Here is a 144179-nt window from a genome sequence, read left to right as displayed (position 1 = left end):
TTAGAAGCATTATTTGTTGCTGGGTTATAAGTGGCAAAACCTTAAGTAGGAATAGAGTCATTTCCTGAGAGAGGAAAGTTGCTGTGTAAACAAACCTAAAATATCAAACACATAGCAAAGTGGAAACTATTTTCCAGCTATATCACAATCTGTATGTATAGATTTTGTTTCCCATTGTTCCAGGGGAACCATTTTTTTATCTTGTTTTTCACCATCTAGTGATCCTATAAAATCCTATATCATCCTGGGATTGCTGTAACTTTACTGGATTCTCTAATTTCTGTTGGAGAGTTAGGAAAGATAGAAAATTGTCTTTCTGTTACTGTTTTACCTTATTTTTTTATTACTTTAGAAACTGTAACTCAAAATGACATAAATTATCTTATAATATTAGGAGACAGATTTCATGTCCATATTCTAACCCTAGCCTTCTACAAAACTTTGGTACTTAGTGATCCTCAAATGTGAAAATGAATATAGGGAGCATCTTATTTAAATATTGTTTAGAATTCCAAGACTTCCTTTATGTAAGGCCCTTAGAAGTATGTACAGCATACATGTGTACAAAGCCAGTGACAACAAGCAAATATGACTAAGTTTCCACAAAAGGATGTATGAAGTCAATATTTATCTTCCCAAGCAGTTGAAAAAATGCTTCCAAAATGATTCAGTGCACTTACATTTGTGGAGTTATTTCAGTTATGGATTCTTTGTTAGACATATTCTTTTCTTTTAAAAATTGTCAAATATTAGCTTTATAATAAACTTCATCTATTATTCCTTGGTTCAAAACAGAAATCATGATATAGTTGATGTCACATGGCTTTCTTACTTTCTCAGTTCAAAACCAACCCAGACAGGAAAGTCTGTCACATTCTTATCTGTAACTAAACACCAAAAACCCCAGAAGTGGAGTTTTGGCTCAAGCAGTAGAATACTAGCATTGGGAGAAGTAGGCCAGGGAAGATATTTGTTCAGGGACATGGTCCAGCCTCTGAGATCAAGCTCCAGAACAAGGACAAACTACACAAACCAACAAGCAAAAAAAAAAAAAAAAACCGTACATATTTCTTAGGGACCATCCTTAAAGCACTGGTTTGAGAACAGGCTCCATTTGCTGATCATACTCAGTGGATCCTGCTTTTTTGGAATACTAATTGTGCTGGAGAATTTAGGACAAGACTAAAGGAATTAATAAATGACTTCTGCAACAACAGAATCATCTCAATAGTGAAATATCCACACATAAGACAATTTAAAACCTCCAAGTCTTTGTTTCCTTGTAATAGAACACTTTTAAAACAACGTTATTTCCTTTTATTCTATTCTGGCCTTCAAATGGCACATTGTTTCCTTTTGTAATACTTTCAAGAAGAAGTTTACAGACAATTTTTATATGAATGAAGAACACACTCGAAAAAAGTCAGGGACAGAGTTTCCTTCAAGCTTTGGATTCTTTTGTTTTTCTAACAATGAACATATATATATATATATATATATATATATATATATATATTATAGTGAAAATAATGTACAGAGGGATTACAATTACATGGGCAAGATAATGAGTGAATTTTTTATCAAGCAATGTAGCCTACTCCTTGGTCTCCCCTTCCCATCCCTTCCGATCCTCACCTCTCCTCCCGATCCAATCCTCCTCCCCCCACCAACAAATTTGTAAAGTTCGTTCTCAACTTAACGACTTTTATATCTGATTGTTGCAATGGGTGCACCTGTATCCCTATTTAAATGATTTTTTTTCCCTTGCCCTCCACAAATTATAGCGATATTAAATACAGTGAAAGCAGGGGTTATTGTTATGCCGTGGGAAGGGGCATACAAAGCAATAAGGAAATCATCTTATAAATGTGTTAGAAACAATCACATGAAAGGAAAAAAAAATATTCGAACACATAACTTAGGGTTCATTTGCTTAACATCAACTTATTTGACCTTTTCTGTTTGACTCAGACATATACTAATTATTGCAAACAAGGAAAACCATGGGACCTATGTTTCTTTGGACGTGGCTTACTTCATTTAATATAATTTTTCCAAGTCTTTCCATTTACTAACAAATGGGGCAATGTCATTAAATCTGATGGAGGCATAGGATTCCATTGTGTATATATACCACATTTTCTTGATCCATTCATCTACTGAGGGGCATCTGGGTTGGTTCCATACCTTAGCTATGGTAAATAATGCTGCAATAAACATAGTCGTGCTGGTACATCTAGTGTGGCCTTGTTTGTGAACATTTGGGTAAATGCCCAAAATTGGGATTGCTGGGTCCTAGGGGAGCTCTACGTGGGGTCTTTTGAGGAACCTCCATACTGCTTTCCAAAGTGGTTGAACAAGTTTACACTCCCACCAACAATGCAGTAAGGTTTCCTCTGTCCACATCCCCTCCAGCCTCTGTTGTTATTAGAGTTCTTGATTATAACCATTCTAACTGGGGTGAGGTGTTATCTCAATATTGTTTTGATTTGCATTTCTTTTATGTCTAGGGAGGTTGAGCATTTCTTCATATGTCTTTTGGCAATCCTTCTTTCTTCTTCAGAGAATTTTCTCTGTAAGTCTTTAGCCCACTTATTTATTGGGTAGTTGTTTCTTTGAAGATTTATTTTTGGGGGATTTAATTTTTTGAGTTCCAGGTATATTTTAGATATGAGACCCTTGTCCATTGTATGGCTAATGAAGATCTCCCAATCTGTGGGTTTTCAATTGATCTTGCTAGCTATGTCCTTTGCCCTGCAGAAGCTCTACAATTTCATGCAATCCCATTTGTCCACCCTTTCTTTGATTTGTTGTGTTTCTGGGTGTCTATTAAGAAAATTTCGGCCTGTGCCAAGGAGACCTAGTGTTTCTCCTATTCCATCATGTAAAGTTTTCAGGGTTTCTTCTTTGATTCCGAGGTCTTTGCCCCATTTGGAGTTGATTCTAATACAGGGTCATATATAAGGATCTAGCTTAAGTTTTCTACAAGTATTTAACCAATTTTACCAGCACCATTTACTGAAGAGGGTGTCTTTCTTCTATTCTACATTTTTAGCTCCCTTATTGAAGATTAGATGACTATAGGTCTGTAGGTTCATTTCTGGGTTTTCAATTCTATTCCATTGGTCCTGAGGTCTGTTCTTGTGCCAGTACCCAGCTGTTTTGATTACTATGGCTTTGTAGATGAATTCAAATTCTGTTTTCATATTCCCTCAGCACTGTTCCTTCTGATAAGGATCGTTTCAGCTATTCAGATGGCAGCCATCAGCTTCAGACTCTCAGTTTGCTCTGTCATGAGGTATTTGAAATCCTGGCCTTCTATAGTTGCAGCGAGAACTTTCTAACTTGTTTTTTTGTGCTTGAGTGACAACACCTCTTCTGGCTTTTTCTGTGCGTGTGATAGTGTGGAAACGAACCCAGGGTTTCATATATACTAGGCGAGAACTGTACCACTGAGCCCCAGGTGTGACAAGTGTAGTAATACATATGTAGATTGTTTTATATATATATATATATACATATATATATATATGCATAAAACAAGAGAGATGTCTGTATATTATTAAATTATATTATTAATTGTATTATGGTTGAATACATAATAAAGTATCAATTGAAAATTAGTCAATGTACTATGAGTATTGTGTATAATTTTAATATAATCATACACTAACTACTAATGTATTTGTTACTTTTACAAGATTCCATTCATAGGGATGTCTATCGGAATGCGTGTCTTAGGATCTCCCGCCATTTGTAGGTGGCGGTCCCAGGATTCAAACCCCGGACCTAGGTTGCTGGTATAGGCTATGTCTTCCCTGATAGCCCACCAAACTTCAACAGTGCAAGGTCATGTACACTTTTCGGGTCCTGTCATTTAGACCCAGGATGGTCACAATGCAAAGGAAAAAAAAATGTAAAACTGCCCTCTGGAACTTCCCAGTTTTATCCTTCTCCTTCCTCCATCCTCCCTTTTTTGTCTGTTGTGGGGCCACAAGCCTGGGTCTGGGCGCTGTCCCTCAACTCTTCAGCTCAAGGCTATTGTTCTTCCACTTGAGCCATAGCATCACTTCTGGCTTTTTTCTGCTTATGTAGTGCTGAGGTATTGAACCCAGGGGATTATGCATGCAAGGCAAGCACTGTACTATTAAGCCAACTTCCCAGCCCTTCACCTTTTTTTTTTTTTTTTTGCCAGTCCTGAGATTTAAACTCGGGACCTGGGATCTCAGGATGGGCTGTGGGTCCAGAGGCTGCACCCCAGCCTAGGATTATCGAAGCTGATGCAGAGTTGCTCTGAGCTGATTTCTAGCCCCTGGCCTGGCCAAAAAAAATAAGACCCTGGCTTGGAATTTGCACCATTTTTCTGGCAGGCCTGGGATTTGATCTCAGGGTCTGGGTAACTCTGTGGCACCTGAGGGAGGGGAAGCTCACCATCATTGAAAATAAGAAATTGAGACCAATTTCCAGGGCCTGAATTCTAGCCCCAGCACTGTAAAAATCAATATTCATGTGTAAGATCTTTTTACATACATGAGTTTACTCCATATGACATTTATTACCCTTTTATATTTATTCTTTATTTTATTATTAATATATAATATTTATTTCATTTATTATATCTTATCACATGGATATATTTGCACGTGGATTATACATCACACTGAGACCCAGAACTTTTACAGGGAAGGAAAAGAAATGTATCAAAATTGGCTTCTTACTCCACATATAAACTTTTGGGATGCTGGGATTTGAACTCAGAGCCCACAATGCCCAGTTCATGAAAGTGTCAGTTTTAGAACAAAGCCATTGGCAAGCTGAGCTGCCAGTCAGTTCCGAGGATGTGTGATCAAGACATACTTGTAACCTAGATATAGATTTAGATATAGATATAGATAGATAGATAGGTAGGTAGGTAGATAGATGCATGTGTAGTTTGCTATATATATATATATATATATGAGAGAGAGACAATGTGAGTACATTAAATTATATATATAATGAATTATTAGTTATTAAATTAAGCCTCCATTTAATGAAGTATCATGGTTTAATACTTATTAATGCATTAATGTAAAAGTAGTCAGTATTCTTTAATTAGGAGAACCATACCATGTTTCTAGAATGAAAGACATAATCCAATAGTTTTTGTGTGGCATTCTATAAGAGAATCATGAACAAACTGTCAATTTAATTATTACTTTTATAACATTCCATTAAGCATTCTCATGAATAGGAATGATTCTCTCAAGATCTCCCTCCATTTGTAGGTGGCAGTCCTGGCATTTGAACTCCAGGCCTATGTAGTTTACTTCGAAATGCAAACCATTAGTATGACACTGTGAAGATTTCCGATTGTCATGATGAAAAAAGAACAGCAAGAAGAAAAGAAAGCCAAGTCTCAGAGGCTCCTGCCTGTAATCCTAGATCTAAAGGAGGCTGAGAGGTAGAGAATGCAAGTTTGAATTCAGTCGGGACAGGAAAGTCCAGGACACTCTTATTTCTAAGGGATCACAGGAATATATAAACCTATGAGTGGGGCTGAAGCTCAAGGGCAGAGCACAACCCTTGAGCAAAAGGAGCTCAGGGAGAGTGCCTAGGCTCATAATACAACCCCCGGACCTGTCAAAAAAGAAAAAGCCAATAAATCTATGTATCCCCATGTATGTATGCGTATACTTCTATCGGTGAAGATCCAGAGTCACCATGTTGAAAGGCACCCAGCTAGGAAATTTGCTTTGAATAGAATGATTTCATAGCACAGAGAGTGCTTTCAAGACATTCCAAGTTCTGGGGCTCCCCTCACTGTACCCAGTGTAGCCTGAGGGTTTCTGTGCACTCCAGGCTGCTGGAGGAAGTCTGCCTCATTGTTTAGACAGGCAGACAAAAAGGCCTCACTCCAGGACAGCTGTGTAACAAACAACTCCATCTGAGCCAATTAGTAAGGATGAGTGTAGGCAGACTCTGAAGGCCAGGAGAAAAAGGCCTCTTTCGTACCCCAAGCAATCTGTCTCCCCAGTGCTCTGTTTTGACAGGAAACCTTCATTTGTGCCACCTCCCGTGGCAGCCCAAGTTCCCTGCACTTATCCTGTCTTCCTTAGATTAAGTTCCAGTGTTGAAATAACCTGCTACAATTAATTCAAGGGTCCTTCTGGCAGACAACAAGGGAGCTGAACCTAATCAAAAGATTCCTAATTGGCAATGTTGCCTCCCTAGGTTTCTGGAAGCTCACTAAATCTAAGCACATATGTAATATCACAAAGCTTCCTGTCATCTAGGGCTGGTGAAGCTCATAAGACTTTGGAAACCATTGACCTCTCGTAGTTGAGCCCTGGATGGCTAGGTTTTGGAGTTAAACACAGTGTCTGGGTGCTGACCATGAGCTCAGAACAGAAGCTCAGTGATTTACCAACATTTGGTGTCACAGCTTTATTTCTGGTATCTTTGTGTGTGTGTGTGTGTGTGTGTGTGTGTGTGTGTGTGTGCGCATACACTTATCCTGGAACTGTACCTCAGGACCTGAGAACGGTACTTGAGTTTCCCCTGTGCAAGGATAGCACTCTACACCTTGAGCCACAGGGCCACTTCAGGCTTTTTGTAGTGATGTGCTACTGAGGAATCAAACCCAGTGATTCATACATGCAAAGCACTCTAACCCCTCCTCTTCAGATTTCTTTCTTTTCTTGTAAGTTGGAAGAGTTGAAGTCTAGGCATGGGGCCTGTTTGTCCTTGAGCTCTTCAGCTAAAACCAAGCACTCTACCACTTGAGCCATAGCACCTCTTCAGGTTTTTGGTGGGTCACTGGAGAGAAGCGTCCTTCTCATGGAATTTCTTGCCCAGGCTGGCTTTGGACCATGATCTTCAGCTCTAAGATTCCTGAGACAAGCGTGAGTCACTGGTGCCCAGCATCCACTTCAAGTTTCTAAGCAGAGAATAGGAGATAATAGTCTCATGGGACTTTTGTGTCTGGGATAGCTTGGAACGAAGAACCTCAGATCTGTTTCTTGAGTAGGCAGGGTGACAGACCCCAGCTACAGAGCTACAGATGCCTAGATTGTAACTTTCTGTTGCAAGGGGGTCCTTGGCTCCATGTGGTAGGGTGCTAACCATGAGCCCAACAGGAAAGAGTCAGCGCCTGGGCCCTGAGTTCAAGGTTCACGACCGAGAAAAATAAACAATTGTCTGCAGGAGGCAACGCACTAGATTTCAGTACATACATCATCTTGGCCCTGACATGGGGACATATGTATGCCTCAACGTTCTCATCTGCACCATCATATTACTTGTGGAGTGCTTACAAGGACCAGATGAAAAAATCAACCCCGTGAAGGACTTAGCGCACAACACCTCATGAATGACTCATCACATAGCTGTACCCCACACTGTCATTAGAATTAGGGTGCTTCCATCAGTATCACCATTCTTTCAGAAACACATCACAAACCACACAAAATTGACATCAAATGATTTAGAGGGGTGGGATTTTTTTGGTGGGGTGGGGAGTCAGCCACGGGGAATGCACTGAAAGTTTGGGGGTACTGATCTAAGGTTGTTTGCTCAAACCTAGAGCTCTACCACTGTGAGCCTCAGCTCAGAGTTCCACAGATTTCCTGCCAGGGTTGGGTTTTAAATCCACCATTGTCAGATCTCAGTCCCTGAGTACCTTGGATGACAGCGGTGAGCGAGCCAGCAGCTTCTGGTTCCGTGGAGCTGGGTTGCAGTGGTTTACCTCTAGCTAAATCAGGTAAGATGGCAGCTGCCAGCATCAGACTCCCAGCTTGCTTTGTGATGAGGTATTTGCAGTGCTATCCTTATATCGTTGCAGTCGAAACATTCTATCTTTTTTTTTTTTTCGGTGCCATTCCTTGGTCTTGAGTAAGGATCTAGACATATTCCCTAAGCTTTTATGCTCAAAGCTAGTGTTCAACTGCTTGAGCGACAGCATGACTTCCATATTTTTCTCTGTACACAGTAGTGAGGAATCGAGCCCAGGGCTTTCTACCTACTAGGCAAGCATTCTACCATTGAGCACCAGGAGTGACAAGTGTATGAACAGATAAATGTGTAGATTGGTAGATAGAAAAATAGATGTATATGTATAAAACAGGAGAGAGATATCTGTATACTCTGAAATTGCATAAACAATATTACTACTGATTATTGGCAATTATATTATTCCTTTCTTTTTTAAGTGTCATGATTGAATACATAATAAAGTATTAATTGAAGATTCTTCAATGTAGTATAATTGTTGTGTATAATTTTATAATATAATCATACACTAACTACTAATTTAATTGTTACTTTTATAACATTCTATTCGTAGGGAGGTATATGGGAATTGGTTTCTTAGTATCTCCCACCATTCATTAGTGGCAGTCCCAGTATTCGACCTACAGGCCTATGTCTCCAGGCCTAAGTTGCTGGTTTTGGCTACAGCTTAACTAATAGCCTGCCAAACATCAACAAAGCAAGGTCAGGTACATATTCTGGGCCTTGTCATTTAGACCCAGGATGGTCAAAATACAAAGGAAAAATAAAGAAAAATTACCTCTTTGAACTTCTCAGTTTTATCCTACTCCTTTTTATGTATTTATTACTTTTGTCCGCCCCGAGATTTGAAATCAGGTCCTAGGATCCCAGGGCCAGCTGTGGCAGAGATGTCAAGACCTGAGTTCAAGCCCCGTGCTTGGCCAAAATAAAATAAAATAAAGTAAAATAAGCCCCTGCCTTGGAATTTGCACCATTTTTCTGGCAGGCCTGGGATTTGGACTCAAGGTCTGGGTAACTCTGAGGCACTGTGGGTGAAGGAGAAATGCTCACTTTCCTTGAAGACAAGAAATTCAGACCAGTTCCCAGGGGCTGAAATGAAGCCCCAGCACTGGAAAAAATAATATTCATATATAAGATCTATTTACATACATGGATTTACTGCATATCACATTTTTTACCCTTATTTATTTAGTATTATTACACATATAACATTTTTATTATATCATATTACATAAGATATATTTGCATATGGATTATGTGTCATACTGAGACCAAGGAATTTCGCAGAGAAGAAAAAAAATGTATCAAAATTGGCTTCATACTCCACGAATAAATTTTTGGCCATGCTGGGATTTCAACTCACAGCCTAGAGTGCCCAAACCATAAATGGGATATCAGACTTGGCAGACCATCCTCTGGCAAACTGACCTGCCAGAAAGTTTTGAGGACCTGTGATCAAGCCACAGTAGAGCCATATATATATATGTTGATAGATGTGTAGATTGAGATATATATAATTATATACATATATACACAGAGAAAGGGACTGTGAGGATATTAAATTATATACATATTATTACCAATTATTAGTTATTAACTTATGCCTCTATTTAATGAAGTATCCTGGTTGAATACTTGCAGTCCTAGCATTCGAACTCCAGGTCTGGGTAGTTTATTTCAAATGCAAACCATTGGAATGACACCGTGAAGATTGCAGATTGTTACGATTTAAAAAAAGAACAAGAAGACGAGAAAGCAAGCCCCGGAACACACACGTACACACACGGGCCTGTGCACATGCACACATTAATATCCTTAGGACAAACCAATGGCTTATACCAGCAATCCAAGCTACTCAAGAGGCTGAGCTCTTAGGAGGGCAGCTTGAAGCCAGTGCAGGAAGGAAAGTCTGTAAGACTCTTCTCTCCACTAAACTACTAAAACAGATAAAAGGTGAGCTGTGATTCAAGTGGTAGAGTGTTACCTCAGGGACAGTGCCTAGGCAATAAGTTCCAGCTCTGAGATGTTGTTTTTGATTTTGTTTTGTTTTTGTTTTAATAAACACCCTTTGCCATCCCAACCCCTACTGGCCATAAATTCAGATTTTGGTCATCCTGGATCTCACTTCAGCTCCTGCCACTTCCACATCACTGCCACAATTGGCTGGTGTGTGGCCAGCGCTGGGTTAAGAAGTGAACTTACACTGGGGGCATAGCCAGGTCAAGGCTAATGCCCCAAAACATTGAGGTACTGGACAAAACAGTCTTTCATCCCCCAGTTCCCTGGCCCTGGAATCTAAAGTCTGTGCCTCTGTATTTTGGGCATCCGGAATTGTCCAAAAGGGCCTGAGAGGCCCAGCTGGGGCCAGAAGATAGACTTGCTTGCAATAAGGTACGTTGACATTTCCTAGACACCAACGGATACTTACAAGCCACCTTGACCTCACCTCCCATGTAGCCCCAGATCCTCCTTGTTTGGGCAGCCTTCAGTCAGCTATCAAGCTCAAGTTGACCAGAGCCACTGGCAACTACCCTACTGCCACTCCACTGCCAGCCTGCTGAGAGGGATATGCAGCCAGAGGCCCAGATGAGGAAAAGGACAGGACATCTCATGACTGAGCGCCACCCCTCCAGAGGCAGAGGAGAACCTATGCCAGCCAGCCCTGCTGACCCAGAATTCCCTGGAGGCATACAAAGATATGGACAGCTAGACTTGGGCCTCAAAAAAAAAGCTGGAATATGCAGGTCTCTGGCGATTTAGGACTCATTGTAGACACTGATGGGGGCTAAAGGCAAGGTTGCTGTGGAGGAGGGGCATCATCCATGGTCAAGAAGAGGTAGACAGGTGTCCAGGAAGGGGACAGAGAAAGATAAGGGGAAAATACACACAAAAACATACAGGAGCATCCCAAGGCCTCCGCAGTCACTGAGCAACTGAACATCCGAACCCCCAAGAAGATGGCACTACTATCCTCAGACCAAATGTAGAGACAACTCAGAGCCTCTCACACGTTTGGAATGGCTCATAGCACAGCATGGCATTTCCTGCTGTACACACCGCTATCCAGAAAACTCAGCTACCTTATTTTGGGTTGTCAGTCATGGGGTTTGAATTTTGGGCCTGTGTGTAGTCCTTCAGCCCTTCAGCTGAAGGTGCACACTCTACCAGGAGCAACAGCACCACTTCCAGGTTTCTGGTGGTTCATTGGAGATAAAGTCTCACAGACTTTCCTGCCCAAGCTGGCTTTGAACTGCGATCCTCAGATATCAGCCTCCTGAGTAGCTAGGATGACAGTTGTGAGCCACTGGTAGCACCTGGCTTCAGCCACTTTCCTACAACCAGGGGAAATCCAAATTGTCATGCCACCAACCACATGCAACCCTACATTTCGGACTTTGACACCAGCATCCAAAACCATTATTCCATGGATGAAGAAAATATAATTGACACTACCCTCCCACCCCTGCTCCCATTCGCTCACTTCCTGCCTAAGACAGGCCACGACCTCTGAGTTCTGGGTAAAGCAACCCCCACCCTTCTGTGACTTCACACTCAGGAAAACCTGGGGAGTTCTTAGATATGTCTGTACACTGAGGCCAGCACCTGGTCTCCCAACCACCGCACCCTACTCATTCACCATCTAATGCAAGCAAGGGATGTCTTTCTGTTTTTTTGTTTTTTAATTTTTTGGGTCCGGTCATGGGGCTTGAACTCTGGGCCTGGGCGCTGTCCTTCAGCTCTTCAGCTCAAGGCTAGTGCTCTACCACTTGAACCACAGCAGCGCTTCTGGCTTTTTTCTTTTTGCTTATGTGGGGCTGAGGAATCGAACCCAGGGCCTCATGCATGCAAGGCAAGGGCTCTAACACTGAGCCACTTTCCCAACCCCTTTCTTTTTTTTTTTTGGTTGAGGGGCTTGAACTCAGGACTTGGGTACTGTCCCTGATGATGATTTTTCCTCATGGCCGGGGATCTAACATTTGATCCATGGTTCCACTTCCGATTGAAGATTGGAGATGAGACCCTCAGAGGACTTTCCTGCCTGGGCTGGGAAACAAGATCCTGTGGATCTCAGCCTCCCTACTCGGGAGCCAGGCGTGAGCCACCAGTGCATGGTTTGTGGTTTCTCATTCTTTAGAATTTCCACCTAGTCCTTCTCTAGACACTACCACCTAGACTCTCCTCTAATTCCTTCAGGGACAGCAAAGGGAGGCTCAGAATCTGGGTAGAGCCATGGGCATTAAAAGGCCCCCTCCACATCTGTACCCCTCTCTAAGCTCTCATCTGCCTCCTCTGGATGGCCTGGTCATCCGGAGCAGATCAAAACCAATAGGACTTCTGGGGCCTGCCCTGTATCCCCCTGCCCCAACCAATGGGTACCTGAGGATTTCTGGGTCCAGCTGCTCCATGTCCCGGTGGAAGATACTGTGAGGGTTGCTGATAACTAGGACCAGGAGTGTCCAGCTCCTTTCTGTCAAAGAAGGAGACACAAAGCATGGATAGATCTACTAAGAGCTACAGGGCATAGCCATCCACCTGTCACCAAGGTCCCTTGGAGTGCTGTTTTATATTGACATTCATGGGGCTTGAAATCAGGGCCTGGGCACTATCCCCAAGCTTCTCTTGCTTGAGGCTAGTACTCTTCCACATGAGCCAAGGTGCCACTTCTGGCTTTTTCTGTGTATGTGGGACCTAGGAATCGAACCCCAGGGTTTCCTGTGTGCTAGGCAAGCCCACTACTGCTAAGACACAATCTCAACCCTGGATAGCTGTTCTTCTGTGACCCCTCGGGCCTGTCTCAGGACATTCTTGAACATCTGTACCGAGTTTCTCACCAGTATCTCTGGCTGGAAATGAACATACTCAGCTATGTTGTCCTTTATCTACAGCATCATTGCTCTTTGTGCTCCCTGTTAGATCCTCCTTGTTCAGCAAGGTCCCCTTTCAAGTGTTGCCTCTAACAAGTCTACTTCAATTGTTCTGGCAGAGGAGGATCTTCTCCACTCTGCAGGCTGCCAGCCTTGTCTCACTCTGCCATCCGGCTGGTGTGGGTTGAAAGCACACAAAGGAGAAGGACAGGCTTACACCAACCAATTTATGAATGTTCTGATACACTACCCAGGGACTGGTGCCTTATCACACTCTGTGAGAGGGCACTAGAGGCCCAGACAGTCTGGGGGCAACAAGATGGGGCCATTATTTTTTGTGGGCTTGAACTCAGGATGTGGGAGCTGTATCTCTGAGTTTTCATGTTCAAGGCTCCTGCTCTACCACTTGAGCCACAGCTCCACTGCTGGCTTTTTGGTGGTTCCATGAAGCGAAGAGTCTCACCAGCTTTCCAGCTTATGGCTGGCTTCAATCTTTGATCCTCAGGTCTCTCCCTACTGAGTAGCCAGGATGTCAAGCATGAGCCTGAGCCAGAGGTAATGGGCACCAGAGCCTTTCTTTTTTTATTGTGAAAATGCCATACAGAGGGGTTACAATTACATGGGCAAGACAGAGCCTTTCTTTTCAGCTTCTGTTTATCTCATGTCAATTAGCAAGCCCTAGTTAAAATAGTCAGTTAAAGGGGATCAGTTTCCTTTCCTAGGTCAGTTAATCTAAGGAGATAGTCTTTGAAAAGGCTAGTTTTAGTTGGCCTAGATGAATGTGTGTGTGAGAGATAGAGATAGAGAGAGAGAGAGAGAGAGAGGGAGACAGACAGACAGACAGACAGACAGACAGACAGACAGACAGAGAAAGAGTATGTGTTTCGGTGATACCTACCCCTATCTCTGCAGTGCCTCATCCTCCTAGTGGTGTGTCCATCCAGGATCCCCACCCCAAGGAAGGTGGGTAGGGGAGGGTACATGAGGTCACCTCAAGTGGGATGATCTGAATTCTATCCTGCAACTGAAGCCTGGAGAGCTAATAGAGAGAAGGATAGGTTTAGAGGAACATCGAGGGAAGGCCCTTACCTTTGGCTAAAGTACTAGAGAGAAGACTGAATCCATCGTTTCTGGTAGTAAGATAACTTGTGCCCAATATTCATTTACTTTATTATTTTTTGTGAGTCCTAGGGCTTGGATTCAGGGCCTTGGTGTCATCCCTGAGCTTCTTTTTAGGCTGAGGCTCTACCACTTACACTACACCACCACATCTGGCTTTTTTCTGGAGGGGGGAGTTGGTTTATAGGAGATAAGAATCTCACAGACTCTCATGCCTGGGCTGGCTCTGAGTCATGACCATCAGACCTCAGCCTCCCAAATATTCAAGATGACTGGTGGGATCCACCAGCACCTGATTGCCACCATCCATTTATAATCTCCTAGGGCCAGTGCCGGGCTACCTGCACTGCATCCCCGTTGTTGTGAGTGGGAAGCAGACATGGGTGGGTTTGATACTTGAACAGTCTGCCTACTTTTGAACATTTTTCCGGGTCAGTTTGATGGCTTTCTCCTTATTTATAGCAATGACTTGGCTCTGGCACAATAACAAATGACCCCCAAGAGGTGCCAGGTCTTGGGTCTTTTCTCTGCACACCAGCCCCCTCCCAGAAAAGACACACTCCAGCAAAGCAAAGTAGACAAAGAGTGAATTCATTTTTTTAATAACCAAGGTCTGGCCAGATAAGGGGTGGTGAGGATCAGAGGCCTGGTATTGTTCTGGGTGGTGGGACAACCCAACGCCTCCTTATCCATTTTCCTTTCACTATCTTAACAGAGGATAGTGGGGAAGGACTCATGGAATGGATGGACAATGAATAACCATCATGGTCTAGCCCTGGCACAGAGGGGCTTACCTCAGGGAGCTAGTTCAACCAAGTTAGGACATTCAAGTACAATCTCATACTGAGGATCCCCTGACCTTATTAAAGCCTCAGTGTCTCTCACTGTCCTGCCTCGACACTGGGCAGTGAGGTGAGGTCTAGTTATCTAATCACCAGATGTGGGAACAAAAGGATTTCTTGGCCAAGGGACGCATACTGGAGGGCTCTAGGTCCCTCCCTCTTGGGAAGGAGAAAAGGGCTGATCCATCCCAGAAATCTTCCTGGGTTGTTAGTATCCTAAAAGAAACAACCCTGCTCAAAGCCCAGTGCCTCTGGTTTTGTCACCAGCCTCTACCCAACCCTGCCCCACATTCAGTCAGCCCTCTTTGAATCCCAGATCTGCCATATAGACTAAAAGCTGAGACAGAAAAGAGACCCACCTCTGCCTCTGGGAATGGCAGTCACAGGATCCTAGTGCTCCCTAGAGGAAGTCTCGGGGCAACACGGGTCCCGACTTCCGCCCTCATTCCCTGGCTGTCCTGTGCCCATGGCACACTTACCTCTGTCTCTGTTGGAGGACTGAACACCAGGGGTGTCATCTTCAGATTGAGCCCTCGAAAGTCCCAGTCCCCAAGGATGTTCTGCACAGGCATCCTGACCCGGATGAAAGCCAGGTGGTCAACGGTCAACCCAAGATGCCAGGACTTTTAATAGCCATGTGGCTGGGTCGAAGGCTCTATCACTGATGGTCTAGGTTGTCAGGAGAGGTCATGACTCCAATGTCCTGACACATCTGACCTGCGATCGTCCTCCCTCTTCATTTTCCTTCTTATGCCTTGCCCCCACCCTCTTGACACTCCCTCACCCCAACTCCTCCCTATCCCTCGGACCAGAAAACAAACTTGTTGTGGCCGGGGATGTTTGAAACCTGGTCTTAGCCCTCTGGTCTACCTGAGGCTGGTACCCTCTGCAGTTGGCAACCACAAAGCTCCTGAATGTCATTAAGTTGCTGAGGTGGCAGTGGCTTGGTCCTACATACTGGCTTTAGGCTCTGAAACTGATTGCACAGAGAGTGTGAATGGTTGGCTCCCTTTATCCAGGGACTCCAAACCAACGCTCACATGCTCCCTTCTTCCTTCCTTTCTTCTTTTTCCCTCCATCCACACCTCCTTTCTCTCTCTTTCCTTTCTTTCTCTCACTCCTGGGCCTTGAACTCGGAGCTTGGGTGCTGCCTTTGACTCTTTTTACTCAATGCCAACAGTGTATGGCTTGAGCTACACATCCACTTCTGGCATTTTCTTTTGGGTAGTTAGTTGGAGATGAGTCTTACAGGCTTTCCTGCCCATGCCTTAAGCCTCGAACTTCCCATCTCAGTCTCTAAGTAACTAGGATGACAGGTGTGAAGCTCTGGCATCCAACTCAAACCAAGGTTTCTTCATGTGCTGTGGAACCAGCACTGGAACATTCCATCGTCTATGACCTCCCTGGAGCCTGGTGGACACTATAACTATTTGTGGATAAATAAATGAGCATCTGTCTACAATACTAAAGAAAAGTCCCATCCAATTCAGGTAAACATCCTGGGTGGGGGCAAAGCCTGATGTAGCTCTCCCACAGTTCTCCCTCCTCCCTCTTCTGCCCTCCTGGTGCCACCACACTTAATTGTTTTGGCTACCAGGATGGGGGCCATAATGTACTTGCGATTCCAGGGCCTCTGAGATGCCTATCTTCTCAAAGATCTCTGTCCAGCGGCTGACTAGCTCTGTGGCACTCAATTCCCCTCGCAGATATGAATGAGGTTGCCATGAGCTGAAGAGCCTGCTCAAGGGGCTTCCACTCCTCCTGGGGCCAGACAGGATGGTCCACCATATCTGGCCCCCAAGTTTCATGTTGCAGAGGAAGGATCCTCAAGGCATCCAGGGTCTCTGAATCTCCCAGAGTCTAGTACAGGTGCTGTGTGGGGCTGGGAATGTGGCTCACTGGTAGAGTGCTTGCCTTGCATACATGAGGCCCTGGGTTCAATTCCTCAGCACCACATAAGCAGAAAAAGCTGGAAGTGGGGCTGAGGCTCAAGTTGTAGAGTGGGAGTCTATAGCTGAAGAGCTGAGGGACAGCGCCCAGACCCAGTGTTCAGGCCCCACAAACAACAAAAAAAATAAAGAAACCACAACAGGTGCTGGGAATCGTCTCTGCTCACAGCTGGCAGACTGGGGATGGTGAAGTAATAATCTCTGCTCCCCACGACATCCTCAATTGTGGAGGTCACCCTAGAAAGAGCCGGAGGAGAATCAGCAGCTGCCAGAGAAAGGCAGTGAAGGCACGAAATTCATAGTAGGAGACCACCTGGCTTGAGAACTCTGACTGTGCCACTTTGAATGCCATTGGCGGCTGAAATGGTCCTTCTAATTTGACTCATAAATCCAAGTGTTAGTGGAAATTGCCAGGTTCAAGAAAAAACCCTGGAAAAGGTGGCATTTCACTTGCCCAATCAAACTTAAAGGGTTCCAAAGTCAGTGGTACCCTTTTCCTTCCAGAAAGCCTACAGCAGGTTACAGAAACTGCCATTCAGAGAGCCCTAGCTAGCTGCCATATCCTGATACCGAGCAGACTCCAGCAGGGGTAACACACTTGCCTACTACTGCCCAGCTGGAAATGGCCCAGGTGGGACACAGATTGCAGTCTGCAGGACTCCAGGGAGGTCTGCCCACCGGTGCATTGCCCCGGGAGGCAATCCACACCACCAGTAGGGGTGCGGAGCCACCTGCTCAGATGCCCATGGACACCGTCAATGCCCTGGGTAAAGTTGCCCACTCATCCTCGGATGTGTTGAACCATCTGCCATGTCACACCATTCACCACTTCCCAGACCCTCCTAGCTTCACAGCCCCTGCCATAACCCGCCCCCCTACTCGTTCCCTAATTGTGTTTGGCAGACACATTCCCAACCCTTGAATTAGCTCCCAAATAACAGGTCTAATTCTAACTCCATTATTTACTCATGTAAAACACACACACACACACACACACACACACACACACTCATGGAAAACACACACACACACACACACACACACAATCTACATTTTCCTAGACTCCCCTTCTTGAGCAGTATTCAGTGCCATTAACTTAATGCTTGTTTTCTCCAAATTATTATGATAGGGATTAAACTACATTTGTATTAATGATAATGTATTTTTGTACTTTTTGTTTTGCAATTTTGTGTACTTATGTGAGAGAACAGTGATTTGTGAAGATTAACCAGAAATCAATGTGTCGGTAAATAGGTAGATGACAGGTAGAATCAAAGATGCAGATAATACCACTTGAAATTTTATTTCTCTAAGTTTAAATATATGCATATGTATGTATTTAAAATTTCTGCCAAGATTTTATTTGCATTAACAATGATCTATTTGTTCCATTATATAAATTTAGCATATTGTATGTTTCATAGTAGATTAATACTTACAGAATTTCTTTCCTTTGGAGACCAGGTTCTGCAGTGTAGACCAGGATTTCCTCACCTCCTTATTCTCCTGTGTCAGGTTCCTGAGTATTGGCTGGCATTACCATGTGGTAGCATAGTACCATGTCCAGCTACATTATTTACATTTTTTACAGTAGAATATTACTGTGAACAGCTTTAAGCCATATATCTTCATGAGTATGAATGAATTTCTTGCGAAAATGTTATAAATAGAGTCACTGAGTGAAGGCAATTACAGTAGGCATGCCTGTAATCTAGCACCCAGGAGAATTGTCAGTTTAAGAGCTCCTTGAGCTATACAGCAATTCCATTTTAAAACAAAAAAACACCAACTGGTGAGCTTGGAAGAGAGAAAGTATTGTTAAGTGGGGTGATAGGAACATACCAAATTTAGTGTGTGTGTGTGTGTGTGTGTGTGTGTGTGTGTGTGTGTGTGTGACTGTGTGTGACTGTGTGTGACTGTGTGTGTGTGCACGTGCATGTGCTTCTGTTGGTCCTAGGGCTTGAACTCAGGGCCTGGGCACTGTTCCTGAGGCTTATGCTCCAGTTTGGTTTGAACCAAACTTCACCTCATGTTTTTTAGAGGCCATTGGAGATGAGTCTGATCCAGTTTCCTGTCCAGGCTTAGAAACTTGATCCTATTTTCTCAGCCTCTTTTGTAAGTAGGATTACAGGCATGTTGTATTATTGTTAAGTAATATAGTAAACATCATGCCAGTTTACACTCCTTCCAGCAGTGTTTGAGTGTTGCACAGACACCTAAGATAAAACCCACTTCACGTTTGATAATATCCAAATCTCATAATCCTGTGAGATAAGTATTCCTATGCTCAAGTTACCTGTGAAGAATTTGAGATCCAGAGAATTTAGTTTTGAGTCCCCATCTAGTATACAGTGGAGCCTGTATTCAATCCCTACTAGTTCTGTTTATTTCAGAAAACATGGAGTCATAATGCAGTCTAGTTAATGTGTTTTCTAGCAAGTACTTCTCTTTGCAAATACAGTTCTGTGTCTGACAGATTACCTTTCTCTCTATTTAGCTGTTTGCACCCCCTTTCATTAGCTACGGAAAGCACAAGTGATGAGAAGAGCCATTCTTGAAGGGGAAATTGATAATGGGGTTTGACCTTGTTATCACATACATATTAGTCTGACCTTCCAATAGAGTTATGCCTCCAGCACTATATTTCTGTTTTTTTCCTTTGTATTATTATTATAAAGGTGAGTTACACAGAAGTTACCCTCATATGTCAGGTATGGATATATTTCTTTTTTGAAATGTCACCCCTTCCCTTGCTCTCTATTTTTCTCTCACTGGTTTGGTTTTATTAAGTTTTCTTCTTCTTCTTCTTCTTCTTCTTCTTCTTCTTCTTCTTCTTCTTCTTCTTCTTCTTCTTCTTCTTCTTCTTCTTCTTCTTCTTCTTCTTCTTCTTCTTCTTCTTCTTCTTCTTCTTCTTCTTCTTCTTCTTCTTCTTCTTCTTCTTCTTCTTCTTCTTCTTCTTCTTCTTCTTCTTCTTCTTCTTCTTCTTCTTCTTCTTCTTCTTCTTCTTCTTCTTCTTCTTCTTCTTCTTCTTCTTCTTCTTCTTCTTCTTCTTCTTCTTCCTTCTTTCTTCTTTCTTCTTCTTCTTCTTCTTCTTCTTTCTTCTTCTTCTTCTTCTTCTTCTTCTTCTTCTTCTTCTTCTTCTTCTTCTTCTTCTTCTTCTTCTTCTTCTTCTTCTTCTTCTTCTTCTTCTTCTTCTTCTTCTTCTTCTTCTTCCTTCTTCTTCTTCTTCTTCTTCTTCTTCTTCTTCTTCTTCTTCTTCTTCTTCTTCTTCTTCTTCTTCTTCTTCTTCTTCTTCTTCTTCTTCTTCTTCTTCTTCTTCTTCTTCTTCTTCTTCTTCTTCTTCTTCTTCTTCTTCTTCTTCTTCTTCTTCTTCTTCTTCTTCTTCTTCTTCTTCTTCTTCTTCTTCTTCTTCTTCTTCTTCCTCCTCCTCCCTCCTCCTCCTCCTCCTCCTCCTCCTCCTCCTCCTCCTCCTCCTCCTCCTCCTCCTCCTCCTCCTCCTCCTCCTCCTCCTCCTCCTTCTTCTTCTTTTCTTCTTCTTCTTTTCTTCTTCTTCTTCTTCTCTTCTTTTTTTATTATTACTATTACTATTATTATTGTGCTGTAGAGGATTTAGTCACATTAGTGTGGTAATGATTACATTTCTTTTGTCATTGTTTTTGTTTTAGTCATTAATGAGGCTTGAACCCAGGGCCTGGACATTGTCTCTGAGTTCTTTTGTTGAAGAATGGTACTCATATTGAGCCACAGCTCTACTTCCCTGAGTGCATTCCTTTTTGGACAATGTAATCCTTTCCCTTCATCTCTTCCAGTTTTCTCATCCTTCCCCACAAACAAAATGCATAGGTAATTTTCAACATAGTACCAATTGAATACCAGTGCTGCACATGTTCATCCTTTGTCCTTCCTTTTCTATGACCTGTTTAACTTCTCAAACAGAAATAAATTTTTAAAATGACAAAAATGAAAGAAAATAAAGAAAAATATCATCTTGTTTCTGTTTCCTGGTCACTGGTTATTTTTGAGATAGGGCTTGTGTGTGTGTGTGTGTGTGTGTGTGTGTGTGTGTGTGTGTGTGTGTGTGTGTGAATGTGTGTGTGTGTGTATACTGGGGCTTGAAATCAGGGAGCTGACCTATAGCATTTTTACTCAAGGGTAACAGTCTATGACTGAAACAAAATTTCCACTTCTTGATTTTGAATGGTTAATTGGAGATCAAAGTTTCACAGGTTTTTCCTACCTAGCTAGCTTCAATTCACTTTCCTCAGATCTCAGCTTTCTAAATAACTAGAGTTACAGGTGTGAGCCACTGGTGGTGCTTGGCCTACCTTCTTTTTGTTGAGTAGTTGAAATATAAGACAGTTGAAACCATAGTAAAAAAGAAATCAATTTAACTTTCCCAGCTTCATTAACTTTTAATATTTTGTCACATTTGATACATACAGAAAAACATTTTTTGTAAATGCTCCTGCAATTTGGTTTTCATCTGTTTTATCCTCATGATGAACTTGATTTTATAGCTTTTTAACTCTAAATATTGATGAGAATATGTCCAGAGGGCATTAATGACCTTTTGTTGGCTTTCATAAGGAAATGGTGCAAGCTAACTCGTGATAAATTTGTGTGCACGACCCCGATAACATATCCACATTCTTCGCCAGAAGACAGTAGTGCCTGTTACAAATCATCTAGATCTGACAAAACTCTGACTCAGGCCTTGTTAAGACCTTCTTGTGTGTCCTCTTAGAGTGCAATCCTGACACTCCACTGACCATGACAGAGCACTGATGGACCTTCTCATGACACAGCCAAGGTCACTAGTCAGGCATGGCACCTACAGTGTGATGGGAGACATGACTATTTCCTATGAAGGAATGACACAGGAAATGTTAAGTCCTTAAGCTCTCATCAGTACCAAGGGCTCCTTCCTCACTGAGCATTCGATCCTAAGATTTAAGGAGACGTCAAACTCTCTCTTCCTTTTGCCAGTTGTGTACATGTTTTTCCTCTTCTGCTGTCATCTTCTGTGGAAAGAAACGATCTGAGCTGTATAAGCCAGATTGCTTATTCTAGGCCCTTTGGGTAAGTCTGTCTTTTATACATAGACAAAAAGAAATGCAGTGATAAAAAATAGGAAACAACATTTTTTCTATTCTATTTATTACCCAAATATGTTTTCAAATTCTACCAATAATTCTTATTAGTAAGAGACACTGAATTAGCAGTCACTTTCTCAAACTGCTAAATTTCTCAGTGATCTGTGCAAGAGAAACCACAGCGAGTGTTAGGGCTCCTCCAGTCTAACTTCTTGGCGAGGGAGGAGTGCCTCTATGCTAGGCATCCAAATTGAACAAAAAATACTTCTTATACCTCAGATTACATGTCCAAGCTATACATACCAAAGAAAGCTAAGGACAAGACATTGGTCTGATTTGGGAACAATGCAGACCACAAACATGAATTCTAAGTAAACAGAAATGAAAAGAAATTTTCCTTTGTTCATATAATGCAATAAAAAGAGCTACTTTTCTCATTATCACTTAATTGTGGTTATATGTACTTAGTACTAGCTTCTTGAAAGTCCTAAAAAACTCTTTGACATGAACTCAGAAGTTCCATTGGTATCAGCTTGAGATTTCTTGAAAAAAAAGTTTTTAATTTTTATATTTCTAAAAATCTATTTTACTATAAAGATGCTATTCAGAGGGGTTACATTAACATGAGTAAATTACATTTCTCATTGAACATTGTTACCAGCTCCAGTGTTTTTCTCCCTCTGTCCCTTCCTTTTACTCCCCCGCTCACCATTACATTGTAAAGTTAATTTCTGCCATAGTGTCCTATGAGTATCATTGTTGCAATGGGTCACCTTTAGTAGTTCTTTCAGCATTTTGTTATTTCCCTTCCCTTATCCCAAACAGATAAACGCATATACAGGACGCAGGGTACCAGAATCAAAGACAGGAATTGTCCTGGATAAAACCAATAGGAAAAGAAAAATGACAAAGTATGAAAAAAAAAACTAGCTCCTGTACATTGGCTACATCAAGCTTGACAACTAAACAAAAGAAGACCTGCTGTTTCTATGTCTTGGTGTTCATTTCCATTAGCATCATTTTGTATGGTCATATATATGTTCATAACTCTTGAGTTACGATATACTTTCAGGAGTAACAGGCTAATGCTAATCATTGCAAATGAGGGAAGTCATAGAGCTCATGTTTTTGGGGGCCTGGCTTGCTTTACTTAATATGATTTTTTTCCATGTCTTTCATTTTCTTACAAAAGGAATGCTGTCGTTCTTTTTGATAGAAGCATAAAATTCCATTGGGTAAATATACCACATTTTCTTGATCCATTCATCTATTGAGAAGCAATTGAGTTGGATCTGTATCTTAGCTATGGTAAACAACGCTGTAGTGAGCATAGTTGTGCTGGTAGCTTATTGTGCCATAATTTGAGAACATTTGAATAAATGCTGAGGAGTGGAATTGTTGGATCTGTAGTAAGAAGACCCCTACTCTGGCAGGCAAGCCCACTGCGTTGTCTGGAGTGACAGAGCACACTGCAACAAAATTGTTACCAAAGAAGCAATCTTATTGAGAAGGTTCCTACACTGACCAGTCATGGCCATAGCACAGTCTCGGGAGCTAATACCTCGACCCCTAGCGGCCCAAGTACTTTGGTTTTTAAAGGAAAAATTCACAAGGTCAAGCCTGGTCACGCAGGTGACCAATGAGATTGTCACACACACACAAGATTACACTGTCATACTAGACTACATGAAGGTGGCCAATGAGGTTACAGTTTGTCACATAATGGTTGTTTAAATCAGCCTATCACCTTTGATTTAAATTAATCACAAATTAAGTGGGTAAGGCGAAGCACACGCAAAAGGCGGAATTTATAGTAAGCATACACAAATGAGTTTAGTGGAGTTTACTATAAGCACGTGAAAAAGGTGAAGTTTATGGTAAGCTGGAGAAGTTGCCAGTAGGAGCCAGATTACAACCTCTCTGTTTTATTGTTCAATCCATAACAGAACAATCAAGGTGGTTTAGGTTATTAAGGGGTTGGGGGGCATAGGGGCATTCTTTCCATCCAGGAAATGGAGCCAAGGTCTAGTAAATTTTGTTTAAAGGTTTTTTTTTTCTCTGAAATCCCTAAAACAAAGGAAAAGCCTGGAAAGAAACGATATCACCTCAAATCTCTCAGGGCCCACTTCAGATCTTAGGGGAGTTCTATATTTAGTCTTTTGAGGAACCTCCATACTGCCTTCCAGAGTGGTTGAACCAGCTTACATTCCTATCATCAGTGTAGTAGTGTTCCAATTTAGCCACATCCACCCCCGCATCTGTTATTAATTGTTCTCTTGATAATGGCCATTCTAACTGGGGTGAGTGGAATCTAAATGTAGTTTTGGTTTTGATTTGCATTTCTTTTATGGCCAGTGATGCTGAGCATCTCCCTTCTCTTTCTGAGAGGCCACACTATTACAGGTTTGTAGTGTCTCAACAGAGGCATAGAAACTTGTAATATTGTGGTTTTTTTGTAGTAAATTCACTTCACTTGGAGCTTCCAATGACTCTTATAACTTATAGTCAAGGTTTGTACTATTTCCCTTACTGATAAAAAGAAAAACACTGATTTTCAAAAATCATAGGAAAAAATCCCTTTGTCAGGGGTCCCTGTGAATACTAAGAAAAAATTTTTACTTGGAAATTTTATTTGGTTGCTTGTTGTTTACATCACTTAAACACATGTTGAATTTGGGGTTTCCCCACCAAATCTTCAACAAACCAGAAACTATGTAGCCTCATTGGATGTTACTTCAAAAGTTAAAAAATATTTTGACATATTTTTGATTTGGTGTTTTGGGCATTTTTGGCTTTTGGAATGCTAGTGGGCCAGTACTCAGGCTTGAACTGAGGTCCTGGAACTCTCGCTTAGATTATTTTACTCAATGCTGTCACTGTGCAATTCAAACCACATCTCCACCTCTGGCTTTTTGCTACTTAATTGAAGATAAGAATCATGAGGATTTATTAGCTTTGGTTGGCATCAAACTTTGTTCCAGATCCCACCCTCCTGAGCAGCTAAGATTACAAAAATGAGCCAGAACCTGGACGTATTGTGCTCCCTATGAAAACTAAACAAGGGCACATAATTCTGAAGCATGAATGTATGGTTATGTTTTTCTAAATTAGTTAGAAAAATATAGCCCTTTCTGTGTGTGTGTGAATGTGCTGAGGGAAATGAGGATGAATCTTCTGATTTTGAGGAAAGATTTCACCTAGGGCTTTTCACAGACTGAGATATGCTATACAGAATTCTTGAGACTAAAGGTGAGGTAAATGATGTCATCATCCCATTCATCTACATCCCTTGCTAACATATGCATATACTGTGGAGTTGTCATGAGTATTTTGTGTATGAGAGCCAGTACTGGGGCTTGAATTCAGGACCTAGATACTGTTCCTTACCTTTTGTATGCGATGCTAGCACGCTACCATTTGAAGCACAGCTCAGCCTTCTTCTTTTACTGTTTAATTGGAGGTAAGAGTGTAATCTGCTATCCACTGAAGTGCCAAGCCTCAATCCCCTGGTGAAAATCACAACTGGTGTGCAAAGAAGAAAGTTGACATTGATTCAGAAACCTCAAAGATACCAAGTTTTAAAGGAGAAAACTTCTCTTTGTGCCAATGTCCACTTATTTTTTAAACTTGTGTTTCTTCCTCCCAGTTATAGTAGAAGGATCTGTACCAATGGGAGGAGAGAAGGAAATTAAATCTGTGCTTCTCCTTTTCTGAACAGGACACACATGGGACTGGCTAAGTCCCACTTGGTAATGTAAACATGACAGACAAGAAGTGGAGATTTGTCTATTCAATTTCATGGAAATTCTGTGAGGATGCTTATATGCATCTGTCCAAATAAATGCACAATGGCTCATCCCTCTAATCCTACTAATCAAGAGGGTGAGATCTGAGGATCACAGTTTGAACTTAGTCTACTTTGTAAAATTCTAAAGACACTTATCTTCAATTAACCAGCCAAAGACCAGAACTTAACCTAGGGCTCAATTGGTAAAATGCTAGAAATGGGACAGCACTCAGGCCTCAAATTCAAGTTCAAGTTGCAGCTTTTCTTCTGTCTATATTCCTTTAAAGATCTCCAAGACAGTGATTTCCTAGGTGATGTTGGGTGATGTTTCCTAAGATGTTGGGTGCAACTGGCTCATTCCTTTAATCTTAGTCTCTCAGCAAGCAAATTGCTAAGGCTCCACTAGCTTATGAGGCAAATGAAATGTTCTGGAAACCCAGTCCTAAGGAATTAGCTGGGGAGTGCACTTCTTTTTCTCAAGCCAAGCTCCTTTGATAAGACCCCAGTGAAACAGTCTCAGAGACTTACCAAGTATTCCAATACTATGCCAGGTGGTCTCAGCCCTGGGTTTGAAGGAGGAACACTCACTTTTTTTTGTTCAGTCATGGGGCTTGAACTCTTGGCTTGGTTGCTATCCCTCAGCCCTTCAGCTCAAGGAGAGAACTCTACCACTTGAGCCAAAATACCACTTCCAGTTTTCTAGTGGTTTATTGGAGATAAGAGTCTCATGGACTTTCCTGCCGGAGCTGGCTTTGAATCATGGTCCTCAGATCTCTGCCTCCTGAGTAGTTAGGATGACAGGCATGAGCCACCAGCGCCTGGCTTAGGAACACTCACTTTTTAAACAGAATATCCAGCAACTGCTCCATTGTCCCCCACTGTCTATAGTGGTGGAGTAACTTTGCAACATAGAAGGGATCACCTTTCTGGTAGGCAGGGACCAGGTCCATTACCAGAATTTCCAGCAAACCTGAGTCCAGGTTCCATATATTATAAGGCACATTCAGGGTTTGGTCTGACTCATTTTGACACTGAGGTGGTAAAAAAGAATAGATCTTTGAAACATGGAAATGGGAGTACACTTCAAATTGATTAATTGTAATAGAGTGGATTGAAAACTACACAGTAACTATTTTCTCAGTCTACACATATAAACACACACAAGAAGAAAGTTATAGTGTGGACTAGGATGAGATTAAATAGGTTTCCTGTCATAATTGTACCTGGCCTGAGTTGCCTTGTGATTCCCTTGGTTTCTTCTTATAAAAAGGCCTGAGACATTGGATTTGTGGTTTGGCACTGATCCAATATCTGCAGCATCGAGTAAGGCACTCACACCTCTCATGCCTGAGACCTGAGTCTCTTGAACTTTGCAAGCAACACAGGAAAATCTTTCTTATTCCTGAGCCACAGGCCAAGTGTGCTGGCTTGAGCTGACTGTCGGTTCCACTCGCCTGGCTCTCAGAGTTCCACATTCTATTCCATTGTGAGGGAGGTAGTGTCATTTCTAGGAGACTAATGATCAAAGCTGCTTGCTCACATAAGACCATCCCAAAGACAAACTGGAGGCTGAAATCTCCCCTTCTACATCACTCTATACACATGTGGACATTGTCAAATCCCAACATCCTCAGCCAGGCCTAGATACCAGCATGGTCTCAGCCTCAAAGAGCCCTTCCAAGGTCAGATCCAGTTTGTCACTATTCCTCTCATCCTGCGCAAATCATTTTGCCTCTCAGGGCTCTCTCAGCCTTCCATGTGCTTCTCACATCTATTTTTGACATCTACTTCCCAGGACATTGTTAGGTTTTTGTTTCCTAATCTTCTGTTTGCACTTGAAGCCCCTGTGTGCTGTCATCTTGAAAAAAGGTAAGTATTTAGAGGTGGGAAAATCAAACAAGTATTGAAAAACAAACATTACACATACAGTCAGACATTTTTACAGGTGAACATTCTTGTAAGATAAAAGAGTATTTTTGATAATTTTGTCACATTTTATGACAGAGGGGAAGGGGAGAAGGGAAGAGGTGCTGCATTGTCTTCTCATAATTCAATGATTATTATTTAAATATAGTATAGTTGAAGGAATATAATATTTAAAGATAAAAAAACTGTGCTTCTGTTCTTTTCATAAGCTAGTCATTTATAAAGTATTCCTCACTAAAGTATTGTTGTCTCTGTCCCATGAACTATCTTCCTCCTTAAAAATAATCAAGGAAAAACCTTCACAAATAAGTGGGCAGTTTTCCAATCTCTGGATAAGAATTTAAGGTACAACATTGTCTGCAATTTTATGCGTGTACATGTGTGTGGGAGTTTGTGTGTGTGTATGTGTGAATGTGTGTGCATATGTTTGTTTTAGGAATTGAACTCAGAGACAATATAACAATCCAGAAGCATCTTTCCCTTGACTGTAGTGCTCTACCAATTTTGCCACAGTTCCACTGCACACTTTTTTGTAGTGAACTGGAAGGAGAGGCTCATAAAATTTCCTGCTCAGGTTGTCTGAACTAAATCTCAGGTCTCAACTTCCTGATTAGCTAGAGTTATACTTATGAGCCTCCAGAACCTGGTGAAAAAGCATTGTTACTGGAGGCATTGGGGTTGCAAGTTTCAGTCCAGCTTCACAACATTCTATATCATAAAACAGCAACAGCAAAACCCTGTATCAAAATACAATAATAAGATGTAATTACAATACAAATTAGTGATATAGTCTGCTAGCATAACTTTCAGGAAACCTTGGTCTTAATGATTTAGCAAGACAAAACCAAACAAAATGAGAATTTCAGTAGACTCTACGAATTTTTAATTCCATCTTATTAATTTCAAAACGTTATAAGAAACAAAAACATTCATACTTATAAGGAGAATGTAAAAAAGATAAAAGATGGCAGATTAGGAGGAAAATTCTACACTACAGGAACATTCTGTCATGGTGAATATATGGTCGTATTCTTATGGTGAATATATGATAATGTTCTTCAAAGCAGCAATAGATAAATATATATTTACTACACATAGTCTAACTTGTCTATCCCTATCAACTTCTAATCTTCTAGAACACATTATCAATATATTCCAAAAAATATCTAGCAGAGTCAGGAGGTTGCCAAAATACATTAGCTTCAATGTTTTAGGAGATACACGTGCTAATTGTATTGACTATTCTATATATTGAACAAGTAGTGTGCTATAATTGTATCTCGAAGTATGTACAAACACTACTTCAAAGTGAAATGAAATACAAGAAGGGTTTGAAGGCATATGCCTGTAAACCTAGCTATCTGGGACAACAGTTCAAGACCAGTGTAGTTTTACCTGCAATGCTCCCCAACCACTGGCTCTGTGTAATGGAATACTTCTATCATCCCAGGTCCATAGGGAGCTGAGAGCAGGAGAATTTCCATTTCATGCCATAGTAGGCAAGAACTTCCACATGGCTCCATCTCAACCAAAGAAGATTCAACACGGGCTAGGATCTATCTCCCCTACCTAGGTGAAAATAAAAATAAGAGCATTCTAGTATAAGAAACAAACAATATTAAACCTGCCAATACAAACCATCATGAACAACACACAACTAGTGTTTGTTTCTCATACCTTTAATCTGAATTATACCTTGGATTATATATGTGAGCTAGAGGCACTAAGCAGTTCCTCATTTTAAAAATGACTATTTGAGTGTCTGTTTTGACTCCGAGGTCTTTGATCCATTTGGAGTTGATTGTGGTGGAGGGTGATATATAAGGATCTAGCTTTAGTTTTCTATAAGTAGTTAACCAATTTTGCCAGCACCATTTACTGAAGAGGCTGTCTTTCCTCCATTCTGTTTTTTTAGCTCCCTTATCGAAGATGAGAGTACTATACGTCTGTAGGTTCACTTCTGGGATTTCAATGCTATTCCATTGGTCCTGAAGTCTGTTCTTGTGCCAGTACCAAGCTGTTTGGATTACTATGGCTTTGTAGTAGAGTTTGTAATTTGGTATTGATATTCCTCCAGCACTATATTTTCTGTTAAGGATTGTTTTGGCTATTCGGGGTCTTTTATTATTCCACATGAATTTTTGGATTGCTTCCTCTATTTCCTTGAAGAATGAAGTTGGAATATTGATAGGTATCCCATTTGTAGGTAGCCTTGGGTAGAATTATCATTTTAATGATGTTAATCTTTCCAATCCAGGAGCAAGGGAGGTTTTTCCACTTTCTAAGTTCTGTTTGATTGCCTTTCTCAGGTTTTTAAAGTTTTCATCATAGAGGTCCTTCACTTCTTTGTTTAAGTTAATTCCTAGGTACTTTATTTTTCGTGGGCTATTATGAATGGAATTGCTTTCCTAATTTCAACCACGCTTTTCTCATTGTTGGAATACAGAAAACACAATGGTTTTTGAGGGTTAATTTTATACCCTGCTACTTTGCCAAAGTTTTGAATCAACTTGAGTAATTTGGGAGTGGAGTCCATGAATAGGAGAAACCCTAGATCTCCTTGGCATAAGCCAAAATTTTCTTAATAGAGACCTAGAAACACAACTAATCAAAGAAAGGTTGAACAAATGGGATTGTATGTAATTGCAGAGCTTCTGCATGGCAAAGGATATAGCTGGTAAGTTCAATAGAAAGCCCACAGATTGCGAGAAGATGTTCGCTAGCCATACAATGGACAAAGTTCTCATATTTAAAACATACCTGGAACTCAAAAAATTAAATCCCCCAACCACAAATCCTCAAAGAACAATTGCCCAATAAATAAGTGGGCTAAGACTTAAAGAGAAACATCTTCGAAGAGGAAAGAAGGATGGCCAATAGACACATGAAGAAATGCTCAACTTCCCTAGCCATAAAAGAAATGTAAATCAAAACAACATTGAGATATCATCTCACCCCAGTTAGAATGGCTAGAATCAAGAACTCTAATAACAGATGTTGGAGGGGATGTGGACAGAAAGGAACCTTACTGCATTGTTGGTGGGAGTGTAAACTTGTTCAGCCACTTTGGAAAGCAGTATGGAGGTTCTTCAAAAGACTCCACATGGAGTTCCCCTATGACCCAGTAATCCCACTTTTGGACATTTACCCGAATAATAAAAAACAGGACCATAAGAAAGCTACCAGCACAACTATGTTTATTGCAGCATTATTTACCATAGCAATGATATGGAACCAACCCAGATGTCTCTCAGTAGATGAATGGATCGAGAAAATTTGGTCCATATACACAATGTAATTCTATGCCTCCATTGGAAAGAATGACATTACCCCACTTGTTAGGAAATTGAAAAGCTTGGAAAAAATTATATTAAGTGACATAAGCCAGGCCCAAAGAAACATAGGTCCCATGTTTTCCCTTATTTGCAATAACTAGTATATGTCTGAGACAAGCAGAAAAGTCCAGATAAGTGGATGTTAAGTGAAATGAACCCCAAGAGAGGGATTCAAATGTTTTTTTCTTTCTTGTGATTGTTTCTCACATATTTATAAGATGATTTCTTTGTTGCTTTGTATGTCCCTCCCCTATAGTATAACCCTGCTTTCACTGTATTTGATGTTGGTATAATTTGTGGAGAGGAATGGAAAAAACAAATTGTTTAAATAGGGATACAGGTGGACCCGTTGCATCAATGAGATATACAAGACGTTGTTGAAAACCAAACTTTGGCCAGGGGGGTGGGGTGGGGAGTGAGGGGTGTGGTGGTGGGGAGGTGTGTGTGGGGGAGATAAGAAGGGTTTGGAAGGGGAAAAAAGGAGGGGGCAACAATGCTTGGGAAGAAATGCACTCATTACATTGCCCAGGTAATTGTAACCCCTCTGTATTATATTTTCACAATTAAAAAAAAAAAAGACTATTTGAAGACAGTTCCCAGTGGCTCATGCCTGGAATCCCAGCTTCTCATGAGGCTGAGATCTGAGGATTGCAGTTCAAAGCCAGCCCAGGAAGAAAAGTCCCCATAAGACTCTTTTCTCCAATTAACAACTCAAAAGCCAGAAGTGGCTCCGTGGTTCAATTGGTAGAGTGCTAACTAACTTGAGCACAGAGTCTCAGGGACAGTGCCCAGGCCCTGAGTTCAAGCCACACAATTGACAAAAAAATAAATGAACATTTAAATGTCTGAATTTCTTGTGAATTAAAATGACAGCAGTAGTATACAATTCTATAGTCTGCTACAGATTTCATTTTATTTGTGGTTAGAAAAAGTAGCACTTGAATAAAGGACATTTTTTTCATAAATTAGGACAGATTGTTCTCTAATTAAAGGAAATTGCTGGACTCATACATAATAGTTTGGTTGGTTTTTGTTTTGTTTTTAGGACAGGATGAGAAGCCTTATTTCTGCCAATGGCCATTTGGATATGTATAATATCATTCACAGGCCATGCAGAACTAACAGTAAAGACAGGACACAGTCAACTGACAATAAACTTATTTGTCTTTATGCCATGTTCCAAATGATTTATTTAGCTTATATTTTCCTATGGCCTATAGTTTCCTATTCCTGCCTTCCTCAAAATACAAGCATGTTCCACCAATTCAGATTTGAGCCAGGCAATATGTAATATTAGTGACAAGAGTCGAAGAAAATTGTAACACAACCAGGGAAGCATGAAACCAACAGTTTAGTAGCTAGACACTGAGGAATCAGGCCTATAATCCTAGCTACTCAGGAGGTTGATGATCACAGTTCAAAACCAGCTGGTGTGAGAAAATCTGTGAGACTTTTTTCTCCAATTAACAACCAAACAGCCATAAAGGGAGCTGGGGCTTGAAAGGTAGAGTAACCTTGATTACAAAAACTCAGGGGCAGCACCCAATCCTGAGTTCAAGCTGAAGGTCAGGCACAAAAACAAAACAATCAACAACAACAAAAACAAAAACTGGGAGAAAGCTCAGGAAAAGATTGCATTGTCTACAAGACAAATGTACACATTACATGAATTGTGAAATGGTAACATCACTGTACACACCTTAGTAAAAATTACAATTAAAAAATAATCTGAGAAATACCGAAGCCAGGGTGGAAACTTAGCCAAGAAGTGAGGAGGTGTCTGCATAGGGTCTGCATGGCCTGGGGCAAACCTACTACCAAATACACGTAGTACCTCTGCCATGTGACTCCTGACTCCAAACAGTTCATTCTCAATTATTTTCTTTCTTTCTCTCCTTCTTTCTTTCTCTCTCTCTCCCCCCTTCTTTCTTTCTTTCTTTCTCTTTCTTTGTTTCTTTGTTTCTTCCTTCCTTCGTTCGTTCGTTCATTCGTTCCTTCCTTCCTTCCTTCCTTCCTTCCTTCCTTCCTTCCTTCCTTCCTTCCCTCCTGCCCTCCCTCCCTCTATCTCTCCCTCCCTCTCTCTTTCCCTCCCTCTCTCTCTCTCTCAATCTCTCTCTCTCTATTTCTCCTCTTGCTCACCTTCCCTCTCTCCCCTACCTCAGTATTCTCAACTCTCAAATAATGAACACTTGCTGAGTTGAACTCACAGGCTTGGAAGTGCAGCTCAATTGGCGAATATGAAATTTAATTTAATGTTACCTTACACCTCTACCACAGGTCACTGGAATCAAATAATGAACACTCAACAGCATGGCATCTCATGCCATTTGGAAGAGGAAAGCAAGGACGCTCACTTCGTTCTCTGAGGTCTATCCTGGGAAGGTGTGGAAGACTCCACCCTCCTCTTGGTGAAATCTCAGCCCAGTTTCTGCATCAGGAGAGGTGACTGCCACCAAGTGTGCCAGTTACGGACACAGGTACTAGGCAAAGAATTAACCTCTTGTGTTGCTGAGATTAATGGCATGATTCAATATGATCCACTAGTTTGTTGGGATTGAGACTTCCTAAATTTTTGGTTAGGCTATGTTCAAATTGTAATCTATTTATTTCTGATTGCTAACTATGATTATACATGTGAGCCAGCACATCAAACCATTCAAAGTCCTTTATCACACGTAGAAGACATGAAGTTTATTTTCCCAAATGACATACAAGTTGACAGACAGCAAAAGTAAATCCTTAATTCTGGTCGAGATGTGTTTTTAATGTGAAACAGAATTACTTAGCAAAATATCTGACTACTGTGATTATATTTTCAAACTTGCCCTACATTTCAATATCAAATCACCTATATTAGCCAATGATTAACTCAAATTACCTGTAATCATTTACTTCTGTCATATCTTCTAGAGGTAGGCAGAACAAGAAAGACTAGTCTTGTTAGGGGTGGGGTCTCTTGTGGAGTAGGTGGAACTTTAGGATGGAGACTGGAAGGTGGACAGGTTTAAAGTGGAAGAAGGTGGGGTCACTGGGGAGGAGGCTGTTTGGGGCAGAGTTTGGAGGGGGAAGATCAAGATTACAAAGGAGAAGGTTACTTAGAGGAGGGGTTCTGGTGGAGCACTGTGAGCCTTGTGGGATATGGGGGGTGTTTCCCATAATGCAGGGAAGAGAACGCAGCCTGACAGAAGTAGGGGTTTATGATGCAAGAATGTGGAACTATGAGGAAGAGGCTTTTTGGGGTCTGGCTTTGAAAGGATAGGGCGGTGCTAGGAAGAAGTGGGCTAGAAAGTGGCGGGGTTTCTCGTGGAGAATGGAAGGACTTTGGGAAGTGTGTTAGGGTGGAGGTGAGGTTTCAGGCAGAGCAGGATGTAGTTCAATGTATGGAGGAGTTTTTCAGGACCAGGGCTTTGTGAAAGCAGAGATAGGATACAGTGGACTAAACTAGTTAGGACGGGGTTTCTGGTGTAGCCAGTCACCACTTCGAAAAGAGGAGTAAGGTTGAGTGGGGATTTAAGTGTTGCAAGGCAGGACAAGGACTTTGGACAGGGTTTCCAGTAGTGCAAGGTAACCTTCACCAAGGGACTGTGAAGGGACAGGGATTTACAGTTGAGCCTGGTGAGGCTTCCAGAGGGAGGCAAACTGGTGCAGTGGTTTCAAGTGGAGCAATGTGGGTGTTGAGAGATGGGATAGTGTGGTCGGGGTTTTCTAGTGAGGTTTTTCTGGAGCAGCGCAGGGCTTGGATTCATAGGCCTATTGGAGGAGGGGCTTTGAAAAGGAGTGGAAGGTCTAAAAATATATAGGATATTATGGTCAGGGTATCTGGTGTAGTAGGGTGTGTATCTGAGGGAGGACCCAATAGATGGAGGTTTATCTGGGGAGCAATGCAGGGCATTGAAAGAGTAGATATGGGAGGTGGAGAGGCTTGTGGTGAAGCAGGGCTGGCTTTCCCGCCAGAAGATGTGCTGTGTGAGAAGCTTCTGGTAAACCATGGTGGGGCTTCAAGGGCACTTATATGGAAGTGGAGGGTGTTTGGTATAGCATGATGGGCTTTGTGGGAAAATTTATGTTCAGGGCTGAATTTGAGAGGTTAGGCCACTTAGAAATAGACTAGTTATGGGTGGAGTTTCTGATGAAACAAAGAAGGGCTTGAGGAAGAAGTCTGATTGGGGGTGGAGTATGAAAGGGAAGGGAGGAGCTTGGAGGTACTACAATATGGGAGCAATGGGACTGTGAGGGACTAGAGTAGTTAGGGGTGGGGTAGCTGGTGGATGAAGGGAGAATTCCAGGGAGGAGCCTGATGTAGGTGGGGTTCTTGGTGCAGCAAGGAGGAACATAGAAGGAGGAGATATAGATGTGGCCTGGTTTCTGGTGGTAGAGAGCAGGGTTTCCAGGAAGGGGTGGAGTGGAGGAATACTTTCCCTGTAGCAGAGGAGGACTTTCAGGAAGGAATCTGGTCGCAGTCAGGACTTTGAAAGTTTATAGCAGGAGTACCAGGGAGTAGGTTAGTTAAGGTTGGGCTTTTTAAGGAGGAGGCTGCCCGGAAGTGTCTTTCCAGTGGATTCAGTCAAGTTTTATAGGAAGTAGGGTTAGGAAAGGGGCAAGACTTAGTGAAGAATGGAGAAACAAAAAATAAACCGTTACTCCTAATAGAACACCATTTTCTGTCAGTTTTGAATTATATTACTTTTATGTATGCAAGAGATACTGCAGGAAGTAACCAAGTAATAATTCCTTCCTAGTGAAATTTTTCTTTGTTCCAATTGAGTGAAAATAAAACCACAGGTCACATCAGGCTCAGAGACAAACAGTGGACTAAGACACATGAAGCACTGCACTTGATTCCCCAGCACAACCTTTAAGGACCACAAATAAAAATTTTAAAATGTCTCACTTAGTAAACAATGGACACTCTATTGTCTTAAAATTGTGAATGAATATAACTTTTACTCTGACCATTTTAGAAATCATAAAAATAAGTAAGTAGTAATGTTTTAACTTTATATAACATTGGAAAGTATACTAAAAATAATTAGGAAAATATAAAATTGTACACAGAATGTTTGTTCTCCAGCAACAATTTTAATCTAAAAGAATTTAAAACCAGAAAATTGCCATATAGTGAGATTGCAGCATTGTTTCTTTTTAGTTCTCAAAATGGTGACTTAAGCAATGTGTCTTTATCATTGGATGCACCGATGTTAAAACATATCTAAGAATGTGAAGCACTACTATACAAACCCTGTAGAAATTCAGAAGGATCTGTGAAATGATGTTGCAATAAAATTAATGACTTATTAGAGTAGGAATTGATCTTCACTAGGCCCAAAAATATTTTCCAGAAGAAAAGGCTACATTGAAAAAAAACCAAAACAATGAAAAGAAAGCAGGGAGGCAGACCTTGAAATAAACATTATCCAAAGAACAACATCTATTGAGCCATGATTGCAATCTTCTTTTACATAAGTTACAGTTACTGACCCATGTTCTTTCCTAATGCCAAATAACAAAGCCATGAAAATGCAGTAATCATTTTCAAGGTATTAGAATTTACAGAAAGAATTCAATGAATGTATTGCTAGAAAATAAAGATAGATGTCTGATATAAAGAGTGAAGAAAATATCCCCAATTACTGGCCTTTTGTGATGAGAGGGGTACAAAACAATACACAAGGAGAATGGATGGAAGTACAGTAGTGCATACCAGTAGTTCCCAAGGTGCGATGTTGAACAGGGGAGAAAATAAACATAACAATCAAAGGACTTAGCACTTGAGAGTAGAGCGAAGAACAGTGAAAATACATGGAGAATTACAAAGGATGCCCTTGCATAGTGTGCATGCAGAAGTGTGCATGGCATTGAAGTCTAAAATATGTGGAGTTATTATAGGAAACTACTTGTACTCAAATGGTGTGACGATCAGTAATAAATTTATGATTACAGGACATTGAATAATCATAAAGGTCTTGCTTCAATAGTGCAGAGTTAAACCTTGATAAATTCTGTTTTGAAACAGCTAACACACTATAAAACCAAGACAAGAAGATTCAAATTATATATAAGTGACTTGACTGCAACAAGAGAGCTCAAAAAATCAAATCACATAATGTGGATGCAAAAGGATAATATTATTAAGGTAATCTTTAAACAACACACATTTTATGTGAGTAGTCCTGATTATAAATTAATTATTTTCCTTACAGATTTTGGATTCACAAAATCAACAAATAACAAAACAAAACAAAAGAAAACAAATGACACTTGGCAATAGAGCTGGATGCCAGTATCTCATCTCACGAGGCTGAGACTGGAAGATCATGGTTCACAGATGGCTGGAGTAGCAATCCACGAGACATTTATGTTCAATTGTTCAAAGACAGAATGAAACCTTGGTTCAAATAGTAGAGACTCAGTCATGAGTGAAAAAAAAAGCTAACAAGGTTTTGAGGCTCCGAGGCAAGTTTCATTACTGCACACACGCATGCACACACACACACACACACACACACACACACACACAAACACACACACATACAAATGGAATCAGAGGAAGAGGGAGAGCAAAAAGGGAACATTAATAGTTTAAAAAGTGAACCTTTCTGATGGAGGCATAGAATTCCATTGTGTATCTATACCTCATTTCCTTGATCCATTCATCTACTGAGGGACATCATGGTTGGTTCCATATCTTAGCTATGGTAAATAATGCTGCAATAAACATAGTCATGCTGGTAGCTTTAGTGTGGCCTTGTTTGTGATCATTTGGGTAAATGCCCAAATGTGGGATTGCTGGGTTATATGAGAGCTCTATGTGGAGTCTTTTGACGAACCTCCATACTACTTTCCAAAGTGGTTGAACAAATTTACACTCCCACCAACAATGCGGTAAGGTTCCCTTCTGTCCACATCCCCTTCAGCATCTGTTGTTATTAGAGTTCTTGATTATAGCCATTCGATACAGGTGGATCCATTGCAAGAAAGAGATATACAAGTCATTATGTGGAAAAGCAAACATTACCACTTGGGGGGGGGGAGGAGGAATGTGTGGGGGACGTGGGGAGGATGGGAGGGGGAAACCAAGGAGGAGGCTACAATGTTTGATAAGAAATGTACTCATTATCTTGCCCATGTAATTGTAACCCCTCGATACAGTATTTTCACAATGAAAAAAATAAAAGTGAAGCTATCTGCCAGGACTATCCTAAGCATACATTAATTAATGAAAATGAGGGAAACCATGGATCCTATGTTCCTTTGAGTCTGGCTTCCTTCACATAATATGATTTTTTCCAAGTCTTTCCATTTTCTTAAGAAAGAGGTGTGTCATTCTTTCTGATAGAAGCATGAAATTCCATTGTGTATATATACCATGTTTTTTTATCCACTCATCTATTGAGGGGCATTTGGATTGGTTCCATATTTTAGCTACGATAATAATGCTGTAAAAAACATAGTTGTGCTAGTAGTTTTAGTGTACATATATGACAAAGATATGATAATAAGCATATATCAAAAGGTAGAAGCATGAAGATATTAAAAACAGGAATGAGGAAAGGATGTCCACTCTCTCTATTACTCTTCAATATAGTAGAGTACTTTCTAGCAAGAGCAATAGGCAAGAGAAAAACATAAAGGGGATCCAAATAGGGAAGAAGTAAAACTATCCCTTTTCACACGTGAAATGATCCTATATTTAAAGGACCCTATAGTTTCCTTCCTCAAGTTAGTAAAGGTGATGTTAACCTTCAGCAATGTAGGAGGGTATAAAACCCACAAGAATCAGTAGATTTTCTGTGTTACCAACAATGGGAATGATAGATCAAAGCATAATATTCTGCAATTGTGGCCAGCCTGGAGCACATTTTCCCAAGAATATTCTGTAGTGTAAAAGAGGACCAACTATCAAAATAAAGGTGAAAATACTTGTATACTAGAGACTGATTCATGTTGCTTATATCTGTTGTTGTTTTAATTACTTCAAACACATGGATAATTTATATTTGGATTACACAAATTGCAAAGGATTAATGGAATCAAAATTCAGTTTACTTTCATATACCCAATATAATACAATTAACCCCTTATGGAAAATTAAGTCCAACTGTAGAAACAATGTCAGGAATATAAAATAAGCCCTCAGTAAGTATAATCTGGCACACATACACCATCATCTACTCAGAAATTCAGTCTCTCTATAAATATTTATTTGATACAAAATAATAAAAACTTAATTACTGAACGTGAATTTATGAATCATCTGAAATACTCCTCGTGTATATAATTTATATAATTGTATAGATGTCACCTAGACAGGAATTTAACATGCACGTAGAAATCAAATTTCCACAATTTAAGATAGATGAGAGTAGTCATACCCTCATGTACTGTGTGGTGTGAATTTTACCACAATATTGAACCCTTCAACCTAATACCAAATTCATGTGGAATAATTTATTATTTGATGTTAAGTGCTAAGTGCAGAATACAACTTGAATTACTACATTAATTTACATAAATGAAACAATAATGATGTATTCTTTAAATTTTAATGCTTCTCAATTTTACAATTCCTGAAATATATCATTAAAATTAGTTCCACTTTTTTCTTTTCTATAGCTATTAAAATTATATATTAAACATTCAATATTAAGAAATCAATAAGTAACATATTATTAAAATGATATACTATTAAACGTTGATTTGAATTATATTTCTAACAAATTGTGATGTAAAAAACATTTAATAGAATTATGGGTAATATTTTTTAAACTTACCAGCTAGTTATTTGTTTCCTAGTTGTGTCATTTGTTATTGTTCCAAGTCATCTCTCCATGTTCATAGTTTTTTTATATTTGTTTTTTTTGGGGGGGCTGGGGGTCCGGTCATGGCGCCTGAACTCTGGGCCTGGGCGCTGTCCCTCAGCTCTTCAGCTCAAGGCTAGCGCTCTACCACTTGAGCCAGAACAGCACTTCCAGCTTTTTTCTTTTTGTTTATGTGGTGCTGAGGAATTGAACCCAGGGCCTCAGGCATGCAAGGCAAGTGCTCTACCACTGAGCCACCTTCCCAGCCCTCCACCTTAATTGTTTAGTTTTCTTTTTTATCTCTATTGGCTCGCTGATTGTGCATGTTGTTTTCCCTTTTTAGTGACTGACATGAGGATGAAAATCTGTATGATAGCTTATTACTTCCTATGTTACTGTAAAATTCCTGTTCTCTACAGCTGTTCTACTCTTCGTTGTATACTACAGTATTTCCCCCACGCCCATCTCCTGTATTGCTGCTCTCATGTATGTTATTTTAATTTTTATTTAAATTTTATTGTCAAGGTAATGTACAGAGGGGTTATAGTTACATAAGTAAGGTAATCCTTTTTTTTCTAACTTGTTACTCCTTCCCCCATTTTTCTCCCTCTTCCCTCCCAATCCCCCCAAGATTATTTCCAATATATTGTCTTGTGAGTATCACTTTTGCATAGGTTTCCCCTTTGTTCTTTGTCTCTCCATTTTTTTTCACTTTCCCTTCCCTAGTTGAAATTAACATAATTACAAAACCCAGGGTATCAAAATCAAATATATTGACTATAGGGGAGAAACCTATAAGTCGGGAAAACACAAAAGGTTAAAAAGATATCACATAGTATATTAAGAACAACAACAACAAATAACATGTTTTGGAGTTTATTTCACTTGGAATCACCTTATATGCTCATATTTAAATAACAATTGAGCTATTCTGCTCATCTACTAAGATTATCCTTGATGTACACAATAATCGTCGCCTATGACCCAGTAATCCCATTTCTGGGAATTTATCCAAGTGACCACAAGCAAGGCCATACGAAAGCTTATTTACCATAGCTAAGATATGGAATCAACCCAGATGCCCCTCAGTAGATGAATGGATCACGAAAATGTAACACACACACACACACATACATACACACCTACACATGGAATACTATGCTTCCATCAGAAAGAATAATACCACTTCTTTGTCAGGAAATGGAAGATCTTGGAATAAAACACATTAAGTGAAGTAAGCCAGACTTAAAGAAACATATGTCCCATGGGTTCCCTTATTTATAATAATTAGTTTATATCAAGGATAATCTCATGTATTTTAATTTGGCATTTTGTTCTATGTTGAGCATACTTATTGCTATCTTGTTTGTTATTATTTCTACAAACAGGCCGGTATATTTAAAGAATTACATTCATCTCATCCGTTACTGAAGGAGAACAACTAAAAGAGCAACCCCTACAAGGAAGAACAACTCCTACTTAATTAGATTCATTCCTATGTAAAGCCAGTGTTTTTCCCTGCATCCTCATGTTGTACATTACAACTCTGTACTCAGTCATCCTGTATAACTACTATAATCTATATTGGGACATAAATGCCCCAGCTATTCCAGTTTGCTTTACTTTTTGAAAAATTTCTCTGTTGTTTTAGGTTGGTGTGTATGTGTGTGTGTGTGTGTGCGTTTGTACAAAGATCAGAAGACAACATTTTTCTTCATTTAGAATACATCTTTCAGGTCATTGTAAGCTGTGTCTAACTGGAGAAGTCTCTTGCTAGTTTAGGTATGAAACAGAAAAATATATTTGTGCATGCACCACAGTTGTTTATTAGTATGTAATTGAACACAAAACTTTGATTTATATCTTGCCTGTTGTCAATAATGTGAATAACAATGAACTATAGATGTATTTACTAGTTACCCAGAGAGAAATAATCATATGATTGGTGGTCGGATGATATTTCAACTCTGTATTTTTTTAGAAAACCATACTACATTCTAGAAGAGAATAATAACCGGTATTTTGACCAAGAGTGTAGAAAAAAATTTCCTTTTCTCGACGCTATCACCATTATTACGTTTTGAGTTTTTTGAAAAGGCAGGTTTTTACTATGTGCAGTACCCCAGACTAGCCTTAGACTCAAATCCTCTTACTCCAACCTGCCAAATGCTTGCATTAGAAGCCTTTACCACCACACCAAGTTCCTTTGATTTTTTTGATAAGAGTTATAATAGTTATGATGTAGTATCATAGTAATTTTGAATTGTATTTTTCTAATGACTTCTGTTCACAAAGCATTAATCCAGCATAGAAGTGGTATTAAACACAACTTTGTAAACCCACTGGTGATTTTCAGGGCATTTTGGAAAACATGTCTACTCAGAACTTTTGTCGATTTTTAATCAAGTTCCTTGTTAATCTCATCTTTAATCTCTATATACAAAATCAGTAATTAATTCAATGTAGTAGAAAGGAAAAAATTGAGAAACTCCTCACAATTTTCAATTTTCAATAACATGATATTGTTTAAATCATTTTCTGTTTACGCTTCAGCCTATATAACTCAATGTATTTAGACCTTTTACAAGGCTATCTGTATTTTATTTATTTTATGCTGATTGCTTTTTCCAAAGCCTGCATGTCTAATTCTCCTTGGTTTCTTGCAGTCTAATGTAGTTCAGGTTTCAAACTGAAGAATAAATTGACGGAAGCAACCAAAAAAATAGAGTTCCTCTCATCTGATGATGCCTCTACAAGAATGAGAAAAGTGTTCATCCTGCTAAGACCTATGATAGGATATCAAAAGGAGAATTCTTTCTTCTAGGTCTTCTCTACCTTTGCAATTTACCTTAAATGATGTAAAACTCAATATACTGCTCAGTTACTTTTACGTTTTTCAGTTTTGCACATTATCATATGGACTTCACCTCAGTCTACAACATTCCTTCATTATTCTGTCCCTGATAGTTTTACACTATCAAGACATGAGATAACCAGTTTGATTTACAGCATGAGAAGTTATCCAGCTGGCTTCCTTGGAAGCACAGCATAGTCAATAGACTTCTGGTTGCTTACTACATGTAATGATTTCGGTAATATATATCACATTCTGTTTAATACTAAAAATACTGCTGGGTAAACTGAAAGCTCATTCATAGAAGTTTATGTTAAGTTTTTCACAAGTTTTATGTCTCTTAGGTCTTAAAAAATTTGCTATAATGGTAATGTTATTACCATTTTAGTGTTGAGAAAAATTGTAATTCAAGGCACTAAGTGCATGACCCAAAGACACATAGTGAGGAAGGAAATGAGTCAAAATTTCCAAAAGCCTTTCAGCAATACAAAAATGTAGGTAAAAATCTCTTCATTCTCTTATACACTCAATTCAATATTGATATTGTCCAATAAATAATAGCATAAAAAATATAGCCATGGTAATTTTTTCTATCACATTTTGTCTTCAACACAGACTATGTTGGTGACATTGGGTTATCATGCACAGAGCTGAGATTATAAATTGAGGTCCAAAGAAAGCCAAATTTCTTCTGTCCCACAGTTCCAGTATCCTTTTTAAAAAGCATTAAAACTTTTAAATACCATCACTTACTGTCTTTTAAGAATCCCAAAACGTAAAAAATTCACATATAATCACTACAAAAAGCTTTAAAAGTAGGAAATAATAAAACAGGCCCTCGTGAACTAAAGTTTCTTCTACTTTTGAAATTATTCCTAAAGCCTTGTACTGGTTTATCATACCTGTAATCTTGTCTACTTGGCATATCTACTCAGGAGCATGGGATCTGTGGATAGGAGTTGGAAGCCAATTAAGGCAAAAAAAATTCACAATATTATTTTTCAAAAATTTAAATGAACTAGCAAACGTCCAGGAATGGAGATGTAGCTCACATAGTAGCTCACCAAGCTAGAGAGGGAAGGCCTAGCGAAACCTTGAAGCCCTGAGTTCAAACTCTGAGCATGCCAACATGCAGGCACATACACACACACGCACGCACACACACACACACACATACACTTATTCAAAATATCTTCAGGTCAGTGTTTTGCATTAATTTCTTTGTTAATGATATTATATGGTTAAAATAATAGAAATAAACTCTTCCATCTCAGAACATTTTTAAACGTTTTTTATTGTAAAAATACTGTACAGAGGGGTTACAGTTACATGAGCAAAGTAATGAGTACATTTCCTATCTAACATTGTTACCTCCCCCTTGGTTTTTCCCCAAAAACCTCTTCTCTTTTACCTCCACAAGTACACCCTTCACCCCCTCCCTCCCACCTAGCCTAAATTGTAAAGTTAGTTTTTCAACCTAGTGTCTTGGGCAACTCATTGTTACAATGGGTCAACCAGTATCTCTATTTAAGCATTTTGTTTTTTCCCTTTCCCTCTCCAAATTAGAGAAGTGTATATAAATGAAGGCGCATCAACACCAAATACACTGAAAACAGAGGTTATACTGTGTGGGACGACCATATTAAAAAAAAAAACAAAAAAAAACCACATCGTACATTACAGGTGCATTAGAAACAATAGCAAGAAAGGGGAAAAAAAAACAAAAAACACTTGTGTCCCTATCTTGGGTTCATTTAGCTTAACATCAACTTATCTAGTCATATGCACATAGCTTTTGACCTTTTCTGCTTATCCCAGACATATATAACTTATTGCAAATACGGGATACCATGGGACCTATGTTTCTTTGGACTTGGCCTATTTCAGTTAATATAATTTTTTCCAAGTCTTTCCATTTCCTAACAAATTAGGCAATGTCATTCTTTCTGATGGATGATAGAATTCACACACACACACACACACACACACACACACACACACTCACAAGGTTTTCTTGATCCATTCATCTATTGTGGGGCCTCGGGGTTGGTTCCATATCTTAGCTATGGTAAATAATGTTACAATAAACAGTTGTGCTGGTAGTTTTAGAATGGCCTTGTTTGTGATCATTTGGGTGAATGCACAAAAGTGAGATTGCTGGGTCATAGAGGAGCTCTATGTGGAATCTTTTGAGGAACCTCCATACTGCTTTCCAAGTGGGTGAACAAGTTTACACTCCAACCAAGAATGCAGTAGGGTTCTCTTCTTGCCACATGCCCTCCAGCATCTGTTGTTGTAAAAATGTGGAAAGCTTCACGAATTTGGGTGTCATCCTTGTGCAGGGGCCATGCTAATATTCTCTGTATTGTTCCAATTTTAGTGTATGTGCTGCCGAATTGAGCACAGAACATTTTTTATATATAAATTGGAATTGATTTTCTTAAGCTAGATAATTCAACAAAAAGCAAGTTCAAAAGAATTGTGAAATTTTAGAACCATGTATTTCTTACATAAGCACACATTTAAGAATAAAGTCAAGATTGATATGACAAAAACAAAACGAATCCAGATGTTTGTTGTTCAAGAGATGTGTAGGAGGAGGAATTCAATTATTCTACACAGGGCACCTGTCATAATGAACACTGCAGCAAGTGTTAAGGTATGTAAAAGTTTTAATGTTTTAAATGTTTAATTTTGGGAATTTGCTTATATATGCCAAAATTAAGACTGTTTGACAGGTCATAACACTTTTCCATAAAGTATTTAAATTTATGGTAGCTGACATATACTACTAAGTATGTACATTTCAGAGTTTGTAGAAAGTTTATTAATGAGAAGATGCAAAGTCTTTGTGTAAAGAAACAGAGCAAAGAGTTAAGACTTTAACTACATAGTTTCTGTTGAAACTTTAGGGCTTCTTTTCTTTATATGTTAGCAAGGAACAAATGATGATATAAGCCATGTACCAGTGGTGAGATGAGACATAAATAGTTATCATACAGTGTAAATTTAAAGGGTACTCATAGCCTATAAAACTCTTGTTGAACATCATAATCTTAGCCAGTTTTAAATGTACAGGATTATGAGCAAATAGCAAAATCTAATATATAGTATACTTCAAATACTGGAAACACTGGTATTTGGCTTTTATTTTATCAATCATTAATATTTAATTATTGGTTTTCTTTATTTGTTGCATTGTTTCCCTTGTTGCAATATAATACAACTTTTTTAAGTTGTCATTATGAGGTATTTTGAAAATGTTACTGGGATGACCATTTTTTATAGGTGCATGTGAATTCACAGAAATCAAAATTAAGAACAAAATATTCATGAAAAATTTTCTCAAGTAGAGTCTGAATCAGGAGTGTTGATTAATGTCCATACATAAAATCTTAGCCTTAGACTGAAGCAGTGGTTTTACAGAGTTGAGGTCACAAAAGTGAGAGACTGTGTTTTTTTTAGTTTTTTGGTTTGGTGTTTGTTGGTTGTGGGACTTGAACTCTGGGTCCTGGGTGCTCTCCCTCAGATCTTCAGCTCAAGGCTAGTGCTACCACTTGAGCCACAGCACCATGCCTATTTTTTCTGCTTATATGGTGCTGAGGAATCAAACCAAGGGCCTCACGCATGCAAGGCAAGCACTCTACCACTGAGCCACTTTCCCAGAACCCGAGAGACTGTTTTTTTAAAAAATCATCTGAACAGGGGAGTTCTGGGAAGAAGGCGGAGGAGAAGCTGGAGGCTAAACAAGCTCTCGCATAGAAAGCAGTTTTAGAGTTCCAGTAAACAGTCCTAAGCCAGATAATCACACCAAGTGTGCCATCACAGGACAGAGAGTTAGGCCCTAGAGGGAAAATCCAGGCATGGAGACATATCTGAGCTCTTGCCAACAGCCGCCACCACTGCAGCAACAGCCATGGTTGCGGTGGCAGAAACTGCCATACCTGAATCACAGAGATTCTGTGACAAAGGAGCCAGACACAGTGGGTGAGCGGATTCTACACAACACCAGCAAGAACTGACAAGGAGCGACATCTTCATCCTGCAGTTTGCAGACCAGAGACGACCCAGGAACCAAGATGGCATGAGTAGAAGCCTGACTTTTTCACTCCTCAGGGAGCAGAGGAGGGAAGGCCACCCCTCCCCCCACCCAGTACCGGAGATCTCCATCTTGGATACCGACAAAGCTCTGCCGAGCTGCTAAGTCCAACTCAGGCCTTGGAAGAAATCTAGTCATTTAGCAGGTCACAAGAACCTAACCTGACCTTCCAGACTCAGCTCCGCCTAGGGAAAAGTCACCCAGCTCGGGTGCCAGCCCAGGGAGTGGCTTTATTCACTGGGTAATTAAAGCCAGAGGCTGCCCCTCCCTTTAGCAGCCTTCACAATCAATTGAAATTCAGTAAATATAAACCCTGAGAGTGGCTCCAGGCTGGGCTCTGAGAGTTTCTCACAAACTAGCCCCCGGGAAAAGCTACTGTTTGCTGAAAGGCCTCAACTCTACCCAGAACCTCGCCTCATCACAGCATCTCCAAACATGAGGAAAAAACCATCTCCCTCTTTTGTGATACTCAATGCAGATCTCCCTCCCGTTGAACTAACCTGGGAGGAGGATGGCAAAATCCTGGGTAAAGCAGAACATTTTTCTGCCTGTCCAAACAAACTGACTTAAGAAACCAACCAAGCCACAGGACCACAAGCAGACCAGAGACTCCAACAAGACACTAGTTATGGACACAAGGGAGATACAGGATTTTTCCCAACCCTCCCAAAAAATAAAAGAAATTTTCTTCTTCTTCTTCTTTTTTATACCTTTTATAAATATTTTTTCTTTTCTAAAACTTTTTTTAATTTTTAATTTTTACCTTTTTTGAAAAAAATTGTTTTCTAGTAACTTTTTTTTCCTCCTATAATTTTTATTTTAGGGATACATGTGTGTGTACATTTTTTTTCTTTTTAAAAAATTTTTCTTTTTGTTTTTTGTTTAGCTCTACTGAACTTCTGATCTTTTTTTCTTTCTTTCTTATCCTTTTCACCTTTTCTTCTCTTTCGTTATTCTTTATGTGGCTTAATTGTTGTTCTGCACATACTCAGATAAACCTGTAGTTGACTATTAGACCCTATCCCCATTGTGTACACACTTAATCCACAAATTTATTACTCAATTCAAAAAATCTGAGACCTAAATTCCTTAATAGCAGTACTACCTCTTTAAACCTATATAATATTTTAAGTATTTTTATTTTTAAGTTTTTCACATCTCCGTTATATCCCTCCCGTTCTCTCATGATATTCAGATTCTTTGAATACTTTGTTCTCGAATCTGCATAATACTTTTAATTTTTACTTTTCTATTATTTCTGGTCTATATTTTTCCTTCTCTGCTTTTTTCCTCTCTCTCTACTTTCATCCAATCCAACCTATTTCCTGCTTTGAGATTAGGACTTAGTTAATTCTCTTTTTGCCTTCCCACATCACTCTATTCCTAATTTCACCCACATATCTCCCTAACCCTAATAATTTCTGGTTTTCCAAATTCTTCTTTGCAGTTTGTAGCCTATTAATATATAGTTGTTTGATGTTGAATAGAGATATCTGTTGAACTAGATTGTATCTGCAGATTATTGACTGTCCAAATTCAGACTTTGGTTGATGCTTGCCTTAAGTTAGTGTTCTAGCACAAAACTGCTGTTATTTTCATTCCAAACGGGCAGAGTAAGCCAGAAAACCACAAGAAAAATGGCAAGTCCGGGTATCTCCACTCCCACTCATGATAATCCGGGTACAGAACAGATAATGAATAATCCAGAGGAGAGTTCCCAAATAGCTCTACAAACACGGCTGGCAAACATGATAAATGAAAATATTGAAAACATACAAAGGACTCGGTATGCGCATGATATGGAGAGAGAGGAGGCAAACAGAAGGTCAATGCAGGAAAAGATTGAAAATATACAAAGGACTCTGTATGAGCGTGATAGGGAGAGAGAGGAGGCAAACAAAATGTCAATGCAGGAAAAGATTGAAAACCTACAAAGGACTCTGTATGATGGTGATAGGGAAAGAGAGGAGACAATCCAAAGGTTAATACAGCAATATCATGAGCGTGAGGAAGGTACTCAAAAACTGATACAGGATTTGCATGAGCAGCCTGAGAATACTCAAAGAGAAAGGCAGGAATGGCATAAACAGGCTGAGAATACTCAAAGAAAACTACAGGAATGGCATGAACGGGAGGAAGCTAAGCAAAGAGTAATACAGGAATTGAGAGAGCAGGATGAGAATACACAAAGATCACTAAAGGCATTCATGGTATCCATTAACAAGAGCTGAAGGAAGTCAGTGAGACCACAAAGGGAATGCTGAATGGAACCCAACAGAAGGAATGGGAGTCCACGGAAACCATAACCAATCAACTAAGTGATTTGAGAATAAACACTGAACACCAAATTAAGGATGTAAAGAAGTTCATACAAGATCAAAAACAACGCTTCAACAAAGAATTTGAAGCCATCAAAGCTGACCAATTTTTTTTTTTTTTGCTTATGTGGTGCTGGGGAATTGAACCCAGGGCCTCATGCATGCAAGGCAAGCGCTCTACCACTGAGCCACCTTCCCAGCCCCAAAGCTGACCAATTAGAAGGAAAGAGATAAAAAACAAAGTAGAAAGTCTTGACAGCAGGTTAGACCATGCAGAAAATCGAATCTCAGGAATTGAAAACAGCCTAGATATTATAGAGAAAGAACATACAACCATCCCAGACAAGTCCAAGAAATATGATATATCTATCCAACACTTGGAAGACACCACCAGAAAGCCTAATCTAAGGATAATGGATGTAGAGGAGCACCTAGAAACAGAAGTTAATGGTCTAGGAAATTTGTTTAACAGGATACTAGCAGAGAACTTCCCAAACATGCAAAAAGATAGGTCTATTCAGATACAAGAAGCTTTTAGAACTCCAAATAGACCAGACCAGAATAGGACATTCCACCGTCACATTATAATCCACACAGGATCAACTCAGTCCAAGGAAAAGATCCTTAAAGCTGTCAAAGAGAAAAGATTAATCACCTATAAAGTGAAAGCAATTAGAATCACCTCAGATTTCTCAGCAGAGACAATCAAAGCAAGAAGAGCCTGGAATGATGTATGCCATGCCCTAAAAACAAAAAACTATCAATCAACAATACTGTACCCAGCTAAACTCTCCTTCATACCTAAAGGCCAATAAAAACCTTCCATAGCAAAGAAAAATTGAAATAATACATCTCCACCAAACCAGCCCTACAAAGGTTCTTAAAGATGTCCTATACATAGAAAAAAAAAAAGACCACAATAAAGGCCAAGAAACTGCACCCAAACTGAGAATCCAAGAACCATATGAAGAACCCAGTTTTCGCAGCCCCCAAGAAGGTGGATAACATGGGAGGAACTCCCAAATACCTCTCAGTCCTATCTCTTAACATTAACAGACTTAACTCTCCAATTAAGCGACATAGACTGTCTAGTTGGATTAAAAAACAAGATCCTTCTATCTGCTGCCTTCAGGAGTAACATCTTGCCCGTAAAAACAAACACATTTTCAATGTTAAAGGCTGGAACAAAATCTACCAAGCAAATGGTCCCCATAAACAGGCAGGAGTTGCAATCCTATTATGAGATAAAATAGACTTCAAATTAAAATTCATGAGAAGAGATAAAGAAGTCTCTACATACTAATTAAGCAATCTCTCCTTCAGGAGGATATTACAATTCTAAATATCTATTTGTCAAAAAACGGAGCACCCAAATTTATCCAAGAAACACTACTTTCCCTCAAATCCCACATCGATCCAAAGACATTAATTTTGGGGGATTTTAACATATCACTCTCCCCACTAGATAGATCAATTTGGCAAAAACTCAACAGACAAACCACAGATTTAAACAACTGCATAGATCAACTAGATTTAACAGACATCTACTGAATATTTCACCCAGCAGCAACAGAATACACGTTCTTCTCAGCAGCACATGGAACATTTCTAAAATAGACCACATTTCACGCCACAAAGCAAACTTGTCCAAATTCAGAAACATTGAAGTTATACTTTGTATTCTTTCTTACCCCAAAGGAATAAAATTAGAACTCAACAACAAAAGCCAACAAAAATGTCTGCTAACACATGGAGGCTGAACAACACACTGTTGAATCACGAGTGTGTCATGGAAGAGATTAGAATGGAAATTCAAATGTTCATGCTATTTAACAAAAATGAACACACAAATTACCACCTCCTCTGGCACACAGCAAAGGCAGTACTCATAGGCAAGTTTATAGCTCTAAGCTCCTACATCAACAAATTGGAGAGATCTGAAACCAACAATTTAATGACACACCTAATCCTCTTGAAAAAGAATAGCAAGATAAACCCCAATTCAGTAGACGGAACAAAATAATTAAAATTAAATCACAATTAAATGAATTGGAATCCAAAAAAACTATAGAATGAATCAACAAAACAAAGAGTTGGTTCTTCGAAAAAATTATCAAAATTGACAGACCCTTAGCAAATCTTATCAGAAAAGAAGAGAACACACCCAAATAAATAAACTCAGTGATGAGAATGGAAACATCACCACGGAAACACCCAAGACTCAGAACATTATAAGGAAATATTTCTCAAAACTTCATGCTAATAAGTTTGTGACCTTGGCAGAAATGGACCTTTTCCTAGCAAATATTGACATGCCGAAACTAAACCAAGATGAGTTAAACCATCTTAACAGTCCCATATCAAGCATTGAAATAGAAACAGCAATGAGACCTCCCAGCTAAGAAAAGTCCAGGACCAGATGGTTTTACAGCGGAATTCTACGAGGCCATCAAAGCAGAGCTCACACCAATACTCCTCCAACTCTTCAATGAAATTGAAAGAGAAAGCTCACTACCGAACACATTCTATGAAGCCATCATAACCCTCATTCCCAAAACCAGGCAAGGACTCATCAAAGAAAGAGAACTATAGACCCATTTCTTTGATGAACATTGATGCAAAATTTCTCAACAAAATTTTGGCCAATTGACTTCAACAATTCATCCAAAAAATCATACACCACGATCAATCAGGATTCATTTCAAGGATGCAAAGCTGGTTCAATATACGCAAATCAATTAATATTATTCATCACACCAACAGGTGCAAGGATAAGAACCACATGGTTATCTCAATAGATGCAGAAAAAGCATTCGACAAGATCCAACACCCCTTTATGATGAAGGTTTTGGAAAAAAATTAGGAATCCATTGAACATTCCTCAATACAATAAAGGCTGTATATGACAAACCTACAGCCAGCATTATAATTAATGGTGAAAAAATAAAGCCATTTCCTCTTAACTCAGGAACAAGACAAGGATACCCACTCTCTCCACTTCTCTTCAATCTAGTATTAGAATGCCTAGCTACAGCAATAAGACGAGATGCAAAAATAAAGAGGATCCAAATAGGGAAAGAAGAAATAAAACTCTCCCTCTTTGCAAATGACATGATCTTGTATTTAAAGAATCCCATAGACTCCACTCCCAAATTACTCAAGCTGATTCAAAACTTTGGCAAAATAACAGGGTATAAAATTAACCCTCAAAAATCAGTCTTTTCTGTATGCCAACAATGAGAAAAGTGAGGCTGAAATTAGGAAAGCAACTCCATTTGTAATAGCACCACAAAAAATAAAATACATAGGAATTAACTTAACCAAAGAAGTGAAAGACCTCAATGATGAAAACTTTAAAAACTTGAAAAAGGAAATCAAAACGGAACTTAGAAAATGGGAAAACCTCCCATGCTCCTGGATTGGAAAGATTAACATCGTGAAAATGGCAATACTTCCCAAGGCTAGCTACAAATTCAATGTGATATCTATCAAAATTCCAACACCATTCTTCAAGGAAACAGAAGAGGCTATCCAAAAATTCATATGGAACAATAAAAGACCCAGAATAGGAAAAACACTCCTTAATGGAAAGAACACAGCTGGAGGAATATCAATACCAAGTTTCAAACTCTACTATAAATCCATAGTAATCAAAACAGCTTGGTACTGGCACAAGAACAGACCTCAGGACCAATGGAATAGAATTGAAAACCCAGAAATGAGCCTACAGAGCTAAAGCCATCTAATCCTCGATAAGGGAGCTAAAAAAATAGAATGGGAGAAAGACAGCCTCTTCAGTAAATGGTGCTGGCAAAATTGGTTAACTACATGTAGAAAACTAAAACTAGATCCTTATATATCACCCTGCACCAGAATCAACTCCAAATGGTTCAGAGACCTCGGAGTCAAAGCAGACACTCTGAAGAAATTACAGGATGGAATAGGAGAAACCCTAGATCTCCTTGGTACAGTTGCAGAGCTTCTGCATGGCAAAGAACATAGCTTTCAAGATCAATAGAAAGCCCACGGATTGGGAGAAGATCTTCACTAGCTATACAACAGACAAGGGTCTCATATCTAAAATATACTTGGAACTCAAAAAATTAAATCCCCCAACAACTAATCCTCAAAGAAACAACTGTCCAATAAATAAGTGGGCTAATTACTTAAAGAGAAACTTCTCTGAAAAAGAAGGATGGCCAATAGACACCTGAAGAAATGCCCAACCTTCTTAGCCATAAAAGAAAAGCAAATCAAATCAACATTGAGATACCACCTCACTCCAGTTAGAACGGCAAAAATCAAGAACTCTAATAACAACAGATGCTGGAGGGGAAGTGGACAGAAGGGAACCTTACTTCATTGTTGGTGGGGATGTAAACTTGTTCAACCACTTTGGAAAGTAGTATGGAAGTTCCTCAAAAGACTTCACATAGAGCTCCCCTATGACCCAGCAATCCCACTTTTGGGCATTTACCCAAATGTTTACAAACAAGACCACACTAAAGCTACCAACACAATTATGTTTATTGCAGCATTATTTCCATAGCTAAGATATGGAACTAACCCAGATGCCCCTCAGTAGATGAATGGATCAAGAAAATATGGTATATATGCCCAATGGAATTCTATGCCTCCATCAGAAAGAATGACATTGCCCCATTTGTTAGGAAATGGAAAGACTTGGAAAAATTATATTAAGTGAACTAAGCGAAATCCAAAGAAACATAGGTCCCATGGTTTCCCTTATTTGCAATATCTAGTATATGTATGATTCAAGCAGAAAAGGTCAGATAATGTGATGTTAGGAAAATGAACCCTTAGATATGTATTAAAATGTTTTTTTTTCTTTCATGCATTTGTTTCTAACTCATTTATAAGATTATTTCTTTGTTGGTTTTTATGTCCCTCCCCCACTGTATAACCCCTGCTTTCACTATATTTGATGTCGGTACAATTTGTCGAGGAGAAGGGGAAAAACAAGTCGTTTATGGATAACTGTGGACCCGTTACAACAATGAGAAGTACAAGTTGTCATGTTGAAAATGAACTTTACAACTTTGGTGGGGGGGGAGAGAATGGGGTGGGGGTCGGGGGGAGGCTGGGAAGGGATGTGAAGGGTAAACAAAAGGAGGAGGCTGCAATACTTGATATGAAATGTACTCATTATCTTGCCCATGTATTTGTAACCCCTCTGTACAGTATGCTCACAATAAAAAATAAATTTTTAAGAAATCATATAAACAAAATTTGCTTTCTGCTTTAGGTTATATAAGGAAATATATGAATATCTTTTTATGTTTTCGTGAATTGTCATAGTTCTAAATTTATACTAACTCCAGCCTCTTCATCCTTTTCAAAGGCATGAAATATCTTTGAGAGTTTGCTTCTGTGAAGATCGTTTTTGCATTTATAATTTCTTCTGGGTAATCTTTAATTATTATCAAAATCACTTTATATTTTTATATTGATGGGTTATCACACATCAAATACCTTCAAATGTACATGGAGAGTCTAAAGATATGAGTATGAATATTCTCCTACATCTCTTGTTTATCTGTTATGCACTTTCAGTATTATGATATTTCTCTCTCTCTTTCTCTCTCTCATTTCCTCTCTTTCTCTTTCATGACTCATCTCTTCTATTTAGAATTTCTGCTGGTCTACTATTATCATTTAGGATCCACTGGTTTTGTGGGAACATGATAGGGACCATCAGTTACCCTTGCATTCTTTAAGAGTTATAACAGTGCTTTGAAATTATTCTTTGCCATTCTAAATGGCAAAACAACAGATCTAGGAATGCCTTTTCACTTTTATTTCTATTATAATTTTATCTCATAGGCATCCATTGGGTCGGATAAGATACTTTTTTTTTTTTTTTTGTCGGTCATGGGGCTTGAACTCTGGGCCTGGGCGCTGTCCCTCAGCTCTTCAGCTCAAGGCGAGTGCTCTACCACTTGAGCTACAGCGCCACTTCCGGTTTTCTAGTGGTTTATTGGAGATAGGAGTCTCACGGTCTTTTCTGCCCGGGCTGTCTTTGAACCACGATTCTCAGATCTCAGCCTCCTGAGTAGCTAGGATTACAGGCGTGAGCCACCGGCGCCCGGCGGATAAGATACTTTTAACTTGTGACATAAAAGTTCTTTTTCTTTTTCAAACAATATTTTTCTTTTATTACCAGTAATTAACACAAACAAAGCTCTCCTAGAGAAAGTAGGCTGAAGTTGTGCACAGGAATGAAACACAAGGTAATGGGGGAAGTGAGCACAGATCCTCAGAGCAGTTTATCATGTATACTTTGTGAGCATGGCAGTGTGCTGGGAACTCTAGATTTAATCACTGAACAGCTGATATATATGCACATATATTTATATATGTATATTTATTTATATATGCATATATGTGTGTATATGCCCTTATATGTACACATGTATGTTACTATACACACAAATATACACACATATATATATACATGCACACATGGAGAAAGACAAATAGATACAGCCAACACAAATTTCACTAATTGTTGAATATGCCTTAGACGGAATGCTTGGAACCGAATATGTTGAAGATGTATTTGTCTCTAAGAGTTCTTTTACCACTCGTCTTATCTCCTAAAATTGGTAGTTTTTGACAGCATCTACTTGCAACATGCCACACAAATGATACCAAATCACTCGGAAATGTCAGTCAGTAAAGGTCTTATGGTGTCTCCTTGCTCCCCATGGAATGCTTGCTGTTGTAGACAGTCTCAAAACCAAAGCAGTAGAATATCCTGGTAAAGAATAAAATTATAAGGCTTTAAATGACATCCTACCTTGTGCTCTTTTCCAAAAGCTACCATCAATTCCTTGAGAGCTTGTTTGGGGGTTCTAGAAGGGGAGCTCAGCTACTCGTATAGCCTTGACCTAAGACTGGTCCTCCTCTATCGGGAATGGTCATCCTCTTCAACTGAGCGCGCAGTTTCAGGAGGAACACACATGTAGCGGTGAGGGAGGAAGGGGACACCCGCCTAGACAGCCAAATCAGCCGAATCAACCCCAGCTATCAATGGGGTGACAGATGTCACAGCCAGTTGGCCCTCACATCCAACTACCATCAATTCCTAAGCATATATATGAGTTCTCAGAAGACTGGACCTCAGGTCAACACTTAACCAACCCATGTGAAAAGTCTAATGTTAGAAATGCTGACACAGGTCTTAACATTTCCTGGCCAAGAAATTAAGAAAAAAAAAGAAAGTATTTTTAATGTATTAAAATTTGAGAATAATTTGTAACCTGTCAATAAATGTGTAGAATACAATTATACCAACTGACAAAAGATGATGTGCATTTCATTTATGTGCTTTTGGACTTGGTGAGTGACTTTAGGTGTGTCTACACAAGTAGAATCAGCATAAATCAAGCCAGTATTTCTTTAAGATACAAGAAAAGGATACATGTTGACCCATTGTAGCAATGGGATGTACAAGACACTATCGGGGGGGGGGGGGTAAAGTGGGGAGTTGGGGGTGTGTGAAGGTAAGGGATGGTAGGGAAAATCAAAGGAGGGGTAACAATGCTTAATAAAAACCGTACTCATTACCTTACTTATGTAACTGTAACCCCTTTGTACACGATATTTACAATAAAAAATATGTACAAAATACAAGGAAAACTTCTTCTATACTTATATGATGTATTTGTCACTCAATATCTGTAAGGTACTGGTTTTAGGACCACAGGCATATTAAAATTTTGGATGTTCAAATTCTCTACATAAACACAGTATATTATTTACATTAGAATCTGCCTACAACCTAGTGCAGTATAATTGCTATGAAAAATTTTGCTACATTCTATATTTGTGGTGGAAAACTATATGCACTATCAACAGATACAAATTTTTCAGATAATTTTTGTCTGTATATTGTGGATGGAATTGGAAGAGCAATTATAAAAAGCACAAATTTCATCACCAAGAGCTGTCTGTAAAATGTAACAAGGATCTAATACAGCATCATTGAATGGTGTGGATCTTCAAGAAGAAGTACTTGAGTTGAGACATTATCAGAAAGTGTAAGCACGAAAGGACATTTTTAGAAATGCAGCTGCTAGATTTCTCATGGAGAGCTTTCCTAACACTTTGTGAAACACAAGTCAGAACCTCACTGAAGTGTAGACAGTTTTCCCTCACCTTTCTGTCAAGCTCAGTCATTATCAATCAATTTATAGGTAATCTTGAATTATCCTCTAATAAGAAAATGTTTATGAAGTGTTATATGCAGAAAAGCTGGGAAGGCTAACTTTTTCCAATTAGAACTGAAGGATTGACCTGTCCCCCCCCACGCTATTTTCCCAAGGCCATACAGACTCCAGGCAAAATCCCAGGTACGTGTGACCTCCTTGGAAGTGCAGGGAAATCCACCTAAGCCCATTGTGGGTCCAACAGAAAGTTCCCCACCTTCCTTGACGTAGGGGCTTTTCATTAACCTCTACCTCCTTATTCAGACCTCCTATAAAACACAGATCCTGTCCCAGCTCCCTCACACAACCTCCAAATGCACTGGAAGGATTGTGCCCCTCATTGTTCCTCAATAAACAGTCCTCACCTGTTGATGATGGAGTTCAGCCTATTCCTTTTCCATTCTCCACCATTTTCCTAACATATGGTGTTGACACCCAGGAGGACTGGGTGCCCTCTGCCCAGGAGCCTTGCCACTTCTCATGGAGGCTTTCTGCTACCTTCCTCCTCCTTTCAAGGCCTTTCTACACTGGGAGGACAGAGCCCTCTGAGCTTACTTTGGGCTAAACAGCCACATGAAAGACCTCTTGGCCTTTGCCTTTGTAAGCAGTGCAATCAGTGGACAGCCACCCCGCTGTGGCTTGAGGTATTATTGGCCCCATGCATAACCCCTGTGGAGAGCTGCGGGAGCCGCGACCAAAGAAAGCACGGCCGTAAGGCGCGGCCGCAAAAATGGCGCGGCCGCATGGTGTGGCTGCGACCAAAGATGGCGCTGGCTCCCGCCTTCCGTCTTCCCGGTGACTAGTGCTCTCTGTAAAAAACAACTCCTTATATGGCTATGACTTGGCTCCTAGTTTGCTTCTGTGTTTGCAGCCCTATTGGTATATGCCACGTGGCGCTTCGGGATTGGCCATCCAGGAGGCTTATAACCGGAGCGCGGGGGCGGAGGGCAGGAGAAGCGGGAAGAAGCGGGCAGAAGAAGCGGGAGAGAAGATGTTGTAAAAGGTCCTGAATAAACCGCCTGAAAGAAGAACCTGTTGTCGCGTCATCCTTGCGGGTCGAGGCGGTCGCGACAAAACCCAGAAAAGGTCTTGTCTCTCCCCCTATTCTCTCTCCTTTACCCTGTTCCTGGACTCTTATCTCCAGGCTGGAGGCTCTCTGCCTTTTGGTCAACTTCCCTCACCATGTAAAAGCCTCAGTACAAGATAACCAGCCCGGTCTCTGGTGGAGGTGCCACGAAATGGACCCCAGGAATCCAGGATTCCCTTCCTTCCTTCCTGTCTTGGGAATCCAGGAGACTCCAGGAGTGTCTCTTTTCCTGAGCCCATGACCCCCTGTAATTAGGACCTTTGCGGATGCCCTCTCCTAATTACTGGGATCTGTCCATCTGCCTTCCCAAAACACCAGGGATGCCTGGAACAAAGGGACAGACTCCTTAGTCCTACCAAATTTTCCAAATTGTCTCTCAGAGACACCCCATTCTTATGCCTGTGGTCTAATCTTAAGAAACTGGGCTGACTGATTTACAGTAAAAAAAAATCTGACTTGTTTTTCTTCCGAAATCTGGTCTCATTACCATGGCCAACACTGGCCTAAATTAGGAACCTTAGGTTTTCCTCTTAGTGATTTAAACAATTCTCCAACAAAACGGTGAGGAGTCCAGGTCCCTATACCTAAGCCCTCCTCTACCTCTGCTCCAGAAAACCCTCACTCTGCTTGTTCTGTTCTGTTCAACAAGTCCTTCTCTGACCTCCACTCCAGAGGTCCCCTCCTACCCGCTCTCCAGCCTTGCTCACCAAGCCCTTCTCTGCAATGAGCCTCCAATCTATCTCCTCTAAAAATTAACTCCTCATCTTGTAGCACCTCAATATGTCTCTCACCCCTTTTCTCACTTTCTCTCTCACTCTCTCTTTTCTTTGATGACCTCTAGCACCAAAGATCCTTTTCTCTTTCCTTGCTCTTCTAACTACACTCTTGCTATTTGCAGTTGGTCCAGATTCTCTAGGCTAAGACTGTCTGCCTATGTCAAGCAAACTCCTGCTCACCCCTGTCCCTGTGCTTTCCTGTCTGCCTATCTGTGTAGCTGACACAAGGTCGGGGTGGGCCTCCAAAGATAAAACAACAAGCTAACAGCCTTGTCACAAATCCCTCTAAACAAACCCCTCCATACTTATACACTTCTCAACCCTCTTCTATTGTTAATACAACTTCTTCCCTTCCAGACCCTAAATAAATAGACCTCTGCTCTGGAAATTTATTAATCTGGCAATGAAAGTGTATGGGTGGCAAAAACACTGAGGACAGCCTCTCTATTTTACTGCTCTCTCCCTTTACCATACAGAAATCCCATAAAAGAAACAAACCGGTCCTTTTTCTTTTTGGACTTAGACAATAATCCAATCCTTTTCTCTTTCCTGAGTCCACTCACTTCAAAATCTTTATTCTTAATTTCTTCTCTAGGAGACTGCAGAAGAGATATCCTTCCCTCTCACATCTTCCAATAACTCTCTCTATCCACTCATTCAAATATTCACTTTTCAGCACCTTCATTATGCCACATCCTCCCTTTAAATGTCTTCAGGTTAAAAGTGTTACTTCTTCCCCTTATGGTGGCTGTTCAGCCACCCTCTCCCCCAGTTCTCTCTACATGCCCTGGAAGCTGACACCTAGAATGTGACAAAGACCACATAATGAATTTTTCTACAACCCCCACTCTTCCACCAACCTTACTCCACTCTCTTCACTCTTCTAGGGGTTAAAATATTTAATTCATATAATCTGCCTCATCATCAAAATCAAGTTAAAGAATTTCTGCTCTTGTTATCAATGTTTGTTTAAGGGTGTAAATTCTGTTTGTCAAAATTTGCCTTGCATTGTGTTTGGTATTGCCTACTTTTCTGACATTGACACGTGTTTTTATCATATTGGGCAAAACAATATCATTTTGCCACTGGAATTCCAAAAAACACATATGGTTGGTTTTCATTTTTTTAAAAAACCTAAGTGTACCTTAAAACTTTGGTTTAAGTGTAAGTGTGTGAACATGTTCAGCACAATCTTATTAGAATACATAAAACCTGTGTAAAAAGTTATCTTCTTCTATTTCTTGATACTGATATTTCCTATCAAATGTGCTGTTTCTTAAAAGAAAACATTTTTATCAAGGGTAGTAGTAAAAGGAATGAGATCCAGCTCATCTACTAACCAGCTGTGATGAAAAACACCAGTAAGGAGGTAAGAATTTTCTTAAAATGTTTGTTCTACATATCTGTTTCTGTCCTCAGAAAGTTCAAGTATTTGGGACATGGTATGAGTATGCCTTAAAAGACAGTTTATGAGTAAAGTTTTCATGTAATTGTTGGCTGTGATTTAACATTAAAACTAGAATGTTATTCTCTATGTCCATCTAAATTCAAGTGTCTTTAACCAGTCTGTGTATAATGTTGTAAGTAGTTAACCATTCATCCGAGGGATGCTGTGTAGCTCAGATCCTGCCTGGAGTATGCTACCGCCACCGTGGTATTCTGGACTCCTGCCTGACTCGATCACAAACAGCTGATTCTTGGTAAAAGACTCCTTTAGATTTACAAAAACTAGACTCTTGTGGGACACTCTCTATAAACCTTACCCAGCCTAACCTAAAAAAACAGCTATGTTGTTATGCAATTGAAACATGCATAGGCCAGGAGAGCCTCTTATACACTTTGGTTATCAGGTTTTCCAGGCAGCCAAGCTATACTCAAACCCTCATCCTATCTATTGAGTTCTGTCATTGCAGAGTTCTGGGAAGTATTTGTTGATCAATTTTTGACAGGGTGCACATAAGTCCTACTTGTTCCCACTGATCTCCTTGTTACTTTAATTGGAAATAATAAAGTGTTTTTGTGGCAAAGATTGTAGTTCAAAGCCAGCCCAGGCAGAAAAATCCCTGAGACTCTATCTCCTATACAACCAGCAAAGAGCCAGGCTGGAAGCTGGCTCAAAAATTAACCTTCCAAATGCTAAATATGGCCCTGTGACTCAAAGTGGTAGGATGCTAGCCTTGAGCAGAAGTGCTCAGGGAAAGTGCTCAGGCCTTGAGTTCAAAGCCCATATCCTAGCCAATAGCAGCTAGATTCCAGGACAAGATGGAAAAGAATAAGAGGGGGTGATGTCACATCAGCCACTTTGTGCCTGTCCTTTCAAAATTAACCAGAGCCAGGAGGTCAATAGAAACAAGTTGAGAAGATTGTCCATCTAATGTCCATATCTGTCTAACTTCTAACTGGACAAGAATTTACATTCTTGACTTTGTTACCTGCTATTTATAGGAAATGATCAAGGTCTCTCACCAGGTCCTTTACCTTAACTACTCCAATCCAGCCCTAGTTTCTGACTGGATCCAAATGGAACTTTTCTGGTTTGTGCCCTGGGTGTGTTTTCCTATGTAACTCATATCAACCAGCCCTGCCACCTTGTCAGCCTTTCGCCTGATCTCCGCATTTTCAAGTTTCTCTCTAACAGGATAATAGCCCTTACTCAAGACCTGGGACCACGTCAAGGCCATCCTATTAATGCAGCCAACCAGAGGTTTTGCTTACATTGTCTTGGACCAAGCACAGACATGGACCTGAAGACCCTAGCCGCAGTGACTCCTTGACACTTCAAACCTGCTGGAAGGGCTGTGCCCCTCGCTGTTTATCAATAAACAGTCCTCACCTGTTGATTATGGAGTTTAGCCTATTCCTTTTCCATTCTCCCTCATTTTCCTAACAAGGACAGTCTGTTTTCTATGATCAAGAAGAGAGAAAATTAGGTAAGCATCCATTTACAGCCTTCTGAATAATTCTGATTCTGCCCACGTCAGTCATCTACCCATACCTACGTCTGAGTGAGAGGATTTTAGAAGAATTTAGTGTTTTAAAATTTAAAATTAAATGTAGAATGAAATTGGTTCCACTGCATCACATTAAGATATTTAGAAACAACTGGGAAACCTAAAGGTATATAAGAATTTTTTATTGAAAGTGAAGGGATTGTGGAATTTGGTTCTCTATATTTTAAGCAATTTGCAAAAAGAATTGGCAAAATAAAATTTACATTTGCAGCAGACACATTAATTTTTGTATAATGAAAGAAACAAGTCATAACAATATGTCAATTCTATCCTCTTATTTATTTCTAAAGCTTTATGATTCTTGTCTCTTGATATTAAAACTTCAAATTTATTTTAATCTTTAGCAAGTTGTGCAAAGGGGTTTCACTTCATCATGTCAGTGTTTAATAGAATATATGTGCATTTCAATGTACAATACATGTGGAACATTGACATCTTTCCACTTTTCTTCCTTCCCTTACCCCAACACCACCTATCCCTTCAAGTATCCTACTTATATTCTCACATATGTACATTGAGTGATATGACTGTATTAGTCCACCATTTCCATTAGGGCAGAAGTGCCCTACGCCCTTTAAGCCCAGATCTCCCTTTCAAGACTTGTTTCAACTTCATGGTATTTTGTTAAATTTCTCTGCCTTTGGCATTTGGCTTTTGGCTTTCCTCATTCTCTATTCCATGTTTAACCTTCATGAATGATGCTATTTCTCCACATTTCTAATCTTTGAATGGCTGAGATAGGTCTCCTTTACTATTCACCTTCTGTCTTTTTATCATAATTTGTGATATTCACTCAAAACTACTTTGCCTTTGGTCAGCCATTGGGCTGTTATAAGAGAATACTTCAAAGTAAGTGGTTTAAAAACAACAGGATTTTATTACCCATATGCTAGAAGCTTAAACATTGATTATAAAAATGATTGTTCAAAGCAATTCCTTGTCTTATGGGGGTCCACTTTCTGGTTCATCATAATCTATTTGCTGGACATTCACATGGCAGAGTAGTTATATTGGGCTTCTATTATCAGGATCATTATTGCAATGTCATCTCTGAAAGGTTGATTCTAATGTCACCAGACGGGGGAATACAATTTCAACATGTGCATATGAAAGGAGTTACAACCTCCAATATATATGTTTGCAATTTTTTTCTTTAACTCAGTGTAGCTGTATCATTAGGATATTATTTCATAGAAGATAATAACTTAAGAAAAAGGTTATATCATGTGACTTATGGGAATGATTCTTCTTGCAATTGGAATAATTATAGTGATGGCAAAGTGAAGTATGATTTTTCAGTGGCTCTTGAATCACATCATAGGTAATCATGTAAACGTGGTACAGCCTTTCTACGGCCCTTCTGATGTATTTGAACAAGCTCTGATGAGTTAATGGCTTTCAGAAATATTCGATTGAGCCAACAAATACAGATCTCCTTTGATTTTAATGATGGCCTGCTAGTAGGACTCAAACAGACACCAAAATCAGAGGATGCTAATTTCTCCAATAAAATATGTAATAAAATTTTTATAGTTAATATAGCATGAAGACTAATATTAATAGCACTATAAATACTTGTACTCACATTATAAAATATATTGACATCCCTTGGTTTCATCAGTTTTTAGAATATTTATAACTAAATATAAATATTTAGTTATAAAATATGTATGAAAATAGTTATTTGATGATGTACAGAAAGAGAAAAAGATTTGCATACATATTACTACAGACGTAAACATATTCACCTGGTTATATATGATCCTTCATTTTTTGGTTTCATTCATGCATAGAGAACATGCAACGAAGTGAAAATTGCAAACTTGAATTTACTAAAGGATTAATTATGTGCAGTTTATGTTGGGCTAAATAGACTTTATAAATTAAATTGTCCCTTCCTTTCTCCCACCCTTCCTTCCTTCCTTTGTTCCTTGATTCCCTCCTTCCTTCCTTCCTATTTTTCTTCCTTCCTTTCTTCTGTCCTTCCTCCTTCCTTCCCTACATCCCTACCTCTCTCTCTTTCTCTCCTTCCTTCCTTTATCCTTTCTTGCCTTTTTCTTCTTAATTTCTGTCTTTCTTTCTTTCTTTCTTTCTGTCTTTCTGTCTTTCTTTCTTTCTTTCTTTCTTTATTCTTTCTTTCTTTCTTTCTTCTTTTCTTTCTATTATTTTTCCAATCTTCTTTTCTTTCTTTTACTTAGAATATTTCTTATGGCTATAGAAAAATACGAACTGCTGTACTCTAAGGTGTTATGAGTAATTATAACTATTAACTAGATTAATATTAATTTTAAATACCTATGTTATATCTTAAGACAAATTATACTAAAAACAACTTCACAAACATTGCAAGATATGTAACAAATATTACTTTTCCTCATATTGTTTATTTCTTCAATCTAAAATAAGCATTTAGACATATATTGTGTGTGTGTTTGTGTGTTGTTCTTGTGATTTTAACTCAAGACCTATCCCTTAGTTTTTTTTTTTCCCCTCAAGGATATTGCTCTATCATTTGAGCCACAATTCTATTTCTGGCTTTGTGTGTGTGTGTGTGTGTGTGTGTGTGTGTGTGTGTGTGTGTGTTGTTATGTGTGTGTGTGATTAATTGAGATGTGTCTCACAAACTTTCTTGCCAAGGCTGGCTTTGAACCCCAGCATCCTGAGTAGCCAGGATTACAAGCTTGAGACACCCATGTTTAGCACAGATTTCATATATCTAAGAATATAATAAATTTCATATTATTTGAATGTGAGAGAATCAATTTAACAAATAACATGGATATTTATTTAGTTATTAAACCTGAACCTGCACTGTGAAAAAGTTTTCATTTTTATGAAAAATATGCACTCAAAGATTTAAATGACAGAATCTTTGGACAAATTGAAATAGTCTATTATTCAATAGCAAAAAAGGGATCATTAATCAAATTTCTCATGTAAGCTAAAGGCAATAGGCTCTGTCAGGCTGAATGAAGCAAATTTTTATTAAATTAAATATTATCTAATGCGGTCACATGATTTTCACTTCTTTTTAACCTAAACGTTTTTGACATAAAAATGTAGCTTCATACATTTTTTGAGTATTTAAAAATCTTAGTTACTGGTCATGTATTTCTGAGATTTGATTACCAAGTCATTTCAGAGAAACACTGCATTTCATTTATTTTATGTCAACAGTGATTTTTACAAATTGAATCAATCTCAGTATAAGATAACTAAAGCAAGATATTCTACCACTTATCCAATTATTCCTATAGACTTGAAGATAACTTATTTTTGAATGGTAAGAAATTCATATTATACCTACAATTTATAGAATAATTAATATAAATGATTATTTTTCCTTCAACCTGAAGGAAAGAACCCCACTATAGATGATAAATACTTGAATGGAAATAGTATAAAATTATGAAAAATTCAAATCATTATGAGTTAGATGAAATAGTCATTTTTGAAGCTTCCTCATCTGCTAAATGTCTTTGCATTCAAAATATTTCATTCATCTCTCCAGCAATGGTATAACCAAACCACTGCTATGCCAAATAGCATCTCTGATATTTAGGAACAGAAGTTATCACAATTGTATAGAAAGATCTACCCACTGCTCTAGAAAGTAAATCTGAAATCATAAAGGACTGTGATTAATAATTAGCTTTCACTATGTTGCCATAAAGAGGTGAACCCTTTCAAGTGGGCATAGTTGAAGAGATTAGGTCACTGAGAACTTGAAATCAAAGAAGATATTAATATCAAGGTCCTTTCTTCCTCTTCCTTCTTTAACTTCTCTGTCTCCTCTTTTCCTTCACCCTCTCAATCTTCCTCTCATCTTTTTTCTTCCTTTCCCACTCTTATTCCTCCTCTTCATTACTTCCTGGCTTCCATGAATACAAAAAGGCCATCACATGTTCCTGATATGTGGTACTGTACCACCACCAACACAAAGCAATGAGGAAAAGGCAAGTAAATTGAAATGTATAAAATCAGAAGCCAAGATAAACCTTTCCTCCTTTTAGTTAATTTTATGAAGTATTTTGTCATATTGATAGGAGTTTGACACAGCATGCTCTCATTATTATAAGGGATAAGATTCACTGGAAATAAATCTGACCAAAAATGATTGAATTAATATTATATTTGGAGAACCCTACTTGTAAATATCAGATACACTTCAATAAGAGGCAAAAAAATGTGTTCAGATGAGGCAAAAAATGTGTTTAGATGAAGATCCGGAGGAGAAGCTGGAGGCTAAACAATCTCTGGCATACAAAGCAGTTTTAGTGTTCAAGTGAACAGTATTAGGCTTGAGAATCACACCAAATGTTCCATCACAGTACAGAGAGTTTGGTCAGAGAGGGAAAATGAAGGCAAGGAGACAAATCTGAGCACTTGCTGGTAGCCGCAGCTGTGGTGGCTGCGGCAGCAGCAGAGGTGGCCATAGCCTCCATACCTATAACACAGAGAGTCTTGGAAAAAGATGCCAGATGTGGCAGGTGAGCAGATTATACTCAACACCAGTAAGAACTTAGGAGGAGCAGATATCTTCATCCTGCAGATCGCAGGCCAGAGACAGCCCAGGAACCAATACTCCGGAGTGAGTAGAAGCCTGACATCCTCACTCTTTCTAAGGGAGCAGAGGAGGGAAGGCCACCCCTCCCAGCCACCACCACCAGAGATCTCCATCTTTGATATTGACAAAGGCCCATTTGAACAGCTATCTCCAACTCAGGCCTTGGAAGAAAACAAGAGTCATTTAGGAGGTCACAGGAACCTGACTGGAACTGCCTGGCACAGCTCCACCCAAGGGAAAGTCAGCCAACCCAGGCAAAGGAGCCTCGCCCTGGAGGAGTGACTTTCTTCACTGGGTAAACAGAGCCAGAGGCTGCCCCTCCATACAGCAGCCTAGACAATCAGTTGAAATTCAGTAAACAAAAACCTGAGAATGGCCCCAGGCTGGGCTCTGTGAGGGTCCCAGGAGCTAGTCCCTCAGGGAAAAGCTACTGTTTTCTGAAAGGCCTCAACTCTACCCAGAACCTAGCCTCATCACAGCATCTCCAAACTAGAGGAAACAGCCATCTCCCTCTTTCGTGATGCTCAAAGCAGATCTCCCTCCCACTGAACTAGAATGGGAGGAGGATCCCAAAATCCTGGGTAATGCAGAGCAATTTTCTGCTTGCTCAAACTGACTTAAGAAACTAATCAAACCACAGGAAAAACAAACACCACAAGGAGACCAGAGACTCCACAGAGAGACTGGTTATGGACACAGGGGAGATGCAGGATCTTCCCATTCTACCCCTCCTCACCCCATCCACCTCAAAAAAAAAATCAAAGAACTCTTCTTTGTACCTTTTCTTAATTTTTGATTTTTTAAAAAATTGTTTTCTATTAATCTTTTCTTCCTTTCATAATTTTTATTTTAGATGTGTGTGTGTGTGTGTGTGTGAGTGTGTGTGTGTGTGTGTGCGTGTGTGTGTGTTATCTCTTCTGACCTTTTGGTCCTTTTTATTTTATTCTTTACATTTTTTTCTCTTTCTTTTTTGTGAGACTTAATTGCTGTTCTGATCATCCAGAGATATTTACCCATCGTGGATTATTAAACCTTATCTCCCCTTGTGTACACACATAATCCAGAAATTTGTTACTTAATTCGCAACCTCTTTGGCTTAAATTCTTTAATAGCAGCATTATCTCTTTATACCTTTAAAATTTTCAAGTAACTAATTTTAAGAATTTTTATTTTTTAATTTTTCATGTCTTGTTTCTATCCCTCCCTTCCTCTCATCCTATCCTTTTCTTCTCTCAAGATCATCTATAAACTTACATAATTTTTAAGTGTGTCATTTTTTAAATTTAAATTTTTGTTTTTTCCATTTTTTCTTTTTTTTATTGTGAGAATACGTACAGAGGAGTTAAAATTACATGGGCAAGATAACGAGTACATTTCTTATCAAAAATCGTTGCCTCCTCTTTATTTCCCCTTCCTACCCCTTACAATACTCCACCATCCTCCTACCCGACCTTCCTCCCACCCCCACCAAAGTTGTAAAGTTTGTTTTTCGACATAATGACTTGTATATCTCATTGCTCCAATGGGTCCACATGTATCCGTAGTTAAATGATTTGTTTTTTCCCTTCCCCTCCACAAATTATACCAACATCAAATACAGTGAAATCATGGGTTATACCGTAGGGAAGGGACATACAAAGCAACATAGAAATCATCTTATAAATATGATAGAAACAATTGCATGAAAGGAAAAATATACATTTGAATACTTATCTTGGGGTTCAATCCCCTAACATTAATTTATCTGACCTTTTCTGCTTGACTCAGACATATACTAGTTATTGCAAATAATGGAGACCATGGGACCTATGTTTCTTTGGGCCTGGCTTACTTCACTTAATATAATTTTTTCCAAGTCTTTTCATTTTCTAACAAATGTCGCAATGTCATTCTTTCTGATGGAGGCATAGAATTCCATTGTGTATATAGACCACATTTTCTTTATCCATTTATCTACTGAGGGACATCTGGGTTTGTTCCATATCTTAGCTATGGTAAATAATGCTGCAATAAACATAGTCGTGCTTGTAGCTCTAGTGTGGTCTTGTGGTTTTACTGTGGTCTTGTGTTTTTCGTGTCTCCTTTCTATCCCTCCCTTCCTCTCATCCTATCCTTTTCTTCTCTCAATATCATCTATAACTTACATAATTTTTAATGTTTCACTTTTCAAATTTAAATTTTTGTTTTTCCATTTTTTCTTGTTTTTTTTTCTTAATGTCTCTCCTATCATTCTGTCCAATCCATTTCCCTCTCTGAGATTAGGACTTGGTTAAATTCACTCTCATCTTACCTCTCCACCTCCCTCTAATCCTATTTTTCCCCACATTTCTCCCTATACTTAATAATTTCTGGTTTGCCACTTTTTTCTTTGCTGTTCTTAGCCCATTAATCCTCAGTTGTTTGATGTTGAATAGATTGCATCTGTTTAACTATATTGTGTCCGCAGCTTTTTGACTGGGCAACTACAGAACTTTGGTTGATGCTTGCCTCATGTTCTAACACAAAATTGGTGTTACTTTCATAACAAATGAGCAGGAAAAGCCAGAAAAACATAAGAAAATGGCAAGTCCAGGTATCTGAACTCCCACTCAGATAATCAGATGACAGAATAGTTAGTGAATAATCCAGAGGACAGTTCCTAAAAATCTGTACAAACACTACTGGTAAAAATAGTGAATGAAAAGATTGAAAACCTTCAAAGAACTCAGTGTGGGCATGATAGGGAGAGAGAGAGAGGCAAACCAAAGATTAATACTGGAATCTCATGAGAGTGCAGAAGCTACTCAAAGATTGGTACAAGAAGTGCATGAGCTGGTTGAGAACAGTTAAGAAGAAATACAGGAATTGCATAAGCAGGCTGAGAACAATCAGAGAGAAACACAGAGATTGCACGAGAATGAGAACAGAAAAAGAGAAACACAGGTTTTGTGTGAGCACGCTGAGAACAGTCAAAGAGAGCTACAGGAATTGCATGAACATGAGGAAGCTAATCAAAGAGTAATAAAGCAATTGTGAGAGCGGGATGAGAATACACAAAGATCAAGAGAGGCATTCATGGAATCCATAAAGAGACAGCTGAAAGAATTCAGGGAGACCACAAATGGAATCCTGAATAGAGCCTGCCAGAAGGAATGGGAAACGAAGGAAACCAAAACCAATCAACTGAGTCATTTGAAAATAAACACTGAACACCAAATTAAGGAAGTAAATAAGTTCATACAAAATCTAAAAGAAAGCTCCAACAAAGAATTTGAAGCTATCAAAGCTGACCAACTAGAAGGAAAAGAAATTAAAAACAAAGTAGAAAGTCATGACAGTAGGTTAAACCATGCAGAAAATAGAATCTTGGAGATTGAAGACAGCCTAGATATTATAGAGAAATAACATACAACTATCCAAGACAAATCCAAGGAATAAGGGATAGATCTATTCAACATTTGGAAGACACCTTCAGAAGGTCTAATATGAGGATAATGTTTGTAGAGGAGCACCTAGAAACAGAAGTTAATGGTCTAGAAAATTTGTTTAACAGGATCCTAGCAGAGAACTTCCCAAACATGCAAAAAGATAGGATTATAAAGATACAAGAAGCTTTTAGAACCCCAAATATACCAGACCAGAACAGGACATTGCACTGCCACATTATAATCTGCACAGTATCAATTCAGACCAAGGAAAAGATCCTTAAAATTGTCAAGGAGAAAAGATCAATCACCTATAAAGGGAAATCAATTAGAATCCCCTCAGATTTGTCAACAGAGGGAATTAAAGCAAGAAGAGCCTTGAATGATGTATGCCATGCCCTAGAGACAAACAACTATCAACCAAGAATACTGTACCCAGCTACACTCTCTTTTAAAATCGAAGGTCAAAGAAAAACCTTCCATACCAAAGAAAATCTGAAACAATATATCTCCATCAAAGTAGCCCTACAAAAGATACTTAAAGATGTCTTACACATAGAAAACCAACAAGATCACAATAAAGGCCAAGAAACAGCACCCAAACTGAGAATCCAAGAACCATAGAAAGAACCTAGTTGCCGCAGTCCCCAGAAGGTGGATAACAGGGCAGGAACTCCCAAACATCTCTCAGTCCTAACTCTCAACATTAATGGACTTAACTCTCCAATTAAGCAACATAGACAGTCAAGTTGGTTTAAAAAGCAAGATCCTTTTATCTGCTGCCTTCAGGAGTCACAATTTTCCCATGAAAACAAAAACACATTTTGAAAGTGAAAGGCTGTAACAAATCTACCAAGCAAATGGCCCCCATAAACAAGTGAGAGTTTCAATCCTAATATCAGATAAAATAGACTTCAAATTAAAATTAGTAAGGAGAGATAAAGAAGGTCATTTTATACTAATTAAGGGATTTCCCATTCAGCAGGATATTACAGAACTAAATATCTATTCACCAAACAACAGAGCACCCAGATTTATCCAAGAAACACTACTTTCCCTCAAAGCTCACATGGATCCAAATAGTAGGGGACTTTAACACACCACTATCCACACTAAGTAGATTAACTCCGCAAAAACTCAACAGAGAAACTGCAGATCTAAACACCTATATGGATCAATTAAATTTAACAGATATCTAATAATTTTTCACCCAGCAGCATCAGATACATGTTTTTCTCATCAGCATACAGAAACATTTACAAAATAGACCTCATTTGAGGTCACAAAGCAAACTTGTCCAAATTCAGAAACATTATAGTTTTAAATTGCATTCTCTCACACCACAAGAGAATAAAATTAGAACTCAACGCCAAAATTCACCAAAGAAAGTCCTGTAACACATAGAAGCTGAACAACACACTGTTGAATCACCAGAGGGTTATGGAAGAGCTTAGAAAGGAAATTCAAATATTCATGATATTCAACACAAATGACACAAATTACCAGCTCCTCTGGGACACGACAAAGGCAGTACTCAGAGTCGTTTATAGCTCTGAATTCCTACATCAATAAATTGGAGAGATCTGGAACCAACAATTTAATGAGATACCTGAACCTACTTGAAAAAGAGCAACAAGATAAATCCCAATTCGGTCAATAGAAAGAAATAATTAAAATAACATCAGAATTAAACGAATTAGAATCCAAAATAAAAACATAGAAAGAATCAACAAAACAAGAGTTGGTTCTTTGAAAAAATTAACAAAATTGACAGACCCTTAGCAAATCATCAAAAAAAATAGAACACACCCAAATAAATAAACTCAGAGATGAGAATGGAACAGCATCACAGAAACAACCAAGATTCAGAATATTATAAGGAATACTTCTCAAAACTTTATGCTAATAAGTTTGAGAACTTGGCAGAAATGGATCTTTTCCTAGCAAATATCGACATGCTGAAAATAAACCAAGATGAGTTAAAACATTTTAACTGGCCCATATTAAGCATTGAAATATAAACAGCATTGAAACCTTCCATCTCAGAAAAGCCCAGGACCAGATGGATTTACAGCGGAATTCTACATGGCCTTCAAAGCAGAGCTCACACCAACATTCCTCCAACTCTTCAATGAAATTGCAAGAGAAAGTTCACTACAAAAATCATTCTATGAAGCCATCATAGCTCTCATCCAAAAACCAGGCAGGGACTCATCAAAGAAAGAGAACCATGGACTCATTTCTTTGATGAACATTGATGCAAAACTTCTCAACAAAATTTTGACCAGTCGACATAAAAAATTCATCCAAAATATCATACACCACAATCAAACAGGATTCATTTCAGGGATGTGAATCTTGTTCAATATACACAAGTCAATTAATATAACTCATTACATCAACAAATGGCAAGGATAACCACATAGTTATCTCACTAGATGCAGAATAAACATTTGACAAATCCAACAAATCCTTTATGATGAAGGTTCTGGAAAAATTAGGAATCCAGGGAACATTCCTCAATACAATAAAGGCTGTATATGACAAACCTACAGCCAGCATTATAATTAATGGAGAAAAACTAAAGCCATTTCCTCTTAACTCAGGAACAAGACAAGGATGTACACTCACTCCACTTTTCTTAAATTTAATATTAGAATGTCTAGCTACAAGAATAAGACATGATGTAAACATAAAAGGGAGAGGCTGGAAAGGTGGCTTAGTGGTAGAGTGATTGCCTAGCATTCGTGAGGCCCTGTGTTTGATTCCTCAGCACCACATTAGCAAAAAGAAAAAAAGATGGAAGTGGCTCAATGGCTCAAGTGGTAGAGGACTAGCCTTGAACTGAAGAGCTGAGGGACAGTTCCCAGGCCCAGAGTTCAGGCCATACGACTGGACCCCCCCCCCAAAAAAAAACATAAAAGGGATCCAAATAGGGAAATATGAAGTAAAACTCTCCCTATTTGTAGACCATATGATTTTCTATTTAAAGAATCCCAGACTCTACTCCCAAATTACTGAAGATGGTTCAAAACTGTTGCAAAGTAGCAGGGTATAAAATTAACCCTCAATAATCAATGGCTTTTCTGTATGACCACAATGAGGAAAGCATGGGTGAAATCAGGAAGGCAACTCCATTCATAATAACGCCACCAAAAATAAATTACCTAGGAATTAACCGAATAAGTGAAGGACCTCTATGATGAAAACTTTAAAAACCTGAAAAAGGAAATCAAAACAGAACTTAGGAAGTGGAAATACCTCCCATGCTCCTGGATTGGATGGATCACAAACATGAAAATGGCAATACATCCAAAGGCTATCTACAAATTCAAGGCAATACCTATCAATATTCCAACCTCATTTTTTCAAGGAAATAGAAGAGACAATCCAAAAATTCATATCAAATGGTAAAAGACAACAAATACAGAAAGCGATCCTTAGCAGAAAGAACAGTGCTGGAGGAATATCAATACCAAATTTCAAACTCTACTACAAAGCCATACTAATCAAAACAGCTTGGGACTGGCATAAGAAAAGACCTCAGGACCAATGGAATAGAATTGAAAACCCAGAAATGAACCCACAAATCGATAGCCACCTAATGTTTGATGAGGGAGCGAAAAAAAAATAGAATGGAAGAACGACAGCCTCTTCAATAAATGGATCAGGCAAAATTGGTTAACTACTTGTAGAAAATTAAAGCTAGATCCTTATATATCACTCTGTACCAGAATCAATTCCAAATGGATCAAAGACCTCGGAGTCAAAGCAGACAGCCTGAAAACATTACAGGATAGAATAGGAGATACCCTAAGTCTCCTTGGCACAGGCCGAAATTTTCTTAATAGAGACCCAGAAACACATCAAATCAAAGAAAGGTGGACAAATGGGATTGCATGAAATTGCAGAGCTTCTGCATGGCAAAGCACATAGCTAGTAAGATCAATAGAAAGCCCATGGATTGGGAAATGATCTTCAATAGTCATACAATATACCTGGAACTCAAAAAAAGTAAATCCCCCAACAAGTCCTCAAAGAAACAACTGCCCAATAAATAAGTGTGCTAAAGTCCTAAAGAGAAACTTCTCTGAAGAGGAAAGATGGATGGCCTATAGACACATGAAGAAAAGTTCTACCTCCCTAGCCATAAAAGAAATGCAAATCAAAACAACATTGGGATACCACCTATCTGAGCTAGAATGTTTATACTCACGAATTCTAATCATCACAGATGCTGGAGGGGATGTTGACAGAAGGGAACCTTACTGCATTGTTGGTAGGAGTGTAAACTTGTTCAACCACTTTGAAAAGTAGTATAGAGGTTTCTCAAATGACCCAACATAGAACTCCCCTATGACCCAGCAATTCCACTTTTGGGCATTTATCCAAATGATCACAAACAAAGGTATCAGCACAACTATGTTTATTGCAGCATTATTTACCAAAGCTAAGATACGGAACCAACCCATATGCTCCTCAGTATATGAATGGATCAAGAAAATATCGTATATATATACAATGGCATTTTATGCCTCTATCAGAAAGAATGACATTTCCCAATTTGTTAGGAAATGGAAAGGCTTGGAAAAAATTATATTAAGTGAAGTAAGCCAGGCCCAATGAAACATAGGTCCCATGGTTTCCCTTATTTGCCATAACTAATATATTTCAGAGACAAGCAGAAAAGGTCAGATAAATTGATGTTACGCAAAATGAACTCCAAGATAAGGATTGAAATGATTTTTTTCCTTTCTTGTAATTGTTTCTAACATATGTATAAGATGATTCCTTTGTTGCTTTGTATGTCCTTCCTCCAGGATATAACCCCTGCTTTCACTGTATTTGATGTTGTTTTAATTTGTGAGTTGGAGAGAAAAAATAGATTGTTTAAATATGGATACAGGTGGACCCATTGCAGCAATGAGATGACAAGACTTTATGTAGAAAAACGAAATGTACAGCTTTGGCTAGGGGAAAGATGGGAAAGGATGGGAAGGTGAAACAAAAGAGGAGGCAACAACGTTTGATAAGAAATTTACTCATTACCTTGGCCATGTAATTGTAACCATTCTGTAAGGTATTTTCACAATTAAGAAAAAACAGAAGAGGCAAAAAAATCACCTCTATGGTTTTGTATGAAAAGACAGCATAATACAATCTGTTCCTCAAGGAAATTAAGCAGTAACTGGCAATATTTTCAATTTCATAAACGATGTAAGAAGACTGAAGAACAAATTTCAAATCAAACTGGGTGATATAAAATTTATTTTGTCCCCTGTAAACAACCTTTCAATTCCATCTATATCTTGTTCCCAAAATGATTCATATATTATTCTAATAATATTTTTTAATTAACTTTAATTAGTTGAATAGGATTTGCTGTTTGACAAAGCAGTTTATGAATAGTTTTTAGTGAGTTTTTTTTCTTTTTCTCTCCTGAGGTTTGGACTCTTATCCTGGGTGCTGTCCCTGAACTCCTTTGGATGAATATATGAACTCTACCACTTGAGGCACAGCAGCACTTTCAGAATTTTCTGAGATTTAACTGGAGGTAAGAATCTCACAGACTTCCCTGCCAGGGTTTGCTTCAACCCTCAATCCTCAGCCTCCTGTGCATCTAGGACAAAAGGCGTGAGCTCCTAGTGCCCAGCTTAATACAATGCATCTTTTTATTTTTAGCTAGTTCTGGGGCTTGAACTCAGGGCCTTGGCAATGTCCTAGAGCTTCTTTTCCTCATGCTAGCAATCTATTGCTTGTGTCATAGTGCCAATTCCAGCTTTTTTGTTTATGTAGTACTGAGGAATCAAACACAGGGCTTCACATATGCAAGGCAAACAGTCTAACACTAAGCCACATTTCATGGATAATACAATGCACCTTGAAGTCCATTATCCCTTATCCATCTCAATCCTTTCTCATCCTTCAATTTACATAAATTTGAAGAATATTCTCTGACTTGCAGTGTCATATATAGTCACTCAGAGGATATGTCACAGATCATATTTTCTTGATAGTCTTATTCATCAACATACTAAACTGGATGTTTTGATGATGTCTAAACAGACCTTTCTTTGTATCTGTTTAACATAAACTTTAGAAATATCAGAGAATTTTACCTCTAAATCCATTATTTCCACCTGTAGTCCTTATTACCAAGAATATAACTAACACAGTTGCCAACCAGAGATGTGGAAGCACTTCAGATTTCTTCTTAACCTTCTGCTCGCGCAGATTAGATAAGATGAATGATCAAGATTTTCTCAGTTTCTGTCACTAATATAATTTGTATGTACCCATTTTTATGCCCCTGACACCAGCCTGTTTCAAGTATTCATCACTGGTCACCTATTCCTAAAACGACCATTTACAAAGTATGCATTTTCCCCATAGTCTTTTCATATTGGTCCTCTCCATAACCAAATTACTCTCCTTGTAAGCAAACAGAATGAAGAACTCAGACACAAATTTCAGTATCATTATTTACTCACTACAATGACGGTTGGCCTTACATTTATCATATGTAAACGGAGTAATCTACTAGAAATATTGAAGAATATATTTGTTGACTTCTAGAGAAAGCAAAGAGAAAAGTGAAGAATCTTTACATTTTCCACCTTAGCTTGCAAATAAGGAAAGAGTCAAATTCAGTTTATTGGTGTAAAGTCCCAAATTGTTTCATGCAGAAATAAAAATAAATTTTACCTCCTGGCTCTAAGGTTTGTGCCTTTTAAGGCAACTACAGATATGTAAGTGGTACTATGTAAATTGTTTCATGTGTTCCCAGTTGTATTGAAGAACATACTCTTAATATATTATTGAATATCATTGGTTATTGAATAATATCTATATGAGAATATTATTTGAAATAATCATACTAAGTTGAAAACTGTATCTTAGTCCATCAAAATGTGGAAATAATCGATTTTATTAAAAAAATTCCAACAAGAAAAGTCAATATTCATTTGAGACTGCAGGGATAACATTAGGGTTTTTACTGTCTCTACTTGTTTATGTGATTGTATTTCTTGATATTGAAACTCTCCTCTTGTTATTCTTATTGTATGTAATCCAATGTTGACTATTACTATGTATTCAATGTGGGAAATCTACTTTCAAGGATGTCTAAAGGTTTTTCCTTTTCAATCCCAACATTGTCATTATCGTGCTACACTGTGATCATCATCTTCTACAAAATTATTATTAGCATCATAAGCGCTAATTATTGAAAGTGTGTTTTGTTTCTATGATTTTGTTCTTGTCTTTTGATTCATAATTTTAATGTTAGCACTTTGCATGCAACCATATTAAAATTTTGAACAAATAAAGAAACAAAAAATACTAAACCATATCAGATAGCTTGACTATGTGCTTATCACAAGTTATGGAAGAGATTTTTGAGGCATTGCAAATTCCTAACCAATATGAATTAACTTCCTCTCTCCCTGGTACTACATACAAATATTCAACTGTTTGAACAGAAATTTTTCAAGTGATATATTGTAAATGATACAATATCATCAGCATATCTAAAATTTCCTTGAAAGTAATAACTCTACTTTCTATTGAAATATTAGTTATTTTAATCTAGGAAAGTTTTAGAAAAATAGACTGTATATCTTTGAAATGAAAAAAGGTCAAAAAGAGTAGCATACCAGTTTTTCAGGGATTCTGTCTTTTATAAATATATATATATACATATATATATATATATGTATGTTATTTATAGAAAGATACATTTTTAGAACTGTCTTCAGAAATATATACATATATCTAAATTCATGTGTAGAATGATATATATTATAGTGAAACAAACATCTTAAAACATAATTAAAATTTAAAAAAAATCATCATACCAATTGCTGGAAACTCAGGCTTATAATTTGAGCTATTCTGTTTGCTGAGATCTTAGAATTGTGTTCGAAACTAGCCCAGACAGAAAAGTACATATTGGATTCTTATCTCCAATTAACCACTAAAAACAGGAATTAGCTCTGTTCCTCAAGTTGTAGAGTGCTCACCTTGAGTATAAAAAGGCTTAGAGACAATGCCCAGGCCTTGCAAACAACACCCACAACAACAAAATATATCACATTAATTTCACAAAAGCATCTTTTAACTGCTGTGAACATTTCTTAGAAACATGAATACATCCTCCTGGAAAATATTAAGTAAAACATAGAATATATTGAAGATATGACTATTTAGCTTGTTTAAGATATTTAGGTAATGATTAGGAATTAAGAATAATGATAGGTAGATAATATATTGGGAATAGTTTCTTATTATATTTTACGATAGAAATAGAATGATAATTGTAAAGATTATATAAAATTATTCTTGCTTGGTATTTGAATTATAATAAGTGATAAACATTTTAAATGATTTCCAAACAAAAGAATATCAATTCTTTTGTAATTTCAAAACAATTAAGAAAATTATTCCAAGGCTGGTTGACTCTAAGACTATATTTGTTTTCTTCTTCTAGTTTTCATATGTTCGTAGAAATTAAAATTCAAAAATTCAATGGATATTCGCATTCAGATACATCTTCATAGATAATAATATTGGAGTCCCTTAAGTGGAATTGTTTTATTTCATTTGTTATTTTCACAAATAAATCAAGATGATTGTGTATTTTGTTTCTTTTCACTGCTATTGTCTCTTATCTTGAGAATAATTTTTTCCTAACAAAGTAGAGAAAAGCAATTGGACTGAGCAAGTAACCTATGGATTTCATAAAATGCAGATGCATAGATTTGGGTCTTCTGTCATTTGCTAAATGTTACTTCCAGAAAAGGTTATCAATAATTTGTAAGTGGTGCATAATTCCTAGGTATTCCAGTTATCACATACACAGTTTGATTGAGTTATCTCTGTATAAACTAAAAATAAACAGACAAAAAACTCTCAAAATAAACAGAATTCACATCTTTGTTTTAAACGCTGTAGTTTACAAAGAGTTTTTAGCCAACACCGAAAACATCTTTATAAGTAATAATCTGCATTTTGTTTGAAGAATTTTTTTATTTTTTTAAATGTAATTTATTTATTTATTTTTTGTGAACATACTGTACAGAGGGGTTACAATTACATGGGCAAGATAATGAGTACATATCTTATCGAATTTTTAACAATAGTTGTTTTTTTTTTGCTGACATGTAATTCACTGACATGTAATTCTCCTTTTACTATATACATTTTAGTGCTTTGGAAGTGAATTGTATCTTCATAGGTTTTCAAAGCCTAATTTTCACAAACTTGCATTTCTTCAAATAGAATGCTGTAAATTTTAGAACAGACATAAAAATAGAAAAATTCAGCTACAGGAATTTTTCCAGCATACATTCTCTAAAGTATGTCTTTTCAAAATTTGTTTTTGGGGATTATTTCCAGGGTCTCACACATACTATTCATGTGCACTCTCAATGACTACATTCCCTATCCAAACAAGTTTTATTTTACTTTTCTTTAATACATTCATAGAAATGTCATGCATGGATCCTCTACAATTCTCTTTGACCTTTTGAAGACTTGAAAATGTGCTTGCTAAAATGATCGCAGTATTATAAAAATCAATCACTATGATCAATTTCTCCACAAATGAATTACTATATTTTGTGTCATCTTTCTATATTATGATCATACTAGTAAGTTTTCTTTTTTTTTTTTTAGATACTAAAGAGGAGCTTATTTCATATACTCGTCTTATTGACTATTAATTTATATATGTTCTTTAAAGAAATATCCTATTCGGGAAAAAATTTATATAGAATTAGAAGATATAAAATTACTTAAGAGGGGCTGGGAAGACGGCTCAGTGGTAGAGCACTTGCCTTGCATGCATGAGGCCCTAGGTTTGATTCCTAGGCACCACATAAGCAAAAAGAAAAAATCCAGAAGTGGTGCTGTGGCTCAAGTTGTAGAGCACTAGCCGTGAGCTGAAGAGCTGAGGGACAGCACACATGCCCAGAGTTCAGGCCCCACAACCGGATCCCCCCCAAAAAAGTACTTAAGATTCAGAATCATTGTAGCATTAACAATGTAGTATTAACAAATATGTGCCCTCTATCTGTTGGACATGTTTTCATTTCTGTTATAGTGTCCTATGAGTTATCAAAGGTTATCAGTTGATATAATCCTTTTCTTTAGCCACTAATGCTTTCCATGTCAAATTTTAGAAAACTTTATGGATCCAATGTCATGAATTTTTACATTTATGTTTTATAGGTTTTTACATCTCATATTTAGTTTGATAATCATCTTTTTTATTTTAAGTTTTTGTATTAGGATTGAGGTAGGCCAGGAGCCCATGGCTCATGCCTGTAATCCTAGCTACTCAGGAGGCTGAGATGGTAATAAGATTCAAAGCTAGTATGAAGGCTCAAGCTACACCATTTTACAAGATTGTCCTATAGACCTGTATTCCTTGAATTTTCATACGAGTTTATTGAGCTGGTGGACCAATATTCTACAGAGCTATCTAGATGTTTGATAGTCACTCATATTTTGCACCTTGTGAAAACACAAGATCCTAGATATTATATATAGAAAAATGTTTTTAGAGAATGCTTGAAACAACTAAAATTAATGTAGGAATGAGTTGAGATTTAGATAACGCTGTAGCACAATAAAGCTGAATGATAACTTGAGCTGTACAGCAGAGGAGAGTGAGAGGGCAAAGAATGATGGACCACATAGGATCTGCTTGTCACTGGTATTGTGTTTCAAAAAAACAGAATGATGTCAGAGAAGAGAAGGAGAAAAATAAACTGTCCTGAATCAAGTTTCTTCCTAATCCACCTAATAGTTTGTTCTGAAAGTCAGAGAAAATGGGAAAAAATAAAATAGAAAATTCTAGACCTGTTATAATGTAAAGAAATTTTAATAGGGATATGATAATTAATTTCCAAAGATATAGGAGAAAAAATAGGTAAACTCTCAAAGGAAAAAGAACAAAGAGAGAAAAGAAGCAAAGTAAAACCTTTGTCAATAACAGACACAAGAGTTTGGAAGTGGAAAGGCTGTGGAAGTATTCTAAATAACAAAAAAAAAATAGCTAACGTGGATAGAGATGGATCACATTTTATCATATATAGTTTTGAAAAACATACTAGGAACGAGTGGATAGAAGATGTATCACATTTTATCATATATAATTTTGAAAAAAACATACTAGGAATGAAAGTTCAAAAGTCATAATTTAAAACACTATTTGGATTATAACTAGATAGTATAGCTCAATGGTAAAACATTGGCCTAGCATATGTGAAGCAATGGTGGGATCTCCCAAGCATTATAAAGTACAAAAAAAGCACACATACAAAAAAACTACATAAACACACATGCATACACATATACACACACCATTTCACACATTTGGAATATTGACATTATCATATTAAACAGGAAATTATCACAAATAATAAAAGTATGTTAATATATGAAATCATAATATCGCTCATAGTATTTAAAAGTTTAGTAGGAATAAAATAGTCACTATATACTTAAATTCCTATAGATTAAATAAATTGAAAATTAAGAAATAGAAGACATGAGAACCTTTTAAAATAAGTTTTAAATAATAAAAATTTTGAAACTTGTATCCTTTTATTTTGACAAAAGGCTGATGTTACTTGTGTTTTAACTCAATATTTAGAATGTGATAACCAGGTGCTCTATATCTCGTTATGGATGGCTATACCTATAATCATTTCACTCTGAATATTTTTATAATAGGGAAGGTCTCATAGTTTCTCAGTCTCTCCCGAATTACAAACCCTATTTACATTTCCCACCATAGCTAGTTAATGGAAGCCACTAATCACTATGCCCAGATCAAACATATTTTTTTTTAATTCCAGTACAAAGATTTCCAAAAAGTGACCAGGTAATGAAAGCTATCTGAATAAAGTATGTGCTTCTTGAAAATACAGTAAGTATTTTTTACCTGAACAAATATGTTTAGAACTATAAGAAAATAAATATATTTAAATTCACCAACCATATAAAAATTAAGAAAATAATTTTCAAATATTCACATGTTAAATATTTTAAAAGCAAAATATACGTGTCTAATAATTTACATGTGTAAAAATCAAGCAAAATTAAATTTTACAACTTTGAAAAAAGAATTACCCTAAAGAAACAAAAGAAAATAATTAAGTTCAAAATTTGAAATTTAGAAAATAAAATGAAGTCTACTGTTTAGTTGACTTAAGTAACTGTACATCCTCTGTATATCAATTTTATAATAAAGAATGCATGAACAAGAAAGCAAAAGTACCGATAGATCAATAGCAACAGCAAAACCATCAGTAGTTCTTTTTTTGAGTGTAAAATAATCGATGGAAGAGATAACAATGTTCCTTCTATAAGAAATGTACTCATTACCATATTTATGTAACTATAACCCCTCTGTACATTACCTTTATAATAAAATTAAATTGAAATTAAAATAAACCAAATAATGTACCAATTAAGAATTCTTAGAAGCCAGTGATTAAAACTTTGTGAAAAAACTGCCTTAAGGACCTAAGGAATATAATTTGATGATGCTATTTAAATACTTCAACTTCAGCAGAGAAGCAAAATTTTTAAAAACTGTTACAAAATAAAGTAATACATCAGAATATATTACTACTATTAATAATCGTAAGAAGAATTTATAGTGGTAGTCAAATAGGTAAGAAATGAGGCAATTTGCCAATTGTTTGCATTTAATAATTGAGAAAAAGTTTTCTATGTTTTTTTAAATATATCTTAAGTTTAATGAAGAAACTATTCTGTCACATCATATGATAATCAGATAAAGCTGATAGTATAGCAAAGGACAGATTGTACTAAGTTTTTGGATGTTAATGTATATACTTATTTTGGTTGTGGGAAATTGTGGGGATTTCAACTTGGGGTATTGTTCTTGCTAGGCTGGCGTCATATCAGTGGTTAATTTCAGCATAGTTGTTCTGTTTCCACAAGAACATGCACCTGATCTGTCCTTTTAGACTTCCCATCATCAATGGCACCAGAATTGCACACCAACTTGTCTAGCTTCCTACCTTGGCTGGCCTGGATTCTGCAGTCCTTACAATCTTAACCTGTAGATAGTGCAGGATGGTGGAAATGATCCAATGCACCGAGCTATAGGTTGAGAAGGAAATCCACTAAAAGTTTGGCCTGGGTTCTTTTCTCAATCCTCGTAAGTAGTTAAAGAGTACAGATGGGAGCCCCTAGTGCCAAGCAGTAACAGTATTTTTAAAGCCATTAGAAATACATATGTATTAGGCTTGGGATTACCTCAGGAAAAGAATAAAAGAGCAGTGAAGCATAGAGGACAGGCAGAATTTTAACTAGATATTCAGAGGCTGAATCAGCATAGCTAGCTACTCAGGAGGCTGAGATCTAAAGACCACTGTTCCAAGCCAGGTCAATCATGAAAATATATGCCATTATCTCCAAAAAAACAGAAGTGGAGCAGAGGCTCAAGTGGTAGACCACTATCCTTGGGAACAGAATCTTAGGAACAGTGCCCAGGCACTATCAAGCCTCCAGAATGATGAATGCATGCATGAGCACATGCACATGTGCGTGCGTATACTCCCATGAGCGTGCACATGCGCATGCACGCGCGCGCGCGCGCGCGCGCGCGCACACACACACACACACACACACACACACACACACATATGAGCACTTCAATGTGAAGTTCTTTATTTTTTTACCTTGCTGTACTTTACTTCCCTGTATTAGGTCACAAATTAACAAAATCAAATAAACACCTATTTACATACAACTCATCATGTTTCTCTAAAGTCTACTCTCTTTTCAGGAGCCTGCTTTTAGTTGATGAAAAAGTAAATTATTCAGGAGGTCAATTCATCTCTCTGAACTCTGTAGTAATGATGATCGTTTAGGATACCCTAGCAATATTTTTTTGTGTAATCCTGCATCAAGCAGCGTATTTGTTTCTCTAGAAGGGAAGCCTCTGTCAAACAATTAATACTAGGTTTTTCTCCTCCTGACAAGCATCTGTAGTTATAGTATCTTCATATATTTAATGAACCGTCTGTGTATGCCAAGGACTGCTGTGAAAATAAAAAGACCCTTCTCAGCATTTAGCATTTGTATACTATTCAGAGATATGAAAGTGTTTAAATATTACTGACATTGTTTGGAATAAACAATGTTCACCTTGACTATCTTGAGAAAGAATTGGTTTCTCAGCACTTCAGATAAGAAATTGAGTGAAAGAAACAAAAGGAAAAGTGAGGAACAACTCAAAACATAGATTCAAATTAAACATCTCACACTGTATCAAATAAATTCATTCTATTTTATGACTAAAATACCAGCACTTAGGCTACTAATTCAAGGAAAATTTCCGAGAATTATTGTGTAAACTCTAATATTATTTCACTTCGTTAGAAAATAGGTAACTGTAATATGAAATCTCCAAGGTCATAATCAATTTACACCTCCCTGGTGAAAGGAACTGCTAGACTATATCGTTCTTGATTTCTAGCTCAAAATAGAAGAAATCATATTCTACCCATGACTCAACACTGCACTGCCTGGGGACCACATCTCTTGTTCACTCAGTCTTACTGAAAGAATGACCTCCCCAATTCTGATGGAAACAGACTGCAGTTCTTATGGACCAATCATTTCCACATTGTAGCTCATCTAAGTTGATTACCATGAGACATATTTTGATTGCTTTTTATACCCAACATTTTGAGAGAAATTTACTACTTTAAAATGCTATTAAAGGAAGACTGATATAAAAATCACCTTTGACCCCAGATAAATATTTTATCTTTCAAATACCCAAAAACACAGTCTGACCTATCATTAATGTTAGAAACGAAAGGTTAAAAAATCATAGACAACAAGACCTAAGCATGAATTAAAGAGTCTCCAACTTGTGAATACATTCGTTTAAAAAGACATCAAGAAAATTTTGGCCAGGGCCATGGAAAGCTAGGGTTTCTCCTATTCCATCCTGTAATGTTTTAGAGTGTCTGCTTTGATTCCGAGGTCTTTGATCCATTTGGATTTGATTCTGGTGCAGGGTGATATATAAGGATTTAGCTTTATTTTTCTACATTAGTTAACCAATTTTGCCAGCACCATTTACTGAAGAGGCTGTCTTTCTTCCATTCTATTTTTGTAGCTCCCTTATCGAAAATTAGATAGCTATAGCTCTGTAGGTTCATTTCTTGGTTTTCAATTCTATTCCATTGGTCCTGAGGTCTGTTTGGTGCGAGTACCAAGATTTTTTGATTACTATGGCTTTGTAGTAGAGTTTGAAATTTGGTATTGATATTCCTCCAGCATTATTCTTTCTGTTAAGTATTTTTTTTGCTATTTGGGGTCTTTTATTCTTCATATGAATTTTTGATTGCCTCTTCTAATTCATTGAAGAATGAGGTTGGAATATTGATAGGTATTTCATTGATTTTGTAGATAGCCTTGGGAAGTATTGCCATTTTCAGGATGTTGATCTTTCCAATCCAAGAGAATGGGATTTTTGGCCAATTTCTAAGTTCTGTTTTGATACCTTTCTCAGGATTTTAAAGTTTCATCATAGAGGTCCTTCACATCTTTGGTTAAGTTAATTCCTAGATATTTTATTATTGGTGGGGCTATTACGAATGGAGTTGCTTTCCTAATTTCAGCCACACTTTTCTCATTGTTGGCATATAGAAAAGCCATTGATTTTTGAGGGTTAATTTTATACCCTGCTACTTTGCCAAAGTTTTGAATCACCTTGAGTACTTTGGGAATGAAATCCGTGGGATTCTTTAAATACAAGATCATGTCATCTACAAAGAGGGCGAGTTTTACTTCTTTCCCTATTTGGATCCCCTTTATGTTTGCATCTTGTATTATTGCTGTAGCTAGGCATTCTAATACTAGATTGAAGAGAACTGGAGAGAGTGGACATCCTTCTCTCATTTCTGAGTTTAGAGGAAATGGCTTTAGTTTTCCACCATTGAGTATAAGGCTGCCTGTAGGTTTATCATATAAAGCCTTTATTGTATTGAGGAATGTTCCATGATTTCCTAATTTTTCCAGAACCTTCATCATAATGGGGTGTTGGATCTTGTCAAATGCTTTTTCTGAATCTATTGAGATAACCATGTGATTCTTATCCTTGCTCTTGTTGACATGATGAATTATATTAATTGATTTGTGTATATTGAACCAGCTTTGTATCCATGAAATGAATCTTGTTTCATAGTGGGTTATGAATTTTTTTGATGAATTGTTGAGGTTGATTGGCCAAAATTTTGTTGAGAAGTTTTGCATCAATTTTCATGAAGGATATAGGTCTATAATTATCTTTCTTTGATGATTCCCTGCCTGGTTTGGGGATAAGGGTAATTAAGGCTTCATAGAATTAATTCGGTAGTGAACTTTCTCTTTCAATTTCATTGAAGAGTTGGAGTAGTATTAGTATGAGCTCTGCTTTGAAGGCCTTGTAGAATTCCGCTGTAAAACCATCTGGTCCTGGGCTTTTCTTAGCTGGGAGGTCCTCTTATTGCTGTTTCTATTTCAATGCTTGATGTGGGTCTGTTAAGATGGTTTAACTCATCTTGGTTTAGTTTTGACATGTCAATATTTGCTAGGAAAAGGTCCATTTCTGCCAAGTTCTCAAACTTATTAACATAAAGTTTTGAGAAGTATTCCCCTATAATGTTGTGAATCTTGGTTGTTTCTCTGGTGTTATTTCCATTCTCATCTCTAAGTTTATTTATTTGGGTGTGTTCTCTTCTTTTTCTGATAAGACTAGCTAAAGGTCTGTCTATTTTGTTAATTTTTTCAAAGAACTGTCTCTTTGTTTTGTTGATTCTTTCTAGGGATTTTTTGGATTCTAATTCATTAAATTCTGATTTAATTTTAATTTCTTTCCATCTACTAGATTGGGGTTTATCTTGCCGCTCTTTTTCAAGAAGGATTAGCTGTGTCCTTAAATTATTGGTTTCAGATCTCTCCAATTTATTGATGTAGGAACTCAGACCTATAAACTTGCCTCTGAGTACTGCCTTGCTCTGTCCCAGAGGAGTTGGTAGTTTGTGTGCTCATTTTTGTTGAATATCATGAACACTTGAATTTCGATTCTAATTGCTTCCATGACCCACTGGTGGTTCAAAAGTGTGTTTTTCAGCCTCCATGTGTCACAGGACTTTCTTTGATGGCTTTTGGTGTTGAGTTCTAATTTTATTCCCTTGTGGTGTGAGAGAATGCAAGGTATAACTTCAATGTTGCTAAATTTCGACAAGTTTGCTTTGTGAGCTAAAATGTGATCTATTTTGGAAAATGTTCCATTGGCTGCTGAGAAGAACATGTATTCTGTTACTGCTATGTGAAATATTCGGTAGATGTCTGTTAAATCTAGTTGATCTACGCAGTTGTTTAGGTCTGCGAATTCTCTGTTCAGTTTTTGCCAAGTTGATGCATCCAGTGGGGATAGTGGTGTGTTAAAGTCCCTAAAACAATGAATGTCTTTGGATCCATATGAGATTTGTGGGAAAGTAGTGTTTCTTGTATAAATTTGGGTGCTCAGTTGCTTGGCGAATATAGATTTAGAATTGTAATATCCTCTGGAAGGAGAGATCCCTCAATTAGTATGTAGGGAACTTTTTATCTCTTCTAAGTAATTTTAATATGAAGCTTATTTTATCTGCTATTAGGATAGCAACTCCTGCCTGTTTTTTTTAAATTTAATTTTATTTTTTTTTTGTGAACATACTGTACAGAGGGGTTACAATTACATGGGCAGGATAATGCATACATTTCTTTTTTTTTTTTTTTTTTTTAATTTAATTTTATTTTATTTGAGAACATACTGTACAGAGGGGTTACAATTACATGGGCAGGATAATGCATACATTTCTTACCAAGCATTGCAGCCTCCTCCTTTGTTTACCCTTCACCTCCCTTCCCAGCCTCCCCCCTCCCTCCCACCCAATCATACCACCCCTCCCCCCCCCCGACATTGTAAAGCTGGTTTTGACATGACATTTTGTACTTCTCATTGTTGCAACAGGTCCACCTGAATCCTTAAACGACTTGTTTGTCCCCATCTCCTCCACATGTTATACTGACATCAAATATAGTGAAAGCGGGGGTTACACTGTGGGGGAGGGACATACAAAGCAACAAAGAGATAATATTATAAATGCGTTAGAAACACATGCATGAAAGAAACAAAAACATTAAAATACATATTTGAGGTTTCGTTTTCCTAACATCACATTATTTGACTTTTTCCGCTTGACTCATACCTATACTAGATATTGCAAATAAGGGAAACCATGGGACCTATGTTTCTTTGGGCCTGGCTTACTTCACTTAATATAATTTTTTCCAAGCCTTTCCATTTCCTAACAAATGGGGAAATGTCATTCTTTCTGATGGAGGCATAGAATTCCATTGTGTATATATACCACATCTTCTTGATCCATTCATCTACTGAGGGGCATCTGGGTTGGTTCCATGTCTTAGCTATGGTAAATAATGCTGCAATAAACATAGTTGTGCTGGTAGCTTTAGTGTGGCCTTGTTTGTGATCATTTGGGTAAATGCCCAAAAGTGGGATTGCTGGGTCATTGGGGAGCTCTATGTGGAGTCTTTTGAGGAACCTCCATACTGCTTTCCAAAGTGGTTGAACAAGTTTACATTCCCACCAACAATGAAGTAAGGTTCCTTTCTGTCCACATCCCCTCCAGCATCTGTTGTTGTTAGAGTTCTTGATTTTTGCTGTTCTAACTGGAGTGAGGTGATATCTCAATGTTGTTTTGATTTGCATTTCTTTTATGAATGCATACATTTCTTATCAAGCATTGCAGCCTCCTCCTTTGTTTACCCTTCACATCCCTTCCCAGCCTCCCTCTCCACCCTGCCACCCAATCCTCTGCACCAACGTTGTAAAGCTCGTTATCGACATGACAACTTGTATTTCTCATTGTTGTTTTTCCCTATCTCCTCCACAAGTTATACTGACATCATATATAATGAAACAGGGGTTATACTGTGGTGGAGGGACATACCAAGCAACAAAGAGATAATCTTATAAATGAATTAGAAACAAATGCATGAAAGAAAAAAAGCATTAAAATACATATCTAAGGGTTCATTTTCCTAACATCACATTATCTGACCTTTTCCTCTTGACTCATACTTATACTAGATATTGCAAATAAGGGAAAACATGGGACCTGTGTTTCTTTGGGCCTGGCTTATTTCACTTAATATAATTTTTTCCAAGTTTTTCCATTTCCTAACAAATGGGGCAATGTCATTCTTTCTGATGGAGGCATAGAATTCCATTGGGAATATACACCACATTTTCTTGATCCATTCGTCTACTGAGGGGCATCTGGGTTGGTTCCATATCTTATCTATGGTAAATAATGCTGCAATAAACATAGTTGTGCTGGTAGCTTTAGTGTGGTCTTGTTTGTGATCATTTGGGTAAATGCCCAAAAGTGGGATGGCTGGGTCATAGTGGAGTTCTATGTGGAGTCTTTTGAGGAACCTCCATACTGCTTTCCAAAGTGGTTGAATAAGTTTACACTCCCACCAACAATGTAGCTTTAGTTTTCTACAAGTAGTTAACCAATTTTGCCAGCACCATTTACTGAAGAGGCTGTCTTTCTTCCATTATACTGTTTAAGCTCCCTTATCAAAGATTAGATAGCTATAGATCTGTGGGTTCATTTCTTCACTAGCCATACAACGGACAAGGGTCTCATATCTAAAATATACTTGGAACACAAAAAATTAAATCTCCCAACAACAAATCCTCAAAGAAACAACTGCTCAATAAATAAGTGCGCTAAAGACTTAAAGAGAAACTTCTCTGAAGAAGAAAGAAGGATGGCCAATAGACACATGAAGAAATGCTCAACATCCTTAGCCATAAAAGAAATGCAAATCAAAACACCATTGAGATACCACCTCACCCCAGTTAGAATGGCAAAAATGAAGAACTCTAACAACAACAGATGCTGGAGGGGATGTGGACAGAAGGGAACCTTACTTCATTGTTTCCCTTGTTTTCAATAACTTACTACCTAACTATATCTGTATCTTCTTACCTAACATATAAAAAGAATTGAAAGTGATCTCTTTTATCTAACTTAATGTTGTAAATATTTTGATTATGATGACATTATTATTTGAAAAATATATGTACAGAAGGGTGGTTCCAATGAAATGACATGACAGAACGCTGATAAATAAAAACATTGCAACACTGCTCTTTTCAGCCTCACCCCGTCCACATTGGCAACCAACATTGCATCAGCACACGCACACATATACACATACACATATGTGCGCACATGTACACACACATATACATTCAGTTTATTATCCAAAACTTCAAATCAAATATTAGTGATTAGTACAAATGATAGTTTTCCTTATTACAAAATAATACACAATCTAATCACCATGCATGTTTCATTTTACTTGCCTCTCCACATGTGACCACTTAATTTATTTTAATTCATTAATTCATTTGTTTGGTGCTAATACTAAGGCTTGAACTGAAGGCCTGGCTCTGTCCCAGAATTTGTTATTTTTTTGTTTTAGTTTTCTCAAGGCTAGCATTTTACTGCTTGTACCCCAGCTCCATTTCTACCTTTTGCTGGTTACTTTCAAATCAGATTCGAATGGACTTTTTTTCCCGCTTGTTCTGGTTTCAAACCACAATCCTCAGATTTCATCTTTCTTATTAGCTAGGATTAAAGACAAAAGCCACCAGTGTGGCTTCTTTTTCCTCTATAGTTATCTAATGCACATACTTAGACAGTAATTTAAAACAGAGAGTATAGAAGCAAGATATACATTGATGATACTGTCCTGTCAGAAATTCATGGTAGTAAATTTCTTCTTAAGGCCATAAACAAAAATAACATGATATAATATAAAAGGACTCACTATTGAACATATGAGGTATAAAAGCTTTCTAATAGGTCCATTATGTATTGTTGCCCAACATTAGAAAAAAAAGTATAATGCAGTAGTAAAATAGAAGTCCTTTGTATGACTACTTAAATTCCTTGTTTTTTTAAAGCCACATGTTTTCATCTTACTGTAAAAATTCATGGATTCCATGGTATTCTTCCAAGTGAATTGCCTGACTTTGATATCAAAATGTATTCAAGAGTTGTTTGTATATATCTATAATGATTTCTGCAGAGTTTGTAATTTTTTTAAATCAGAAATAGGTTTAACTTATCTGTTGAAATGAGTAGTACAGAAACTAAAGATAATTCTGGTGCTTGTCTAAAAAAGTTTATTTTAAAATAGTCTGTATTCTTTTTGTATAATATCCATAATCTATTTCATTCTCTCCAAATATAATATTTTGAATTCTATATTGATTTATAGTATATAGGTTCATTAATAAAGGTGTCCTTTCTGATTGCATTCCATATAGAAACAGTTTAAGATTCCTTTTTTCTTAGGTCCTTATAGTATTTTATTTCTTTGGGATAAAATGACAATGTTATCTAATTTCAAAAGTTTTGTAAAGGTTATGCTATGTAAAGGCCTTTCTAAGGTGAAGATTTAATACACTGAAGACAACTTTTTATTCTATGAATTATATGTATTGTTTCACTTGTATCTATGTAATCAACTTTTTAATAACTTTTTTTCATTTCTTGATTCTGAAGAATACTTCACAAATTTCTATATCATTCTTTTGGAAGTGCCATGTTATTCTCTGTATTGTTGTAATGTGAGTAGATGTGCTGCTCAAGCATGTATTATCTTGTAAATTTAAATAGTTAATGATGCAATCTTAATATAGGAATAGATCTTTGGTTGCTTATTTGTAACAATGAAACTTTATTGTTAATAGCAATGCTATTGATCTTATTTCCCTAAAATTCTGTGTATAGTGGAAAAAATTTATATTGTTCAATCGATTGCTCCCATTACAACTTTTTTTTTGGTCAATGATTATTTTAAGTCTTTTTCATTTTAAACCTGATCATACTTTGAAGTCTTTATAGCTAGGTCCAAAGGTGATGTCTTTTCAATTACTTATGAACTGAGTTAGCTTTGTGGAGCTAATGGATTCAAAGTAAGCCTTGCTTAAGTGCAACTTCTAAACTTCTGCAGCTTAAAATTTCCCAAATGATGTCTTACTGGCAGAAAATGTCTCCCGGACCCTTTCCCATTCTTCCATGTAGGAACAGACCAACCAGAATATCTTACGCTGACAGCAAAGAATGTCTTACTGCAACAAAATTAATCTTAGTTACAAGGGATCATAGAGAGATGAACAGTTCAGACAGAACTGTTCAGACTAGAAGGTATTTTATCAAAATATAATTGTTTATTATACCTACCAATTCAAAAGTAGCTAAAGCCAGAAAGGTGAAAAATTGTTCATATGCATGATTACCTAATGTCCTGGTCTGTCTACCTTCCAACCAGGCAGGAACTTACACTACCGTGTTTATATCACCAAATATTTCCATAGCTCCAGGAGAAGTCCATACTTTTCTCCTCGATTTTAGGCCTTAAATTGGTAATTTTTTTTTTTTTTTTTTTTATCACATTGTTGCCTTTTGCCTCCAGTCTGTAAATCTACAAATGGTAAATCTTTAGGCCTAACTCTATCAAACACTGAGGTAGAGATAATGGAATAAATCTTTAAAACAGAGTTGCCTTTGATATCCTAACAACAGAACAATGCAAAACATGTGCCTTTTTATTATATTATATATAGTTATATATTTTATATTTATATGTGCTGATTTTATATTTTACCCAGTGAAACTTACTAGAATCCATTGATAATTTAAGAAATACATTTATATTTATTTATTCCAATAAATACAATGGGAATATAAATAATTAGGTTTAGAATATATATTAGAATATAAAAGTATCAATGAAGTATCTTCGGTATTAACTTGGGATACCTTCTAAGTGTTCTTGGTCATCTGAATTCACATGATAAAAAAAACCAATGCTGTTTTCCTCTAATCTATAAGGGATTTTACTCTGCTGCTCTGTTTATTGTTTTAACTCACTGGTCCCAAACTGTTTTCTCCATATTTTTGAATCATTCCTACTGAATACACCCAAATTTTGCTGATATTATGCCTAAAAGGTATTATTTTCCTGCAGGACCGAGGGATCCAAGGATCCCAGGTCACAGTTATCCACATCATCAGATAAGAAGGGTCAGACTTATCACTTAGGCCCATGCAATATGCCAACAGAAAGTAATTGAAGACTCATCTCAAATTCTCATTTCGTATAATATTTCAGGACTCCAATTCCTTGAGACATAGGAATTAGCAATAAGCAATTGTGAAATACAAGATGAGCTCAAAAATCTGAGAGAAAGTACTGTAATTCAAATTTCTAATTTACAGATGACCAGCCCATATGAGTGAGCAAGATCACAAATTTCACAAGATTATTTTTAATACCCCTTTCCTAATGATTAATGAAAGATTTCAGTCCAGCGTAAGTAGGCCAAAAAATAGTTCCTGGAACGATAGATCCATAATTGGTCTACCAAGGCTAGCAAAGCTTGACTTAGAGGTCAAATATAATTCAGAAAAAACATTAAGAAGATCCTTAGTGCTTCAAAACACTGGTACTTCAGTAAAACTTGGTTCTGTAATATAAAGATGTTGTCATTCTCAATCCAATGATAACCTACATTTAATCTCCTGAAAGCATATTCCTTTTCAAATAAACTTTTTAAAATCACATTCGCCAAAATAACATTTGACAAGTAGATGATACTTAGTGACATTACAATTTTTCAAGTGGAGGGAGCAAATTACAATAAAGTTGATTTATTTATCCAGCACTAATGTCAAACAGTTTCAACCATTGATTAAAGTTTAGAAATAATATCACCCACCCTTTGTGTTGTTCAATAGGTGCCTTGCAGAAATGTGTTAAATAGATCAGCCTCCAATATTTCAAACCCAAACATTAGCTAATAAAGTAAATTTCATCACATAATGAGGTAAATTTTAAAAAGTCACAAATAGTTGCCTTATCATATGTTGTTTTATATTTTCTTTGTCTGTCTAACATAGTAAGAAATATGACTTTAATTCTTGAATATGGGTACTCATCAGAATTGTGACAAACATAAAATCTGTCTTCTATATGTATCATATTCCTCTATAGTAGTAATTATTAGTTTTCTTTTTTCCAAAACATATAGGTAACAGAAAATACTATCCCATGTAAAATAAAATAATCACAAACCATTGTACTAAGCCATTTATAAAAATTGGTATTTAGGAATATATTCTAAGCCATTTTTAAACTTTTTTGTTGACTAAAGATTAATCTTCCAAATGGATAGAATAAAATCATGTCTAGGTGATTCACGTCTCCAGACTTGCAAATTGTTATTCCGGATGAATGAATTATAGAAATAGAAGTTGACATAAGTTCAAGTATGTGCAGGATTGAAACTCCATGTAATGTATATAAACCTTTCAAAATATTAACAGACAGTTTAAGAGAATGACTATCTGGAAGTTGAAACCAGAGAGGAATAATAGTAAAGACATAGAATGAATGAAAAACGGAGCAAGGGACAAGTACAGCTAAAATACTCAATGTACACACGTGATAAAGGGAGTGGTAAATCGAAATAAATCTTGGAGAAGGGGTTGGTTGAGAATGATAGAAGGAGTGACTCTGATCCAGGAGCATTGGACAATTAGATGGAAATATTTAATTGTAACGTATTTGCACAACCTTTGAAATGCAGTTAAAAAACAAAATCACACAAAAATCACAACCAAACAGCAATCTCTAGGAGTTTGCATATGACCTCTCAAAATTTTAAGCTGTTAATTAAGGGCAGTCTTGGGAAAAGCAAAAAAAACTGTTCAAAGAGGTAGGGGAGAATTTTCAACAGATTTAAATAGATTGTCTAAGGTTATAAATCACCTACATCTGCTGCAAATATATTCTTCTACGAACTGAAGCCTCTAGTCCTGAGCCACACTTGATAGTTTGTGAATATAGAATGATAGAAACAAGATCAAGAACCCATTACTCCACTGGAGAGAAAACAATCCTGTTTTCTCTCAAATCTCTCCATTACTCTTTTTTTCATACTTTTAAGTCAAGTGATTTTGAATTATATCTTTCCTTCTTTGTTCTGACAAAGTAATTGGTTAAAGTAATTCACTAAATATTATGTACCATTTTTTTCTATCAATCTGTTTACTTGTCCAAGCGAGTACATTAAACTTCCCCCTTGCATTTGGTTGCCACGAAAACCAATCATCTATGATAATGAGCACAAACTCTAATGTAAAAGTTTGTCTCCAAAAAACCAGTCCAAGAAGCTGTGATCACAAATATTTAGATCTTCTTTTTTCTTTTACCTTGAAAGTCTTCTTGTGTCTAAAGTGCCCACAAAATTAAATACTCCAACTCTTTTTGGTTCAATCACTTCTAACCTCAAAGATACATTTTGCTAACAATATGCTTAGAGGAAACCGAAAAACACTCCACTTTTATCTTCTCTCTTAATATTCTCCTTAGTTACCATATCAGGAACAGTGAAGTTATTCTTTGCAAAATTATTTCAATAGATTTTCTCTTCGTCTTGCATTTGCTCAACAAGTTGTATAGAGAAGAATAGAGTTAAATCACTCATTTCTTGGATGACAGTGTCTGTTACAAAGGACAATGCTTCTATGTCCTACTTCTATGTCCTCCTTTTAGCTCTTGTGTGATTTCCAATTAATCACAGCTTCTTGGCTTTAAGTCTAGTGAAGCTGAAGGACTATAAGGCCTTGCCCACTGCTTCATCTTCATGGTTTCTCTTTTAAAACTTTTATTTGGATGTGGAATTTATTTTCATGTCTTCGTTCAATCTATTCCACATTGTAGTGAGCCAAATAGGCTCTGTAAAGGTAGCAAATTTATTATGACAAAGTAGCAAAATTATTATGACAATCTATATCAAAAAGTTTTGGGCTCTTTCCACTACTGAAGCCAATACGCTTAGCTACGGCTTCTAAGATCACATTTTCTTACCTTTTCAATTTGCTCAATTCTTTTCTGATCCGAACACTTTTTGGCTTATGTAATAAGAGAAGTCCTCATTATCTCATGTTAATAAGGATATTTTTTGTGAGATACTTAGAAATGAGAAATCATTGGTTTGAAGTATCCAATAAGATTTTTTTCTCTTTTTCAGTATTTCACGTGCAAAGACATTTGGAAACTATTACAAACAGAAAAGTGTAAACCCAATACCTTCTTTCATTTTGCATGGCACTTTCTCCCTAAATATTTTGACCCAAATTATCTTTTTCAGAGAACTACTGTTTGATAATTAAAGGTCAATTTACAAATTCAGATATTTTATTTTTTTTTAAGTTTGAATTTAAATTACACTACAACATTGTTTCACACAGTAAGAGTATATTTCCTGGGAAAGGACAATTCTCAAGGAAACCTACAGGATTTATATTCAGGTTTCTGAGGTTTGTTTGTTTAGTGTGAAAATCAGCCATCTTTACCCACATTGCATGAAAGCCTATTTTCCCAAGCAATTTTAAATTTTCTTCATAGGCTAAATTGTTAAAAATTTTGAACAATTAAAATTTACCTGTCATAATTTTAAAACTTTTTTGAAATTCCTTTATCAGAATAGCGAATTCACCAATGCGAATTCCCACCTTACCATCAGTAACAGTTAAAATGTTGTTTTCATGATATAGTGTCCATGAAACTATTATTTTCCAGTGGCTTTGTTATGCATATATATGACCATATAAGCTGATGCTGAGCAAAATGAACTCCAAGATAAGGAAACAGAGATTTTTATTTACGATTGTTGTTTTTAATGTACTATGTGGTTTCTATTTTCTTTGGGGTTTTCCCCTATGGTTTATCCCCTGCTGTATTTGACTTTGGTACCCTTCGTATTTGTTCATACATTTACCTTAATTAGGTAAGGGAAGAGGAACAACAAATGGCGAGAAAAAGGACCAAGGACAATCCAATTCAATAGCAATACTCACAAGATAATATGTTGGAAATGTACATTACAACTTGTGAGGAGTATTGGGGTGAAAGAAAATTGTGAGAAAAATGAGAGAGGAGGTAACAAGTTTGAAAAGTTATGTATTCAGTACCTTACAATTACTGTAACCAAACTGTACCTCACTTTTCCAATAAAAAAATTAAAAAATAAGTTGCATGAAATAAATATCACTGGATTAGTATAATAAATATTATTCTTTTTGTAGTAACTTTTTAAAAATCAATACTATTTGGCATCTAATTTGAATTAATTACCCCTTTTTAATCAGAGGGTCATCAACTTGAATGTTATCCAACTAGACAATATTTTCACAATATACTTGCCTATATTTTCAAAAAAGAATAAATATAGTACTTTCTCATCCTAAAACCGAAAACAGATTAATTCTTTGGAAACCGTAAATTTTAGATGTAAATAATTGTTAAGAGGAAAGGATATATGTGCTCTTCAAAATTCCTATGACTAATAACTACTCATTTTCAAATTCTGAACATTCCATATCTGAGAGATTCAAAACAGTACGTGTTTGCATGTTATGTAATTCTGCAATAGATGCAGTTTCCAATGGGGTGTTACAGATTGAGAAGTCAATAGAAAAATAGCCACATACTGGTAGAAGATAAAACTATGAAGCATCTGTAACAATTAATTATTTAAGAGTAAGCAATTGTTTATCAGAGTAAGCTATTATTTCTATGACCATCAATCCCAAGATTTAGCTCATAAAGTCATCCTAGCCCAACAGTTTCCAACTTGTAGGGTGCACCTCAAAATTCCCTTAATTCACATCACAAATAGCCTATCTCTATTGTGAAAAAATACTACACCTCTGTGTGATGCCCTCCTTGCTCTGGAAAGAACACCATAATCAAGTGGGTTCTATGAACTTTTCCCCCAGTGGTATCCTTGACATCAGAACACTTGCAAATATTATCTATATTTTATAATTTTTTTAACTATCATAGATATTCAGGATGCTAAGATGGGAAGATTACTGTTGAAAGCCCACCCAGGCAGGAAGGTTCCTTAGATTCTTATCTCCAATAAACTTCTCAGAAAAAGCCAGACACAAGTGGCACTGAGGTTGAAGTGGTAGGGCACAAGCCTTGAGCAAAAACAGGCTCAGAGACAGTATCCAGGCCCAGAGTTCAAGCCCAAGGACAAATCAATAAAACAAAACAAAGATAAAAACAAACTTCAAAGCTAGCATTTTTTTCTCATTGTATAAAGAGGCAAGTAATTAAGGAAATTGCTTCCTATGTTACATATATGTAGAAGAAAGATGTCACACAATTATTCTGTTCATACTATGTTAAACCAAAGCCTCAAAAAATGCTATATTTCTTAATTTATAAATTAATTTCATCCATTTGTTGGCAACTCTGTCTATATTATTCACATTATCATTTTATACATGAACTGTTGGAATTATCTATTATCTAAATTCTAATTATAACTCTTTTGAAAGAATACTCTAGGCAAATAGAATGTGAGAATCATTTGTGAATTTGTCAATTAAACCCTCAACTTACGAAGAATTTTGTAGTATCCTATAGAATATGATTACAAACAAAACCAAAATATTTATTTTAAATCGAAATTCTAATTTAGCAATATCTACATAGTCCTATATAAGATGAGCTTTGCTTTTTCTCCAGGGATAACCTTCTGTAATCCTTCATCATTTCTTTGGAATCCAAAAGAATGATGATTATTTACTTTTCCAAATTTTGGATGGGAATCATGAGCCATTTTGCGTCTAGGAATGTTCTGTAATGAAGAGAGCATTTAAAACACAACTGAATATTATATATGTGTTGCATTTCAATAGGAAACTTGACTTCTCAAAACATAATGACAAAATTAGCCCAAACTTCTTTCTGTGTATTCCTTTCTTGACTGTTTTGCTTTATGAATACAACATTATACTACCTGGTCCAGAGAAGGTATCACTATGTAATTCCAATCTCTAATCTCCTGTATTAGACTGACTGATTGAATTCTAGGCTTGTATCACATTGCCCTGCCATAGTTTCTTGGTTTGTTTAATCTAGGTAGAGACTAGCAATTATGAACTTCTCCAGTGATGTTATCCACCAGAGTAACTGCTCAGACTGTTTATCTACTATTTTCAAAGATTTTCTAACATTTGACACAGGATATGAGCATTTTCAGATGCACCTGAATGGGTCTCTGATTCATTCCTCCATATATCTGATCGCTTGAATAATGATTACTTGACTCTTACTATCTCTGGTCCTTACCTATGTAATATTCTCAAACTTTTTGAAGAATTTCACTTAGGACTTTCTACTATTAAATATTATCACTTGATTCTAGTCTTACTCAGGACATATTTTCTATTGTTTTCTAAATTTTCTACATATTCTGAGAGTTGTTTCATTTGTGTATTTGTGTTTGCACATATAAGTGCCTCTGTGTGTATATGTCTCAAGCTCTTATTCATCAGTCTTGCTCATGACTGGTATTCCATCACCTGAGCCATTCTTCCAATTCAGCTTTTGTCTGCTTAATTATAGGTAATGTCACAAAGATTGTTCTGTCCAGGCTGTATGCAAACTGAACTTCCCAGACTCCTTTACATTCTTAGGTTTTATTTTTCCAGGAGTATCAATTTTAAACTACAAACATTTTTGTGAGTGTAAAGTCTAAGCTGTAGCCCAGATTTTTAACTCAAGAATTCATATAAGGGTAGATGAACATACACATTACATATGCTGACTGTACACTGTTAGAAATGTGATCTTAAGCTGGGTGGCAGTGAGATCTGAGGATTGAGGTTCAAAGCCAGACTGGGCAGGAAAGTCCCAGAGACTCTTTTCTCCAATTAATTACCAGAAAACTGGAAGTGGTACTGTGGCTCACGTGGCAGAGCATTAGCCTTGAGCCAAATAGCAGAGGGACAGTGCCCAGGCCCAGAGTTCAAGTGCCAAAACCACCAACAACAAAAAAAATATAAGTAAAGAAAAATAAATGTCAGCCACCAGTTCATTGCTAATATAATCCCTGCTTTCTCAAGATGGACTTTTTTTCCCTAGGTAAATCCATGCCTTTATATCTGACTTGCATTGGGGAAGAATTATTCTTCCTTTCTACTTTCAACAAATTTGCATGATTAGCAAGCGTTATTTAGAAAGGGAGTGGCCTCATAATTCATGCTCCACTTAGGAGTAATGCTTTCTCTATATCACTCCCATAAATCTACATACTGGATTTGGCTTTGTTGTTTCAATGTTGTCTTATTTGTAGAGTCTTCTACAATGTATTGAACCCTTATACTTAAACACATAACTTCTCTTTCTCCTATTATTGCAATTGTTTCTCTTACTGTTAATTCATATGCACATGGGAAATAATGCACAGCACATGCACTCAAAAATGAATGGTCTGAGAACCTTCTTCCTATTTCAAATTTGCCTTAATTTACCGAGAACTTAAAAGTTTTAACTCAATGTACTCATGGGTAATGTATTTATAAACAATATAAATTTCATATTTTCTCTTTACTAACTTGTCTCTGAAACACATGTTACCTCAGGTCCAAAGATATCCTTGTGTTATTTCAGTGAAGAAAGAAAATATTCATTATACCTCAAGCAGCACCATCGATTATTAGTGGAAGTAACTGTTACTGGATGTGGAAACTGATCCCAGGGAGGAATTTAACATAGAGGAATGACAAAATTCAAGTTAACTTGTGCTTTCCTTTTTACTGTACAAGAAAAATATCAAAAGGCTTGATGGAAACTCTGTCCCTGACTTGTTCGAGTGTGTTCTTTACTCATATAAAACTTTTCTGTAAACTTCTAATTGAGAATATCACAAAAAGAAATAATATGCCATTTGAAGGCCAACATAGAAAAAAAAGGAAATAAGGTTGTTTTAAAAGGGTTCGACTGCAAAGAAACAAAGTCATGGAGGTTTTAAAGTGTCTTATGGATAGATATTTGAACCCTGAGATGATTCTCTTCTTTCAGGAGTCAGTTATCAATTCCTTTAGTCTGGTCCTGAGTTCTCCATAGCAATAAGGATTCCAGAAAAGCAGGATCCAGTGAGCATGATCAGCAAAAGGAGCCTCTTCTCAGACCAGTACTCTTTTAAGGAGGGTCCCAAAGAAATATCTGGGTTTTGTTTTTTTTACTTGTTTGTTTAGTTTGTGTTGGTTCTGGGGATTGAACCGAGAGCCTGAACCCTGTCCCTGAACACTTGTCTTTCCTGCCCAACTGCCTCCAAAGCTAGTACTCTACTGCTCAAACCAAAACTCCACTTCTGTTTTTTTGGTGCTAATTAGCGGTAAGAGTTTGACAGACTCTTCTGCCTGGGGTGGCTTTGAACTAAGATATTAAGAAAGCTAAGTGAGATCAACTGCATGGACTTCTCTTTTGAAACAAGAAATATTAAATGAAGTTTATTATAAAGCTAATATTTGACAGTTTTTAAAAGAAGAAAATATGTCCAGCAAAGAAGCCATAACCTCAATAACTCAGCAAAAGTAGGTGCACTGAATCAGTTTGGAATTATTTTTTCTGTTGGGAAGATTATTAACCTTTTCCTTCCTTTTGGGGAAACTTAAAGTCATATTTTCACTTATTTTATTGGTCGTGGGGCTTGAACTCTGATCCTGGGTGCTGTCCCTCAGCATTTCGGGTCATGTTGAATACTCTACCACTTTAGCTACAGCACTGCTTCTGGGTTTCTGGTGGTTAATTGAAGATAAGGGTCTCATGGTCTTTCCTGACCAGGTTGGCTTTTTTGAACCACAATCCTCTAGTCTCAATTTACTGAGTAGATAGGATTACAGGAGTGAGCAACCAGGACCCAGCTCATATTTGCATTTATGTGCAATGAATGACACTTTGTAGCCAAAGAATGGAAATTTGAACCAAATGATAACATTGATGCTTTTCAGAAAAATTGAGGTAGCAATAAATATGTCCTCCTTTTCTTTGTTGTTACATTAATGACTCATGAGCCATCTGTATAGGTGTGTTTAGTATTAGGAAATGTTCATAGAGAAATATAGAAAGACAGATTTTTAGAAAGCAAACAAGATAAGATATGAAAGAACAGCATAGAAGGAGATACATTTATCACACAGAGATTAAGAACTAGCCTAAGAGACTTAGAATGCTAAAGGCAATGAGTAGTAAGCCTAGTTGATAACTAGTACTTCAATAACCAAAAATGATTCTCCAGAAGAGTTTCTGGTATACCTTAGTTACTATCATTTATTCCTTGCATCTGAAGTTATTCCTTCTCTTCTGTCACAACTGTTACTTAGCCTCTACATTTTTGGTGTCATGACTGACCAAAAAGATTTCAAATCTCACTTAGACTACCCTTCTTTTTGTGATTAGCAGTGACCACACAAAATCCTAGAATCTTTGAATTTCCAGAGTTAATCTTCACCTGACATCTAAGCACATTCCTGTCATTAATTGCTGTGACCTATTGAACAAAACATTTTTTTCAACACAGTATCCTAATATAAGTAAAGTACATGACTTAGGGACTATTGTCGGGTGTCAGTATGGAAGGAGCATTTATATATTCCAAGTATGGGTTCTTTGTTTTCCATTTACTAACCAAATGTATTTTATTTTGTTTTGTTTTGTTTTTGCCAGTCCAGGGGCTTAAACTCAGAGCTAGGGAATTATTCCTGAGCTTTTTTTCTCTCTCTCAAGGCTAGCACTCTACCACTTGAGTCATAGCACCATTTTCAGTTTTTTTCTGTTTATGTGATACGAGGAACTGAACCCAGGGTTTTATGCATGCTAGGCAATCACTGCACCATGAAGCCACATTCCCAGAGCCCTAAATGACTTTCTTAAGTTGACATTATATTTTCATTCCATAACTATGTATCATAATTTTGTCCATGTGCTACAAAATGATGTTGAAAGCAATACAATACAATAAGTCCAGTAAGGCTGGATGGACAATGAATAACCCTCATGTTCTAGCCAGGGCACAGAGGGACTTACCTCATGGAGCTGTTTCAACAGGCTGAGTGAGACAGCTCCTGACCCACAACCAACCTCCAGAATGAGAGGGCCACGCACCCATTCAACCAGTTCCTGTGAGAAAGAAAAAGAAAGTCAGAATTACATAAGTCGGGTGCTGGTGGCTCAGAACTCTAGTCCTAACTACACAGGAGGCTGAGATATGAGGATCATGGTTTATAGTCATCCCAGGAAGGAACGACTGTGAGACTCTTATCTCCAAAGATATACCAGAAAACTGGAAGTGGCGCTATGGGCTCAAGTGGTAGAGTGCTAGCCTTGATCTGAGGAGCTAGGGAACAGCACCCAGGCCTAGAGTTCAAGCACCACGACTGACAAGAAGTGGACTTCCCACCACAAGAAGTGGACTGAATAGCACCCATTGTCCTAGGGAACATGATAGAGAAGTCAGGCCGAGGTCCTGTGAAGTTGAGGTCATAAGTAGGTTACCTGGCTTTTCTGTGCCTCGGTTTCCCCAGCTGAAAAACTCAAGAGTGAAGGCTCCCCTTCCTTATGGGGATAGGGGAATGATGAAAGAGAGTCATGTTTTGTTTCATAATCCCACACTTGTTGCACGATTTGTAACAGGCCCCACCTGAGCCCTTTCGGGGTATCTTCATGTCATATGCTCACAGAATTGCCGGCAGCTGAGAACTTTATCTGAATGCTGCTCCCTCTATTCCTAGACATGCTCCAGAGATCCCTCTGTATAAATCAGTTTCCTCACAACTCGCCTGTGAGGAGACTGAGGTCCCATGTTTGAGGCCCTACCCAGAGCTTCACCTGTGGTCAAGAATGACTGCTGTGGACTAAGAGTTTGGGTAAATCCATCTAAACTGATGACTGAGAATGGTGCTATATGTCTACCATCCCAACTATAGAGGACCAGGCCTGGTGGATCACACCTGTTACAGATAGGAGGAACACGATCCAGCCAAGCCTGAGCATATGTTGAGTCTCTATCTCAGAAATGCCCAAGACAGAAAGGTGGGTCCTCAGAGCCAGGGAGAGGAAACAAGCAGGGGGTCATGGTTACCCCAGAGGGGTGTCTGACCCAGGGTGGAGGTGGTGGGACAGTCACTCACCTGTGCTGCTGGGAGAAGCTGTTGGCAGCTGCTCCAGGTGGTGTGAGCAGCCTGGGCTGCGGCATTATGGATACATGGGCCCAGAGCAGAGGACCAAGGGCAGGGACCAGGTCAGGGCCTTAGGTTGGCTGGCAGCACACCATTGTCTGAGTTTGAAACCCGGGAGTGCATCAATTTCCTACTATACTCCAAAGTCACATCTAGTCTCCTGCTCAGCACTCAGTCACCTCTACCTTCCTCAACTGCTGGTAGTGATGTAAACTAACAGAGGGAACCCAGGTGCTACTGGGCAGCATGGAATGTGGGTGTGGTCACTATTCTTGTATCTCATTGGTCAGAAAGAAACATGAAAGAATGGGGGTGTGGCCGGAATCCTGTGATGCAAGCAGCATGGGCAGAGTCAAGATGACAGCGGATCCCCTAGCACTTTTCCCATGGAACTCTGCCCAATTCAGTTGGGGACAAGAGGGTGACCTGCTTTAGCTGGATGGCTGCATAGATACTTGTATATGTTTATTTGTTGCCAGTCCTGACCTTGAACTGAGGATCTGGGCACTGTCTGTGAGCTGTTTTTGCTCAAGGCTCAGCCTTCACACAGGAGCCACAGGGCTTCTGGCTTTGTTGACACTGAAGTTGGACAGAGGTCTCAAGGACTTTCCTGCCTAGGGTGACTTTGACCATCTTCGTCCTATCACAGTCTTGTAAGTATTAAGGAGAACTACTGAGAGCCACTGGTGCCTACCTAATTGGTCTTGCTGATTTTCTTGGACAGACTGGTGAGTTCCCTATCCTTGGGTTGAAGTAGGAATTGGAGCCCACAGTTTGAGTCCTGGTCCTACCACCACCTCCAAATGGCAAGAGATCCTAAGAAAATTGTTCCTATCCATATGATTACCAATAGAATGTGATGTATGTCATGATTGAATGAGCAGTTTTAGAATGATTCTAGGATAAAATTATACACAAATATAGGACACTGATTGATTTTAATTAATACTTTATGAAGCATTTAAACAATCACATTAATAAAATGGAGGCATAATGAAATACCTAAGAATTGGGCGTTACATAGTATAAAGGTGCCATTTTTTCTGCCAGGACTGGGACTGGAACTCATTGTCTGGGTAACTCTGTTCTACTGTGTGGGATGGGGAAGCTTGTCCCCTTGAAGTAAAAAAATTCAAGTCTGATTGTAACCCCTCTGTACAGTATTTTCACAATAAAAAAATTAAAGTCTGTTGAAGTAAAAAAATTCAAGTCTGATTGTAACCCCTCTGTACAGTATTTTCACAATAAAAAAATTAAAGTCTGTTCCTTAGGCCTGAAATCAATCCCCACTTCTAGAAAACGACATATTCATGTACAATTTACATATATGATTTATATTTATATACATATGTTGACTCCATATTGCATTCAGTGTAGGTTTTTTTATTTTTTTATTCATGTGTTGACCATTTATTTTATTGACTATTATGACACATAGAACATTGATTACATTGATTACATAGGATATAGGTCTGCATATGTATTCCACTTCATACCTGACACCCAGGATATTCATAGAAAAGGAAAACATGTGTCACCATCAGCTTCGTACTCCATGATTCATTGTTTGGGAGTGCTTGCATCGGAACTCATGGCCTACAAGGTCAAAGTAATGAATGGGTGAGGGTCAACATGCCATCCTGGGGCAAATTGAGCTAACAGGTAATTCCCAGGACCCTGAGTCCCAGGAGTTAACAAAATAAGAACAGATTGACATGCAGATGGCAGCACGCTAATAAATATATATCTTTTAGATTGCCAGAGATGTCTATACATTAGTCATTTACATAGAATACATTCCTACCAATTCTTGGGTATTTATTATGCCTCTATGTAATTAATGTTATTGTTTTCATCCTTATACTGTGAATGAAATCAATTAGTGTCCTGAAATTATTGTGTTCTTGTAAGTAATAATATTGTTTTAATTCTTTATAAATAATAAATAAAATCAATCAGCCTCCTGAAATGATGCTGTCTAATTTTATAGGAGCATGATTCACAATCAACTCATTCAACCATGACATTGATAAGATTCCATTGTTATTGCTATGGATGGGAACCAGTTTCTTAGTATCTCCTGCCATTGGTTGGTGTCAGTACGGGGATTCAAAATCAGGGCCTATGTTGCCATGTGGGCCTATGGCTTTCCCGGTGTTCTGCCAGCCTTCAGCAATGCAAGGTGAAGTATCCTTTGCAACAGTGTCATTCAGACCCAAGAGGGTCACCGTGCAAAGGAAGAAAATGTAAAAAGGCCACATTTTTTCTGAGCATTGTTTCTGCAAGACCTGGGGGTCTAGGATCCCAGGACAGCTGTGGGTCCAGTGGCTGCATCCCAGCATAGTGTGATCAAAGCTGAGGCAGAGCTGCCAAGACCTGAGTTCAAGCCCGATGTTGAGAAAAATTTAAAAAATAAATTAGTTCCCTGGCTTGCACTTCGTGCTGTTTATTCTTCCAGGCTTTGTTTTTGAACTCAGGATCTGGGTAAATCTGAAGCAGTGTGGATGAAGGGGAAGATAACTGTACTTGAAGATAAAATCAGGCCTGTTAACTAGTCCTTAATTCAAGACCCAGCCCTGTAAATATACTATTTATACACATTGTAGTTAGGATTTATACTTATAGATGTTCAGTCCATACATGTTTGGTGTGGTTGTTCCTTGTATTTTTTGTTTTGTCTATTTATTTACCATTGATTTTACTATGATGAAACCCATTATGTTTATTACATTGATGACATCCTATCACAGAGCATCTAGATTTGTAGACATGTTCTCCATCATGCGTGACACCCAGGATTCTCAGAGAATAGGCAAACAAGTTTCACATTCGGCTGTTTACTCCATGATCCAATTGTTGGTAGTACTGGGATCTGAACTCAGGGCCAGCAGGATCAATTGTCCAATAAATCAAGGTGAACACATCAATATGTGAGCAACTAAGGAGGTAGGCCATTCCCAGGATCTTACATTGATCCTCAGGAGGTGGTCCACTATAGTCATAAATCCATAATTTAAACATAGAATCTATACTGACATACATGTGTGGTCAACATCTTGTGTTCGGTGCACTACTCCGTTTTTGTCTCTAATTCATGGAGGTATTTTGTTTGTTACTAAATATGGTGACAGTTATAACTGTGCTGACATGGATGTCAACTTGTTCCCATGGTTATAGGGTTGCCTATGCATTCTCCATCATAGTTGAGACCCATGACATTCACAGGAGAGGAAAACGTGTGCAACAACTTGCTTCTGACATCAGGATGAATCTTTTGTCCGTGCTGGGATTTGAACTCAGGTCTGGGTAGCTCTGTTGCACTTTGGGGAAAGTGAAAGCTCACCATCCTTGAAGACTAGAATGTCAGGCCTGGTCCAGGGCCTGATTTGAAGCCCCAGCACTGGACAAAATAGCCAGCCCACCTTTTTTAAACATAGGATATCTCTTGACCTACAGGTATGGTATGCATCTTGCATTCAGTGTAGTTATTCTTTTTATTTTGTGTCTTATTCATGGATGTATTGTGTGTTTTATTAAGTATGGTGACAGATATAACTGTGCTGACATGGATGACAACCTATTCCCATGGCTATAGAGTTGCCTATAGAGCATTCTCCATCCTCCCTGAGACCCAGGATATTCATAGGACAGGAAAACATGTGCAACCATAGGCTTCTCAAATCAGAATGACTCTTTTGTCAGTGTTGGAATTTGAACTCAATGCCTAGCAAGCCCAATTGGTGAATGGGTCATGGTGAGCACACCAGTCTGTGAGCCACTAAGAAGCTAGGCCATTCCTGGGACCTGAGATTGAGCTCTGGTGAGGGCCAATATAGTCATAAATTCATAATTAAACAGAGCATCTATATTTCCAAACATGGGTGAGCGGCATTTTGCCTTCGGTGTAGTCGTTCTCTTTATTTTGTATCTTATTCATTGATGTATTGTGTATTTTCTTTTTTTTATTTTTTTTTATTTTATTTTATTTTATTTGAGAACATACTGTACAGAGGGGTTACAATTACATGGGCAGGATAATGCATACATTTCTTACCAAGCATTGCAGCCTCCTCTTGTGTATTTTCTTCAGTAAAGCATGACAGATATAACTCTGGTGAACTAGATGACAACCTATTCCCATGAATATAGAGTTGTCTATACAGTCTTCCTCCTAGGCGAGACCCAGAACTTGCACAGCACAGGAAAACAGATGCAACAACTCGCTTCTCACATCAGGGTGAATTGTTAGCAGTGCTGCCCAATGGGTCCACGTGATCACACCAGCCTGTGAGCCACTAAGGAGCTGGGCCGTTCCCAGGAACAGAGATCAAGCCCCAGGGAAGTCAAAATATTCCTCAATGCATCATTGAAACATGCGATATATATTCACATCCGTGTGTGGACTGCATCGTGCATTGAGTGTAGTTATTCTCTTTATTTTGTATATTATTCATGGATGTATTGTGTATTTTCTTGAGGATATGGTGACAGGTATAACTGGGCTGACATGGATAACAACTTATTCCTATGGCCACAGGGTGGCCCATACATTCTCCATCATAGCTGAGACCTAGGACTTGCACAGGAAAGGAAAACAGGTGCAACGAATGGCTTCTGATATGAAGATGAATCTTTTGGCAGGGCTGGGATCTGAATTCAAGGCCCAGCAGGCCCAATTGGTGAATGGGTCCACATGAACACACCAGGCTGTGAGCCAGGAAGGAGCTGGGCTGTTCCCAGGACCTGAGATTTAGCCTCCCTGTTGGTGGGGGGGGGGGGGGAGTGGGAAGCACAATAGTCATCCATTTAAAAGCTGAAGGTAGTATGCAAATAAGTACATATTTGTATAGAGTAGGAGAGATGGTGACCTGTGATGGAATCCAATCTGTGTGACTACCGATTCTTGGATCTTTCCTGATCACTCCATTTCATGACAGTGATGATTATTGTCATGCTTCATCAACTGCTTTTTACAAATAATCAGCACCCCATGAGTCTTGCCTATCATTTCCTATTTGCATCATACATGAAATGCACACTCAAAGATGAAATCAATTGCATTCCATGGCTCTTCCTAGGTCCAGAAACGAGTATCTCAGGATCTCCTGCCATTCCCTCCTCCTAGGGGGCCTGAATTCAAGCCTCGAGCCTGGAAAAGATACTCCTTATAAACATTTTAAAGATAGGATTTATACTTCTGTACAGATGTTCAGTCGATATTGTGTTTGGTGTGGTTATTCATTTTATTTCTTGTTTCATTAATTTTTTTTTATTTTTTTACAATCATTTAAGTCCTTTATTGTGGAATTAATTGTATTTGGAATTACTTATATTTGCCTTTTTTACATTGTTTCTGCACATGGACATATATATATATATATATATATATATATATATATATATATATACACTTGAGACAAAGTCATTGCTCAGAAGTTCATATATAGTCTTCCAGATAAAATCATTTCACCAGGAAGGGTAGGGTAGCCACTGGTTTGATGGACTGGAATGATGGTTCACTAGATAAATATCCACCAGATCCCAGTCCTGATTCCCTGACTTCTCTGATCAAGGCAAACTCCCAGACCCTTTTGTAAAAGGGTTGGTTGCCCGCTTCTGAGCTTTTTTTTTTTTAACTACAGAAGCAAGCTTTACTTGTTTACGGGCATCTTGGCAAGGCTGGAGGGCAGATTTGGTACTGGGGTTTGAATTCAGGGTCTCAAACTCTTGCTTGGCATTCGTGCCCCTGACATTCTACTACTTGAGTAATGTCTCCACTCCAGCATTTTGCTAGCTAATTGGAGATGCAATTGTTTGAACTTTTCTTTTTTAATATTTATTTTTTTATTGTGAAAATTTACCATTTATTTTATTGACTCTGGTGACACCTATAACATTTATTACATTGTTTACATCCTATCACATAGCATCTAGATTTTAGATGTGTTGTCCATCATGCCTGGCAGTGTGAGGTTCTGAACTCAGTGCCTATCAGACCCAATTCATGAATTGGTGAGTTTGAGCGTGGCAGCCTCTAGCCAATGAAGCTGTAAGGTGGTCCACAGGCACTGAGATCGACACCCAGGTTTGGCCAAAACAGCTATACATGAATAGATAGACGGTGGTATACCAATAAATATATATTGATAAAGAGTTCCAGAGCCATCTATCTATGATTTAATGACACCTACTACGTTCCTACCAACTTTTAGGTATTTATTATATAGCCATTTGAGGAATATTATTCTTTTCATGCTTAATAAACTATTAATTAAGATCAATCAGCATTCTAGGATTATTGCATCCAATTTTAGACTAGATGGATTCATGAACTACTCTTTCAAACAGTATTCCTATGCTTAGGAATGAGTCTCTTGTAATCTCCTGCCATTGGTGTCAAGACTGGGATTTGAACCCAGGTCCTATGTTGACAAGTTGGCCTATGGCTTCCCTGATAGCCCACCAGCCATCAGCAAAGGCAGGTCAGGTCCACATTGCAACCATATTATTCAGACCCAGGAGGGTCACCGTGCAAAGAAAATAATCGTAAAAAACCAGCCCTTTGCAGCTCTCCACTTTTTGTGCTTTCCAGCTTTTTTTTTTCTTCCTGAAAGCCCTCTGGGCCTAGGATCTCACGATTGGCTATGGGTCTGGAGACTGTACCCCAGCCTAGTGATATCCACGCTGAGGCAGAATTTCCATGACCTGAGTTCCAGCCCCATGGTTAGCAAAAATAAATAAATAAATAAATAAAATAAAATTATTTACTTGAATAAATTAAAAAAATAAGACTGCCAGGTGTGGAATTTCAGCCAGTTTTATTTTCTAGCCTGGGATTTGAACTCAGGGTCTTGCTAAATCTGTAGCAATGTGAGGGAAGAGTTGGCACTACTTGAGTTCAAACCCCGTGCCAACCAAAATTAAAAACAAAAAACAAAAAAACAAAAAAAACACTAAGTCACTGATATCGGTAGGGGGAGGTAGTTGTGGAGATGGGAGGGAAGGGATGGTAGTGTGAGAACAAAGGAAGAGTCAACAATGCTCAATAAGAAAGGTACTCATTACCTTGCTCCTGTAACTATAACCCTCTGTACAACATTTTTACAATAAAAAACGTACAAATAAAAAGAGAATGTAGTTCTCAGAGAAGCACTTTGGAGGTAAAGGAAGGGTGTCTGAAGAGCTGTACAAAATTTTACACTGCTTTTTTTAATGTTCAGTATAGAACTGAATAAACATAACTGCTTCCATTAACAAAAATTAAGTCACTGTCTTGGAACAGGGGCTAGTATTTCTTCCATTGCTAGAATTTGCCTCACGGTCCAGGTAACTCATTTGCAACCTGGGTGAATGTGAAGCTCACTGTCCTTGAAGAAAAGAAATTCAGGCTAGAGTTCCCAGGACCTGAATGAAGGCCCTGCAATGGAAAAAATATTCTATATATGTGTAATATATGAAATATACTTATATATGTATGTTAATTTCATATTATGATTTTTATTATGGATTTGCTTCATTTATTTATTGATTATTTTATTTAGTATTATTATACACATAATATTTATTACATTTTGCATATCTATGCTAAAATTATACGCAATAACTTGGGACATTGACTCATTTTTCATTAATATTTTATTAAGTGTTGAAATATAATACATAATTAAATTTAAGCATTTGTCACATTCTTCACATGTTTAGACTCTCTCCCAAGTATGAGTGAGTTTGTCTTATGTTTGGACATTTTTTAAAAATTTATTTATTTATTTTTTTGTGAACATACTGTACAGAGGGGTTACAATTACATGGGCAAGATAATGAGTACATTTCTTATCAAGCATTGCAGCCTCCTCCTTTGTTTACCCTTCACATCCCTTCTCCTCCCCCCCCCCAATCCTCCCCCCCTCCACCAAAGTTGTAAAGTTCGTCAACTTGTACTTCTCATTATTGCAACGGGTCCACCTGTATCCTTAAACGACTTGTTTTTCCCCTTCTCTGGACATTTTCTTATTGGAATTTCTTTAGATGATTTATACTCAGAAGCCTTTTCTTGTGGATAGGCAAGTGAGGGATAAAATTGTCAGGTTGGAGCTAGAAATGTGGCTTAGTAGTAAACAGCTTGCTCATCATGCGTGAATGCCAGGGTTTGAATCCTCAGTGCCACATACTCAGAAAAAGCCAGAAGCTATGGAGTGGCTCAAATGGTAGAGCGCTAGACTTGAGAAAAAGAATCTCAAAGACAGTACCCAGGCCCTACAATCAAGCCCCAGGGCTGTCAAAAATAATAGGCCAGATGACAATGGCTCACACCTGGAACCCTAGCATCTCAGGAGGCTGAGAGCTGAAGACCACAGTTCAAAGACAGCCTAGGCAAGGAAAGCCGGTTGGACTCTTATCTCAAGTGAACCATCAAAAGACCCCAAGTGGCACTGTAGCTCAAGTGGTAGGGTGTTTGCCTTGAGCTGAAGGGATCAGGGACAGTGCCCAGGCTTGAGTTCAAGACACTGAATTGGAAAAAAAGTGAGGGTTATTTGCTAATTATGAGATCATTCTTTGGAAAATGAACACTGATGTACACCAGAATTGGAGTTAGAGCTCCAGATTCAAGTGTAACAGATCCATATGCCCAGCCTCTCAGACTCCAGCTTTGTAACCTTGTGTCCACAGGGTTCTGAAAGGTCCAATGTTGAAAGGCTTAATATGCTCTCCAAGCCCTTTGGGATAAGCAGTTGACCTGTATTGTCAATATCATTACAGTTCTGAACCTAGCAGAGCACCAGTAACTCAGGCCCGTCCCCCTAGCTCAGGAGGCAGAGGTCTCAGGACACAGTAAAACCAGCCAGGGCAGAAAAGTCTATGACAATCTGACTTTCACTTCTGAAAGATCAGATGTTCAAGAGCGTCCTGTGTTTCCCTTGGTGATGAGAAGTACTGGCACTCTAAATGTTCTTAGAGTTCTTCAGCTATAGAAGCCGGAAAGAAACATTATTGACCCATCCTGGGTTCAATGAAGTTCTCAGGATCCAAGCCCTAGCCTTGTTAGCAGGAAGAACTCCAGTGTAACACTGTATTTGAAGGACAGAAAACAGTTTCAAAAGCCAGGCTAGGTGAAGAGTCCAGGCATGTAAGATTAGGAGGTAGAATGTACACACTCAACAGGGAAGTGAGTTGCAAAACCACTTCATTCATTCCAGGCACAGCCAGCAATGGGGGGAAACCCGAAACATTTGTTAGAGTTAAACCACTGTCAGGCTTTTCTCAGACTCTTCAAACAATGACTAGTTACCCTTCCTCCCTCAGGTGAAGGGAGCCTCAGGCTATGTTTAGTTTACCAAAAGAGAGTCAGTTTAGAGGGAGAAAGGGGAGGAACAGAGAAGAAAAACACTGCTCTCTGGTCTTAGGGAGTGGGTTTTTTTACTCTCCACATATCAGATTTGAAGGCCCTTCTTCTACCTCTGCCAGTCCGTTCTCGTTCCTTCATTCTCCAAGTTATTAATGCAAATCCCAAGACCAACTAGAGGCAAGGCTATCTCTCTTCCCTCTCCAAGCACCAAAGTTAGAACCTAACTCTGCCCTCTTGGCTCTGGAGCCCTTGACTGTCTGAGAAGTGGGAAAGAGACAGTCTTCCTGCCCTGTGATTGTGTGAATGTGATGCCGGTAGCCTGGCACACTGCAGAAGGCTTCATGACTGGGAATTGTTCCTTTCTTTCATCCTGACGTCCAAGACCAGATTTATCTATCATTTTTCTATCTATTCATCTATCTATCTATCTATCTATCTATCTATCTATCTATCTATCTATCTATCTATCTATCTATCTATCTATCTATCTATCTATCTATCTATCTATCTATCTATCTATCTATCTATCTATCTATCTATCTATCTATCTACCTATCTATCTATCTACCTATCTATCTATCTAATCCATCTATCTGTCTGTCTGTCTGTCTGTCTGTCTGTCTGTCTGTCTGTCTACCTACCTACCTAGCTAGCTATCTCTTTGCCAGTTCTTGGGTTGAACTCAAGGCCTGGACATTGTCTGCAGCACTCTATTGCTTGAGCCACAGCACATATTCTAGCTTGTTCTGTGTATGTACTACTGAGGAATCATACCCAGGTCTTCTTGCATGCTAGGCAAGCACTTTCTCAGTAATCCACATTCCCTGCCCCCTCATCTCTTCCTTAATGATAGTTTTTTACATAAGTATGCTACCATTTTATGTCCTCAAGGTTAACTTTCTGAATACTGGTTATTTCTATGAAACCTGATTTTCTCTTCCCCTGCCTGATTTGTGATGGCTCCTGCATTGGCCTCATAATAAATTGTAAATAAAGGCTGCTGAAAGCTTCATTGTGCATCATATAAGGACACAGGCCGGGAACCTGGAAGAGAAAATCCATGGGCCTGAAATGAAGAGAATGGCGCAGTATGCACAGGGAGCATATCAGAAAAATGATTCTGTAAATAAAAGCAGAAGTATTTCATACAGTCTGTTTGCACTCAGGGAAGTAATATACACACATAGGTAGGTAGGGCACAGATACATAAACTTGGCCTTCTCTTTTTGAAATTTTTTTGTGTCCATCCCATGGGTTAAACTCAGGGCCCAATGCATTCCTCAGCTGTTTTACCCACGCCTGAAGCTTTACCACCTCCACAGCTCCACTTCCAGCCATCTGGTGGTTAATTGGACATAAGCACATACCAGGCTTTCCTGCCTGGTCTAGGCTGTGTCTCCTGCTCAGCTTTCTTCCTCAAAGCTGGAGCTCTACCCTCTGTGCCACTGTTCCACTTCTGGTTCTCTGGTAGATTGTTGGAGATTAGATTTTCACAGACTTCCTGCTCAGGCTGATTTTGAATGGCAATCTCCTGAAGAGGCTTCAAGTGTCTTTCCTCAGGGATTCCCTTAGGAGCCTCTCTACACAAACCCTTAGTCGAAATCTCAAGAGGCACTAGAAAAAAAGAGATACATGAAGATACTTCTAGTGTGTTCTAGATATTTAAGGTTTGAGACACCCAACACTCATAATTGTTAGATCATTTTATAGGAAAAAGGTGCAATGCAGACAGTGTGAGGATCGCTCCAGTTTTTGGTCCTCTCACCCTCAGACAGTAAATTCACTTCAACTCAATGCTAAATGACAGAGCTGGCATGTCCTGTGAACATTTGCTGCCAAATGCTGTGACATTCATTTCTCACTTTTGGCTTCAAACCTGTGACCAGAGGAGAAGATGAGGAGAGAAAATTCTTTTCAGAGAAAGCAGTTATAAAGAACATTGGGTAGTTAACTTATAAATTCAAACCATTTTAATGACCCTTTCAAGGAGTAAGATTGTCCAGACTAAAAAAATGAAGAAATAGGAAAGAAGGTGTCAGTGGCTTCTCACTGTAATCCCAGCTCCTCAGCAACCTGAGATGTAGAGAATATGAGTTTGAATCCAGCCAGCTTAGGAAAGTCCATGACACTGTTATTTCTAAGAAATCACAGAAAAACCCAGAAGTGGGGCTGTGATTCAAAGTTAACGCACTACCCTTGAGCAAAAGAGCTCAAGGACATTGCTGAGGCTCATAGTTCATCCCTAGGACCTGCCCCCTAAAAGAGAACTTGTACCTCCATGTCTTTGTGTATATATGGATGTATTTCTATTGGTGAAGCTTCAGAGTAGCTATGATGAACAGCACCTAGCTAGGAAATTTGTATTCAATACAATGATTTCATAACATGGAGTATTTTGATGACAGTGCATGTTCCGGGCCTCCTCTCACTTTTCCCAGTGTAGCCTGAGGGTTTCTCTGCATACCAGGCCTGCTGGAAGAAATCTCTCTCATTGTCTGGATAGGCAGACAAAAGGCCTCAGTCCTGTACAGCTGTGTAACAAACAACTCCCTCCGGGTCAGATAGTGAGGATGAGTGTGGGCAGGATCTAAAGGTCTGTAGCCTTAGCTATCTCTCTCCCCAGTGCTCTGGTTTGACAGGAAGCCTTCATTTGCGTCACCTTCAGTGGCAGGCCAAGTCCTGTGCACTTATCCTGCCTTTAGGAGACTGTATTCTGGTGTTCAGATACAGTGCTTAATCTTATTCAGGAGTCCTTCTGGCAGACAACTAGGGCACTGAACCTCAGAAATGTTTCATTGAGGGTGATGATGGGCCTATGATGTCTCTCCTAGGTTTCCAGAAGCTTGGAAAATCCAAGCATATATGTGATATCACAAACTTCCTGTCATCAAGGGCTGGTGAATCTCATCAGGTATTGTAACCTTTGACCTCTCCTAGTTGGGCCCTGGATGACTAAGTTTGGGGGTTGAACACAGGGCTGGGGTGTTGATCATGAGCTCATTGCAGAAGCCCAGTCCTTTACCATTTTGTGTAACAGCATCACTTTCTAGTCTGTGTGTTTGTGTGTGTGTGTGTGTGTGTGTGTGTGTGTGTAAGCGCGCATGTGTGCAGGCGCATATACCATTCCTTGAGTTTGAACTCAGGACCTGAGTACTGTATATAGTTTCTCTTTTACACGGATAGCCTCTTCCACTTGAGCCACAGAGCCACTTCAGGCGTTTTTTTTAGTGATGTGGTCCTGAGAAATTAAACCCAGGGTTTCATACATGTAAAGCACTCTACCACTAAGGCACATTCCCAGCCCTCTACTTCAGGTTTGTTAGTTTGTTTCTGTCTTTTTTTTATTGTTGTAGGAATTGAAGTCTGGCCTGGGTGCTGTCCTTGAGCTCTTTGGCTCAAGTCTTGTGCTATACCACTTGAGCAAAAGCGCCACTTCAGCTTTTCTTGTGGTCCATTGGAGCTATGTGTCTCAAGGACTTTCTTGCCCAAGCTAGCTCTGAACCATGACCCTCAGATCTCATCCTCCTGAGTATCTAGGATGACAGACATGAGACACAAGCACCAAGCTTACACTTCAGATTTCTTAGTGGTGAATTGCAGATGATAGTCTCATGGGACCTTTAGTGTCTGGGATAGTTTGGAACTCAGATCTTCAGATCTCAGCTTCCTGAGAAGGCAGGATGACAGACCTCAGGTATAGATCACTAGGCTGTGGCCTCTGCTGAAAGGGGGTTTTTGGTTCCATGTGATGGAGTACTAGTCATGAGATCAAGGGGTAAGGGACAGCACCTAGGCCCCTATTTCAAGGTTCATGACAGAAAAAACAAAACAAAACAATTGTCTGCAGTAAACAACTCACTAGCCTTCAGGAATACATAATTTTGTTCCTGCCAAGGGGACATATCTTAGTCTCAATATTCTCTGCATGATTATCTCAGTTCTGGAGCTCTTACAAGGACCATATTGAAGAATGCACTCTGTGTAGGACATAGCACATGGCACTCTTTGGATGACTCAGCACAGAGCACCCTATGAAGGATTTAGCACATAGCACTATTCCACAAGCTGTCATTACAATCACCATTCTTTGAGGAACATTTCACAAACCACACAAGTTCACATCTAATGGTTTAGTGGGGTGGGGTTTTTTTTGGGGGGGGATTAGCCATGGTTCTCTAACTCAAAGCATGGGGATACTGTTTTAATAACATTTGCTCAAGGCTAGAGCTCTACACTTTGAGCCATATTTCAAAGACTCTAGCCGACTTCCTGCCATGTTTTAAAGCCCCTGAGAAGCCAGGATATCGTGGTAAGTCAGGGTAAGCCAGGATGATGGGGTAACCCATAGAGCTGGGCTGCAGCAGTTTACATCTGGTTAAGTCAGGTTAGGTGGCAGCTGTCAGCACCAAACTACTAGCTTTCTCTGTGATGAGGTACTTGAAGACCTGTCCTTAGATAGTTGCACTTAGAGCATACTACCTTTTTTGGCGGCAGTCCTGGGGATTGAGTAAGGGCTTTGACACTGTCCCTAAGCATTTGTACTCAAGGCTAGCACTCAATTAATTGAAAGACAGCAGAAATTCTGAGTTTTCTGTTTATGTGGCTCTCAGGAATTGAACCCACGGCTTCGTGCTTATAGGTGAGCACTCAAACACCGAGTCCCAGGAGTGAACGAGGTATAAATAGAAAGAGATTGCTATATATGAATATTATACACACAAAAGATGTCGGTATATTATTAATTCATAGATAATATTACTATCAATTATTAAATATTAAATTATGTCTCCATTTAATGATGTGTCCCTGTTAACAATTCATAAAGAATTAATTAATAATTAGTCACTAGCCTGTTATTGTTTATCACACATGTACATACATCCATACATATAATTACATATTTTATAGAATGAGACAGATGTCTAGATATTAATAAATTATGCATTATGTGTTATTACCAATTATTAGGTATTTATGTTTCCATGCAATTTTTATTCTTTTAATGATTGATAAAATATTGAACTTAATCCACGTCCTATAATTGTTATGTCTAATTTTATCCTAGAATCATTCACTACTAAATTAAACTGTTTTTCATTTATTGTAGTGACAATTCTTCCACCTAGGACATTTTTTACATTTATGACATCCTATTATATAGCATATAGATGTGCATCTGAATTATACATCCTACCTGTCACCGAGTACTTTCAAAGAAAAAGAAAACATGTTTCATGCTTGGCATCTCACTCCTTGATTACACGTATGGCAGTACTGGGATATAAACTCAGGGCCTAGAAGGTTCAATTCATGATTGAGTGACTGTCTGCACATCAGCCTGTAGCCAATTCAGCTGCCAAGCAGTTCCCAGGCCCTGAGATTGAGCCCCATATGTTGACCACATATTGTTCTTAGTGTGGTTATTCATTTTATTTTTTGTTTTATTCATTTATTTACCATCTATTTTATTGACTATTACTACACATGAAATATTTATTACATTTATTATATAGGATATAGTTTTGCCTATGTTTGAAACTTCACAGCTGACACCCAGGATTTTCACGGAAAATGAAAACGTGTCACCATGGGATTCTTACTCCATGATTCAATTTTTGTGAGTGCTGACATCTGAACTCACAGCCTACAAGGCCCAATTCATGAATGGGTGAGTGTCAGTATGCCATCCTGGGGCATATTGAGCTGACAAACATTTCCAGCACCTGAGATTGAGCCCCAGGGGTGACAAAATAAGAACAGATTGACATGCAGATGTTAGTACACAAATAAATATAGATCTTTATAGAGTGCCAGAGTTGTCTATACATTGTTCAGTTATATAGGCTACATTCCTACCAATTCTTGGGTATTTATTATGCCTCCATGTAATTAATATTATTGTTTTCATCCTTAATGAATTATTAATTAAATCAACCACTGTTCCGAAACTATTGCGTCCATGTAATTAATAGTACTTTTTGAATGTGTCAAAAATATTCATTAAAATCCATTGATCTCCTAAAATCACTCTAATTGTACAGTAGTATTCAGAAACAACTAATTCAACCTTGCCATTCATAACTTTCCATCGGTATTCCTATGAATAGGAACGAGACTCTTAGGATCTCCCTCCATTGGCAGGGGTCAGGACTGCGTTTCAAACACAGGACCTACATTGCTATGTTGGCCTAAGGCTTCCCTGGTAGCCTGCCAGCCTTCAGCAATGCAATGTTACCAACATTTTTCAACCATGTCATTCAGACCCAGGATGGTCACCTTGCAAAGAAAACAAATGTAAAACCAGCAGCCATCTGCAAGTTGCTAGTTTTTTTTTTTTCCTGTGTAGCATTAATTATTTTTTTCCTTTATTTCCTTCTGCCTTTGGGGCTCAGGAACCCAGGTTTGTCTTTGGGTCTAGTGGTTGCACACTAGCCTTGCGTGATCAAAGCTGAAGAAGAATCGCCTCGAACTCAGTTCAAGCCCTGTGATGGACAAAATATAAATAGATAAATAAATAAATAATACATACATACATTAAAAATATTTGAAATATTATGAGGCTCCTTGACTTGGAATTCATGCCCTTTTTTCTGCCAGGCCTGGGATTAGAACTCAGTGTCTGGATAAATCTGCAGCACTGTGGGGAATGGGGAAGATCACCTTGCTGGTAGACAAGAAAGTCAGGCTTGTTCCTAGGTCCTGAACTCAAGTCCCAGCACTCAAAAAATAATATTTGTATACATGCTTACTCCTTTTTGCGGTTAGCGTATTCATTTTATTTTTGTGTTTTATTTATTTCTTATGTATTTTAGTGAGTATGATTACACATATAACATTTTTTGCATCCTAGTACATAAGAAATAGATTTGCCTCTGTATTGTACATCATTCCTGAGACCCAGGACTTTCACCAATAACGAAAACAAGTGGGACAATTTGCTTTCCCACCAGGATTCAGTTGTTGGCAGTTCTGTGACTTGAACTCAGGGCCCAGCAAGCCCACTTCATGAATGGGTAAATGTTAGCACACCAGTCTGATGAAAGTGAAGTTGATAGGCAAATCTGAGGACCTCAGATCAAATCCTAGGAATGGCAAATATATAAACAGATAGATGTTTAGATTGCAGTGTATGTGTGTGTGCATGTGTGTGTATTTACATATGTATATACATCTATAAATGAATACAGAGAGAGACAGATAGAAAGCTCACTGTCATTGAAGACAAGAATTTTAGCCCAGTTTACAGGGCCCAAATTCAAGCCCCAGCATTGAAAAAAGTAATATTCATATATGAGATCTATTTACATTCATGGGTTTACTCCATATTACATTTGTTATCCTCATTTTTTATTTTATTGAGTATTATTACAAATGTAACATTTATTTCATTTATTACATCTTATCACATGGATATATTTGCATATGGATTATACATCATACTGAGACCCAGGACTTTCACAGAGAAGAAAAAATATGGGTAAAAATTGGCTTCTGACTCCACATATAAAATTTTGGCCATGGTGAGATTGGAACTCACAGCCCACAATGCTCAATTCATGAAAGGGACAGTTGTAGAACAAAAGCCTTTCGCAAACTGAGCTGCCAGCCAGTTCTGAGGGCCTGGGAACAAGCTTTGGTAGTGGCTGATAGATATAGATATAGATATAGACATAGATATAGATATAGATACAGATATAGATATAAAAAGATAGATCGATTGATTGATCGATAGATATATAGATGTGTAGTTTGCAATACATATGAGAGAGAGACAATGTGAGGATATTAAATTATATATATTATGAATTATTATTAAATTATGCCTTCATTTATTGAAATACAATGGTTGAATACTTATTAAAGCATTAATGTAAAAATAATCTGTATTATTTAATTGGGAGAATCATACCATGGTGCTGGAATGGAAAACATAATCCACTACTTTTTGTGTGGCATTCTGTAAGAGAAACATGAACTAACTGCAAATTTAATTGTTACTTTTATAACATTCCATTAGGCATTCACATGGATAGGAATGTTTTTCTCAAGATCTCCGACCATTTGTAGGTGGCAGTCCTGGCACTTCAACTCCAGTCCTGGGTATTTTACTTCGAAATGCAAACCATTAGAATGACACTGTGAAGTTTTCAGTTTGTCACAATGAAAGAAAAGAATGAGAAGAAGAAAAGAAAGCCAGGTGTCATTTGCTCCTGCATGAAATCCTAGCTCTTCAGGAGGCTGAGAGGTAGAGAATACCAGTATGAATTCTGCCAGGACAAGAAAGTCCACAGCACGCTTATTTCTGAGGGATCACAGAAATAAAATATCGCCATGAGTGGGGCTGTGGCTCAAAAGCAGATTGCTACCCTTGAGCAAAAGGAGCTCAGGGAGAGTGCCTAAGCTCATAATTCAACCCCCGGACCTTCAAAAACAAATAAAAAAATGTAACTCCATGTCTCTGCATGTATGTATGCATGAATTTCTACAATTTATTCAAGGATCCTTCTGGTAGACAACAAGGGAGCTGAACCTAATAAAATAATTCATTATTGGCAATGGTGCCTTTCTAGGTTTCTGTAAGCTTGCTAAATCTAAGCACATGTGTAATATCACAATGTTTCCTGTCATTTAGGGCTTCTGAAGCTCATCAAGTTTTGAAACCTTTGACCACTCCTAGTTGGGCTCTTGGTGGCTAGGTTTTGGAGTTGAACACAGAGCCTGGGTGCTGACCATAAGCTCAGAGCAAAAACCCAATGGGACATCTCATTTCCATTGTGAAATTACAGATCACATTGTGCCATCCCAAACCTATTATGACTTCTTAGCACCTTTGAAAACACACATGGCCTTTGTGACATCACAGAGCCTTTTTGTGTCTATAGCCTCATGGGGAACTAATGACAACTGACATCAGAAATACCATTGAAACATAACAAATCCTCTCTGACATCATAATTGTGACATCATGTTGCCATTATGACAACATCAGCTCATTTTGACATATAAAACTATAATGACATCATACCTTTGTAACATCACATTGTCATTCTGATGTCATAACACTTTGTGTTTGCCTATTATGTTATTTGATTCTATTTCTAATGTAGCATGTTGGTTGATATCAGAAACTCATTGTGAATTCATGGCCATTGTGATATCACAATGCCTTAGTAGCATCACATTGCCATTGTGATGTCACATTGCCAAATTGATGTCACAAAGGGATTTTGATGTGACAATGGTTATGACATCACAATGAGTTTCTGATATCAACCCACATGCCACATTTCAAATACAATGAAATCACAGATTAGGCATTCATAATGTAACTATGATATCACAATGACATAATGCAAATGTTATAATGTCATTGTCATTTTGTGATGTCACCATAAGCTAAAGATGTCATAACAACAATGTGATGTTACACTGGTTATGACTTCACACAGGGTTTATAATGTTACAATAGTTATGAGGTCACAATGTGTTTCTGTAATCAACTGATATGCCACATTTGAAATAGAATGAAATCACAGGATATACATTCAGAATGTGTCTATGACAGCAAAATGGCAATGCAATGTCATAAAGCTATCATGTCACTGTAGCTTGGTGATGTCACAATGAGCTGATGGTATCATAGCAACAGTCTGATGTCACACTGGTGATGATGTCACAAAGGGTTTTTGATGTTACAATGGCATGTCAGATCTTAATTGCCATTAGTTTGAAGTGAGGACATGAGAATGAAGTCACAATGACATACACAAATGAGCTGTGATGACACAATCGCCATGATTTTGTCAAAAGTGCTAAAGTCCCTAACAGGGGTTTTGTTGTCAAAGTGTTAATGATATAAAAATGGGTTAGTGATGTCAAAACTAGTTTGCAATATCACATCTTATTTCAAATTTCAATTGCTACAAGTTCAAAATGATACAAGTTCAGAGAAGGAGATTGATGTCCCAAAGGCCATGAATATTCTAAGATGTGATGAGGTCATAATAGGTTTGTGAAAGCATGATGGTAAAGTAATATCACAATTGCAATATAATGTCAAATTATAATGTAATAAGATTGTGGTTATGTCACCATTAGTTGGATTCCATAATAGTGATAAGTTCAAAATATTTTTGTGATGTCGCAGTAGAATGGTGATGTGACGATGGCATTCCAGACCTCAATTGTCATTAATTCACAATGATTATATAAATTTAGAACGGGCTTATGAGGATTCCAAAGAATTTATTGGCACAAATGTGATGAAGTCAGAACAGATTTGTGATGTGACAATGTGACACAATGGTCATTACATCTAGCAGTGTGATGTCACACTATTCAGGATGTCACAGTATTTCATGTCATACCTGAAATAATATGAGGTTGAAAATAGATTTAGCTCTCAATGGGCTTAACATAACACAGTGGCAACATGTCACAAAACGTATCAGGACATGACATGTTTGAGTTTTCACAGTTGTTTAGAGATATCACAATGGCAATGTTATGTCACAAAGGGATTGTGTTGTCACAACGGTTATGAAGTCAAAATGTATTTTTTATATGAACCCACATGCCACATTTGAAATATAATGAAATCACATAATAGGCATTCATAATGTATATATGATGTCACAATGACAAGATGATGTCATAGTGTTAGTGTTATGATGTCATTACAGATTTGTGATGTCACCATGAGCTGATGTCATAATGACAATGTGATGTCACACCGATGATTATATTGTAAATCCGTTGTGATATTACATTGGCATATCTGATCTCAATTGACAATGAGGATATGGATAACAAAGGGACTGTCATGTCACAAAGGCCATGTGGTTTTTAAAAGGTGCTAAAGATGTCATAAAGGGTTTGGGAGGTCTCAAGGTGATTGTAATATCACAACAGCAAGGTGATATCACAATGGCTTTGTGATGTCACATTGGTGATGAGGTCACAATGGATAGGACAGGGTTGTGATGTCACAACAGGTTAACAATATCACAATGGCACTGTGATGTCACAAAGGGATTTTCATGTCACGATGGCTTTGAGGTCACAATGCATTTCTTATATCCACCAATATTGCTCGCTTGAAATAGAATGAAATCACAGAATAGGCATTCACAATATGTCTATAATGTCATTCTGACTTATGATGTCATAATATTATGATATTTAAGTTTACTGATGTCAAAATGGAAGGTCTTATCTTATTACTCATTATATTACCATGAGGATCGCAAAGGTTCCTATGTACTGAGTGCTTCAAAAGGTGCATATTGCTGAGTCCATTACACAGGGTTCTTTGTGCTCTTTTTAAAAAATGTGCTGTGTGCTGTCATCCCAAAGGGTCCTATGTTCTGAGTCTTTGAGAGGTAGGTATCCCCAACAATCTCACACACACACACACACACACACACACACACAAACACGGAGGTCACCGTGCACCTTCTTGGTGTGTGGGGTGGAAGGAGAAGAGTCCCACAGCAGTTGGGCTTAGGGGAGATTTGATCCCCCGGAAAGCAGCTGGGGTTGGGGGGAAGCCTTGACCTGAGGTGAGGCTGTTTCTGCCATGGCCTGGTAGCCTTAGGGCAGAGTCAGGACAGCACATAGCCAGGGATGGAGGTGTGGCCGAGAGGGGGAGGAGACATGACCAAGGGGAGGACAGGCAGTTGCTAAGGGCCACATAGCTGCTGTAGCCAAGAGCACACTGGGCTGGCCACTTGTGCGGCAGAGGCAGGGCAGCAAGGAAGGGAATTGGGGGCAGAGAGAGAGCAAAGAAAAGAGCAGGCACATGCACCAGGGGAGGCAGCCTCAATAGCTGGTCTCTGCTGCTGTAGGAGCACAGGTCTGGGCCAGGAGCATAGAGCACACAAAGGCAGCACATCAGGTACATCCTTAGCACAGTTAAGGCTGGTTGTTTCCAAGGGGAAGGGTCTGGCCATGGAGAAGGGCAGAGGTGGCATCGTGCTGTGTCATTAGAGTGGTGCTCTCCTTTTGTGGGAGCCCTTGGTTATGACAATGGTACCAGGAATGGGAACCCACATGCTCTAGCTTCTACATTGTCCCAGATGAGGAACCAACAAAATTAGGATTGGCACAACTCTGAGTCTGTGTGAGTGTGTGTGTGTGTGTGTGAGAGAGAGAGAGAGAGAGAGAGAGAAAGAGAGAGAAAGAGAGACAGAGACAGAGACAGAGAGAGAGAGAGCATCTTTCTCTTCTTACAGCCTGCTGTGCTCAGATGAGTGATCAGTTGGCAAATTGCAGGTGCTGCATGGAAGCGTCTTCTGTCACTGTTCGGGATGTGTGTGTGTGTGTGTGTGTGTGTGTGTGTGTGTGTGTGTGTGTGTTGGGAGAGCAGGGAGATGAGAACAATGAAAATATATTTAAGCCACCATGTCAAAAAACAGCAAAAGCATTTTATTTCTCTGTGTGTGTATGTGTTGTTGTTCTTTTTTTCATGAATAACGAGTACAAGCCCAGCCACAATTTTTTTTCTCCTTCACAGTTTCATGGCTCCTTTATGGAAGATTTCAGTAGACATTCCTTTCCTCCCCTTTCCACCTCTCTCTTCCTCTTTCCTGTAGCCTAGAGTAGCTGCTGGGCCTGCATGGGCCTCCCTTAGGAGACGTGTGTGACCCCTGGACTAGAGTGGACACCTGTCCTCCTATTCCCAGGCAGAAGTTTTGTGAGGTGAGTATGACCACAGCCACACTCTTCCAGCCAGACACTCTGCTCTCATGTGTATAGTTGGAGGTAATTCAAGGGTTGGGAATGTGTCTGCCGAACATAATTAGGGAACGAGATGGGGGAGAGGGCAGGGCAGGGGCTGTGAAGCTATGAGGTTTGAGGGGCTGGCGTATGGTGTGACATGGAAGATGGTTCACCATGACCAAGGATGAGAGGGGAACCTTATCTAGGGTGTTTACAGTCTCTGTGGGCATCCAGTCCCAGGGCTCTGGGCCCACACTGGTGGTGAGAATTCCCTCCTGGGGCAGTGCCCTGTCATCAGTCCTCCTTGGGATCCTGCAGACTCTAATCTGTGTCCCACCTGGGCTGTTTCTAGCTGGGTAGTGGTAGGCAAATCCACTCCCCCTGCTGGAGCCTGCTCAGTATCAAGAGGTGGCAGTTAGCTAGGGCTCTCTAAATGACAGTTTCTGTAACCTGCTGTAGGCTGTCTGGAAGGAAAAGGGGACCACTGACGTTGGAACCTTTCAAGTTTGATTGGGACAAATGAAATGCACATTTTCCAGGTTTTTTTTTAAAACTTCCACTAATGGCTAGGATTATGGGTGAAATTAGATGGATGATTTCAGCTGCCAAACAATGATGTTCAAAGTAGCACAGGCAGAGTTCCCAAGCCAGATTGTCTCCAGCTTTGAATGTTGTGCCTTGACTGACTCTCTGGAAGCTGCTGAATCTCCTCAAGCTCTCTCTAGGGTCACCACCACAGTGGAGGAGGTTGCAGAGAGCAGAGATTGTGACCTTGCAATACCCAGCCTGCCAGCTGTGAGCAGAGATAATTCCCAGCACCTGTACTGGACTCTGGGAGAGTCAGAGACCCCAGGCTTCCTCAAGGATCCTTCCTCTGCAACATGAAACTTGGGGGCCGGATGTGGTGGACCATCCTGTCTGGCCCCAGGGAGAGAGGAGGCCCAATGAGTCAGGCATTCAGCTCAAAGCAACTTCGTTCACACCTGAGTGAGGAATTGAGTGCCACAGAGCTGGTCAGCTGCTGGACAGGGATCTTTGAGAAGATACGCATCCAATAGCCCCCAGAATCCAGCGAGTACATCATGGCTCACATCCTTGGAGCCAAAACAGTTAAGTGCAGTGGCACTAGGAGTGGGGGAAGAGGGAGGAGGGAGAACTATGGAAGAGCTACATTGGGTTTAATCCTTACTCCCCCACAGAAGATTCTTACCTGAATAAGATGGGACTTTTCTGTAGTATTGTCTAGACAGATGCTCATTTATTTATCCAACAAAGCATCACAGTGTGCACCAGGCTCTGGGGGTTCATAGACAATGAAATGTTCCAGGACTGGTTTCACAGCACATGAAGAAACCTCGGATAAAGCTGGTTACCAGTGTTTCAAGCCTGTCATCCTAGCTACTTACGAGGCTGAAAGCAGAGGACTGAGGCATTTGGCCTAGGCAGGAAAGCCTGTAAGACTCATATCTTCAATTAACTACCAAAAACAAAATGCCAGAAGTGGATGTGTGGCTCAAGCCATAGACTGCTAGCCTTAACTAAAAAGGCTCAGGGACACACCTTGGCTCCGAGTTCAAGGCCCAGGACTGGCACAAAGAAAGTAAAGAGAGAGAGAGAGAGAGAGAGAGAGAGAGAGAGAGAGAGAGAGAGAGAGAGAGAGAGGAGGGAAAGACAGAGGGAGAAAAAGAGGAAAGGAAGAAGGGAGAACATGTAAGCCTTGGTTTGGAGTCCCTGGATGAAGAGAGCCAACCATTCACAATCTCTGTGGGGACAGTTTCAGTTTCAGAGCCTAAAGCCAGTAGGTAGGACCAAGCCACTGACCCCTCAGCAAGTTCATGACATTCAGGAGCTCTGTAGTCACCAACTATAGAGGGAACCACCCTCGGGTAGACCCTAGGGCTCAGGGTAGTTGATCAGGTTTCAATTATCCCCGGCCTCATCGAGTTTATTTTCTGGTAAGATAAGAAAAAATTTTCCAAGGACTAATGAGGTATTGGGTCAGAGAATTTCAAGGGGGCAAGGGATAAACAGGAATTTGAAGAGGGAGGATGATCACAGGTCAGACGTGTCAGGACATTGGAGCCATGAGCTTGCCTAACAACGTAGACTACCAGCTTTTGATCCAACGACACTGCTATTAAAAGTCCTGGCACCTTGGGTTCATCATTGATGACATGGCTGTCATTCACTGCAGGATGCTTGTGCAGTACATCCTTGGGGACTGGGATTTTCCAGGACTCAATCTAAAGATGACACTCCCGGTGATCATTGCTCTCCCATAAACTGTGCCACTGGCACAAGACATCCTGGGAATGAGGGCGGGAGTTGGGACCCATTTTGCCCCGAGACTTCATCTAGAGGGGCTAAGGCCCCGTGACTGCCATTCTCAGAGGCAGAGTGTGTCTCTCTTCTGGCTCAGTCTTTAGTCTAGATGGCAGATCTGGGATTCAGAGAGGGCAGGCTGAAGGTGTAGCAGGGATGGGTAGAGGCTGGTAGGAAAACCAGAGGCAACACAAGAATATTTCTGGGATAGATCAGCTCTTTTCACCTTCCCAGGAGGGACCTAAATCCCCCCAGTCTCCATCCCTTGACCAGAAAACCCTTTGGTTCCTATATCATATGGTTGGATAACTAGACCTCACCTCACTGCCCAGTGCTGAGGCAGGACAGTGAGAGATACTGATTCTTTGATAAGGTCAGGGGATCCTCAGTATGAGATTGTACTTGAATGTCCCAACTTGCTGCATGGTCAGTCCCATCTAAGACTGCCATGATGTAGGACCTAGAATCTAGAGAATCATAGCCGGATAGTGTCTGTTCTGAGAGTCTTGAGTATTATGTGTTAGCTTTGAGCTCCCGTGGTCCACCTGCTTCTCTTTCTTGGGTGGGTCTATGCTAGAAAAAGCTTGAAACTAGGGCGTGCTCCAAGATAGTATTCTACCATTTGAATCACAGCTCCACTTCCAGCATTTTTGGCTATTTAATTGGAGATAAAGAGTTCTTACAGACTTTGCTGCCAAGTGGCATCCACCTGCAGTCCTCATATCTCAGTCTTCTGAGGGGATAGGATGACAAGCATGGAAAAGTATCTTCGGCTGGATGCCAGTAGCTCATGTCTGTCATCCTAGGTACTCAGGAGCTGAGATCTGAGGATCACGGTTCCAAGCCAGCCTGAGCAGGAAAGACCCTGAGACTCTTATCTCCAACAAACCACCATAAAATCGGGAGGGGTGCTGTGGCTCAAGTAGTAGAGTACTCGCCTTGAGTCCAAGAGCTCAGGGACAGCACCCAGGCCCAGAGTTCAAGCCCTAAAACCAAAAAAAGAAAGAAAGTAAAACATCTTTGCTTAAAAAGATATGGAGGTGTGTGTGTCGGGGCACGGGGGGGGGGGGGGGGCGTGTTGTGATTGAGAGACCAGGTGCTGGCATCATTGTAGAGACATTTCTAAGAATTCCCCAAGATTGCCCCAGTTTGAAGCCACAGTAAGATGGGTGGTGCCTTATCAAGAACTCAAGAGGACGAGGCCTATGGCAGGCAGGGAGTGGGCAAATGGGTGCAAGGGTGGGATTGTTGTGTTTGTATTCTCTCCGTTGAAGGATGGATTTGGATGCTGGGTATCAAAGTCTAAAGTAAAGGGTTGCAAGAAGTTTGTGGCCTGAAGAATTGTATTTCTTCTGGGTATATGAAGGTGGCTGAAGCCGGGCACCTTTGGTGGCTCACAACTGTCATCATAGCTACTCATAAAGCTGAGATGTAAAGACCATGGTTCAAAGCCAGCTTGGGCAGGAAAGTCTGTGGTTCTTGATATCCAATGAACCACCAGAAAACAGGAAATGCTGCTGTGGCTCAAATGGTAGAGTGCTAATCTTTAGCTGAAGAGTTGAAGGACAGTGCCCTGGCACAGAGTTCAAACCTCATGACCAACAATAAACAAAGAGTTGGCCTGAGTTTTCCACATAGCAGTATGTACAGCAGGAAACTCCATTCTGGGTTATGAGACATTCAAGATATGTAAGAGGCTTACTGCTGTGTCTACAGTTAGTCTGAGTATGATAGTGCCATCTTCTCATGGGTCGGATGTGATCCTAAGGTCGAGAGTTCATGGTTCTGTTCTCAGGAACTGCTGAGGCCTTGGAATGTCCGTGTGTGTGTGTGTGTGTGTGTGTGTGTGTGTGTGTGTGTGTTGTGTGTGTGTGTGTGTGTGTGTGTGTGTGTGTGTGTGATTTTCCCTCATCTTTCTCTGTCCCCTTCCTGGGTGCCTGTCTGCCTCTTTCTGACCTCAGATGGTGCCCCTCCACACTGACCTTGCCTTTAGCCCCCTATCAGGGTCTACAATGAGTCCTAAATTGCCAGAGGTCTGTGTTCCAACTTTTCTTTGGGGCACAAGTCTGGCTGTCCCAATACTTGGCCGCCTCCAGTTGATACTGGGACAGCAGTGACAGCTGGCATGGGGTCTCCTCTGCCTCAGAGGGAGAGCCTCAGTCATGCAATGTCCTGTCCTTTTCCTCAGCTGGGCCTCTGACTGTACATCTCTCTCAGCAGGCTGGCAGTGGAGTGGGGAAAGTGGGGTTCCTGGTGGCTCTGGCCAATTCGAGCTTGACAGCTGACTGAAGGCCACCCAAGCAAGGAGGATCCAGGGCTACATGGGAGGTAAGGCCAAGGTGGCTTGGAGGTATTGGCTGGTGTCTAGTAAATGTTAATGTACTTTATCACAGTAAAGTCTATGTCCTGGCCCCAGCTGGGCCTCTCATGTGCTTCTAGACAATTCTGGATGCCCAGAATACAGAGGTACAGACTTTAGATTCCAGGGCCATGGAACTGTGGTATGAGAGACTGGTATGGCCAATACCTCAATGTTCTGGGGCATTAGTCTTGACCAGCCTATACCCTCCCCTTGTGTACGTTCACTTCTTAACCCAGTGTTTGCCACACACCGGCCACTTGTGGCAGTATTGTGGAAGTGGGAGGAGTGGAAGTGAGATCTAGGGTGACCAAAATAAGGATTTATGGCCTGTGGGGGTAGCAAAGGGTGTCTTTAAAAAAATCTTAGAGCTGGAACTCAGGGTCTAGGCACTGTTCCTGAGCTTCCTTTGCTCAAAGCTGACATTCTACCACTTGAACCACAGCTCACCTTTCATCTTTTTTAGTAGTTTAGTGGAGATAAGTGTGTGATGGACTTTCCTGCCTGGGCTGGCTTTCCTGGACTGGCTTCAAGCTGCCATCCTAAGATCTCAGCCTCTTGAGTATCTAGGATTGCTGACATGAGCCACTGGCACCTGCTAAGGATGTTGGGTGTGTGTGTGTGTGTGTGTGTGTGTGTGTGTGTGTGTGTGTGTGTGTGTTTAACGGGACTTGAACTCATAGCCTGGGTGCTATCCTTTAGCTTGTTTTCACAAGGTTGGTGCTGTACCACTTGAACCACATTAGCTCTGATTCCCAGCTTTTTGGTGATTCATTTGTCATAAGTGTCTGCCCAGGCTAGCTTTGAATCTTGATTGATCCTCAGGTCTCAGCCTTGAGTAGCTAGGAGTCATGAGCCACCATCACCCAGCTGATAATAACCTTTCTCCACAGTGAACTTGGATCTCCTGAAAGCTTTTCTTCATTTTTTCTGTGCCCGTGCAGGGGCTTGAACTCAGGCTCTGGGCTCTGGTCTCTTAACTTTTTCCCTCAAGGCTGGCACTCTACCACTTGAACCACAGCTCCATTTCTGGCTTTTGGTAGTTCATTGGCCAGAAGAGTGTCACTCACTTTCCTCCCCTGAGCTGGCTTTGACACATGATCTCTGATTTCAGTATCCTGAATAAGTAGGATTTACAGGAATTGAGCCACCGGTGACATTTGATAAAAGCTTTCCTTAAGCAAGAGTTCTTCCCTGCATTTGCCCTGACTCCTCCATGCAAAGGTGGTCTGAGGGTCATGAGCTGTGAAAAATAAACTTCCAGCCACAGAAAATGGCTGGGGTCCTTGGTGAAAAGACAAGCCAATCTTCCCCTGGTACCCATTCTGGGATCCCACCCTCTGCCCTATCTGTGACTCAAGTACAAACCTTGACCCAGCCTTGACTGTTCTGCCACACTTGTCTGAGGCCACACAACCATCATTCCACCCACACCACCTGCACTACACCAAACCTCAGGACCTTTGTGCAAGCTGTGTACCTTCTGCCCGAGGCCCTCTGTCCTGTTCCACATGTTAGAACTCCTGTGGAATTTTGGCACTGGTTATATCACCTCTTGGAACAAGTCTTTCCTTCCCTTCTCTCTCATTTTTTAAATATTGAGTTGCTAGAGATGGAACTTGTGCAGGCTGACTGGCAAATACTCTATATTGGTGTGTGTGTGTGTGTGTGTGTGTGTGTGTGTGTGTGTGTGTGTGTGTGTGTGTGTGTGTGTGTGTGTGAGTCCTGGGGTTTGAATTCATGCCCTGGATGCTATCCCTGAGTTTTTATGCTCAAGGCTAGCATTCTAATACTTGAACCACAGCTCTGTTTTTTGGGGTGCTTAATTGGAGAAAAGAGTCTCATATAGACTTTCCTGACTGCACTGGCTTGCAGTTATAATCCTCAGATCTCAGCCTCCTGAGTGGCTAAGAATGCAAGGGTGAGCCATCAGCACCTACCTTCTACCTCTTTCCAATAACCTTGGCCCTCCTCTGAGTCCCAGAAGAGTATGTCTCATCAAGCTCACATTTTTTTGCCAGTGTTGGGGCTTGAACTCAGGTTCTGGGCATGTTCCTGAACTGTTTTTGCTCAAGGCTACATTCTATCACTTAAGCCACAGTGCCATTTTGACTTTTTCTGTTTATGTGGTACTGAGAAATCCAATTCAGGGCTTCATGCTTGCTAGGTAAGCAATCTATGACTAAGCCACATTCACATCTCAAGGCTACTTCTAACAGGAGCTATGAGGGTGGGATTTATTTGCATACCCTTTTCAGCACAGAAATTGCTTGCCATTTCATATCTTTGCCAGGATTTGGGACCAGTCTGAGACTCAGCAATGAGGAATTATGAATGATTGATAGCCAGAGGTCTAGGTTCACATCCTACAGAGGGATAGGGTATATGAAGCCAGAAAATTCCACAACTCCTATAGCCTAGAATCTGTGGTCTCCCTAGAGGCAGTGGCTGGCTGCTATATGTCCCAATGGGACACCTCAGCCAGAACATAAAGCACCCGTTGCATACGGTGCTTGCCCAGGCAAGCACTCCAGGTTTCAGTTATTAAATGGCAGAGAAGGATGCTTGTTCAAGTTACTGGCTCAAAATTAGTACTCTCTGAAGGCTTCTCCCAGCTTGCCCAGGTTGGGTGTCTATGCATGGGCAACCTGCTGAATGCCCATCATCCATACATCATCCATAAATACACAGAGACATGGAGTTGCTGCATTCTGTTTTTCTTTGGCAGGTCCGAGTTTGAACTATGAACATAAGCCCTATCCCTGAGCTCCTCTTGCTCAAGGGTAGTGATCTGCTCTTGAGCCACAGCCCAAACCCATGGGGATATTTTCCTGTGATCTCTTAGAAATAAGAGTGTTGTGGACTTTCTTGCCCTGGCTGAATTCAAATTGGCATTCTGTACATCTCAGCCTCCTGAGGAGCTAGGATTACATACAGGAGCCACTGACACCTGGCTTTCTTTACTTCTTGGTGTTCTTTTTATAATCGTGACAATCTGAAATCTTCAGCGTCATTCCAATGGTTTGCATTCAAAGTAAACTACCCAGCCCTGAAGTTTGAATGCCAAGACTGCCACCCACAAATGGAGGGAGATCCTGTCAAACTCGTTCCTATTTACCTGAATGCTAATGGAATGTTATAAAAGTAATAATTAATTTGCAGTTAATTCATGATTCTATTTTAGAATGCGAAACAAAAATTATTGGATTTATATCTTCCATTCTAGCACCCTGGTATGATTCCCCTAATGGAAGGATATTGAATAATTTTTAATTAATGGTTTTATAATTATTCAACCATGATACTTCATTAAATGGAGACATAACTTAATAACTAATTGTTGGTAACTATATATAAAAAATTTAATGATATCCTCACATTCTCTCTCTCTACATATATATACAGCAATATATATATATATATATATATACAGCAATACATATATATATATATATATATATATATATATATAAATCTACACATCTATCAATATATATATTGGGCACTGGAGTGGCTTTAGCATAGGTCCTCAGAACTTCCTGGCAACTCACTTTGCCAGAGGCTGGTGTGCTAAGACTGTGACCCCATTTATGGATTGGTCATTGTAGGCAGTGAGTTGGAATCCCAGCCCTGCCAAAAATTTATTCATGGAGTAAGAAGCCAATTTTGACACATTTTTCCTGAAAAAAATTTCTGGGTCTCAGTATGATGCATAAATTCATATGCAAATATATCCTGTGTGATAAGATGTAATAAATGAAGTGTTATATGTGTAATAATACTACATAAATAACAGTAATAAACGTCATACTCACTAAACCCATGTATGTATTTTTTCCAGTGCTGGGGCTTCAATTCAGGCCCTGGGAACTGGGCTGATTTTCTTGTCTTCAAGGATGATGAGCTTCTCCTTCACCCACAGTGCTACAGAGATACCCAGAGGCTGAGTTCAAATCCCAGGCCTGCCAGAAAAATGGTGTAAATTCCAAGCCAGGGCTTTATTTTATTTTATTTTATATTGGCCAAGTACAGGGCTTGAACTCAGGTCTTGGCATCTCAGCCACAGCTGACCCTGGGATCCTAGGGCCCAAGTACAAATCTCAGGGTTGGCAAGAAATTAAAAAAAAGGAGAAAGATAAAACGGAGAAGTTCAAGAGGGTGGTTTTACATTTTCTTTACCTTTGCATTGTGACCGTCCTGGTGTAAATGAAAAGGCCAAAGTGTACATGACCTTGCATGCTGATGTTTGGCTAGCTATTAGGGAAGCCATAGCCAAAACCTCAACTTGGGCCTGGAGGTTGAATCCAGGGACTGACATTAAGTATTTGGCAGGATATTCTAAGAAACTCATTCAAAGCCAGCCCTAGCAGGAAAGACTGTGAAACTCTTGTCTCCAAGAAAACCAGAAGTGGAGCAGTGGCCTATAGGGTAGAACTCCAGCTTTGAAAGAGAAAGCCAAGCAGGAGACACAGGCCAGACCAGGCAGGAAAGCCTGTGAGGCTTTTATGTCCAGTGAATGACCAAATGGCTAGAAGTGGAGCTGTGGTGGTGGTAGAGCCTCAGCATTGTGCAACACAGCTGAAGAACACATCGCACCATGAGTTTAAGCCATGGGATGGTCACAAAAATAAATTAAAAAAGAGAAGGCAAAGTTTATGTATCAGTGCCCTACTTACTTACATGTATATATTACTTCCCTGAGTGCAAACAGGCTGTATGCAATGCTTCTGCTTTTATTTACTGATTAATTTTTCAGATATGCTCATTGTGCATACTGCATCATACTCTTCATGTCAGCCCCATTGCTTTTCTCTTCCAGGGTACCAGGCCTGTGTCCTTATATGATGCACAGTGAAGCTCTTAGCAGCCTTTATTTACATTTTATTATGAGGCCAATGCAGGAGCAGTCAAAAATCAGGCAGGGGAAGAAAAGATCAGAGTTCATAGAAATAAGCAGTATTCAGAAAATTATACTTGGGGATACAAATGGTAGCATACTTATGTAAAACTACCATTAAGAAAAAGATGAGGGGCTGGGAATGTGGATTAGTGAAAGAGTGCTTGCGTAGCATGCAAGAAGCCCTGGGTTCGCTTCCTCAGTAACACATACACAGGAAAAGCCAGAATTTGTGCTGTGGCTCAAGGAGTAGAGTGCCAGAAACAGTGCCCAGGCCTTGAGTTCAGCCCAAGGTAGGTAAGGACGGAGGGAGGGAGGGAGGGAGGCACATTAGATAGATAGATAGATAGATAGATAGATAGATAGATAGATAGATAGATAGATAGATAGATAGATAGATAGATAGATGGATAGATGGATAGATGGATAGATATATAGATAGAAAAATGATAGATGAATCTGGTCTTGGACATCAGGAGGAAAGATGGGAACAATTCCCAATCACGCAGCCTTCTGCAGTGTGCCAGGCCACCAGGATCACCTTCACATAACCACAGAGCAGGAAGACTGTCTCTTTCCCACTTCGCAGGCAGCTGAAGGACCCAGATTTAAAAGGGCAGAGCCAGGTTCTAACTCAGCTGCTTGGAGACAGAAGAGAAATGACCCTGCCTCTCCTTGGACTGGGGATTAGTATTAATAAAGTGGAGAATTAAGGAAGGAGATAGGACTGCCAGAGGTAGAAGAAAGGCCTTCAAATCTGACATGTGGAGAGTAAAAACCCACTCCCTAAGACCAGAGAGCAGAGTTTTTCTACTCTGTTCCTCCTCTCTCCCCCACTAAACTGGCACTCTACTGCTAAACTAAACATAGTCTGAGGCTCCCTTCACCTGATGGAAGAAAGTTAGTCATTGTTTGAAGAGGCTGAGAAAAGCCTGACCCTGGTGTAACCCTAACAAATGTTTCAGGTTTCCCCCCATTGCTGGCTGTGCTTGGAATGAATGAAGTGGTTTTGCAGCTCACTTCCCTATGGAGTGTGTACGTTCTGCCTCCTAATCCTGCAGACCTAGGTCTCTTCACCTAGCCTGGCTTCTGAAATTGTTTTCTATCCTTCAAATACAGTGTTACACTGGAGTTCTTCCTGCTAACAGTGCCAGGGCTTGCATCCTGAGAACTTCAGTTGAACCCAGGATGGGTCAATGGGCCAAGAACTCTAAGAACATTTAGAGTGCAAGTAATATCTCATCACCCAGGGAAACACAAGAAGCTCTTCAATATCTGACCTTTCAGAAGTGGAATTCAGAATGTCATAGACTTTCCTGCCTTGGCTAGGCTTCACACTGTGATCCTGATACCTCAGCCTCCTGAGCTAGGGTGATGGGTGAGACCTACTGGTGCTCGGCTAGGTTCAGAAGTGTAATGACATTGACAATACAAGTCAACTCCTTATCACAAAGGGCTTGGGGAGCATATTAAGCCTTTCAACATTGGACCTTTCAGAACCCTGTGGACACAAGGTTACAATGCTAGAGTCTGAGAGGCTGGGCATGTGGATCTGCTTTACTTGAGCATGGAGGTATGACTCCAATTCTAGTGTATATCAGTGTTCATTTTCCAGAGAATGTTCTTCTAATTAGCAAATAGGAAAAGTTCTTTGATTAACCCTCAATTTTTTGCCAATTGTGTGTCTTGTATCAAGCCTGGGCACTGTCCCTGAGCAATTCAGCTCAAGGCTAACAGTCTACCACTTGAGCCACAGCACCAGATGGGTGTGTTTTGGTGGTTCACTGGAGATAAGAGTCTAACAGGCTTTTCTTGCCTATGCTGTCTTTGAACTGTGGACTTCAAATCTCAGTCTCCTGAGAAGGTAGGGTTCCAGGTATGAGCCACAGGCATCTGGCCTATTGTTTTTGGCAGTCCTGGGGATTCTTTTTCTCAAGGCTAACACTCTACCGTTTGAGCCACTCCACAGCTTCTGGCTTTTTCTGAGTATGTGGCACTGAGGATTCAAACCCTGGTATTCATGCATGATGAGTGAGTTATTTTCCATGGGAACTCTAGCCTGAATTTCTTTTCCTCAAGGACAGTAAGCTTTGTTTCACCCATGGTACAAAAGAGTTATCTGAACAGTAAGATCAAATCCCACCAATGGTAGAAATATTGGCCTCAGTTCCAGGACAGTGAGTTAATTTTTTTTAATAGAAACAGTTATGTTTATTCAGTTCCATACTGAACATTAAATAAAATCAGTGTAGAATTTTGTACATCTATTCAGACATCCTTCCCTTACCCCCAAAGTGCTTATCTGAACACTACATTGTTTCTTTTTTGTATGTTTTTTATTGTAAAAATGTTGTACAGAAGGGTCACAGTTACATGAGAAGGTCATGAGTATATTCCCTATTGAGCATTGTTAACTCCTCCTTTGTTTTCCCCCTATGATCTCTTACCTCCCATCTCCACAACCACTCCCCCTGCCGGCTCAGTGACTTTTAAATTTTGGCTTGGCACAGGGTTTGAATTCAAGTAGTGGCAAATCTGCACTTTCCCTCACATTGCTACAGATTTACCATGTTCCTGAGTTCAAATCCCAGTCTAGGAAAGAAAACTGACGAAATTCCAAACAAGGGAGCTTTATTTTTTTTAAAATTTATTTAAATAATCAATTTTTTTCTTTTTTCTCTTTTTTGGCCTACCATGGGGTTTGAACTCAGGTCCTGGCAACTCTGCCTCAGCTTTGATCACCGTAGGCTGGGTGCAGCCTCAGGATCCATACCCGATCCTGGAATCCTAGGTCCAGAGGACTTGCAGAAAGAAAACAAAAGTGGGATAGCACAAAAAGTGGCAAGCTGCAGAGGGCTGGGTTTTGTTTTTTTTTTTTTTCATGCACGGTGACCATCCTGGGTCTGAATGACACGGGTGCAAAGTGGACCTAGCCAGTCATTGCTGAAGGCTGACAGGCTAGCAGGGGAGCCATAGGCCAACCTGTCAGCATAGGTCCTGGGTTCAAATCCAGGTCCTGACAACTATCAATGGCAGGAGATCACAAAAGACTCATTCCTATGCATAGGAAAACCAATTGAAAAAGAAGTTTGTGCATGGGTTGAGCCTAAAATTGGATGAAATAATCCTAGAACACTGATTGATCTTAATTTCATGTTTTATTAAGCATGAAAAGAATAGTATTCCTTTAATTGTGGTATAATAAATACCTAAGAGTTGGTAGGAATGTAGTAAACGTCATTCAATCATAAATTGGCAGCTGTGGCGCTTTTTAGCAAAATATATTTATTTGTATACTACTGTGTACCTATCGTTGTACCTCTGTTATGGCCAATCTTGCGTCATGATCTCAGCACCTGGGAACCACCTCACAGCTTCATTGGCTAGAGGCTGCTGTGCTCACACTCACCCATTCATGAATTGGACCTGGTAGGCCCTGAGTTCAGATCTTAGCACCGCCAAAATTTAATCTTGGAGTAAGAAACCAAGAGTGACACCTGTTTTCCTTTTCTGGGAGAGTCCTGTGTGTCAGGCATGATGGAGAAAACATCTACAAATCTAGATGGTGTGTGATAGGATGTAAAAAATGTAATACATAGTTAGGTGTTATCACAGTCAATACAATAAACGGTAAATAAATGAAAAAAATAAAAAAAACTACAACGAATAACCACACCAAACATAACATATACTGAACATCTTTATGGAAGTTTAATCCTATCTTTAAAATGTATATAAGGAGTACCTTTTCCAGGTCTGGGCCTTGAATTCAGGCTTAGGGAAAAGGCCTGACTTACTAGTCTTCAAGCACGGTGAGCTTCCCCTTCCCCCACAGTGCAACAGAGTTACCCAGAACCTGAGTTCAAATCCCAGGATTGCAGACAAAAAAATGGCACACATTCCAAGCCAGGGAACTTCATTAGCGTTTTTAATATTTTTTTTAAAGTTTACTTCGCCTTTATTTGATACTTATTGATTTTATAACAAGAGTTTTTCGAAAAAGGGATTTAAACTTTTACATTTCAGCATAGCACATTGGTGCTTCTATTTTGAACATCTGCCTTGAAGAGTGAGAATGAAAATAAGGACATCATTTCTCCCTAGAAGGTCAGGACAGTTAAATTTATTTCTATTTAGAGTTATTTCTACAATTATAAACTCTCTGCATTTGTGTCGTATGAGTTTTCCTCAGTGCCTACCGTGAAATACACTAGGGGATCCTCATAGCACAAAAGGTTGGGTTTCTGAATAAAAACTCACTTCTGTGAGGACAGTAGGTACTTGTATGCATTTGGGGAATAAACAGGATTGTAAAATGAAAAACAAAAACAATGGGACTGTGATGTATCTCAGTAGTGGAGTATTTGCCTAAAGAGTATAAGACCCCGGCAGAAAAGTTTCGTAAGGCTCAGAATGTTAGAATTTTATGATCTGCATGAACTTTTTTTTTTTTTATTGTTGTTGTTTTTTGGTCCTGTGGCTTGAAATCAGGTATTATCTTTGTGTTCTTCAGCTCAAGGCGAGTGATCTACCGCTTGAGTCATAGTGCCACTTCTGGTTTTCTAGTGGTTTATTGGAGATAGTCTCAGGAACTTTCCTGCCTGGGCTGGCTTTGAACCACCAACCTCAGTTTCCTGAGTAGCTAGGATTATAGGCGTGAGCCACTGGTGCCAGGCACATGAACAAACTTCTTAAAGATTGATTCTGAGAAAAGAAACTTGGAATACACTTTTAGTGTAAATAATTTATAATGCCATGGTTAAGGTACTAATTCAGAAGTATTTATTCATTCGCTGGTTTCTTAGTTTATTTAAATATATATGCATTATTAATATATATATACATACATATTGTTAAAAACATAGCTTTGAAGTGTACCTAAGAGCATATGTGCTCATGTAAAGTTATATAACTGCACAAGCTTCATTTTTTTTCAGTTTGGTTGGTACCATAAATTAGGTGGAATTTGTGTATTGTTGTTTCGTTCTCTGTTTTTGGATGATTTCTTTCCCTATTATCCCCCTAACCTCCTCTCCTCGCACTTGAACTCAGCTTGTTCTTTCTTGGCTTCATTGTTCATAGTTGATTTTCTACCACTTCAGTCGTACCTGTAGCCTGGCTTTTTGCCAGTTAATTGGTGATGATGTTTCTCAGGCTTTTCTGACTTAATTGGATTTGAAATTTCATCTTCTAGTTCTAAGCCTCCTGATTAGCTAGGATTACAGGTGTGAGCCACTGAGGTGCCGAGGGATAAATTAGACTTTGGTTGGTGTATTCTTTCTGTTTTTCTAAGCATTGGATCATCTACTATAGAATTTCTGTGAATATCCTGGGTCTGAACTAAGATATATAATACATATGCAAATCTGTACAATTCTCATTAGATGCAATAAATTTGATACATATTATAAGTGTAATAATAGTCAATAAATATAATGAATGAATAATACAAAAATAAATAAATGCACTCAAAGCAATATGCAGTAATCATAAGTATGTGGATGAATATTACTTAACAGAGTTGGGGATTGAATTCAGGCCTAGGGAACAGGCCTGAATTGCTTGTATTCAAAGAGGGTGAGTTTCCCCATCCTCTAGAGTGCATTTGAGTTTCCCAGACTCCGAGTTCAAATCACAGGCCTGGCAGAAAAAAAACGGGCACGAATTCCAAGCCAGGGAGCTCCATTAGTATTTTTAATAATTTAAATTTTTTAAGTTTGTTTTATTTTCTATGTGTTTTATTAATTTATTTTAATTTATTAATTAATTAATTAATTTTGCCAAGCACGAGGCTTGAACTTAGGTCGTGGCAACTATGTCTCAGCTTCCATCACCCTAGGCTGGGTTGGAGCAACCTCTGGACCCACAGCCCATCCTGGGATGCTAGGTCTCAGGGACTGAGAGGAAAACAAAATGAAAATGGCAAGGAAAAATAGTCGTGAATTGCTAGAGCCTAGGAGGCCCAATTCATGATTAGGTGAGTTTGAGCATGGCAGCCTCTAGCCAATGAAGATGTCAGGTGGTTCCCAAGCTCTGAGATCGACCCCCAGGTTTGGCCAAAACAGCGATACATGGATAGACAGATGGAGGTATACAAATATATATATATGGTAAAGAGTTCCTTAGCTGTCTATCTATGATAGAATGACACCTAATATATTCCTACCAACTCTTAGGTATTTATTATACCGCCATTGAAGGAATATTATTCTTTTCATTCTTAATAAACTATTAATTAAGCTCAATCAGCATTCTAGGATTATTGTGTCCAATTTTAGTGTCGACTGGTGTATAAACTACTTTTTCAATCAGAATTCCTATACATAGGAATGAGTCTTTTGTGATATCCTGCGATTGATGTCAGGACTGCAATTTGAACCCAGGGCCTATGTTGACAGGTTGGCCTATGGCTTCACTGATAGCCCACCAGCCACCAGCAATGGCAGGTCAGGTCCAGTTTGCAGCTTAGTCATTCAGACCCAGGATGGTCACTGTCCAAAGAAAAAAATCATAAAACCCCAGCTGTGTGTAGCTCACCACTTTTTGTGCTTTCCGACTTTATTTTTTCTTCCTGAAAGCACTCTGGGCCCCGGATCCCAGGATCGGCTATGGGTCCAGAGACTGGACCCCAGCCAAGGGAGATCCACGCTGAAATAGAATTTCCACGACCTGTGTTCAAGCCCCATGCTTGACCAAAAAAACATATATATTAATTATTTAACTAAATTAAAAAAATAAAGCTCCCTGGTTTGGAATTTCTGTCAGTTTTCTTTTCTAGCCTGGGATTTGAACTCAGGGTCTTGGTAAATCTGTAGCAATGTGAGCAAAGAGTTGCCATTACTTGAGTTCAAACCCAGTGTCAACCAAAAATGAAAAACTAAGTCACTGACCTCGGCAGGGGGAGGTAGTTGTGGAGATGGAAAAGAAGGGATGGTAGCGGAAAAACACAGGAGGAGTAAACAATGCTCAATACCTTGCTCCTGGAACTGTAACTCCTCTGTAGAACATTTTTACAATAAAAAACAAATAAAAAAAGAGAAACAATATAGTTCTCAGAGAAGCATTTTGCAGGTAAGGGAAGGATGTTTGAATGCTGTACAAAAATCTACATTGCTTTTTTTAATGTTCAGTATGGAACTGAATAAACATAACTGCTTCCATTAAAAAATTGGAGTCACTGTCTTGGAACTGGGGCCAGTATTTCTGCCATTGCTAGTTTTTGAGCTCACCGTCCAGGTAACTCTTTTGCACGATGGGTGAATGCATAGCTTATTGTCTTTGAGGAAAAGAAATTCAGTACCTGAATGAAGGTCCTGCAATGGAAAAAATATTTCTATATGTGTAATACATGATATATACTTATATATGTATGTTAATTTCATATTATGAATTTTATTATTGATTTTGTATTTTATTTTTCTTTGATTCATTTATTGATTATTGCATTTAGTATTATGATACACATAATATTATATTTTGCTCATCTATTATAAGATTATACACAATAATTTAGGACATTGACTAATTTTTCATTAACATTATATTCCATATTGAAATATGATACATAATTAAATTGAAGGACATATTCTTCTGGGACTCAGAGGAGGGCCGAGGTTATTGGTCAGAGGTAGGGTAGAGGGCAGTTGCTGGTGGCTCAACCCTGTAAGCTACTCAGGAGGAAGCGATTGCAAGCAGGAAAATCAATTTAAGACACTTTTCTCAAATTAAACACCCAAAAAGCCAGAAGTAGAGCTGTGGTTCAAGTAGTACAGTGCTAGCATGGAGTACAAAACCTCAGAGATAGGATAGCATCCAGGCCCTGAATTCAAACCCCAGGATAAGCACACACACACACACACACACACACACACACACACACACACACACACACACACACACATACAAACACACATACACACACACACACACACATACACACACACACACACATACACATACTCCCCAATATAGAGCTTTTGCCAGTCAGCCTGCACAAATTTCATCTCTAGCAACTCAATATTAAAAAAAAAATAAAGATGGAGAAGGGAAGGAAAGACTTGTTTCAGGAAGTGATATAGCCAGGGCCAAAATTCCACAGTAGTTCTAATAGGTAAGTACAAGACAGAGAGCCTCAGGCAGAAGGTATAGCATGGGCAAAGGTCCTGAGGTGTGCTGTAGAGCAGGTGGTGTGAGTGGTATGAATGTTCTATGGCTTCAGAAAAGTCTGAGGAAATTCAAGGCTGGGTCAACTTTCACTTGAGTCACAGTGCAGAGGAAGAGGTCCCAGCCTGGTGCCCATGGGGAAGATTAGCATGGCTTTTTGCCAGGGAGCCAAAGACATTTCCTGTGGATGGAAACCTGTTTTCACAGCTCCTGACCCTCAGACCTCCTTTGCATGGAGGAGTTAGGGCAAACGCAGGGAAAAACACTTGCTTTAGAAAAGCTTCTAGCCCAATGCCACCAGTGGCTTAA

At 38.9% G+C, this 144179-nt stretch overlaps 1 non-coding gene across 1 annotated transcript; it reads right to left on the bottom strand.

The window, feature by feature from the left end:
* Positions 1-44635: 44635 nt before the first annotated feature.
* On the bottom strand, positions 44636-44742 carry LOC122098195. The gene has a single exon (XR_006145684.1). It is a non-coding gene; the product is annotated as a U6 spliceosomal RNA (small nuclear RNA).
* Positions 44743-144179: the final 99437 nt, after the last annotated feature.

This window comes from Dipodomys spectabilis, unplaced genomic scaffold (genome assembly GCF_019054845.1).
Source record: "Dipodomys spectabilis isolate Male_0828 unplaced genomic scaffold, ASM1905484v1 ptg000463l, whole genome shotgun sequence".
NCBI lineage: Eukaryota > Metazoa > Chordata > Mammalia > Rodentia > Heteromyidae > Dipodomys > Dipodomys spectabilis.
The sequence above is the reverse complement of the archived record's forward strand: the minus strand, read 5'-3'. Positions and strand labels throughout refer to the sequence as shown.